Source organism: Thunnus albacares, chromosome 7, assembly GCF_914725855.1.
Source record: "Thunnus albacares chromosome 7, fThuAlb1.1, whole genome shotgun sequence".
NCBI lineage: Eukaryota > Metazoa > Chordata > Actinopteri > Scombriformes > Scombridae > Thunnus > Thunnus albacares.
Genome location: NC_058112.1, coordinates 29,038,391 through 29,182,569, shown reverse-complemented (window position 1 = coordinate 29,182,569; position 144,179 = coordinate 29,038,391). Strand labels below are relative to the sequence as shown.

At 38.5% G+C, this 144,179-nt stretch overlaps 4 protein-coding genes across 5 annotated transcripts; 1 reads left to right on the top strand and 3 right to left on the bottom strand.

Moving 5' to 3' along the window:
• Positions 1–52,611: 52,611 nt before the first annotated feature.
• On the bottom strand, positions 52,612–83,108 carry tmtc3 (transmembrane O-mannosyltransferase targeting cadherins 3). The gene is made up of 14 exons (XM_044357519.1): positions 82,971–83,108; positions 81,986–82,199; positions 81,386–81,604; positions 77,913–78,012; positions 74,321–74,436; positions 73,843–74,015; positions 66,566–66,818; positions 63,300–63,448; positions 62,802–62,922; positions 62,474–62,585; positions 60,847–60,950; positions 59,265–59,434; positions 58,205–58,431; positions 52,612–55,599 (listed from the first exon to the last, which is right to left on the bottom strand). The coding sequence occupies exons 2-14, from the start codon at positions 82,172–82,174 to the stop codon at positions 54,722–54,724; spliced, it is 2,811 nt and encodes a 936-aa protein (XP_044213454.1). The 5' UTR covers positions 82,175–82,199; positions 82,971–83,108; the 3' UTR covers positions 52,612–54,721.
• A 44-nt stretch (positions 83,109–83,152) lies between these two features.
• cep290 (centrosomal protein 290) lies at positions 83,153–131,657 on the top strand. 2 transcript variants are annotated; one of them, XM_044357517.1, is made up of 52 exons: positions 83,153–83,952; positions 84,401–84,478; positions 84,636–84,705; positions 84,806–84,852; positions 85,431–85,565; positions 85,812–85,865; positions 87,063–87,209; positions 87,500–87,682; positions 87,902–87,991; positions 88,782–88,904; positions 89,720–89,843; positions 90,364–90,536; positions 90,895–91,057; positions 91,174–91,274; positions 91,366–91,432; positions 92,040–92,146; positions 92,987–93,062; positions 93,281–93,414; positions 94,822–94,986; positions 96,077–96,229; positions 96,323–96,438; positions 96,533–96,635; positions 97,148–97,378; positions 98,161–98,334; positions 98,455–98,566; positions 100,349–100,554; positions 100,913–101,064; positions 104,813–104,924; positions 106,608–107,063; positions 107,294–107,458; positions 107,676–107,783; positions 107,985–108,119; positions 108,206–108,475; positions 108,867–108,974; positions 109,310–109,509; positions 113,967–114,180; positions 114,871–115,008; positions 115,250–115,471; positions 116,123–116,245; positions 116,340–116,482; positions 117,464–117,619; positions 124,176–124,299; positions 124,790–125,557; positions 125,852–125,986; positions 126,625–126,711; positions 126,939–127,103; positions 127,200–127,322; positions 127,649–127,818; positions 128,910–129,051; positions 129,698–129,771; positions 130,248–130,342; positions 130,697–131,657. In XM_044357517.1, the coding sequence occupies exons 1-52, from the start codon at positions 83,839–83,841 to the stop codon at positions 130,939–130,941; spliced, it is 8,076 nt and encodes a 2,691-aa protein (XP_044213452.1). In that variant the 5' UTR covers positions 83,153–83,838; the 3' UTR covers positions 130,942–131,657. The 2 variants fall into 2 exon arrangements, with proteins under 2 accessions (XP_044213452.1, XP_044213453.1); XM_044357518.1 differs by lacking the exon at positions 124,790–125,557 and having other exon boundaries at positions 83,160–83,952.
• c7h12orf29 (chromosome 7 C12orf29 homolog) lies at positions 131,651–136,518 on the bottom strand. Its single transcript, XM_044357520.1, has 7 exons — positions 136,302–136,518; positions 135,831–135,948; positions 135,595–135,690; positions 135,320–135,436; positions 134,551–134,748; positions 132,522–132,691; positions 131,651–132,305 (listed from the first exon to the last, which is right to left on the bottom strand). The coding sequence occupies exons 1-7, from the start codon at positions 136,389–136,391 to the stop codon at positions 132,120–132,122; spliced, it is 975 nt and encodes a 324-aa protein (XP_044213455.1). The 5' UTR covers positions 136,392–136,518; the 3' UTR covers positions 131,651–132,119.
• Positions 136,519–137,592: 1,074 nt separating this feature from the next.
• On the bottom strand, positions 137,593–142,856 carry lyve1b (lymphatic vessel endothelial hyaluronic receptor 1b). Its single transcript, XM_044357145.1, has 6 exons — positions 142,720–142,856; positions 141,824–141,989; positions 140,164–140,303; positions 139,593–140,006; positions 139,146–139,224; positions 137,593–138,092 (listed from the first exon to the last, which is right to left on the bottom strand). The coding sequence occupies exons 1-6, from the start codon at positions 142,814–142,816 to the stop codon at positions 137,891–137,893; spliced, it is 1,098 nt and encodes a 365-aa protein (XP_044213080.1). The 5' UTR covers positions 142,817–142,856; the 3' UTR covers positions 137,593–137,890.
• Positions 142,857–144,179: the final 1,323 nt, after the last annotated feature.

Here is a 144,179-nt window from a genome sequence, read left to right as displayed (position 1 = left end):
TCTATGATCCCTCACATCTTAGAAAGTTAGTCAGATATTCTGTATGCTCCTGGAGGATTATTTCAAGGTGTTCCAACACATAAGAGAGTTTAGCCTGGTGTAATTTTATCGCTCATACATCTCTGTCATTCTAATTTCTCACGCAATTGCTCAATCATTTCCTAGCTGTCAATGCGCGGGGGCGTTGTTTGAGTTTCAGCTGTCACCAGTTGATCACTTCTACCCCAATAGCACGGCAACACACTTTTATTGTTAGCCTATCATCTGGTTGCTCTGTCTTTTTAAATGTCTTTTTCTCTCTGCTTTAGTCTGGCATGCTGCCATTATGTGTGCCCCTCCACCTCCCCATCTCCAACTGGTCTTCACAGGATTGCTGGTACCATCACTTCTTCAGCTATCAGCCTCATCTCAAGTCATCCACCACTACCTACACCACCACCACCAGTGTCTGGGCTCCATGGGGGGATCTATATCGCAGCTGCTCAGGGCTGATGTCCTTGTGGAGTACAAGCGCCAAAGACTCTCAAAGCCTATCTTCTCTATCTGTATAATAAACATGATCTTTTCTCATTCAATGGTCTCTCCTGATTGAAATAAAAGTAGTCACCATAAATGTCACCAAACACAAAATTTAACCTAAAACAGTATGAGGATCAGAAATTTCTGTGCTTTGTAAATGTAACCAGAGTGAATGAAGTGGTTAGACAGAAAGAGTGGGAGACTGAACAAAATACAGAAGAGACAGACAGACTGATAGAGGGAGATGGATCACCTGTGTGGGAGGAGGCATTTGAAGGGAGAAGGGGGGAGTTGTGTGCGGATGAATCGGTCAGACAAGGGGGCCTTGAGAACTCGCCTTGTTCTGTGTCACCTCGGTGCAGAGTGAGGGTGCGCGATGACTCCAGCCCGCGTCATCTGATCTAAGGTCACCCCTCCACAGTGTGACTCAGTGGCTCCTGAATGCTGCTTTCAGGCCTGTTCAGCTCTACTTGAGGATGAATCACTTAACTTCAGCCTTTTATTTCTGGAGAGGATCCCGTTTCTATGCAGCCGCATTTCCGCTCCGAAGGGAACATTGGTCAGCGCCTCGCCCCCACACAAGAGCTACTGTAGCTTTGATCAGACCATCTGGTGAGCTGTTATTTTAATCAGTGTTGGATAAATGAAAAACACAGGAGCTTCCATACTGTTGTGAAATATGCTTTGTACTGGCTTTTTCTTGTATTTGCCCGTATATGGCATCACAAAGAAATGCAATACATTTGTGCTCTGACACTTGCGGACAGTCATTGCCTATTCTGTATCCTTAAAAAGTCTTGAACAACATTGAAAAAACCCAGATGAGAGAACGTCTGCTTGTACACTTTCCAAACTTGTAAGAGCGATGAAATAGTTTTGCCAAAGCCAAACGTCTCCCTTGGGGGACTTTATTTGCAAATGCGTCGACAAAAGGAGTTGGATGGGTGTTGCCATATTATCTAGACTTGAATAATGCGCCACTTCCCTATTCAGTCTCCCTTTTGACGGATTTCAAAGGGGAAACATGATAATATTGAAAGCTAACTGACAAAAAATGCAAACAAAAGCTACCTCCCTCTTTTAGTATTATGACATGAAAGACACCTGTTCTTTCTCTGATGTGGCACAAAAAATATGTAATAAATACCGTAGATAAGCACATTATCTGGCATATTGACTTGGAGATGCGTACATCTAGAATGTAATATACAGTATCCTATGTCCAAACTCTAGCTTTTTGCCAAGTTGCTAACTCAAATCAACTTAAAAATAATGAGTGTTGAATGAGTTTTATTCTATGATTTAAATATTCTGTAGCTCACACTTGAGTGGTCACAAATTTTATTTTTATATAAGTTTGTAAGAAAATAGAACACAAGTCATGATGTCTATTACGGAGACCATTATGACCTCCTCTTTGACATAAATACATATTTCAAAAAGAAGAGCAGCAAGTCAAAGTCAAATCATCCCGGGACCTTTTGGCTTCGTACCACAGCTACAGTTAAGTCCTAATGATTCTCCAACACAGAGGAGCTTTGGGAAAATTGGAATTCATGTCAGAGTAGCAAGGCGGGAATCTCTGCTCCCTAATAAAAATACATGAATGCTTGTCTAATGTTGGCCAAAAAGCACATGATGATCCTCGGGAGCTTTGGAACAATGCTCTATGGAAAGATTAATCAAAAGCGGTGACTGAAGAGAATCCATCACTGCATTCCACAGAGAGAACTTGTACAAAGGGTCAAACAAGTTGGTGGTAGCATCCCGGTGAAAGTGATCGAATTGAATGGTGTTCTGCCGCATCACAACCTTAACAACGTACCAGTAGTGACGAATCATGAGTTCCGTCTCTGTGTCGGTGGGTCAGTGCCGAGCCGCTGAGCTGAGGCTGAAATCCCTTTGGGCTATGAGACACAAACACAAGTCTCATTCTATTATATTCTGTTTGCCCATTGTATGTTTTGGCACTATTAGTTACAACATGATAAAGATGTTTTTGTTGCAGTCTTTACCAACTTGAACAAATGAAAAACAAGACTGTGTGGTGGATAATGAGAAATGAATTGATGATGTTTTTTTTTTAAACTCATACAGGTAAAATATTTTGCATACAACCGGTGAAACCAGAGAAATTACTGGCTCTTGTTCTTACATGTGCCTTACATTTTAAGGATAGCTGCTGCAGTGCCAAGCATGCATGTTCAATCTGGAATAAAAAGCACCACCACTTAAACTAACACTGTGTGACAGATTGAGGCAAACTGAGACAAACGGGACAGGATTGGATGATGGATGGATGCCTTAGCTGGAAAGGAGGGGGGGGGGTTCTTTTACAATCTGGGTTTTATTTTGCCATTAATAATAATAACATCTAGTAAATCTAGTTTTCATTTCCACTTAAGTAGCTTTAAAGGATAACTACATACTAAATCTTTTTTTTTCTGCTGAACACATAACCACATAGGCCTATGTTGGCATATGTTGTTAATACAGATGATTTTTTTTCCAACAATACATATATTGTGTGTAAAAACTGCTTTTGATTTTCAAAATTTGCTTATTTGTGTCGGCTTGGGTTTGAAAAATCAGTTCAGTCCAATTCTCTGCCCCTCCTTAATTGTGACGCAACAGGCAAGACTCTGAGGTATATTTCGTATATCTGCTTTATCATTTATCAAGTATAGATAACAGAACACTGGCCCACAGAACCATAACCGTAGCCTCAGTTTGTGCCTCTCATACAAAGCCGCTTGTAACACTAGCAAGTCTGTTAAGAGACAGCAGAGAGACGACATTGTTCCTTTTCTCTGGCAGTAAACACAACACATGAGCTCTGAATATAGATACAGTTATCGGTGATAACTGTATCTATATTCAGAGCTCAATGAGATATTCACAGCCGACAACAGTACCATTAATCACAATAAACAGCAGGGTTACAGCTATGTACTGAAACTTCCCCACAGATACACACACATACTTGAGCTGCAAGCCAATCTACAAAACAGGTACCCACACAGAAGCCTTTACAAAGGGCCGTGTGACTGTCAAAGCTCCACTGGTCTCCCTGTCTTTCCAGCACAGACAGAGAGAGTCTGACAGCAGCTGCTCATAGCTGTTAGCTCCCTGACTACCAGCTCTACATCGCTATTCATACTGCACTGAGCGGGTGTCAGTTTGTGTCCCCTGACCCTGCGCGCCACACATGACATAGCCACGAGGCCACACTTCCTACAGTCGTTGCCCTGCAGTTCTCTGTTGCATTTTTTAAATACGCTGGAAGGGAAGGATATAACTGAATTTGAGTGTGTAAAGAATTCTTGTATAAAATTCTTCATTGTAGCTATATGATGTTTAACCCAACTCTCTAAATCAGTTATTTAGAAGATCCAACGAAGTTTAACTATCCTGAGTTGTTCGTTATAATTGTTCACTGCCTTGTAAACCTGCACTCATGCACAGATATGGTAAGTATGGCAGGTCAACACAAGGTTTGTTCTGGGAGTTGATTTTTTTTTTTTTTAAATGTGCATTTTGTATTTGGGTGTACACATCTCCAGGTTCTAGACACTGTAGATGGCAGTTCAGGTTCAATGTAGTGATGGGTCATTACCGGGAAAAATTAGTTGGATTATAAATAGGTATTGGGCATGTACTGTATCTGTTGTATTTTTTGTATCCGTAATAAAAAAAGACATCCCACTGATGTCCTCAGTATTGTGAGCAACCGCAGTAGTGATTGATTAAAAACACTTTTTACAGACTCACCCTCCTGACATTTTCCCTCCCAATAAATTCCTCAAGTTTTCTCAAGATTTATTTTTTTAAATATGCAGGCCCAGACTCTCTGAGTTTGCTCGTTTTTTGTATCTTTTCATGCCTGACATACATATAGATGATGATTTTTCACAAAACACAAAGTAGAAACACTCTGGTCAGGGCAGATAACGAGGATCCAAAACAATCAAAAACATTCCAGTGGGTCAATTTGTCTGACTAAGGGCAAACCGCGCAGCTATAAGATAATTTATTAAGAAAAGAGCGAAAGGGTGAGAGAAAGGTGAAAGGACTGGAAAAATGCTTCTTGCTCAAATGGGACTCTCAACAGCCTATCAAAGAGCACTGGACATGCACCAAAAGGATGCATGCTGATTCCTCATGCATGTGCTTCTCTATAGAGTTTTGTCTTATTTCAGACCAATGGTCCTAATCCTGTTGAAGAAATTTATACTCAGCTCCCCCTTTCAGATAAAAGGAATGAAGATTGTGTGCACAACCTCATACATAACACCCCTTTCTTACAGGAGACTGAGGTATGTTTGACTAGTGTCTGAAGTAGAGCTGCAATGATTAATTGGTTCACAGAAAAATTAATCACCAACAGTTTTGATAAGCAAGTAATCATTTTGAGTAATTTTTAAACAAAAAAATCTCTGGTTCCAGCCTCTTAAATGTGAATATTTCCTGGTTTATTGAGTCCTCTGTGATAATAATAAACTGAGTATCTTTCAGTCGTGGACTGTTGCTCGCATTTAAGGTTGAATCTTGGGCTTCCGAAAACAGTTGTGACGACCCTCTCTGAACAGACTCTGAGTCCTCTACCTGCAGGAGCCTGGTGGGCGGAGTTGGGTCGTCAGGAGGATTCAGCTCACCTGGACTGCCCAGCTTCCATATAAGCTGGAGGCAGTCAGTCATTTGCCCTCTCTCCCCTCTGGCTTCCACTATGTTGGTTTTGGTTGTGTTTAGTTTCATTTATTTTTAAGCTATGTACAATAAATTTATTAACATTTTTCATCATTTTCTGACATTTTATAAAGCAAAACTAATGGATTAATTGAGAAAATAATTAACAGATTGATCAATATTGTAAATAATCGTTAGTTGCAGCCTTAGTGTGAAGGGACAACTGTGAGTCTCTGGTCTGCATACTGTGATTTAACCCTGGTCCATTGACACATTTTTATTTTCATCCATGCACAGGGAAAAAATTATGTATGATGCATCAAACAGTTACACCACACACACACACACACACACACACACGTTGTACCATGTTACTCCATGTGGATCAAAGCTGGATTTCTGAATTAAGGGGTCATGCGGTACGCCAGCTACTGTGGTCTCCCAGGTTATGCTGATGTGCATCTCCTCAAAAATGTAAGTAAACATCAGGGCTAGATATGATATGGGGATCACAAGAACTGTAGAGATTGTGGAGAGTGAAGATAACATTGAGGAAGTTTAAGAAAGACTCTTTCAGTAACACACACATCTAACCAAGCCATTACAAAGAAGACAGTCTGTTTACCGTAATTGCTGATCTGAATGTAATGAATGAATGTGAGTCTCCTAGTGGTCTCCTAGTCACTAATGAGTAGCGATGTGCAGAGAGCACAGTATTTGTATCTATATTTGTTGAAGCAGCAAAATTATTTGTATTTGAATAAAAATGGAAAGGGGCTTAAAAATCCTGTTTTTGTTTTTATTAAGCTTTTTATTTTAGAAAATTAAAGTGTTATAATAAGTGTTCATGAATAAACAACCTTACGAAGGAGGTCCACACACCGGGTCTTGAACTGGAGTCTCCCAGATCATAGACGACTGATTACTGAGCTAAAACTTTACTCATCGCCTCATTGCAGACAGACCTCTACCTATTTATACACCCGTAAGAGACACAGAGACAGAACACCGTGTAATGTGTAAGGAGGAACCTCAAAGGCAATTCTTGCTTTGCTCTTTGTTGCCTATTTTTTACAACCTAACTTTGTGGAAAGGAGAAGGGGAACAACAGGTTATGGAGAGTCCCTTGTGTCAGTAGCTCAGCTTTATCTCTGGGGAACACCCCCAACTCCGAGAGAGATGTCCAAATAAGGATGTGCGTCATGTAGCAGGTGAATGTGACTCCCCTCGTTGAGATCTGCTGATAAATGTAACATCGGAGCAGAGGAGAGACTGAGACATGTTTTTTTCTTCCTGAAAACAAATAATTTAAAAAAACTTGTATGAAATAAATATTCGTAAAAACCCACTATTTGTGCTTTGCCGATGAACGTAATTATTATATCAGGCACACCCCTACTAATAAGACATTGCAAAATAACGTTACCTGGATGTAACTCCAGTTCTATAAGCATGTGTGTAGCCTGCCGTCGCTAACCCACATCTTAGTGAATGCACTGTCTGTTTCTCTGCTGCTATTGTGTTATTGTTTCATTAAAATATTTTATATCTTTATCTATGATTCTATCCCTTGTATTACTTGATATCAGAACAGAAACAAATTTTATAACATTTCACCCACCTCTACCACACACTTCAATGCTAAACCATAAAATTATGTAGAATGACATTGAATAATCTCTAAATAATAGTAAAGTTTCAGTCCACTTTGCTGTCCATACACACACGTGGTCACACATCTCTCCATCTTTGTCTGTCTTTCTTTTTTCTTTCTCTTTTCCAGGATGTTAAGTGATTTATTCCTTACTGTAGTCATTCAGTTGCATTGAAACCTTTATGTTATTTTATTTGTTTGATGTCTGTATTAAAAGTATTGATACTTTAAAGAAATTTCACACAAATAAAAATAATTTCTTGTACTAAGATAAAAGTAAAAATAGTTAATCAGTTAGAATGTGCCGAGTAACCGTTATTTTTATCTTTACTATAAAAAAAGTGAGAAAGGCATAGTACAACTGACTTTCAATTATAAAACAACCGCCTTCCTCAGTATAGTAAAAAAAAAAAGAAAAGAGGACAAATGTCAATGAATAAAAAGTTATATGGACACTGCAGTGGGTGTAATAAGAATTATGCTAGATAAATGGCACATCTTATTGAATTAACGGTAGAATAAAGCATCACCACGGCAGACAAGACAGGACCGGACCGAATGCAACTGCACCCCTTTCACTACTTGGCACTCTGCCAGTGAATGTATATTATTAGAACGTGTATCTTTTATATAATGTCAGCTGAGTGCAGAGTGGCACCTTGTTGGACATGGAGTCAGTCAGCTGCTCCTCTGCTGCAGCTGCTGATTTGACACCTTTTGTTTGTTCCATTCTACCACGGTCTATCGTAAGAATTTCATGTTAATTTCGCTGGCAGTGGATGTGGTTCGGTATTTCCACCCCTGCTTGGGGCTACAAACATTTTTTTAAGTCAAGTGTTTGTGTGAATCAGTTGGTGAGTCAGAATGAGCTGGCGTTCACAAATATGTCACATATAAACGCCCACATACGACGAGGTGAAGAAGGAGTAACGTTAAATCCATCATCGAGAGGTCATATAACACTTTAATCTGCAGAGGATTATGTGGGATTGAATTAGAAATGTTTTGTCAAGAACATATTGTAAAACTCAAAGTAATGTCGTAGCAATGTTCAAATATCAATAGCATTAAGTAACAGTATGGGGTTTATTTTTCCCACATATGTACAGAAGGCATCAGTTGCGAATTTATCCAGTTGATCTGTCAGTAATCAGTCACTTAACCTTTGTAGTATGAGCGTTAAACTTACAAAACAAGTGAGGTTACACTAAGTGGAAGAACACCAACAACCAAGAGAGATAACCAAGAGGAACAACCAAGAGTGATAAGAGATGGTAAGACAAAAACAAACAGTGATAACAAAGGAGGATAAGACAACTAAGGAATGTAACACCTCTGACGAAAGGTAAGCGAGTAGATGGATGTGAGTCTGCACGTGGAGTGTGTTGCGTGGGTGTTGTATGAGACCAGGGCGATGGGAGTGAGGTTTTGGGGGGGTAAGATGAACCAAGATAGTAACATTCATATACAAATACACTCATACCCATACAAATACTGGTTAAATATATACATAAATAGAGTGAAACGCTAAAACACAATTAAATCAGTCAAATGATTCAGTTGATTACGTATGAGTGAGTGAGTGTGTGCGTGCGTGCATGTGTGTGTGTCTGTGTGTGTGCTGTGTAGCAAAGGCACTGCAACTACATGGTAGAGGAGAAAGGGGCTGCATGATGGGACACATGTCAGTGCTCTTAGGCGCAGAGCCCAAAGAAAATTATTTCCCTTTTTCTTCCTTTTTTTCTTCTCCTTGGGAGGCCATCAGCACCAAACCTGCCATGCAGCACCAACCAAATATCAGGGTGACCCCAACCAAGGACAGCTCCAAATACAGGGGGACATGTCATACGGGGTTAGGGGTTTGGAGTCGTGGGGTATGACCGTCTGATTTATGGGACTTACCATTTGTTGTTGTTTTCTTCATTTTTTTTGTAACTGCAAGTAATTGTGAACATTTTCTAATCAATTATGAATTTTCAAACAGTCTTAATCAAATTTATGGTCCAGCAATTCTATTGATCAATCAAATTAGCATTATGTAAGATAACAAAATGGTGCTCTGTTTGATAATGTCCCCTAACACATGCGCTCTACCCAGAATGTGCATGTTTTACTTTGTTTCAGATTTCACCTGGCAGCAATACAGAGGTCATAGATAAATAACAGTGAGATCTGCCAAACACTGATGCAACTAAAATGACCCTCCTCCTTGCTGTCTAGATTCTGAGTGATGTTCCAAATAACATAACTCTCTCACCTCATGTTCTGAAGCTGCTACTGCTGCTGCTGCTGAAGGTGTAATGTGCATTGCATACCTGCTTATAAATACACAGGCCTGAAAAAATAATGTATATGTGTTCAGTGAGCAATTTTCCTTGGAATGAATAGGGTAGTGTCTTGGATCAATTTCTCCTAAAATCTTATTTTCTCAGTCAACATCTTTCTGTGAGTAATGAGTCCCAACCAAGCAGCGACTACCAGGCTGAAGGCTGAAGTCAATGTAGAAGTACCTTAAAGTGAAATGCCATCAATGGCGTCTCGATGCTGGTTCCATTTGACTCCCATTCAAAAAGTGTCAACCTCTCTCTTGGAATATTAAGTCAATCATTTTTTTCAATGAGTCATGACTCAATCACTGGGCCCTCTAATAAGTGTGCTGTTGTTTATTTTGGAAATTATTGCTCCGTTAATAAGATTTGACTTACAGCAGCTTTGACATGTGCATTGATTGACAGCTGTGATTGACAGTTGGCTCAACTGCTGCTCTCCTTGGGTCAGGGACTCGCACTAAGTCGAACTGTTGTCGCAGTGTTTCAGTAGGTGTAATGTTACTTGATTATCATACCTGCCCTATTAGCACAATTTAGCTAAATAGCTAACGTTATCCCTAACGTTATTTCATATTTCAAGATCAGTGTTCCCAGTAAGCTAGTGTTTGCTGCGGTCCGAGGTAGCAGGGCGTGTTTCCAGAGCATGAAAGACAAAATCCTGCACTCCTTATTTGGAAGGTCCTGTCTCCAAACGGAAAGAATGGCACTGACCATAAGTTGCATCTCTGGGCTTCAAACAGGCTGCAATGCAAACCAATGGGTGATGTCACACCTCGCTACATCCATCTTTATATACTACCTCTATGGGCCCTACACAAGCCCCTTGCTGGGCTGCTGATTTGCTGGTGCCTGCACCCTGCTGGTCTGTTGCTCCTCCATCCCTCAAGTTACTTTGCCCCAACTCCACCAACCTGCCCAACCTGATATTATCTATGAATCTCGAAGATGCCCTTCCCATATCCTCCCCTCCCTAACAAGTACACTAAAACGGTGCGTAGAACCGATACAGAACTTAACAAAGGATTTATTTCATTGAGCATATTTCATTGCATTCATGAAAGCAAGCATAAAGCCTTTTTTGTCTTCATCTGTGGGTTGTACAGAACTTGAAAACTTTGTATAACTATAATCAGCTTCTTGTCCTTTGCAGTCACCTAAGGAACTAGTTGTTCACTAATGTGCACCTATACAAATTGAATTGGCTGTAAAATTTGGCATTACAGGATTTTTCTTGTCTCCAAGCTATCTACAGAAATTATTTTCCTCCAGTAATTTGTCACATTTTCCACGCAATCTGCACACAATGTCAAACACACCTTATCAACTCAGCTAGTAAATCACAGCTGTTTCGCATTGTAGTGGGTGGGGTTTCCATATGTATTCAAAAGAGAAAATCTATTGTAATTTTTAATAAAAACAACTGATATGCTATGGAATGTTTGAGAAAAAAGCTGATATGGAATTAATATGTGTTATCTACTGTTGTTTGATGAATTAAACATCAATTAACAATCCAAAGAACTTTCCTGCAGAGCCAGTAAATCTTTTTGATAGCAGCTTGACTTTGACAGTAATGACTAATGGCCCGAGGCTTAAAGGGATCATGGAAATAACTGAACGGCGTCTTTCAAACTCCCACAATGCCTCTTAGTTGTGTTTGTGATCTGAGAGTGAACAGTTACGTTATGCCTGTGCCTTGAGTAAATGTATGATGCAACAAGCTCAAGAGCTCACTTACATTGTCAATTGTCTTTATAACTGAAGTGCAGAAGAACAAATTAGTATTTGACCTGTGTTGATATTGAAGCCAACAGATACAGCAAATAAATAATCCACTGACTTCTTGCAGGTTCTTGTTCAATGTCACTTTCCTGTGTGATGCAATTATGATATTGTTATGATAAACATAAGCGCACTTAAAGTGGTGCACACTGAAAAGTATTTACATGTTTTGTTTTTTTTTAATCAAGATGTAAATCTCCATTCATTCAACAGTGTTGGGCCCTGAAATAAATAAAAACTTGGGCTTGAAAAGTAAAATTTAAGTCATATTTCCAACTTCAATGTACAATTTGGGTATAAAATTAGTAGGTAGTCCTGTACACTTCCATCATGTTTGTAATATGTGTATTTCTGTGTCACATAGACAACCACAGAATTAATTTGCCATGTCTAAGAAGATTAAATTTCTAGCGGCAAAGTCCAGTGTGCAAAATGAGAAAAATGGAAACAAACACATTTTCCAGTTTTTATGTTGTATCAGAAACTTTGTGGAAGTGTTTGGCCCTTTATTTCCTTGGTTTAAAGAGAACATTTGGGAAAATACGTTACGTTTACATTATGTAGCCTGGCTCTGTTTTTTTTTTTTTTTTTGGTGTGGAGCAGAATTTACCAAAAGCTCAAATGCTCAGTGGTGGAAACTGACTTATCTAGACTTCTACTGGCATTTTTGTGTCTTAATTTCGGGTTAAGTTAAACTTTTGATGGAATTATTTTATATACGAGGCCGCATCGCTCCATGCAACAATCCCGTCTGCAGTCTTTTGTCATGCACTTGTCTACTTGTAAAAAGCTATTATTACAGTGCAACAGTGTTTGGAGGCAATAAATATATTCTACATTTGTGAAAGCAATGCAGTTTTATTTTATAGGCAACAATACTGGGTAACGACTGTAATTGTGCCAACTGAATTGACTGTGTGTATCCAACAGGTATGTTTGTGAACTGAATTGACCGATGTTTGTGACTGTATTTATTTACTTACTTACTTATTGATTTAGGATAATTTTATTGCAGTCCTTATTATTATTACTAGTTCATTATTCTTACAATGCAGCAGTGTTTTGCAGCAGCAATATTTTATAGCACATTTCACTACAAGCAAATGCAATCAAAATGTACTATAAGTTAGCACCCAACCACCCAAAGACAGACAGGAACTAACACCTACCCCACAGATTATTTGTATTGTAGCTATACCTATCTATTTCATTTTAATGGAAGTGCAAGTTTCCTTTAATTTCATGTCTATAATGTGTGTAAGGAAGTAGGATAAGAGTACTCTGTGATTATCTGAAGTATAATAAGGATAGCTATGCACCAGTCCAGCAATTCACACAAATAACTGGATATAGGTAGTAAACTGCTACCAGACCCTAACTAAATTCTTCTGAGTTGTTACAGTTATAAGGTCTCAGTAATTATTTTATAATAAGCTGAAGCAGTAGTACAAGTATAGTAGTAGAAAAAATTGTAGAAATGTAGAAATGCATGGCATTCATTTTGATTTGGCATGTTGTGGAGGCTGGAACAGGGGCTGAAGGCGGGGCTTGCAGTGCTCATGTCCCATTCCTAAAACCCCCACACTTTTAAAATCACTGCTCCAACCCTGCCCAAAGACATAAACCACAAACACGGATGTGCACAGACATACACATACAGTAACTAATCATAAACCTGAGAAAAGAACAACGTTCTTCCAACATTTCCTTTAAAAGTGAAACAGTTGTGACGAAAGTACATTAATAAAGCTTTAAATTAAGGTTGTTGTGGTGATTTGACATGCCAATCCTCATTGAGCACAGACCAAACCTAGTCATTTTAATGACTGCTCCAAAGTCTATACTCTTGACAAAAAAGTTGGAACATTTGTGGTCTGGGCCCCTAATCTTTGGAATGATTTGCACACAGGTACGAGAAACAGTAAAGTCTCTAAAATTGCTTTTTGTCATTTAAGTTGTTCCCTTGTATCCAGAACGATTGAGTCAAGAGCAACTGGACTTGTTGCAGATTCTTGAAGATGTTTCGCCTCTCATCCAAAGGGCTCCTTCAGTTCTGACTGACTGGTGGGGAGTCCCGGGCATTGAACCTCTGCAAGTTGTTTACACCTTCAGGATCGTTGAGGTCACTTGTGGTTCATTAGTCCTCTTGGCTGTCGTGTGAGATTTGTTAGAGTCGTTAGAGTAACATGAGCCAAGTTGTGAATGGGTGTTAAACAGTCTGGAAAGGGATGAAAGGACAACATGGGAAGTAGGTGATACATGGTGTTATGGACCACCTACTCTGATGTAGATGGCCCCCTTCACTCCTCTATCAAACCACCTGTCTTCTCTATACAATATGCATATGTTGTCCTAAAACAATTTTCCCTTGTCCTTTAGATGTAGCTTCAACTGAGTCTTGGGTTGGGTCTTGTGTTGGGCAATGGTGCATGGCATTGGGCCACACCTTGTGTTGAGCCACTTGTTTAGCAGTTGTTTCGTCTCCATTCACATTTGGACTCATGTCACCCTAACAACACCAACGACTGCCACATGATGCCAGGAGGACTAACAAACCACATGTGACCTCAACGACCCTGCCAATGTAAATGATCCTACATAGGTTAAATACAATACCTGTGACTCCCCACAAGTCAGTCAGAAGCCTTTTGGTTGAGAGGTGAAATATCTTCAAAAATCTACTAGTCCAGTTGCCCTTGACTCAACCCTTCCAGATATACCAGGCCCTGGATGACTGAGAATCTTCACAGACCATTGTTACTTTGTGAATTTCTGACTTGACTGTGCTGCTATTATATATGTACCTGTGCAATCTAATGCAATCCAATACAACAGCTCTGCCATAAATTCTTCTTTGACTAAGCAGTTTTGTTGACACTGTCAGAAAGGTGATAATTCTACTTTGTTTATTATTGAGGTGGTAGTGTACTGGAGTGCATTATATTTAAAAGTGTTCCTAATATTTTGCCCCACTCATGTATGTTAATGGAGTGAACAAAATATTAGGAACACCATTCAAGATTCCATCATTTGGTGTTTTTATGATGGTGGTGGAGAGCGTTGTCTAACACGTCGGTCCAAAATCTCCCATAGGTGTTCAACTGGGTTGATTCACATCATTTTCATCTTCATCTTTCTCAATCAAACCATTCAGTGACCCCTCGTGTCCTATGGATGGGAACATTGCCATCCTTGAAGAGACCACTCCCATCAGGATAGAAATGTTTCATCATAGGATAAAGGTGATCACCCAGAACAACTTTGTATTGATTTGCAGTGACCCTTCCCTCTAAGGGGACAAGTGGACCCAAACCATGCCAGCAAAATGCCCCCAGAAGCATAACAGAGCCACCAGATCCCTTCACTATAGCGGTCAAGCATTCAGACCTGTACCTTTAATTTGTCACCCATCTGTCTTATACCTAAAACTTTTTAATACACTGTTTTATGCATTACGCATTGGTGAGTGTTTCTTGGAAAGACAACAATAGCGAATGTGGGCCCAAAGCAAACCTTGTAAATGGCCCAAAACATCCAGAACATCAAACCACTTCATAGTTTTTCAGTTTGCTCCACTGCACACATTGTGGTCATCATCAGTTGAGCATTAAATGGATAACTGTCCAAAATCTATGTTCAGTCTCTGTTAAAATTCAGAAACAGGACAGAAAAGACAAATACTTCAATGAGAAATGCTGCTCTTTTAACACTGTTCAGATGTTACATCTTACCATTAGTCACTGGAAGATGAAACAAGATGAGTCATTCATCCCAGATTTTAGTTGTGATGAAAATCAAACATGTGCTCTGAATAATGTTGCTTTTGTTATGTGTTTTGAGCAACCAGAAAGTGAAAGAAGTTTGAGATTGAAAGAGTGCCGTACTCTTTGTGTCTTTTAAATCTGATCCAGGATTAAGGATAAGATTACATGCCACCTGGACCCTTTTTTACTCTTTCAGATCATCCCAGATTTCAGCTCACTCTGCATAGCTAAATTGAGGAGGAATAAGACATGCACAGGACTAACCCTAAAGCTGAAGGTTTATCTGGTCATAATAAAAACCTGACCTAACATGTTGTTCCAAAGAGAAAGTGAGTACAATCAAGTATTTGGCTTTAAATAATGGGCTGATTCATAAAGCTGTCATACTTGTGATCAGAAAATCATGAGAATCTTATTTGTAAAGGTTGGTTTTATTTCCGTCCTCCTCAGGGCAAACAACTTTATAGTCAGTGCTCAAAAAGGAGCAAATCCATTTGATTCCAAAACTCCAGAGACAATGGTGTATTTATATACTAGGCACTATAGACAGTAGTCTGTAATCTGCATTCAAATTTCAGAACACTTATTCCTCTCAGTTTTGTATTAAAACCATTGGGATCCAATGTTTTCCCCATGTACTTATATATCAGCTATTACAAACTCCATCCAAGCTTCAAGTTGTCGATCACAAATCATGTTTGACCATGCAATGATCATTTCAGTAGTCTGATAGATAAGAAATACATTGAGGTCTTTGGAGTCATGTTAGTGATTCATTAATCAGCCAGTATGGTAAAACAAATTACATAAAGATGTTAAAATGCTGAATATTATCAGCCAAAAGGTCATAATGGTCAAAAATTAGGTCATGTTGCCCACCGTTTATGAGTTATAAATGAGATTTTGCATTAGAGTCTATGATGCCACATTCAGACTAATCATGTACTATACAAACTTGGTGATGGTATATTGATCAACCATCTAAAGAGATAATGACACCATTGACAATGATTTATTATAACAACACCCAGCATTTAAAAATGTCACTGTGTTAAATGTCACTGTATTGAATTACTAAGTATGGAAGACTGAACAACCTTGGTGATTATTATCTTAATCTTATCATTTTAAATAATTATTTTTGTAGTTCATAAGTTATGCAAAAAGAAGAATGCATCCTATTCATGCAATTGCATCCATGAGTCAGTCATTATATACCATAAAAACTTAAAATTTGTAACTCTCACTTTGGTTAATTGGTCAAATGTGCTTCTGTTACAGGTAACACTTTTTATTGCTATTTACATCTTTTAAACGTACTGGACTGTTTTTCATGGTTTTAGGCTTCTTAGTTCCAATTAAGGAAAATCTTAATGCTCCAGCGAACCAAAAATATTTTTGATAAAAACATGCTTCCAATTGTGTGGCAAGAGTTTGGGGAGGGCCCTTTCCTGTGTCAACATGACAATGCCCTTGTGCACAAAGGCAAGACCATAAATAAAAAAGTTCCCAGTTGTGTGTGGATGAACCAGCCCACTATTCCTGGGAATTGCACGCACATTGGATGAATCAGCATGTCAAGATTTATGTCTAGTGCCAATGCAGTAAGCAGTGTGCCTTCCTGTCCCTCTGTTAACGTTTGCCTTTGTTTAAGATTTAGTTCTTTTGGAGCTTTTTTTTTGCCTTTATTTTGACGGTCGAAAATGCAAAGAGACAGGAAACATGGGTAGAGGGAGGGGTAATACATGCTACAAAGGCCTGCGGCCGTAATCAAACCATGGACGTTTCAGTTTTGTGGCATCTGTCTTCACCAGTTTAGACTACCGGGACACTGAGGCCTTTTTGTTAATTGTGACCAGAATCTTGCCCTGGCCTTAAAGGATAAGGATAATATATTTTTCTTTATGTCCTCAAATTTCATGCGCAGAGCCAAACCAACAATGACCACATCCTACTTCCAAGTATTGTATGTGTCCAAAGCCTGATATTTCTTATTCCTCTGTGCCATAGACCTCCAATTGTTGTCCAAAAACCATTAAAAACACAGCAATGAAAAACATTGTTGCACTGAGTGACATGTTCCTTTACCCTGAAGGCAATCTCTACTGTAGTTTGTTTAGAAACGGCTCCAAAAAGAAATAAAAGTGATAAATTTTCATTCTTAGGTTCCTTGTATGGCGGACACTGCTGCAAATGCATGGGAACGTGGTTCCATTTACAGTGCTTCGCTAGCTTGTTGTGCTGCATATCATAACCTCTTATCTTTGTGCTGAAGTTCTCTGAGAAATTTGCAATGTAGTACAAAGTCAAGAGTTTGAAATATGTAGCACAACAAGTTAGCAAAAATGGAACTGGGCTCCCACACATCTGCAGTGATGGCTGCTGTACAAGGAACTTCTCTCCTGAGAGTTATCACTGTTATCAGTCTTTGGAGCCATTTCTAAACAAATGACCGTAAACATGTCAGGAACATGAAGGAACATGTCACCCAGTGCAGTGGTGTGTATCACTGTCATGTTTTTAATAGTTTTTGGACAATGGATGTCTACGTCACAGAGGAAACGATATATTTGGTTTTGGATACACACACAACACTTGTAAGTGGGATCAATTCAAATAATTGTTGGTTTGGCTCTGCATGTGAGATTTGTTTACAATAGGATAAATATAGAAAATCAGCAGCCTTATCCTTTAATCAAGTGTTTTAGTTCCTAACTCTAAACATACTTAATCATAGTTTGCCATAACCAACCCTCACCTTAACTATACTACACTTGCCATGTACAGAGATTGTAGAAATAGTTTTGAAAATGTTGTTTTTGGACACAAAGAAAACATTGTCATTGAATGTAATCCAGGTTTTTGTAGGATCGTGCAATATCATCATACTTGCTTGGCAGTAGGGTTGGAAAAAACATGGGTGGCCTGCTGAGGGCCTCGATGTCAACTCCATACAACACCTTTGCCTTACGTTAGCAGGCAGTGATTTAATACCTGTTCCGAGGTCCATATTGCAAGATCAAAGGAGTTGGAACAATAATGGTCTGGGCCCTTAATATATCTGAAGGTATTTGTACTGATTATATCTGATTAAAATAAAACGTGTGCTTTCTGTCAGTGTCAGTGTCAATGTAATGCTTGTTTTGGCTTTTTAAACACCGCAACATAAATCAAAATATGATCATTGAGTTTAGATCTTCTTATCTTTATTAACATTAAGCTGTTTGCACTATCAGTATCAACATGCCTGACACAGTAGATGCCTTGATGCCAATTCCACTGCAGGCATGGTGTTCTGTTTGAAATTTACACAAGCTACAACACTGAAAATTAAAGCTGTTTAGACCCTGATCCAGTTTTTTTTGGACCTGTCAGCACATTTTCAAAGCAACCACAGCTCAGTGTGTTGTAAGCGACTGACATGTAGAAGTTTTTGTTCCCTGAGATTTACATCAGGACATTAACATTTTTATTTTCTGTCGTAAACAATGACTGATAAAACACTGTTTTATACTCTGAATCAGCCTCAGGAGAAATCTGGCTCACACTAAGTACTGTTTTCAAAAACCTGCCCTTCCTTTATACAACACTTCCATAATGGTGATTCATCACCGTACCGGCATCCTATCTCACACTGAATGCAGCACTTGATTCCTGTCATGTGAAATAGCTTGAATGGATATTTTTTTCAAAGTGTAATGTAGTTAAGTCATGAGTCCCTGGAAATGAACAGTCTTCATAATAATTGGATTAAATGTTCAGTTGATGGTTTACTACACAACATACCTTCCTCATAAGAGAAATTAAGTGATTGCCTGCAGTTGTTGCTCTTTAACTAGTTCATATCCTGCAAGAACATTTAAAAAAAAATGTCCTCACATACACTAAGCCAAATGAATTTATAAAGTATGTTGAAGGTTTTGCACTTTGGCTTAGAACTGTACTTGAGGCCTTTGCCCCACATTTGGCCATATGGACTGCATTACTATATTGTTTATGTATGAGGCCCGAATGCCATTAAGATAAATTCCTAGAAATTCAAATTCCTGTCAGTACATGGTACTGAAGACAGGCTTTCAATCAATCCTGTGAAAAAAGAACAAACTTAGCATTTATTTAAGTCTTGTAATTAAGTACACTTTTGAGGTACTTGTACTTTTCCATTTCCATGTTGTGCTACTTTATACTTCTACTTCACTACATTAGAAAGTTAAGATTTAACATACAAAACATCATAATTTTTATAATATGATATATTATCAGATCACACTAAAGCACTAAAAGTAGCTCCACTGGAGTAATAATATTCCAATAATATGCTATATAATAATATAACACTGACTTTTATATTTTTATTTAAGGTATTTGTATGTGAGTACTTGTAATGGATTATTTAACACTGTTGTATTGCCACTGTTACTTAAACCTGCATCAACTGATTTTTAGCCACTTGGGGGTAGCTGAAATAAGTTGGAAACACAACAATGAAATATTATCACCTTATGAAGCTGATAGGGCAAATTTTTAACAAACAGCTGCTTGTTTACACACAGAGAAAATATGGAGAAACATTAGCATTCATGTGTAATCGTGTTTCTGGGCACCTAATGAATATAAGTCCAATATTCACTCTTCTTTTAGCCCTGGTCTGGTGTCCACCAACCACTGAGTATCATATCTTGCTCCATTATTTTCTCTAGTTCGTTGCTATCTTTGTCTGCCATTTGGTGCTGGACAGATAATGTACAGTGCAGAGGGATTATCAGAGCTTTTCTCACTGAAAACAGCTGCCTGCTGCTGCTGGAAACAATGCTGATGAGAGCAGCGAGAGTGAACCAAAACAGTGAAGTTGTGGGCTGTAAAACCAAAACAATTATCTGAGGGGAAGTGCAGAGTTGAGTGGTAATTTTTTGTGGGTTTTTCACTATGAACAACCCTTTTCACATTAAATGTAATTTGACCCATTGCTAATATAAAAAACATTGATTGGAGCTTTAAGTAAAGGATCCTAATACTTAATAAAACTTCACTCTGACAGCAATCAATATTAATATTTCCATTAGCTATTAAGGGCACCAACAGCGTCCAAGAGCTCATTGATGATAGTTTAGGTATCCCATTTTAAATTAAATCAATTTGAAATGGCATTGAATGATTAAAGTTGTTTGGAAGTACACTCTACTCTCCTCTTTAGTCTTCCCACTTTGTGTAACTATTATAACTCCCTCTTGCTCTTTATTATGTTTAATTCCATTTCTGTTGCATATTATTGCTGTTTGACAACTGTTGTGCAAACAAGCCAAATTTGATTTAGTTTGGAGAATACTGCCAACCTTAGAAACCACTTATTACACACTACCAACCATCCATTACATGCAAACAGTTGTGTGATGTTTACTGCTTTTTTCCTGTTTGAAATACCCTAATAATTGCAGCTGTTCCCACCATTTATTCGTCTTCTGCCACTTTCTTAAACCTTGGCAAGTAATAAGTCTGTGTTCTTACAAACTACCTTTATCTTCTTCTGAAAGTTACATTTTCTAGTGTATTGTTAACACTTTCACACAAGGAAAATGTTTCTTCCCATTATAGCTCACATTCAACCTAAAAGGAGAAAAAAATCAGTGTTCTACAGTACCGGTCAAAAGTTTGGACACGCCTTTCCATTCACTTACTGCACTGTACACTTGAGGTGTTCACAGTTTTCATAATGTTGGTAAGGTAATCACAAGACTATAAACTTTGCCATCAGGAATACATCAGTTTGGTTTGGTTAATTTTGATAAAACTGAGGTATGAAGTGCACAACAGATGAAATGCACAGAAATGACATTTGTAAGCCACATTCCTACAGTCAGATGTGACTCTTATACACTATACATATATACTGTTTTTTATGATTAAATGGTACGCAGGATTATACATGTCATTCACAGCCATCTGTTATGAATCTCAATTCTTCACTGAGGTGCCTTGTTCTCTCTAGTTTAAAAGATCATAAATATGTATCTATCAATCCTTTTGGATTGTGAACATGTAAACCATCTGCACCCATGTAACTTTAACCCATCTGTCATGCAGAGATTTTTGAGATTGAAGTTTTCCATGTGGAACCACTGTCAGACACTGTGCTAAATGTAAATCATTGTACTGTATATCAGTGGCTGGGACATAAGAGCCAGGACTGGAAAATGTTGCAACTTCCCTTTCCATTGACCCCCTTGAGTTCTGTGAGAAAAGCTATATTTAGCTGCATGGTCACTGGCCCAGTCTGATTAAAAAAAAAAAAACAAACAACACACCAGCCCTGACCAGAATAATTGTGGGAATATACCCAAATAGAGATTGGAGCAGAGAGGCCTGTACTCAGTTATTCTCATTAGACTGCACAACCAGAGGTCACTGTATTTGCTGGTTTTAAGTGATTATCAGATATCTTTATTACTCAAGTAAACATGTAGGCTACTTGTAGCATAATTGCAAAATAATTACAGATCATTTCTCATACTGATTACTTTTAATAAAAACTAATCAGTTTTATTTGTTGGTTTATTTAACAGTTTTTAATAGTTTTACTATAGAGCAACATATACAGCTGAAATACTTAGTTGGTAAAGGATTGGTCCATTGACAGAAAATTGATCAACAAAAGTTGAATTGTTTATGTCATTTACTAAGCAACCAAACATTGCACTATTATTGGCTGCAAATCTGTCAGTGTGTTGCAGTCCTTTTTACCTCTGATGTTTGCCGTCCTTGCTCTGAGAAGCACTTGACTGAGCTGCGCATTGCCATAAACTGTATAAAGAGGGACATAGCGAGGTGTAACGTCACCCATTGGGTTGAAGCCCAGAGTTGCGGCTTATAGTTGGCACTATCTTTTCTATTTGGAGCCAGTACCTTCCAAATAAGGAGTGCCGCTGCCATGGACCGCAGCTAATGCTAGCTTACTGGGAACACTGACCAGTGTACACTTGGGCTAACATTAGCTAAATTGTGCTAAAAGGGCAGGTATAGTAGTCACGTAACATTAAACTTACAGGAATATTGCGACAATAGTCCGACTCTGGCTCAAGTCTCAGAGCCAAGGAGAGCAGCAAGTCAACACTTCAACACCTATATGGCAGATATCAAAGCTACTATAAGTCTTCAAATCTTAATAACCTACAAATTTATCAATTGAGACCATAATGATGTTAAAAAATTATTGAGAGAAGTTAAGGCTTTTTGAATGGGAGTCAATTGGAGCCAGGGATTTTTTTTGCAGCCAGCATTTATTGGCTGTTGGTAGCATCGTACTTAAAGTTACTTCTGCCTTGGCCTAAGCCTCAAGCCATGGATGGACGGTAGCTGCCAATGGACAAGGGCTGTCCATTTAGCTTTTTCAAAATATCACCTCAGAACTAATGAGAATTTATACATTATTCATTTTTATTCATTTGAACACAACCCACATTTTGAACATTAAAACTGTCTGCAAAGCCTCACAGTCATCCAGGTCATGGTATTTCCAGAAGAGCTAAGTCAAAAATAACTGAACCTTTCTTTTTCGTTTTAGATTCTTGAAGTTGTTTAAAAAGGGACATTAAAACAGTGACAGCCTTAGTATTTAGACTTTGTTTGCATAACTTTATAATAAAGGTACAATATGTGAGGCCAATACATTATCCAAAACCTAAAACACTTCTTTGTCACCATTTTATTTCTCTCAGTGTAATAAAATATATTTCAGTAAATAAAACCTGTAAAAGAAAATTTTGTGATGCTAAAATGAAAAATGAAAATTCTCATATTATTATTATATTATTATTCTATATTAATTGGAAATTAAATTTATCCCGATTCAAGTCAGAAAGGAACGTGGCTGAGGAGGGCAAACATAAAAGTGAACTCCCCTAACATCTTTGATCTTACTGCTCGGTCAAATGGCCATTAAATTAATTGCAGTGTCAAACTCCTCGGTGGCCTTTACAGTTTTCTCGCTCACTCCCTCTCTGGCCTCACATCATCCATCTCCTCTCCTCGCTCCCTTCTGCATCCAGCTCTTCTCCCACACATGTGCCTCCCATACCAACCTCCATTCAGCCTTTCACTTTTCCTCCGAATCTGTCATCCATCTCTCCCTCAGTGAATCATGTGACTGCTTCGCTTCCTTAATTGAGTAGAGCTGCACATTGACTTTGCATTAGAGCACAAATGGGAATCAATCAAACTACTGGCTGTGGTAAAAAGGATTTCTAATGTGCCCTCTCATCTCACTGAAGACAGCTCCCAACTGGGCTGCTGTGTGTTGAATTAGCGATGACCTAGAAAATCTTTTATACTTGAATGTCTCTGAATCATATTGAAACCACTCATACAAACAGCCTTGTTGTTCACTCCCAAAGCTCGTTATTGTGGCCTGTTTTGCACTGACCCTGGCAGCGAATAGCAATACATCAACATTTGGGTCAACACCAAGTGTTGGTAGCCTCAGTGATGAACAAAAACTTGCATAATCAAGACAATTTTGATACGAGAATACTTGTCAACCTTGAACACAGTATATTCTGTACTTTTCTGAGATTTTCTTTCTTAAATTCAACATATAACCTAAAACATGGTACTGGACAGAGCGAATCTGATGAAGCAACGTGCGAAATGTGGAGTTCACTCCTTTTGATTTTTAATGTAATCTGTTAATAAAATAGTGTCAATCCTGATATCCTGGTGTGTGCTGGAATACTTTTCTGATTTACTGTGTTTGCCCTTTTTTTAAAACATGATATTATCTGCGTGTTTCAAGATTTAGTTTACCTTTAACCAGTTTTGAAAAGTAAATAATAATAATAAAAGAAAAAAATCTTTCTTTAAAAGCAATTAGTTGCACAGCAGTATTTGTAAGTTGTGCTGCTTCACTTGTTACATTTAAAACTCTTAGTCATTGCCAGTGTGTAAGCGTCTTAGCTTTTTCGGATTTGGAGAGAGTTACTCGTGCTTTCCTTTCCTCATGTACTGTAATTCTTTGTTTTATTAACTGAATCTGCAAAGCTTGCTTTCATGTGTTCTGCATTTTCAGCTTGAAATGAGTTTTTCCTGATTACTTGGAAATCAATAATTGATTTACATGCACTCACCCATGTCCCTATTCATCAAACTTTAATAAAACCTCACTATCATCTTCTAAAAGTAGAATAAAAAAGTGATTGTACATTTGTTTTAAGGGTGCAAACATTTATAAGTAATGTACTACATGTAAAGCACATTTTGTTTTACACACAGTCTTGCTTTAAGCTATCACAATTGTTGGCTTGGTTTATATGTCAAGGCCTTAAAACTGTCAGGTAAAATCAGGCTGAGATAGAGGGTATCATATGTCATGTCATACTGTATAAGGCAAAATGAAATATCCTGGGACATATTCAGTCTCCTCACAGTTATCATAGATTTGCAGTCTACAGTCTGTTGTGCTGACTGGATCCAAAGTAGCTTCCTCAGCAGACTAATCCAGTCTAAGAATAGTTAGTGGCACTGCAGGGTCAAGACTGTGGCTAGACTGGCCATTAGAGAAGGAACTGCTACGACTATACTGCATCTTTATTTTACTACATTATAAAGAGAGCTGAAGTCTCACCCTTAAGCTAGCATCTGTTGCATTAGCCTTGGGCAGGAAAAGTATTTTTTCATACAGGGTTTCCATCTGTCTAAAAGCTAAAAAATTGTTCCTGAGGGTGTACGACTGTATTGGACACATATAACATACAATCACTTCTTTATTTTAACCAAGATAAAACAATGATTACTCTGTTATAATTCAAACTAATTTTTGATAGCATGCCTAGTTTTTTTTTTCTTTGATTTAATCAAATGTTACACCCAGTAATGGATACAAGCATAGAAAGTTTTAGCTTTTATGGGGTTAAGCTAAAACTGGGGAACCAAGAGCTAGTGGAACAGAAGGTAACTAGAAAGTCTGGCAGGACTTTGGGCTTTTTATATGAAAGAAGACTTCAACAGCTGTGCTCAAAATTACATCCTATAAAATTTTGGCAGATACTGTATGGGGGGGGGGGGGGGTCTGGGTTGTTTTTTGGTTTTTTTTGGAAAGTTATAGGACAGGCTTTTTCAAGTCTATCTTAAAACAACACACCAGGTATACTTGGAAACTACTCCTGTCCAGAGATCTTTAGCAGTTAGCAGAGAAACTGTCAAACACTGTGGGAACAAAAAGAGGGAATTTTGTACCAATAACATCATAACTATTCAAGATACTTTAGAAGACGCGTTTTTGCATAAGTCAAGTATTGTGGATTTTGTCTGTTATCTTTTACAATGTAAATACACTGAAGGGATCACTATTATGGGAAGAAGCAATAAACCAATAACTCTTTCAACATATATATGAGTATGTGAGTATTGCATTACTTCAGAAAAAATCCAAACCTCTCATATAAAAAAGAAGTATGCAAAAATTTATGGCCAAAGATTTAACACATTTTTTTGTTTCGCAAGATGGTCCTGGAGCTGTAGATCTTGTATTTCTGTTTTACTTACACTACAAAATGCTTTTTTTTTTTTTTTTTTTTTAATTTTTTTTACAAAATGAACATAAGTTGCAGCACTGTTTTAAAAGGTAGCATGTGACTTGGTTGAAAATTTTACAGCACTTTAAAAAAATCTTAGTGATGTGCTATGTGTGAATTGTTAATGAATATAGGACCAGATCTTATTTATTTATTTATTTATTTATTTATTTACTTACTTACTTACTTACTTACTTACTTACTGTACAATACTCTGACAGCATTTTGGAAATAAATTCTCTCTTTGTGTAAAATACAAATAAGCCTTTTGATTCACAAAGGCAGTATAGAATATTGTGTAATATATTAAGGCCATTCACAAAATAAACTAAAAACTCCAATTATTCATGGTACATAGCGTGGAATTTCCAAATGAGGACAGAAGGATAGCTATTCTTGGATAAGGTTTGATATAAAGAGTGACTGTGAAGGAATAAAAGGGGGATTTTGCAATGAAAGAAAAGAGAGTCTTTCATTTTTGCAGGGAGTGAAGTGAGAACACATGTTTGTCTGTCTATGGCCTCATTCCCAGGCTACGGTTTAGTTGTTTTCATAACTACATAAGAAAGTGTTTCTCTACTGCAGCACAGTTCAAACAATCTGTAATCCTTGGGGGACAGGTATGGCTTTTTCTCATTTTAAAATATGAATATAATGAGTCAGATATTTAACTTTGTGATTACCTTACAGTGAGTCAATAGTTTTGCAGTGACCAACACACCTCAAAAGCCCTGAGTCAGTCATTTTAACCCTCTTATCTTTGCTCTGCATGTTCAAACATAACTAAAAAACAGGTAACGCTAAATCAACAGTGTTTCCACTCCCACAATGTTTCAGGTCACTCATGACAACTTGCAAGTGGTAAAAAATATAGTTACAATGGGAAACCCCTTATGTAACTCTTTATGTAGTCTCTTGTAAGCCAGCAGGATATCATCACATTTTTGCTTTTTATTCCTCGAGACTCAGACGATGACTTTATTTATTTTGTTGCAGTCTCATGAGTATAATGTCAAAAAGTCAAAAACCTGACTCATAATATTCTTCCAGATTTGCGAAAGAGCCAAAGCTGTCTTTAAAGGATTGTCAACTATTTGAACTGTTGACCATGTTTCATGAAGGATGGCACCTCAGCCAAGCATATCTTGCCAAGTATAGTCACTGCAGTTTGAAATATATTCTTAATAGTTTGCATTTTTTTTTACCAGTAACAGATGTAGGCTACTGTATGGGTGGGATGCAATAATGGCCAATGAATGAATGATGAATGATTCATTGCACAAGGGAATTAGTTCTTTTGTCATCCCTATATCCACCTCATGATTGGATTTGGACAAAACTTGCAGGAATTATGCATCCAACCAGTGCACAGTTTCAAACGTATATTGAATACACTGGTTCTCATTAACTAGCCAGCAGGGCTGACCTGTGGAAATATCACACAGGAGTGTGGTGCCAGCGTCATCAAAAGCAATGACCTCCAACCGCAGTCCTGAAACTTGATCCGCCACCATACGGCCCCAAGTGGACAGCCCCAGCAAAGGCCCAGGAGAGACAATCAGCGACCAGGTTGTGTTTGCCAGCAACATGTATGTCCTTGGTGAGTTCCAGGATGAAGGAGAGCTGGTGCTGTTGACAGGCAGACCACGGCTCTGCCACTTTAGCCATAGAGAGTGGTTTGTGGTCCACACATGCCATGAAACATCGAGCCTCCAGCAGGAAATGGAAGTGTTGAATGGTGAGGTAGAGGCCAAGGAACTCCTAATCGAAGGTACTGCACTTCCGCTGACCACTTGAAGAGAGTCCGGAGGTTCAATACATGCTCCGCCCTGAAGGAGCTGGCAATGAAGATGTCAAGAGGCCAAACGAGGTGATCACCGCCATATTAGGGACATCCAGCGGGTGAACAGGCACCTGGTGGTAACCACGGATGAGGTCCACCTTAGAAAATATGATGCTACCAGCCAGGCAGGCAGAAAAGTTCTGGATGTGCAAGACTGAATAGCGATCAGGAGTAGTTGCATTGTTGAGCTGGTGGTAATCGCAACAAGGCTTTGGCATGATCTGGGGGGGTGAAGCCCACGGGCAGTCAGAGTGGCGAATGATGCTGAATAGTTCCATGATCTCAAACTCAGTCTTGGGGATGGTGAGCTTGGCTGGGTCGAGCCGCCAGGCCCAAGCATGAACAGGTGGGCCGGTGGTGGAGATGTGGTGTTTCACCCCTTGCTTTGTATCCCCCCAAAACTGCATGGGGAGCAGCTCCTCTCTCCCTTAGGTCCAAACATTGTGAAGTAGAAACACAGGCCTGCTGGCTGCTGTGGCTGAATCACTGCTGCAACGGCAGCAACAACCACTGTCTCCCCCAGCAGTGACTAAATGGCTTGAGCTGGGACCAGCATGGCCATGCAGCATTGTTGTCTGGCCAGGAAAAACTTATCAGCCTCCTTGGCAAGAGTCTGACAGTCAGTAATGGTGGTGTTGGCCAAAGCAGCCTGTATCTGGGAAGGCAGCTACTGCAGAAACAGTTCAATGAATAAAAAGTCCAGTTTGTGGCTTCCAAGGAGAGCTAGCATTTTGTCCATTCGCTGAAACAGCTTGTTGTCGCCAAGGCCATGCAAAGAGAGGAGCTGGCAGGCCTGCTTGGAGTCACAAAGTCCAAAAGTCTTTAAAAGATGAGCTTTTAACACACCATATTTGTCCTGCTCTGGAGGATGCTCAAGGATCTCTACCCACTGTTGAACTGCTACGGGGCCACAATGACATTATAATATTTTGTGGCGTCTGCAGTAATGTCTCTGAGCACAAACTGTGTCTCTCTCTGAGCAAACCAGGTCATGGCTTGCATCTCCCAAAACTCCAGCAGTTTGAGTGAGACTGCGTGTGTCACTATGTTCGTTTCTGGAAACGTCCGGTAGAAAACCAGGGTCACCACTGTAAGTGTCATGGGATTAACGAAACCAGTAAGCTTCTCTTTTGACTGTACACTTCTGTGGCTGTTAATTCACACACTCAAACTGCAATACCAAAAAATAGCACCATCATAACACCCGCATCCACTTCAACCTCTTAAAGGTAGACAGTGTGAGAATATCACAAACCAGGATTCCCATAGCCCAACATTTCATGCTGAACACACATATAAACAAGTCTCTGTGAATTCTGTCCTTAAGTCCATGTAAGATCTGCTACAATATGTTATTATATGATATACTGTAGGTACGGTACATTAAAAGTAGGATAAAGTCATCACGTAAACTCTAAATTTTAGAGTTACTATAGGAATGTGAAAATATGTTAAGCTGACTGTGAATTTAATGTTATACAGTTTGAAATTATATTGAAATGATTTACTTTTTATGTTACAATACTTGTTTAAGTGTTACTCATCAGCATAATTCTTTCCACACAATATAAACACTATAAAGTTTATTTATTACACTATCCAAATAATGACTACCATGGTGAGAAAAATTCCTGCAGCTGTGTAAATTATCTGTAACAAATTTTATGCTTAATTATTATTTTATACAGGAGTAATAAATTAAATGAACTGTGTGTTTCTCCTCTGATTTCAGCTGTAAATTCCCAGGTAAATGTGATTTGTTTTGTCCAGATGCTAATGCTTCTTGATGATGATCTCACACTTCACTGATCTGAAATAATGTTATGTTAATTTGTTACGGTTTGTGATGTCAGCAGCTTATATGTGCTTACACGTACGACCACCATGCAACTCGTTAATTTGAATTATATGCACCTTACCACTGCTGATTTGCTGATATCGCCACTCAACATCTGTATGCACCTGAGAGCTATGTATGACAAGTCCCTTCAGTGACAGAAAATGAGTTCATGCAACAGTTGAAAGGGTCTTTAAATATGACATCTGCCCGCCTCTGCCATCCTGGGTCACGTCCTGAAATTGATGGAGACTAGGGCTTGTTTGACAGCAGGAGAACATTTATTGGGTGTGGGTGCGATTTTCCAACATCAGGGAAACAGATATCCAACCAGCTCCGTTTGCAGAAGAAACTAATTAATTATTTTGTTGTTTGTTTTTTCTTAAGGTTCTAAGGAAACTTCCTGCAATCCTTCTATCTACTTGATCACTTCCCTGAAAAATACCAACAGTCAGGCACTGCCAAAAATGTTCCTCTGGGACATTAAATCAAACACAGTTTAAAATTTTAGCAACATCAAACAGTTTAGAGTTGTAGCAACATCAAAGACATTTCAAAATTTTGATAGAATTTTGTAATGAAAAAAAAAACATGAATCCATCTTTTGTGTATTCTCCTAGTAATAAACTTGACAAGCTGCCAATTCAATAACTTTTCAAGTTTTATGTGAGGTACCACCCCCCACCCTCCCCCTAAAAAAACAGTAAATATTTTGACCTTTCTTCTTGACAGCTTGATGGATTTATTATGCCCCGAAACTTTTATATTTTATGTTCAAATAAGACCTATATGTGACGTGGGGAGAACAACCACATGAAGCATAAAGGTAGGAGCTTGTACTGAATATGAACTATACTGCTCTTATAGATTTGTACCTGAGGCCTTGCAATACTTAGACATGATGAAACATCTGACTCTTATAGCAGAAAAGACTTTAACACTGTAACAACCACCACTCAATAAGATGTGTACATGTGAAGGACTATCAAAAGTAGTTGTGGGCATTATCGCTTGATGTGTGAGGTGTGTAACTGCTTTGATATTCTGGGGTGTCTCCCAAGTTTGTCTCTTTATTTCAGTTTTATCCATTTCTCCATCAAGTTCCACTTTATTTTTCTAACAATTCACACAAGATTTTGTTGTCATTCCTGACTATTTATGCTACATACTAGTCTTATTCACTAAATATTTTTTCTTTATGTGTAAATTCTAATAACATTAAACTTTAGGCCTCAATCACCATTTTTTGACGTGTTTAAGTGCTTGTTAACTTTAAAGAAAAAACACAATTTTGAGATGTTAAAGTTCTGGATCTTCCAACATATTTGTTTTGTATATAAAAAAGTTACATTTGTACAAATCATATTTTCTAAGTATCCCAATATATGTGGATTTATCTTGTGCTTTTCTGTTTTAGAGGGTAAAAAAAAAAAAAATTGTAAGTGCAATGTTGGAGTCAAAATGTATTTAACCGTCCCATTTGTCGCTGTTAATTTCAAGCTGCTGTCTGTTGTTGTGAAACCTCAGTTGACAGTAAAAGCTGCATCACTTAATTTCCATGAATCGTTATCACTGTCAATAACTTGTATCAATTTCTGTCCCTTTCAACATTTGTAATTTTTTGTAGAATCATCTTCCACATTGGAACCTCAAAACAGAATTTGTAAAAAAAAAAGTACCAAGAGAAGTTTATGAATTATAGTTCATTGTGTTAAAGACGTGAACAGAATTAATCAGACACATGTCTGTGATGACTCGTGTGTTTATAGGGAATGTGAAAAGCTGGTGAGGAATCAGGTTTAATAAATTGAGACCCAGATGTTTGATGTATAATTTCAAAATCTGGCACATGGCACCAATATGTACTAATCTTCTGCTTTGATGTTCTAATTTTCCGTTTCAAATTCTTCCTGGAAATGTGGCCTTTTAGAACAGAGTGTCGCGATGGATCTGTTCTCTTTTTATCTCTTAAAAAAATAACTTTTTCACCCTCATACAGTGAGTGAATAATACTGCATTTGTATCCTTAAAAGAATTGTTAAAAAATATATCTAATTTTAACATATGAATTAATAATAAACCAAATTTTAAAAATTCAAACAGACAACTACTTGTCTTCAGAATCACCCTTGATGCCGATGAAGCTGCTATGGAAAGCTTGATTAGCAATAATCAGTTACACAACAACACACTGTCATCTGCCAGTCTTTGAACATATAACAGTCGAACACATCATTTTCTCTGGTTAGTTCTAGTTGTAGTATTTTCAGACGTGATAATATGTTTAAAAGAAGAGATTCAGAGGGAGTATTTTGTAAATCTGCATTTGTTGTGTAATACAAACAAAGTAAGTCCTTTTTCCCCCCTACCCCCAAAAAGATTTTTAGTGCATTTATTTTTCACTGCATCCATAACTAACATGTTGATTGGGAACAACCTTCTTTTATGCTGGACAAATAAAAAGCATCACGACATTCAGTCAAGCTGACTGTTCAGTTGAATATAATCCCAAACAGACTTTGTTTTTGTTCTGCTTCTTTTTTCCACAAGAGTGTTTGACATGAAAAGCAATAGAGGAAGCGCTACTTGGATATATGACAGTATGAAACACAAAGCAGGTGGTATGAATTTCCCAGAGAGCCTGTGTGCAGTTCATACACATTGGTCTTGTTTTTAATAATGTAGCAATGTCAATAAAGGCTTTTTTTCTTGTATTTTAATTAAGCTGCATGCCTTTATTTTTGTGGGAAATGTAATTTTCTCAAGAAATGTTTGGCATGAGTTTTGCAAATAATGACTCATACCTCCGTGGGGACAGATCCACCCAGTGGTAATTGGTAGGATCGGAAGCAATCTGTAATATTTTGGGTTAATTACTCCAGGCTTCATACACTGGTGGAAGAAGTACTCAGATCCTTTACTTAAGTAAAATTACCAATATAGCAATGTAAAAATATTCCATTTCAAGTAAAAATCCTGCATGAAAAATCCTTCTTAAGTAAAAGTACATAAGTATAAGCAGCAAAATGTAATTAAAGTATTAAAGTAGAAGTACCAGTTTCATTCCTCTGACTGATATATTATTATATATGACATCATTAGATTATTAATACTGAAGCATCAGTGTGTACGCAGCATGTTACTGTTGTAGCTGCTGGAAGTAGAGCTAGTTTGAACTACTTTAGGGGTTCTAGGGGTTGGACCCCTCCCACGGGTCACCAGAGGGGTCATGAGATGATTAATGGTATGGAGGACCGAAACTACCAAAATCCACTCCTTGTCGGAGCTGTTAAGGCTAATAGACCAGAGGAGTCATACCATAATATACGGTGTGAGCACTGGTGGAGCAGATGTGCTGCTAGCGGCACATAACGCGGTGTTGTTTCACTTCACAATGGGTTAACATTTGCTATAACATATCAGGTGGTACCAGCACTAGTAATTATTGTCTACTGGCAAGATACTTACCCACAACAGAAACTAATGTGCAAAGATCAGCTTGTTAAGTCGGCTAGCAGTGTCTGATTTAACTCCTCACTAAGTTTACAGCACTGCTGCACAGCACAGAGAGAGAGAGGAAGATAAAGAGCGAAACACATTTCTGATCTAAGATTTTAACAACAGAGGATGTTTCAAAGGGTTTCAATAGCCTCATTAAGGTGACAATTAATAAAGGTTATCACAATAACAAGTAAGTGTTTAGATGTGTTAAAACATTTTATGCAGTTAAGAACAGCTTCATACTTATCAAACAGATGCTGCATTAAGGGCTAGGCCTACAAGCATCAGCAGCTAACACTAATAACAAACCTATATGAATAAAAACTATTAGTGCATTCTAACATTCTCCAACTGCACTGAGTAACATAAAGCACATTATGTAATACAAATGTAAACCAAGGTTTAATCCCACCACCAAGACAGATGGATAGATGATATTTATTTACTCAGGGGAAATCAATTGAAACCAAAGCTCTCATTTACAATGGTGCCCTGCAAATACACAACCATAACAGGTCATATAACAAAAGTGTAAAACCAATAATCTTATACCAAACATAAATACAAGACAAACACAAGACAAATGACAATCTAACTTGGTGCTTTTACCAACATGTTAGGAATTAAAGAAATGGTTTGTTCCTTCTGGACACAACATTATTTAAAGAAGATTTGGGATATCAAAGGAAAATCAATCAGTCATTAATAATTGTGTGATATAAAACAAATGCAGCTAATGTTTGATATGAGAGGACCTCAGAGACACCACCACTCATTACTGCAGCATCTCCCAAAACCTTATATCACAGCTACATAACACCACTTGAGAATAAAAATTACAAATGTTTTAGCTGAGCAAACAGAAAGTCACCAAACTATGTAACTAGACACCAGGATCTTGCGTTAGATAACCAAGTTAACAATTAATGTCATGCCAGGATCTTGCGTTAGATAACCAAGTTAACAATTAATGTCATGCCAGGATCTTGCGTTAGATAACCAAGTCAACAATTAATGTCATGCCATGTCAAATGGTAACCACATTTACAAAATAAGATGCCAACAATGTTAGCTAACTGACATTAGCATTTCCCCTCATTAGCTGGTGGTTTTACAGGTTAGTTACACTGCCTAACAACAATAAACACAAATAAGGTGTTACTCTGCAATTCAAGCAATTCAGAAATGCATAAAGAAATGTAAAAAGAAAATACAGAATAGGTTTGGGGAAATAAATAGGGGAAACATGCAAAGGGGAAATAATACATAAATAAATATATAAACTTAAAAATAAATAAATTAATAAATAAAATGGAAAATTAAATGGGAAAGTAAATAAATTGGGGAATTACTACAAAGGTAAATAAATGAAGCAAATTTAAACAGAAATATCAGTTTTTCACATTCTATAATAAATGTGCGCCTACATTTTCTTTTTAATATTATCTTTAGCGCATTTAATGGCATATTCATTTATTTATTTAGTTGTTTATTTATTGTGTTGAGCGAACCTGAAGAAGCTACAGGCGAAGCACGTTGTTCGCTCCTAATAAAGTCACAGTAAAATCATCTCAGTGTACGGTGGTTAATTTTGATTTTCACCTTATATGTTCCTGCGACTGACCAGCACCTGACCGAACATACTGGCTGTGCATGGCAAGTTCTGTCTCTCGTTTATTTATTTATTTATGATTTTGGCAGTTTCGGTCCCCCCTATATTGGGAGAGCAAATAAGAAAAAACAAAGTTCGGATACACAGATCTGTTTTCAGTTTTTGAGCTTTTTCTCTAATCTTTGATTTTTGGTGAAATATTGGATCATTTGAACATTTATTGAAATGAAAGCATGTGAGAAGTTTAGAGGTAAAAATCAGTATTTGGTGGAGCTGTTAACAACTCATAGACATCTGAAATGTGACCCCGACTATACATTTTTGTAAGATGTCAAAAGCCAAAAAGGTTGGAAACCACTGGCTTCGTCTTTAACAATGTGTTGTATTTTAAAAGCTTGTCATATTATCCATTGTGTCAAATCTTCATCTGAAAAGTAACTAAAGCTGTCAAGTAAATGTAGTGGAGTAGAAAGAACAATATTTCACTCTGAAATGTAGTGGAGTGGAAGTATAAAGTAGCATCACATGGAAATACTCAAGTAAAGTAAAGTACCTTAAAATTGTACTTGAGTACAGTACTTGAGTAAATGTATTTAGTAACTTTCCAACACTGGCTATGTAACAATACTGAGTTTTTCTGGGACTGAGCAGATAGAAATGTTTTACAGGTTAAAGGGTTGGTTCACCCAAATAACAAAAAAAACATCTTTTCTCACTTACTCCTGTATCTACCCACACAGACAGTTTAGATTTATTAGCTGACGTGAATTTAGTTTATAGTGCTTAAAGCTATCTAAAACGGCATTCAAAAAATTCAACACCAGTGTGTCTTTCCAGAAACACTGACTCAGTTGCTTGAGACAATCCACAGACCTCACTGTGAACAGTTTTCATTGGCACTACTTCTGTAGAAATAGTTCCAACGAAAACTCTTCACATGAATGTTTATCACCACTGGAAATTATCTCAACATTTGGTTGATTCTTTCACACAGATTTTAAGACTTAAGGTGGATTTTTTTTTCCATTATGTACTCAACATGGACCTTAGTTTCAGTGTAGGAAACTAGAAAGATCTGATGACTTCTCATGTTTTAAATTGGGCAGTTTCTCTTTCTTGAGAATTACTCAAAGTGTCTGATAAGGTAAATGAAAAAGTTGAAAGTTGTTTTGGCAGATTTCCAATTGAGTGTAAGTATATTTTTGTTGGTTTGGAGCTGTGTCAAATTATCAAATACAGGGGTTAGTTGTTATTTTTAAAGGTAACCTGAACAGCCCTCTGCCTTTTCATTAGCCATGGGGCTTGTTTACCTCTCAGGCTGGAACTGAGTCCCTGCTCTTGGATCTGTTATAAAAATACCTGCCTGAACAACACAAGCAATTCCTCTGAGGAGAGATCTATGGTAACTAAATTAAAATGGTACAGGATAGTGTGATGTTATATTCTAAATAACACGGGCGGATTCAATGGTGAATTCACAAAGAATGGATGGACTATGAATTGTGTGTCATTATCTGCCCTGTCTCAGGGTCTTTATATTAGGGATGTGTAGAGATCCCAGTATTTGTATTTGTATCTGTATTTGTTGAGGCAGCAAAATTGTTTGTATCTGTATTTGTATTCGAATAAAAGTGGAAAGAGGCTTAAAAATCCTGTTTTTGTTTTTATGACACTTAATTTTAGAAAATTAAAGTGCTACAATAAGTGTCTATGAATAAACTACCTTACATAGCAGGTCCTCACATCGGGTCTTGAACTGGAGTCTCCCAGATCTGACTGCGCTTATTACTGAGCTAAAACTTTACTCATCGCTTCATTGCAGACAGACCTCTACCTATTTATACACCCATAACACAGAGACAGCACACCGTGTAATGTGTAGGGAGGAACTTCAAAGGCAATTATTGCTTTGCATTTTTCATTTATTGCCTATTTTTTACAACCTAACTTTGTGGAAAGGAGAAGGGGAACAACAAGTTATGGAGAGTTCCTTGAGAGCACTTTGCATGTGTCAGTAGCTCAGCTTTATCTCTGGGGAACCCCCCCAACAAATATCTTTTTAAATATTTGTATGAAACAAATATTCGTATAAAACCCACTATTTGCGCTTTGCCAAATAATGTATTTGTATTCGGGCACACCCCTACTTTATATGAAAGTGATAAGTCTGAACTTCTGCAGAGCGGTTTCTTCACTCCTCATTCGAGTGATAAAATCAGCTTGAATATTTCAACTGTGCAGGGGAGAATCAACCTTTTTTTTTTTTTTTTATAGGCTTGCAGGCACAGCACCTGTGCCTGCAAGCCTATACATTATCTAAAATGCAATCACAGAGTTGAAGATGGTATGTTAGCAGAAGACACAAGTTTTGGCCTAAGGCTAGATTCTTTCAGTAATTCTTCAAAAGAATTCCTTTAAACTTAGTTGTTTAAGTAAGTAAGTTGCTTAGGACAGGTTCTTAAAATGTTCAGAACAAGTCTCCACAGAGCAAGTGTAGCATAGTTGTGTTAGTGTATGTAAATAAGCAATAATGCATGATGGGGCATCTCGATGCAACGAAAGAATGAATAAAATAGAGGCAAAGATCCAAAATACAAGATGTATTCGCCATTTATTTGAGAGGGAGGCAACTCGAGACAATATTTTATTAATATTTCCTCTGTTGAGCGAGTCATATCATTCATTATTATTCTCACTGTACATGCTGCCACTTGGTGACATCATCAGAGAACACAATGTGTGTTTCCATAGTTACACAGATGACACACAACTATACTTCTCTGCTGAACCAAATGATGCTGCAGCTATTAACTCCATCACCAACTGTCTATTAGCAATAAATAAATGGATGAGCAATAATATCTTAAAATTAAATGAGGATAAAACTGAAATCCTTATAGTCGACCCCAAAACAAAAAGAGAATTGCTATTTAATAATCTGGATTGAATCTGAGGTCACAAGTCTTGGTGTTATCTTAGATTCAGATCTAAGCTTCAGTTCAAACATCAACAAGGTGACAAAAACATTGTTTTTTCACCTCAGACACATACAGATGCAGCCTTTGTCAATTACGCCTCCAAACTATGGAATACACTTCCCATAGATATCAGGGAAGCTTTCAAAGTACTATAAATAAAACAAAAAAAATACAAATACTTTATAATACTCTCAAAAGAAAACTTAAAATCTCTCTCTTTGCCCAAGTATTTAAATAGCTTTGCACTTGCTCTCTGCTGCACTTTTAAAATGTTATATTTTAATTTATTTTATACATTATATGCTTTAACTTGTTCTTATCATATTTTATTCTTCGATTATTATGCATTCTGTGTCTTCTTTGCTATATAAAGTCTGCTGGTACTTATTTTCATATGTTTTGGAAATGTTCTCCAGTGGCCAGATTCTGAGAAATGGTTGCCTCTAACCTCTCCTATATGTGTAACTAGATATTATGTACTTAGAGCTATCGACAGCCTGTGTATATCAGGTGAAGGAGTCAACAATGTGTAATCTCACAACTGGCTGTGGTATATTGTCATTATATCACAGCAAAGGGGCATTGTTCAGACAACCCCCTTCGCTGTGGTATAATCACAATTATAAAACGGTTAACAAATATTACAATATTGAAATTATAGACTCAATCCAATAAAAACAGTTTTAACAATTACATAACAACAATCATTTACAAGAAATTAGTTTCCAGTTGCCTGTTAGTAAACTGCAAAACTAATGTTCAAGCTAGTCAGCGATCTATCAAGAGTTTATTTATTCACATTAATTTGAACGTTCCCATTAATTGTACACCCACAGAGAAACTGTCCAATGTCACTGGGGTCACGTTGCAAACTGTTTGCAATAACGTTAGGCCTAATAATTTTGTTAGGAGATGCATTTTTTGGTGCGGCGATGATGCTGCTCCACCTTCTCCGGATGCCGAGCTTCAGTCTCCAATAGTTCTGGAGAGAGTGCTCGCATTTTTGCCCGCTCATGGACACTATCTCTTTTGCTTCTCTCAAGCTTTTTCACCATGCTGCTGCAGAGACAGTGGTTGGTGTAGCTCTGCGTCGTCCCTGCTTGCTAACAGATCATTGGCAACATTTTAACAGTAGCTGTAGAGTGATAATTAAAAATAGAACTGTAAAAGTACATAGTAAACGCTCATTATACCGTGGCTATCAACCAATCAGATTGTGAGATTTTAACTACCTATTTTATAAGAGCAGTCAACTTGTTGTCTGAATCTTTTGTTTGAAGTCTCCTGGCATAATATTTTAATCTGCCAGCCAGTCAAAATTTATTATTTTGCGTAACCATAATATTCAAATTATAATTCAATATTCTTTGATGAATCATTCCAACAATATTAACTGCGAGGAAAACAAAAAAAGCAAAATAATTTCTCAAAAAGTAGGAATCAATCACAGACTGAAGATCTCCACTGAGTTATGAATAGAGCTGCGATGATTAATCGATTAGTCGATTGACAAAAAATGAATCTGCAACTATTTTGATAATTGATTAATAATTTCAGTCATTTTTCAAGCAAAAATGCCAAACATTTTCTGGTTCCAGCTTATCAAATGTGATAATTTGCTGTTTTTCATTTGTCAGTATATTAAATATCTGAAGGTTATGAACTGTTAGTCAGACAAAACAAACCAGTTGAAGAGTCAGAGAAATTGTGAACACCATTTTTTCACTATTTCTTAACAATTCATCAAGATAATAATCGGCAGATTAATAAATAATAATAATCAACTAATAATCATTAGTTGCAGCCCTACTTATAAATTGAACTGCATTTAATGATTAACTGAGATGAAAAAGTATACAATGCATAGACTTTGAGATTGTACCTTTGTACTTCTGTGAGTTGCTTTGAGAACCCTCATTGACATAATGCATTCACTGTAGTCCCTGAGCCTAGTAATTACATTAAATCACATCTACATGCCTAACCTCAACCCTTAGCCTAATCTTAACCTTAACCTAATTCTAACCCTAAAACAGAAAACCAGGTCTTGACCCTCAGTCTTTTGAAGTGGTGAGGACTAAACAAAATCACCTCAGTTTCCAAAATTGTCCTCACTCTCAAGATATAAAACTCAAGACAGAAGTACAAGAAGACACAGACACAAAGTGCTGAATTTACAGAAAGCAGAATAATTCACAGCCTTGTCTGTAGTAAAGGAAGGGTTTATAGGAAGCAAAAGGAGAGAACCGCAATACTGATCATGTTTATGATAATGTCCTCTCTCACTCAAAGTAAATCCCTATCTGTTTTTGAAGACAGGCACCATGTTGGCCTGGTACAAATAAATCTATCTAGCGTGTTTCAGTTAGGTTGATAACAGTTTCATGTGACTCAGTGAGACAGACTATTGGGCACCATGTGTATTCATTGACATTCCACAGTGTGACATTTTTCAACTCAAGGACTTGAGACAGAAGAAAAATCACACAGTCAGGGGAAAGTTGCTCAACAGCTTAATTTCTCAAAGTGCTGACATGCAGGTGTCCATAATGTGATGGAAGAGATAACATCAGTACCAAAATCTTGATGAGTGTTCCCTCTCATCAAATACAGTAGGATGAGTGAGAGAAAATGTTTGCTGACGTTTGTATTTTTGTCTTAAATAGATGTCATTAACAGCTGTTGAAGTGTGGTTTTCACGCGTGTTATGCAATAAATAAAGTGTCTCCCAGCATGCATGTCTTATCTGACATCTTTTGGTAAGTAACATCTCAGTGGTTATTCTTTGAAGTCACTCCAGTGGGACTCTGCTAACATCTGCAAAGTGAGTGAAAGCAAGATAATCTCATAATACGACCCAGTGTTTAGCTATGAACATCTGTTTCTTTGATGGTCTTGCAGTTTATGCAGGATGAGATAGGATGTGATAGGATGTGTTTATCTTTGTCATGATCTTCTGCTCTGATCTACTCTTACCTGTTGTTATGTGATACAACAGACCTGTGTTTGGCAACATTTCTTAAGTGGAAGAAACATGAATGGGTTAATGATTTGATATGTTGATCAAAGTGCATTGCCTATTCAAATATAACACAAAGATTCCTAAGATTAGACTAGAAGAGAGAGAGATTAACTCTTCTACAGAATTAAGATTAGTTGAAGAAATACATTGAGCAACCTTAGAAGCCATGCTGTCTGAAGCAATGATAAGGACCTCAGTCTTATCTGAGTTTAGCTGTAAAAAGTTATTAGCCATCCGGTCTTTCATGGCAGTAAGACAATTGTGCAAAACAGGTTTTCAGTGTACCAGCGTCATCAGGATTAAAAGAGACACACAGCTGAATATTATCAATGTAACAGTGATAAGAGATACCCTTTACATCCGCTAATAATATGACTGAAGGGAAGCATATACAGAGCAAATAGTATAGGACCCAAAACAGAACTCTGGGGCACACCACAGGAATGAGCAGCAGTTTCAGACCAGAAGATCCAGCAGCACCAAAACAGAGCCCTCGCCCGTATTAGAAGACATCATTATGTCATTGGAGACTCTGAGAAGAGCTGTTTCAGTGGAATGCTTCTGACGAAAACTAGACTGGACAGCAGTGAGCTGTTTGGCAACAACTCTAAACAACTCTAAAACATTTGAGATAAAAGGTAGCTTTGCCATTGACCATTGTTTTTTCAGAACAGGTTGAACAACTGCATGTTTGAAATAGGCTTGGACACAACCAGATTGCAGGGAGCTATTTATAATAGAGACCAGCCATGGACCAATAGACCTAAGTACATTTCAAGCATGGTAAAATATCTACAGGGCTGGAGAAAGGTTTCATACTGCCCACCAGATCAATGAGGTCTTCCAGGGAAATAGGAGAGAAGCAGTCCAAAATTGACGGATGAGTTAGATAAGCAGGAAAGGGAGTAGAGGAGGGGATGTTGCTCGACCTGATATCTCTAATCTTATCCACATAGAAAGAAAGTTGCTGCAATCCTTATTTGAAAAAACAGGCACATCAGGAGGTGGAGGAGTGACAATGTTGCTGATGGTATCAAACAGGACTTTAGGGTTGCTTTTACTGGAGGAAATTAGGTTGGCAAAGTAAGAAGCCCTCCCAGCTTTCACTATGTTGTTAAACTCTGATAAAATATCTTTGTAATAGTGATGATGCACATGGAGCTTGGTGGATTTTCACAGTCGCTCTACCCTCCGACATTTACCCCAGAAACAATGAATAATGTCATTTAACCAGGGGGATGAACTGACGGAGGGAACAAGCTTCATTTTGCTCCAAAATGGTGGAGTAATGTGGGTTAAAGGAGTTCACCAGACGAGTAACATCAGCATGAGAAGACAACACTGCGCTTGGGTCAAAAGCTGCAGAAAACTTCTCAGCTGAGAAGCGATTTAAGATGTGAGAGCACTTTACGCATTTATTGGGCAGAGAATCTAAATTAAATGACAGATTGAACAGAACACATTCATGGTCAGTAACATGCAGCTCCTCAGATCAAATAGAATCAATATTTAAACCAAGCATAAAAACAAGGTTCAAGGTATGACCCCTAATATGAATGGTACCAGACACATGTTGAATAAAATTAAAAGACTCAGTGACATTAAGAAAATCAGCAGCAAAGCCACAAAAAACATCATCTATTTGAATATTGAAATCACCAATTCTGATAAAAGTACAGTCTGGCGAGCACAGTTCAATTAGGGGGACGTATAACAAGCTCCTCTGCAAAGTCTCAGTCAGAAACAGAAAATCCAAGCCTTTTGAGATGAAAAAATTGCTCAGTATGAAGGAATTATTTGCAATGGAGCAGGCATTTATCAGGGCCATCCTGAGGGGTACAGATTACCTGCAAATGAAAATAATAATTTAGAGTTGAAACAATCAGCTAATCAGCAGAAATATAATCTGCAATTATTTTAATGATCTTAATCAGTTCCAACTTTTGTTCACAATTTTAGAACATTTTGTAGACTAAATGATTAATTGAAGAAAAACTGAGACATTGAGTTTTAATGAAAATTATCTTTAGTGCTTTTGTGAAGTTGTTTCTTGCTGCAACACAACTGTTTTTGTGGTGTAGAGCTAAAAATAATTAAAATAGGCTACAATAAAGGATTCTAATATACAATAATAAATAATACCAATAAAATAATAGATAGTAGATACAAATAAATAATAAAGTAAGATAAACAAATTAAATAAAGAAATAACATTCAATTTCCACAGTTTTATCTGTGGTAACTATACTTTATTCTTTCAGTCATAATATTAAATTTGCAAACAAGAATTCAGTTGTTCTTGTGCACTTTTCTGCCTCACACAGTATGTTCAGAGATCTTTGTCTTTGCATTGCAGTGTGAAGTTTACCACCTAGGGTCGGACAGAGCCAAGCACCCAGGTGGCAAACTTGGCTTTAAAGAAGACGAGGTGAGAAGTCATGTTTGCTCAAGAACTTAAAAGTCCTTTTGGCTGGCATTCTTCACTGACACTTGAATGATGTATTGTTTGCCATCCCAAAATAAGCTTATCTACCTTGTTTACTCTGTGCCTCATCAATGAGCTACAAATGTGCCGTGGTCAAAGGTACCAGGCAGAGTATATAAACAGAGGTGACAACAGTGGCCTTTCACCATACAAGCAAAACTACTGTTAAATGGTTGCTTGGAAACTGGACACCAGACCTCCAGCAGTCTCCCCACCATCTACTTTCAGTTTGATCCTAACCTACGGTGACCTGAGCAGCATCTTAGTCAGGGCAGGCTTGAATCAGTCTTTGTTAACTGATGCAGCAATTAGGAGTGATAAATTTGAAATGAAATATATCTATATGAACTGAAGAAATTAGAATTTTAAGCGGATAATCTCCAATACAGTGTATAATCTTTATGAAATGCAGACCAATGAAGATAGCAACACAGCAATTAAAAAGTGTATTTTTATAAATATTTCATTTAGTTTTACAAAGTAATTACAACAGAACAAGTTAAACTCACAAAATGCAAATAAATTTGAAAAGAACACCCAAAAAGTAGGAGAAATAAACAGGAAAACAACAGAAAGAAATAAAATTGGCAAGAAATTTGTAACTACATAGTTCAGAGTCTTAGGAAAGTAAGTGAAGCGTAACACCCATTGAGAACCATTTGTGTTTACAAAGGGTATATATTGTTCCATAGGTATAACATTAATAATAATAGTAATAATAATACATTTTATTTCTACAATGCTTTTAAAGGCACTCGAAGATACTTTAGATAGATAAATGAATTGGCAAAAAGAAGTTCCACACAACAACAACAGAGCAGCAGGGAAGACACAACAGTGTATTGGAGACATTTAAATTTGGCCTGATGGTAGCGCTACAGGAAAGTGTGGAGATCACTAATGTTATTAGAATAAATTATCTGGGAACCATGAATGTCAGTACAAAATGTTGCCGTTCAATCTAGTGGATGTTGATAAGTAAAAACTCTGACCCCCTGGTGGCGCTAGAGAAAAAGTCAGGAGATCACCAAAGTCATTAGGATTCATCCTCTCGGCCTCATGGATGTCTGTACCAAATTACATGGGAATCTATGCAATAGTTGTTAAGATATTACACTAAAAGCCTAAAAAGTAAACCTGCTGGTGGTGATAGAGGAAAAGTCAGGGGATCACCAAAGTCACTATGATTCCTCCTTAAATTACATAATTAATTAATTAATTCATCCAGTAGTTGTTGAGCTATTCCAGTCTGGACCAAAGACAATATTCAAAAACATGTACACAATGTGTACAAACCACAAAATATATAGTCCAAACACCATAAAACAGAAGAGAAGTGAGTTTTGAAGATGCTGGGTCTGTTGAGGCTCTTCCAAAGTCAAGGAGCAATGACAGCAAAAGCACATGACCTTTAGCTTTCAGCCTTGACCTTGGAGCAGCCAGCAGTGCCTGAGGGACTGATGCTGCCAGTGGTAAAGAGACTGCAGATGGATGAATGTTTGTAAAATTGGTTTGCAGAATGCCAGGACAACATTTATTGGGCAGATATGGTGACGCATGAAAAACTGAAGAGTAGAAATGATAGAGAGGCTATAAATGTAGTACTGACATTGACAATTTATCTTAATTAGAAAGCAGAATTTAATACTTTCAAGACAAGATATTGTTGGCTGATTGAAGTTTGGCTTGCAACTCTACACTTTACACTGGCACTCATGAAAGTGTAGATCCCTATCTAGTACTTCTTTTTGTCCTTGTCTTTAATCACATACATTTTCTGCATAGTTATTCTGCACATCACTGTCACCATGATGACACTGTGTAATTGTCAGTATGCAAGGAAAAACCTCTAACTTCTACATCTTCCCACTGGAAATCATTACAACCAGACTCAGGTCAGATCTGATCTTGTGGTCAGCTTCATCATTGAACTGACAGTGCCATGGGAGGATGCAGTTGGTGAAGCGTATAAATGCGAAAAGCTGAAGTACTCAGCTCTAGCAACTGAAGCAGAACATAAGGGCTGGAGAAAACAGGTACTCCCAGTGGAGGTTGGCTGCAGGGGTTTTGTGGCAATGTCGACCACCAGGCAGCTGAAAGGGATGGGAGTGCAAGGAAAGGCCCTCCAACACTGGCAGAGACTGCTGAGCAAAGCAGCAACTGGCTCTGGCTGAAAAGAAATGGCAAAGATGACCATTAGTCAGCAGGAGGGGTAAAAGCGGAGGGGGTTGCACTTGGGACGCCAGGTGTCACCTTTGAACCCTCTGGAGATGTCATAGGCCTATCAATGAAACAGCATGGAAGTAGGGTGCCCACCTGATGACCCCAGTGAAGCTTCCACCCCTACTCCCACTGCTGGTTATGATTTACAGTCCGTATATAAACAGGACTGGATGATTGACAGAAGAAACCCGGACTTGACTGATCCACATGGAGTTCTGATGCTGCTGGTTATGATTTACAGTCCTCATAAACAGGACTGAATCATTGACAGAAGAAACCTGGACTTGACTGATCCTCCTGAAGTTCTGATGCTGCTGGTTATGATTTACAGTCCTAATAAACAGGGCTGAATCATTGACAGAAGAAACCCAGACTTGACGGATCCTCTTGAAGTTCTGTTGCTGTGTAGGACTATCAATGAAACACCAAGGAAGGAGGGTGTCTACCTGATGACCCGCCCTCAAGGAATGATTGCCGATTATAATATGGGATTGTAAAACCAAGTCCTATGAGTTCAACAAAGTCACCCTGTAATCATTGTGTTTTTATCTTTTCACTGTCTAAAAGCCACTGCCCTTCCCTTGGTTTATAGATCTGAGTAATCCATTAAATTCTTGATTGGGATATATCCTAATGTTTTAGGCAATCACCTGACCTTCCCTGCAGCACCACCATCAGTCTGAAGTTTCCACAAGAAAAATGTTGTGTGATGAGTGTGTGTGTTGTGTTTTATTTGGGCAGCACACAGTCGGTCATATTACATTGCAAGACAACAGTCAAATGATCCTGTAAAGGAGTAACTCATTTCGGAGGGAAAGTAGTATACACTATGTGCTGCAATGTCATGAGAAAGTGTCATTTTAAATTGTAGTGCAATAGAAAACTCTTGAAAAGGTCAAAATTAACCAGGCTGTCAATATTAGATCAACTGAGTGAGGAGCATAATTTTGTTTATTTAAAATCTTTTTTTCATTTTGACATACGAACCACGTCATTTGTGTGCTTTCACATGCTTTATAGTCTAGAGGAATGCTTGTCTTATTTAATGAAATCTATCAACCATGTACTTATCTCCACTTCATCATTTCCTCATTCATTGTGTCATTTCATTGGAGCACATTTCGGTGGCATTTCTGCAATGCTCTCTTAGCGTGCACTGTCAATCATATGCAGTGGTTGTTACTGTGATTTTTTTTTCTCTCTTGTGCTTCTTGTTTAAAGTTTTGAAGGTGGGGCTGCATTTTTGTCTGTTCACCCATGATCGCTAAAGTTGTTTTTACAACGGCTGTGTTTTTATCAGCCACTGATAGAAACAAAACAAAGATTTTAAATATGAAAAAGTGGTGAATACGTACATTAACATAAATGTTCTACTACTACTCATAATAACATTTATTTTTATAATTCTGAAAAAGTAAAGATGGTAATTAGTTAAAAACATACAAGGCAAAGAAAAAAGTCCCCTAAAGGTTCCAAATATGGGAAATGTGGATGCTACAGCGTACACTGATATTTTTGACAATCAGGCCGTGTCACCTAAAATCTTGTAGGAAACCTTCACAGAATAAAGGAAGCTGTTACAGCATCAGATTAATGATGATGGTTTTGGACTAAAATGTTCAATCAGATGTGGATGTAGTGTTGAGGTGTCTACATACTGTACCAGGCACCAGATTATTTACAGGTGTTGAGCATACCACAGACCAGCATAGGTGTAATACCAGACATAGTCAAAATTCTGTCAAAATTACAAGGATATGGTTCGTCTTCTTCTGGATCTAAATTCTTTCAATGTATGGGAGCTAAAATTGGGAACAGCTTACCAGATGATGTGAGAGCCTTAGAATTTATTACAGTTTTTAAAAAGAAGTGGAAAAACTTCATTGGATTGAGTCTTTTCTCTGTGTGTTATGTGTAGAGCTGCAGTGATTGGTTGATTAATTGATTGGTCAAACATCTTAAGTTAAAATGCAAATTGCTGGTGATGATTTAATGTGTTTCTTTGTCATACATGGTAGTAAACTGAATATCTTCAAGTTTTGGACTGTTGGTTGGACAAAACAAGATTAACCCTCTTGTTGTCCTCGGGTCAGTTTTGACCCCGTCATTATGTGCTGTCATCAAAAAAATTGAAATGGTTTTAAAAGAGTATCCTGACTAAACTTTTACATATACCAGTCTGCCATAATCCATCAACATATTTTCTTTTGATCTCAACTATAGTTAAAATAATTCATAATTTCTTAGTCAGGATAATGTTTTGAAACCATTTCCATTTTTTTTGATGACAGCACATAATGACACCTGTTGTCCTTGGGTCAATTTTGACCTGGGAGGACAACAGGAGGGTTAATTGATAATAATAATAATTATTAGACACGTGCATATTTAAAAGCCATACAACCTATAGTAGATAACATCTCGGATAAATATTTCACAGTAAAAAAGAAGATGAATCATACGTATTTATTGTTTTTCACACACACACTCACCCATTCGAGTGATGCAAGGCACAACCAGATTTAATCTCAACTGTGTTGTGTTCTTCATCAAGAGCACGCAGACAGTAGTTACCTCAGGGAGAAAGTGATCCTGCATTTCTAGGTTTCACTCACGCAGTGTGAGGATTCCACCCTGCAGCCTTTGAGTCACAAATTCACTTTTACCTTGAAGCTACTCCAGATTCATCATTTTATATCTCCCAAAAAGCACAAAGTTCAATTTGGACTCTTAGTAATAAAACTCTTTTTATATGACCTCTCATAATAATGACAAAAATAATTGCTGACTGACAGATGCAGTTTTTCTCTCCTTTTCTCCCCAAAGGAAAACTTTTTGCAATTTAAGCACTCACATGCTTATTTTAGCGCTGTATCCCGACTGGGGATGAAACTAAAACGGAAGCCTTGAGAGCAAGACAGCATGCTCCGGTTGTTGAGTGATGGACCCCCTCTGGCACCGTGAGTCTCGACAGCACTAGGTACTATACAGGCTTTACGTTCCTGAAACTTTAAGATAAATGGAACAAGTGAACCGGCAGAGGGTTCACTTAGGATCAGTCATACTGTATCTATGAACTGTACATACTGTGCTAAAACACTGCATGCGAAATCTACAGGATGGTTTATCATCAAGATCTAAATGATGTAGGAAGAGCGTGATGCAAAGTTGCACACAGCACAGGTGGAAATTAACTAAGTACATTTGCTCAAGTACTGTTTTGAGGTACTTTTACTTGAGTATTTCAATTGTATGCTGCTTCGTCTACTGAACTGCATTTATTCAGGGGCTTAAGTTACTTTCAGATTAAGATTTGCCATGATCTTAAAATGTGTGATGCATTGTTATGTGAATCGATTTTACAGTTTTACAAGATAAACTTCATCTGGAAAAAACTGCCTTAATTGCCATCAGGCATTCAAACATCACATTAAAAAAAACCAAACTGTTTTATAAGGAATGTCACACAGGTGCTGTTAGAAATAATGTATAAATGAGGAATATAAAACTCGAAATAGTGCCATTTTACATTATGAATACCTTTACTTTTGATACTTTGCAGATTCGGTCCGGGGTGCAGACACCCTCTCTATGTTTAAGAGTAGGCTTAAAACGTTCCTTTTTGATAAAGCTTATAGTTAGAGGTAGGCCGACCAGGCTCACCTTGGATCAGCCCTTAGTTATGCTGCTATAGGCCTAGACTGCTGGGGGACTTCCCATGATGCACTGAGCTCCTCTCTCCTCCTCCTCCTCCTCTCCATCTGTATGCATTCATGTAACATCAATGCATGTCACTAACTCTGCTTCTTCCCTGGAGTTTTTTGTGCTTTCTCATCTCACAGGAAATCCCGGGATGCAGGCTGACCCTTCGCGGTCCTTCGAAGTCCTGTTGGCATCCTTCCCTGGCTATTGCTACTTATACTTGTTATTGTTATGATTGTTATTATTCTGCCCCCCCCTCCCCCTTTCCCTCTTTCTTTCTTTCTTTCTCTGTCTCAACCCAACCGCTCAAAGCAGATGGCCGCCCACCAACAGCCGGGTTCTGCTTGAGGTTTCTACCCGTTAAAGGGGAGTTTTTCCTTACCGCTGTCACCAAAGTGCTTGCTCATGGGGGAATTGTTGGGTCTCTGTAAATTAAAGAGTACGGTCTTGACCTGCTCTATGTGAAAAGTGCTCTGAGATGACTTTTGTTGTGATTCGGCGCTATATAAATAAAAATTGATAGATTGATTGATTGATTGACTTTAAATACATGCTTTGCTTGTAATTCTTAAGTAAAATATTTGGAATGCAGGACTTTAACTTGTAATGGAGATTTTTTTATACTGTGTTATTGCTACTTTTATTCCACCACTGCACAGCACCCACATAATCTAAAACGACTAGATAAACAATGCCATTTATTTTCTGCCTAAAATTAATTGAAAATCAATATTTGGTCATACATACTGTATGCATATTTTAAACATGAAATATCACGGAATATGTGTTAAGTGAAAGAAAAATGATTAGCAATAATTATATATATATTGTTATCAGATGGTGTGGATTAACTCTTATTAACCAGACAGTTTAACCGTAACAGCTGTAGAGGGAAGGAGAGACGATCGGAGAGGAAATGCGACCAAAACTGTACAGAAAATAAAGAGCAAAAATACCAAATTCCATCTTCTAAAATGTGAGGATTTTTTTTCTCTTTTATGTAATTGTTATTTATGTCGTTGGCTTTTGAATTCTTGGTCAGACAACAGTTACCTTGTACTTCACTATTGGCTGACCTTTAATAGACTAATTGATTAAACAGCAGGATAGTCAAAGGAAACAAAGTTGCAGTTTCTCACAGTAAATTGGCAGTCAAAATTAAAAATGTCTGACACCCTTGAAGAAGATACGAGTGTCCCACAGGTTTCAAACATTAAGAAAAACATCCTGGTTACATGTGGTTTTTCAGTCACTTTTCAAGGTTAATAAATTCTAGGTTCCCATGACTGCATACAAACCAGTTATCTCTTATTGGTTTTCAAGTAATCCAAGTAATTCAATTAAGGAAGTGCATAAAAACATACAGTACAGACCAAAAGTTTGGACACACCTTCTCATTCAAAGAGTTTTCTTTATTTTCATGACTATGAAAATTGTAGATTCACACTGAAGGCATCAAAACAATGAATTAACACATGTGGAATTATATACTTAACAAAAAAGTGTGAAACAACTGAAAATATGTCTTATATTCTAGTTTCTTCAAAGTAGCCACCTTTTGCTTTGATTACTGCTTCGCACACTCTTGGCATTCTCTTGATGAGCTTCAAGAGGTAATCACCTGAAATGGTCTTCCAACAGTCTTGAAGGAGTTCCCAAAGATGCTTAGCACTTGTTGGCCCTTTTGCCTTCACTCTGCGGTCCAGCTCACCCCAAACCATCTCGATTGGGTTCAGGTCCGGTGATTGTGGAGGCCAGGTCATCTGGCGCAGCACCCCATCACTCTCCTTCTTGGTCAAATAGCCCTTACACAGCCTGGAGGTGTGTTTGGGGTTATTGTCCTGTTGAAAAATAAATGATGGTCCAACTAAATGCAAACCGGATGGAATAGCATGCCACTGCAAGATGCTGTGGTAGCCATGCTGGTTCAGTATGCCTTCAATTTGGAATAAATCCCCAACAGTGTCACCAGCAAAGCACCCCCACACCATCACACCTCCTCCTCCATGCTTCACGGTGGGAACCAGGCATGTAGAGTCCATCCGTTCACCTTTTCTGCGTCGCACAAAGACACGGTGGTTGGAACCAAAGATCTCAAATTTGGACTCATCAGACCAAAGCACAGATTTCCACTGGTTTAATGTCCATTCCTTTGCGACTGCACTTGGGGACACTTTCAAAGTTTTCCCAATTTTTCGGACTGACTGACCTTCAGTTCTTAAAGTAATGATGGCCACATCATCTAACAGTCTATTCAGTAGGACTATCAGCTGTGTATCCAATTGACTTCTGCACAACACAACTGATGGTCCCAACCCCATTTATAAGGCAAGAAATCCCACTTATTAAACCTGACAGGGCACACCTGTGAAGTGAAAACCATTTCAGGTGACTACCTCTTGAAGCTCATCAAGAGAATGCAGAGTGTGTGCAAAGCAGTAATCAGAGCAAAAGGTGGCTACTTTGAAGAAACTAGAATATAAGGCGTATTTTCAGTTGTTTTACACTTTTTTGTTAAGTACATATTTCCACATGTGTTAATTCATAGTTTTGATGCCTTCAGTGTGAATCTACAATGTCAATAGTCATGAAAAGAAAGGACACTCATTGAATGAGAAGGTGCGTCCAAACTTTTGGTCTGTACTGTATATAACTTTGAACAGAGCTTCTTCAGCTCCGTATCATGCAGTATTTCACATATTATCCTCCGGCAAAGAAAATCTCAGATAGTCATACTGCACAGCAGGTATGGTATGTGTGACAGTAAAAGCCTTGAAGCAGAGTTTTCAGGCCGACAGCACATGACACTGGATGAAAAGCACGTTGTGATTGACAGTTTGGCAGTTACACCGTGCTGCAGTCAAGCTGAGAGATCAGTCTCTGGCTCTGTGCAGCGTGTTGAAAAGTTCTCACTTTTATTTCCTGTGATGCTTCATTCCTATGAGAATACTGCCTCCGCACTAATGCGGTGGAGGTAAATATATCCAAATTTATGGAGCCCACAGCATTGAAAAACTACATTAAAAATAATTCAGCAGCAGTGTGCCTTTCCAGAAATTTGTCACACTTACTTTGGATAATCCTCACTGTGGACGGTTTTCATTCGAACTGCTGTACTTTCTACCAAAACAAAAACTTGAGGAGGAAACTGATTCTCAAAACGTAATTTTTCAATGCTATGAGCACCACAAATTACATTTCTTTCGCCTTCATTGTATAGGGGTGAAAGCAGAAATCTCAGGAGAAAGATGTCTTAAAACCTGGGCAACATACAATCAAAACCACCTGCATGAATAGATGCTGGGCAATATATCGATATTATATCGATATATTGTGATATGAGACTGGATATCGTCTTAGATTTTGTATATCGCAATATCATGATATTGGAATGTGTGTCTCTTTCCTGGTTTTAAAGGCTGCATTACAGTAAAATTATGCAATTTTCTGAACTTACAAGACCAGACTTTGTCATTATGTCCACATTATTGATGATTATTTATCAAAAATCTCACTGTGTAAATATTTTGTGAAAGCACCAATGGTTATCTTTACAATATTGTTGCAATATTGATATTGAGGTATTTGGTGAAAAACACTGATATTTGCTTTTATCTATATCACCCAGCCTTACTAGAGGTAAATGAGAAAATAGTGTGTTTTCTTGAACCTTTACTCCCTCTGCAACTACAGCTTTCTTTGATTTTGTTCATAGAGCATAATAAGCACATTGCTACAGAAAAATGTACGTTTTCATACATTGCATCAGTGCAGGAAGTCACGCCCTGTCGAGGGAAAGATAGCTGCATTAGATGCTGTGTATTTGTAAATGGCATTACACAGAAAATTTAATTGGTCAGAGAGACTAACGATAGCATACTTTTGGTACATTGGATTTCAATTTGGAACTCAATTTGGGATTTCAAATTGGATTGGGACAGGGCTTGACATCCTGTGAGGGATGGCATGATACGCCTCTGGTATTAAATGTACTACAGTATACGATGCATGTCCCTCACCACGCTCTGCTCTGTAGCAGACTCCGCAATGAGAAAACTGCAGGAATCGGCTTTACTGCACAAGGCAAAAAAAAATAGTAGGACAAGATCAATGAGTTGTCATCTCACTTTATTTAATAACCTAGACCCCCACCACCAAGGGCTATTGCATAAAAAAATCTTAAATCGTACAAAAATCAGTCACTCAGCAAAACAGAAAATGTTGCAAACTGGATGCTTCCTCATTCAAAACTGTACCTATATTTTGGGGCAGACGATTTGATTATTTCATACAGTACATGTTTAAACACTGACATGGGCTCTGTTGTCTTACAAGTGACGGTACACATATTGAAAATTAGTAGGAAACAAAACAATGCACCATGAATTTAAAGCATAATGTCAGTGGTAATCAAAAACATCTACAGCATTTGCAGTGCATATAAAAATAATAAATAACACTGGATACGAGTACAGTGTAAATATATGTACATAGATTTTTTTCAGGGCATCAATGCATAGCAAGGCTCCTTAGTACCACCACAGTGCTCTTACACTTACAGTATACAGTCTTTTCTTAATTCCACTATTAATAATTGCACTGAGCAGGGTTATTGTTCTGTAACTAATTATTGCACCGTGAAGGGAAAACAGGAACACTGTGAGAGCTGTGAAGACATTAACATTAGCTCGCATGAACAGTTCTTCTTAATTTTCTTTGCAATGAGTCCGATGAATCAAACACTAGTGACCCGCCTCACAGCTACCATCACGTCTGCTCGTGTTTAGTTCATCAGGACTATCAGGGCTCCCGTCGAGGCTACGCTGTTAACCGTTCGTGCTGTAACAAAAAGTGTCATTTTGATGATCGGTTATCTGCCTCTTATTTCTTTGAGTGCTCTAAATCAGTGCAGATGACTTTAAATCATCAGATCTGTTGGAGAGCAGCCAACCAGGCGCTGAGTTTTACAGCGCTGCAGTAACTGAAGAAGGCGGCCGGAGGATATAGAAGCAGCACGATTTGTGCATTTCTGATTCTTTTTCCTCCCCATATTATAATTTGTGTACTTGCCCACAGGAGCTCTATATGTCGGTAGTAACTACAGAGAGATCATAGCTGTGAATGCTGAAGAAAGTGAAAACAAAGGCTACTAACAAAAACTTTGAAATGTGGAACATCCCAATAATATTTTAATGCCAGTAAGCTAAAACAATATCATTACTGTGGAACAGGATGAAGGAGGAGAACTGTTTTCTGCAAATGGGCTGTGAAAATTCCCCCTGTGAAGTGGAAGGGACTTTGGAAAATGAAGAACACATGATGAAGTCTGATGCTGAGGATGAACATGCGTCATTGTTGACCGTCACATAAAACGGGTGTTGCCCAGGACAAAGCGATGTGTACGGGCCAGTTTACCAAGAAAAGCAGGAAAAACAGTCATCTCTAAATGGCGCTGTAGTGTCTAAAGGATGGGAGACAGACAAGGAGCCGTGAGGAGGGGGGGGGGGGGGGGTATGGGACCACAATGAAATTGTGAGGTGAAAGCAGCTGAGGCTGATGATGTAGTCACAGGAAGTGGTGAGTGAGATCAATAAAGATCAGCACACATTGCTGCTCTGGAACATAAGCCCTGATGTTGATGTAGCGTGGAGGGATATTTTGCTCTCTGTGTGGGTTATTTTGAGGCTCAAACTCCACAGATATTATCCTGCCTTAAGGAAATGTGAAGAACACGTCATTTCCTTTAATTGTCCGTGATACAATCATTCTATTTATAAAAACAATACACACAGGAGTGAGTCACATCTTAGTGAAAAAAAAAAAAAATTAAAAAAAAATCCAGTGATAAACAATAACTACTCATGGAAAAAACTAAACACATATTTATAACCACTACAGATCTATGATATGTGAAATCACATTCAGATGAAGCACACACATTGGCATCTACATCTGCTGTAAGCTTTAAATAGATTATCCCAAATTGGCTTTGTGCTTATTGTTACATGAGTTCCATGTGCAGATCAACATTTCCCTTCTTTACATGATTAGTGTTAAAACAACAGGACCATGCTGAGAGGCCTGCAAACATCATTAAATCAAAGAAATAAAATGGCAATTGATTAAGAATACACATTTCTATGGGGGGAAAAAAATGCAGTCTTATCCTGTAGCAATAAAGAGCTCTATAAAAGTAGTCCAGGCTATAAATTACAACACTTTCAATCACCACTTAATATGCGTTCAATCTCCTCTAGTCTCTTCAAGGCCGCTGCTCTTTTTTTCTCTATATCTTTAATCTCTTTAGTGGACTTACCCTTAGTCCGCTTGTCAGACTGGCTACTGTCCAAAGACTCTGATTGGTCCACGCCTACACCTCCAAGGCTTTCTGCAGAGGATTTCCGCACATTCTTCTCATCCCCAGCCCCCTTTCCAACAGCATCAGCACCCCTCCCTTCCTCCTCACCCTCAGCAACCTCCTCTGCCCCTTCCTTAACTCTCTTCGGCTTTTCCTTCTTAGCTGACGTGGTGGCTCCCTCTGCTGAAGTAAGCGGTTGCCCTGCCGCGCTCATTGCGGCCATTTTACTTCGTACGATGCTCAAGTGGCGACGCACGTACTCCTCGTTTGGAGCCAGGGCCAAGGTCTCCTCCAGGCAGCGCTCGGCCCGCGGCAGGTCGCGCTCCTCGAAGTAGACCACGCACAAGTTGTGCTTGCCTTGCACATTGGTGGGGTCCATGCGCAAAATGCGCTCGAAGCAGACTTTAGCACCGCGGGTGTCCTTCTTGTGGTTCATGAGGATGTCACCCTTTAGGATTAGACCCTTGATGTGCTCTGGGTGGTGGCGCAGCAGCTCATCCAACACAGGTAGCGCGTCTATCTCCCGTTTGGACTGAGAGTAAAGCAATGCCAGGTTGAACAAGGCACTGCGGAAGCCAGCCTGCAAACCGATGGCTTTACGCATCCAGCGCTCCGCTGCTGTATTTTCATTGGCATCCATGGCTAGCATGCCGAGGTTAAAGTAGCCGTTGGCATCTTCGGGTTCCTCCTCCACATAGGTCAGGAAACGACGGTTGGCCTCAGGCCAGAACTTGGGCTCACCTGTTCAAAGACACCAGAGGCACAATAAAAGTTAGTAATTTATTGCTGTAGTCCACTACTGATATTCAATCATCTACTCCACAGATGTAAACCAGAAATACTCAGTGTCTGGGTGATGGTTTATGTTAGACTGAATGGTCAGAGTCAGAGCCAAAACATGCTCTCTCAGAACAAGGTTCCTTGTCCTACTTTGATTTGGGGGATAATCATGCTCCAAGTTTTGTAAATACTGTTCCCACAATGCTTTGGGTAATGAAATGTGGGCAAAAACTCATTTTTAGCCTATATTTGTTTATATTTTGGCAAACTGGCACCATTAAATGTATGCCAATTAACCATTACCAGTTACCTGATTGCAATGTACCCATAGTAGTACAGACACTACCATCACTGGATTACTTTGATACTGAAGAAAACCTAAAAACATGATAATTCTCAATTTAAGGAGTGTTTTTTTCCTAGGATTTCTAAGTAAATTCCTGGATGTTTATTTACAATGCACATCAAAGATGATGATATTTTTGAGGAGTGTAAGTGGCACTGAATCTGAAATATGCATCATGTCTGTGTGTTTAGATTTGACTGAGTTTAGCCCCAGTTTGTACCTTACATGAGAGGTAGACCAAGTTATGACTCAAAGAAGGGGTGCGAGTTTTGACACAAAACGCAGCTCACGCCTCACATCTCTCAGTTTGTTTTAGAGATTTTACTCTCAAAACCCGTTTTAATATATGAACTCCGGACAATGTCCAGAGAATCAGGTCTGGACATTGTCCGGAGTTGCCCTTTCACACATGTAGCACACAAGAGGAGATTGTCTGTGTCAAGACACGTTCTCACCTACTGGAAAATACTCCATTTGGTTTAGGTGAGGGATGGCGCCTGGGTAGAGCGTGCAGGAGGCTGGACATGACGCAAAAAACATGCTGCCGTTGTAATTCAGCGATTTTAAACTTTTGACCAGAAATAAAACAACTTTTATTTTACAAGAAAACAAAGGAAGTCCTCTCTCCTATTAGCGCTAGCTTAACAACGGAGCATTCAGGCCCGGTCACAACAATGGCGCTTAGCTGGCCTGCTGCGTTTATCCAACGCCAGTCGCATGATAGAAACTTCATCAACACACCAAGTTGCTCGCTGTGAAGTCACCGGAAAATGACCTGCTGTATTCACACATGGGCTTTATAAGAAAGCGGGGATTATTATAAAACAGTAGTGGTAAATAGAAGAGATTGTTTTCCCCATTTCCTTCTTCTTCCTTCTGTTGAATACCAGCTCTGCCATTCATAAATGCAGAGTGGAGGTTTGGAGCGAATCTGCCTCTAATCGCTTCTCTGTTCTGGCTGCTGTTCAGAAGCTGATTCTCTTTTCAGCTTGGAATATTTGGATAAGCTTGAAAAAACACTAATATCACTACTTGCTGATTATTTGAAATGAGCTTTCACTGTTAGAATTGTACTTCTATCTGAGCGTTTACTGGCTGATAGTCTGTAGCGCTGCAGCAAATTGTCAAGTGACCCTTTGTTGAACTTCATTTGTCATCTGATTTGTCATGTGGGAGATATCTGAGTTTTAACAATGGACTATAGAAATAAAGAGGCTACTGGAGAAGCTGTAAGAAAATGTAAAAACAACAATATCACATGTACGTGTGATGTTGTACGTGTTGTTTATCCACACTGAAAATCTAAGCTCTAACAGACTAATGCTGTGTTTTACGCCAATACTAAAGTGGTTGATGGTGATATTAAATGTCAGCTAAGAGGAAAAAACATTTCAGGAGCCAGGGGAAAAAAAAAACTAACTTTCCCTAACTTTACTTTAGGGAATGTGATATATCCATTTCTCAAAATAAAATCTGCAGATTGGAGGAAGCAGACTCTGTGAGTTTGATAAACATGGAGCAAGCTTCCTGATATCCTTTCGAAAGTAGTTTTTCAAGTAGTGGAACAAAAACCCTTTGATTGATAGAGTAGCAATGAAAAAACTCTAGTCATACTAAAGTGAACATGCTGGAAAATAACAGACTGTTCACAAGAAATATTGCTACATTAATGACTCACCTCCTCCTTGCTTTTGTTTGAACCACCCTTCATAAAATAAAAACCGACGGGTCTTCCTTGATGTTTACAGCCTCAATAAAGTACTCTCCATACATATATATTTAGCACTCGGATTACCCTGCGGTAGGAATGTGCTGGTAGTAAAGAATTTGTAAAAAACATTGTAGCAAGATTTCCAAAAGCAAAAAACATTGGCAGAAACATAAATCTAAAACAAGCAGTCAGGCCTGCTCTAAACCAAACTGCTTATTAAATGTTTTTTATTGTCGCAGAGTCGATGAAGTGTGACCTGACAGAAACTTGGCATGAACTCATGAACTAAAGCATGCACCATAAGCACCAGTTCTTAAGAACATGGTTACACCCTAAAGGTAACACCAGGTTATTTCCTTTGTTCATACCAGTTGGAGTGCAAAGGGCCTTGAGGAAGTGAGAAGTAGTACTTTTCATTAGCAAGTGGAGTCCTAGTGTTATTCTAGACGGAGACTACGTTCAGTTTAAGCGATTCACTTCCCCACGCCGACCCGGAAGACCTCACTCACCGGACTCCTGCATGAGAAGCGCCGAGTTGAAAAGTGCCAGCTTGTGGCGAGGGTTGAGCTCCAGGGCGTGGTTGAAGTTCTTCAGGGCCTCCGACGGCTCCTTCATCTCGATGTAGACGATAGCTAGGTTGTACCAAAGGTCGGCGTTGGTGCGGTCGAGCTCCAAGGCTCGGAGATAGGCGTCTCGGGCCTCTGTGAGCTTGTTCATCTTCAACAGCAGCTCCCCTCTGAGTGAAATCGAATTTAGTAAATTAAAAGCACGAAGCATGGGGAGACAAAGCATGGGAATCAAACCTAACACATAATAGACAGTTTATTGTAAAACCTGTAAAATCTTCAGCCTGTAATTATGCCTATTTTTTCCTGTAGCAATCCATTTCCCCTTCACACCAGAAAGACAAGATAGGTTATGCAAGCAGCATATTTTGACATGCTTGAGTGCAGGTTGTAACGGATGCACCGCAGCACGTATTACTTAGAGAGTTAAAATAATAGATGAGATGCAGTTGACAATATAAAGTATACATAAAGTGTAGTATAAGTATGAAGAGTCTTAAACAAGGAAGAAGGATTTAATTTCCATTCAGGAACTTGTGTGTTATCACCAGTGTGTGGAAAAATCATTTTGTTTTTTCCTTCCTGAAAACTGAAACCTTCAATCTTGGTCTGATCAAGTGTCATCTGCACCCTGGCACCTAAGTAGAGCTGGAATAAAATACTTGCTCTGTGCATTAGATATACAATGTACAATATCTGACTTAATAGTGGCACTTCATGTTCGTTTTAGTAAAAATGAGCATCGTATGTACCAGACTAGTGAGCCAAAACAACAAAAATGTGTCACTGTTTGAACACTAATGTGAGAGTCCAAAGGTAGGAATAATCAGATCAAAATCAGTTTCAGGAAACTTTTAAACAAAAAAATACTGTTAAAAATATTAAATATAAAACACTTTAATGACATCTTAAGTTTCTGTAATCTGGTTTACATGTGGAAAGAATGAATACCTGTTTTGCTTAGAGCGGTGAAATCTTATGAGTACAAAGTTAAAAATCTTGCCTGCTGATGTAAGCTTGTTTGAAGTCTGGTCTCATGCTAATCGCTTGCCGGTAGAGCTGGTCAGCCTCTTCCAGCCGTGATTCATTGGCCCGGATCAGATTGGCCAGGTTTATGTAAACGTTCAGATGGTTAGGGGCCACACGTGTCGCATACTTCTTACCAGGAATAACCTGATGAGCGGTTTACAGAGTGATTAGGAGAAACTGAGAACAACAGAGAAAGTAGTTAAGCTCACAGATGGTAAAGATCTGAGAAATGCCATGAATTTGAAAGGAATGGAAGATCAGCCACAGTACATTTGATAACAAGCTGTCGGTTCATAGTATTATAAAACAGCTCAGAAAAAATGTAACAATTCAATCAGAAGAGACTTCTTAAGGAGCTGCTTAAAGACATTTTAGTTCACACATAAAATGTCTGTTGATAAGATGAGGAGTTGCAGCTGTAGACGTTTTTGGGCGCTGACTCCGTCTGTGCTCAATGCCCCATTTACATCAAATGCCTCATAACTGTAAGCTTCCTGACTATCACCACCCTCGTTTACATGGAGCCTTGGTGGTGATGATTGTGGTGGTTGGATGTTGACATCGGCATCAGCCGCTAAATCGGTAATTGGGATTGATAAAGAAGATGCTGGTACATAAGAAAAGTGCTGACTCTAAATGTATTCAGTTTGGTGAAGTGAACCAGCGGGGAGGAAACTGTCAGATTTTAAATTATTCGATTTAATCTAGACTGGCATGCACCAAAACCCAGAGGCAGAGTCAGCTTTTATATTTTATTAAATTGCAGCGCGTCGTGGGATGTGCCAGAATGTGGTCAAGATCAACAATGACACACAAACGAAAACTAAAAATCACGCTGGAGTTGAACAATTACATGTGAGGACAAAGCCATCTCCCTAAAGACATACCCGCATCCGTGCTTATGCAACACATAGCAAAGGAGCGTTGTGGCGAATTACACAAGCAAAACAGAAATTCTTGTGTGCGTTTGATGTTGGCTGTATCGTGTTTGTTTGAAGGATCAGTGTGTAAGATTTAGTGGCGTCTAACGACCGACTGAATTCCCCTCCCCTAACGGTGGTTGTGAAATTTGTGAAAAAACGCAAAAGACTCTCTCTAGAGCCACTTTTTGGTTTGTCCAATCTGGGCTACTGTAGAAACATGGCAGTGCAACATGGTGGGCTCTGTGGAAGAGGACCCGCTCCCTATGCTGGTATAAAGGTCTCATTCTAAGGTAACGAAAACACAATGATTCTTATTTTCAGGTGATTATACACTAATTAAAACATTCTTATGAATATTATATTCCATTTCCGCCAAGGCTGTAGAGCTAGATGCCACTAAATTCTGCACACTTGACCGTTAAGACTTTGATCACATTGCTCTGGATGTGGACCAGGTGATTAACTCTGCCTCCAAGCTTGACTACTCTAGCATGAATAACAAGTGCATAGAAGGAAGTGGGAAAAATAAATGAATGGAGAGGAGCCAAGTAATGAATGAAGTTGTCATCTTGTTTTAACTTGGCTCCATGCAAACATCTGAGGCCATCTGAGGTGTGACATGGTGAGAGATACCTGTGGCATGAGGGATTTGGCAACTAAGTAGGCATCTTCGGCCTCTTTGGACTTGTTCAAGTTCTTGTAGGTTCTTCCGACATTCATGTGCGCCCCGATGTCGTCTGCGGAAACATTGTACGGAGTGTGAGAGCAGCAAAACAGACCCAAACATGTAATAGAAAACTGAAAACACATGTTTGCCTTAACCGATTATGTCTACTTCAAATATACTTTCACACGTTTCCTCCACTTCGCTTTGTTTACATTACACACATAATGGTACACCTAATCGTGTACTTAAGAAAGAGAACTTTGTTTTTATAGGAGCAAAATGACTCCTTCTGGGAACATGTAAGAAAAGTGTTGAAAGGAGGTCAATCAGGACAAGCAGAACTGATGCGCGATGATTAGCATAGCAGGAAATCCTCATCGGGTTAATGTGTTTTCATTGTTAATCTTGGGGAAACACTCTTGGGTGGTGAGCCGGTAAAAATGTTGATGTTTCAGCGGAGGAGAGGCTTCCTGAAAAAGTGAGCGATGAAGCATAACAGAAACACTGGGGAGAGGCCTGACTTGCTCACGAGCTTAGTGAAGTTTTTTGCAGTTCCATGCAGTTCTTGGGAGTGAAATTCATGGATTCATTAAACAGCAGGCTGACTGTTAACCATGTGTGAAGAGAGATTTTCTGAATGAAGGAAGGTTAAAGGAAAATCTAAAAAAAGCCCACTGGACTTGTAAATGAATGACAAGTCCAGGGGATATGTTACTGTTAAGTAATCCCTGTCATCACTTCTGAGATCCCTGTGAAATCCACTCTTATTGCACATTACTGCAGATGATATTTGGACCACCTTCTTACATGTTCGGTCGCAGTCTTTATTTATTTTGTTTCTGGTTTTTATTTCTTCCTTGGTTTTTTTTGTAATAATTTAGTCTTATTTTAAAATAGTTCTTACTGCTTTATTTGATGTTTTTCTTCTTTTTGTTCCTTTGTGGACCCAAGGAAAAGTAGCGTACTTAACAAAACTATTGGGGATCCCGTGAACAATATACAGTAGACTTTGCTGATTCTGTTTCAAGAATGTAGTTAATTTATTCACCAAGATTCATATAAGGGATCAAAACTTTAACAGGAACACTAAAATATCCCTGAAACTTTCAAGTGATAGTACAATTTCAGGTATCGACTACCTGGCGTCTTTGAACTCTGTAAGCTTCCTCGTGTTTCAGTGAAAACTTCGTCCGTTAATATGACTCAGTTCAACCTTACAAAATGTATTGTGTCAGCACCTCTGACTGTCTCAAAAAAAACAACAACAAGGAAACAGAATAATCATTATGAGCTTAACCAAAATATTCTTTTATAGCATTGTGTTGCAAGGTGTTTCTGTTATTTTGTCCAGCCCCTCTGGGATCACCTAGACTACATGAACTGTATCGTACAAACTGTGTTAGAAAAAGCTGATCCAGAAGACTTCAAGTGGTAACAGCACAAGACAAAAAACAAACAAACATTATTGTGTGAAAGGAAAAACATTAGCACCTTAGCACGCTACTTACATTGTTCTCATTAGCCCGGTTAACTTATCATTTTGACTCATGAGTGTCAAAATATGGTATTTACTGACTGATTTATGTTTCTTACCTGGCTGAACGCGGGTGGCCTGGAGGAAATATCGCAGGGCCTTCGCATAATTGTTTTGGTTCTCTAGAGCATGGCCAACATTATTCCACAATTTGGCGTTGTTCTTGTTGACCTAAGGGGGCAGACAATTTAAGAAACTTGACAATGAGCTTGTTTTGCAGTCGCTAGTAAGTTGAAAGAATGTGCCGCCTTTTAACATTTTGACAGTTACATTTTTAATCACCTTGTGATTAACGATTTGTTCTGACACTGGAAAATGGCCAGGATACACCAGCGAGGTCAGCCAAAACACGAAAGCGACGCTGATTTAATTGTCTTTCCAGCTTACCTTAAGTGCGGAGGTAAACAGAGTGTACTCTGACTCCCAGTCCCAATTCCTGTTGAAAGTTTTCACTGCATGTGTAATTAACAGCACTCCAATCACCAACCAGGAAATCTTCTTCATGTGTCTACAAAGGGAAGTTTAAAGAGTTTCCACTTATATTGATTGGATAACGCAATAAACCAGACTTATTGTTCAAATTTAACATGTCAGAACCTGATAATTTTGTGAGTATTAAAAAGGTGCACTGATAAATCTGCACAAGTAATAAGATTTGCACCTCATTTTGGAAAAAAATCCATGCCAAATTGTAATCACTCTAAATTGAAGCCACTCATAATATTGTAGCAACAATTAACTCAAGTGAAAAATGTGTTCACAATAGAAAGTGTGTGTTCTATTACTCATGTTTCCCTGAGGCACAGGGTTGTGAGTAATTTGTTTTGACTGTTTGGTGTAACAGACCAATTAAAGGCAATAACATCATTTTGAAGGAGTGCTCACCCTTTATGTGAAACAATCTTGAATCCATGTGCAACGAGAACACAGAAGCCCATACTGGGAACGTAAAGCACTCTCTCTGCCACAACAAAGCCCACGGGGAAGAAGAGGTTGGATGCAGGAATAAAAGGCAGGACGATCAAAGAAAGAGCCTGAAGGAGAGAGACAAAAAATAAGACAATATGAGCACCTATAGTTGAACAATCAACGTTGACGATCAGTAATTGATTAATCATTCATTAAAAAAAAAAATAAAAACAAATAAAAAAATCTTCTAAACATGGCTAGTAATTGATGTGATAGCCTGGTTCAATGTATATCAGTGCCTTACCAAATCCCTCAGTGTCCATCATGTCCTTTTCGACCATAAAACAAAGCCTCTGAGTTGTACAGGTAGTCACAGATCCAGATTGACTGTGTGTATAAAAAGGGACAGCCAGCGTGGCATGAAGGGGAACTGACGCTGTTGTGTTATACATCACGCCTCTGAATCCGAACTCTGGCATGCTATGTGAAAGTACCCGCGGGCACGGCATTATGCTGACTTTGTTTGGTTTCAGGTGGCGCAACGTTGGAGATGTACTGGGGCTGTCTTTTAAGACGGTGTCACAATATTTACATTGAGGAATTGTCCTCTTTTACAGTGTAGTGCTCCCATACTATACTATGTTTTTCCCCTTTTCATCTTGCCTCACAATTTCTTGTTTCTCACTGACTGCTTCTTCCTGTGTTGCGCCGGTAGTTTTTCTGAACTGGAAAGGTGAAATACGCCCTCTTGTGGTTTAAAAGTTAATATATGTGAGCCCCGAAAGAAACGGCACAGAAAACATACGTTGTTGGTTACACGGTCAATACATTTTTAATCCGTTAAATTCTTAACGGCAATTAATGATTAATCATTAACATCCCTAATTGTGTAACATCACAATGTCTGTAAAAATGGTGCAGGGTCGGCCAGTATGAAGGCGAATTTAAGGAGTTTTCTTATTATTAGCTGGTGACTGTTGGTCAGACAAAAAAAAAGAACTATGAAGATGTTAACTTTGGCTTTAGGAAATTGCAAGGAACCATTTTTCACTACTGTTTGACATTTTATAGACTAAACAAGTAAAACCATCGATCAATTAATAGAGAAAATCATCAGCAGATAAATGAATAATGACGATAATCGAAAGGTGCCCTATTGCACGACTGTTATCTAAAACAATTTAATGTGCTTCATGCTCCATGTGAGACAGCTGGCAGCCTTGCAATGATGCCAAGTAGATTGATGTGATATGATATGTTATGCAACATATTCCAAAATGCTCTTAGCAAACCAGAGTAAACACCGTAAAGGCCATAATAAAGTTTATTTTTGTTTTGTGTGTTGATTTGTGGTCCTCTGTTCTAAAACTGAAGCTGTGAGGAAGTTTACTGACCTTCATGTAAGAGAGCCACGGACCTGTTGCACAACAGATGCTAATTTGTTTCTGCGTGCCACAGTCACTACTCATTCATTCCTTTAAAGCTAAAGTAAGAGCTTGTGTTTTATCTCTCTTCATCTGTGCAGGTCAAGCAAATGTCACAAGAATTATGTTATTAATGAAAAACTGAATATAAGAACAAAAGGTGGGAACCTGCACTCACGCTACAGTAATAAAATTAGTCACTAGCAAATAATAAGTTGATGGACACATATTTTTGCGGGTTGGTTAGGTGCAGGTATTAAAAAATAACAGATATGACAGATACTGTCATATACTGTATACCCCGGTCAAATGTCAGGAAGGTATGTAAAGGTATAGGAAAAAAAAAAGGGTGAATGAATAATTTACAACCAGTGAAGCTATTCCACCCATTGTAAGTGGAAAGACCTCCAATGTGAGTCTCAGAGTGTAGTCCACAATAAGACAAAAGATTGGATGCTCCTTGTTTGCGAATCCCTTTTTTTTTTTTGACAAGGAAGGAAAAGATACACTAGACTCTTAAATTTGTCTTTTACAGACTTTTGTTAATGGCTTTTTAGACACAAAAATCTCGCTTTTCACATGTTGAGAATGTCAACTCACACCGTAAATCACACACACAAGTCCAGCTCAATGTGCTCTACAAAAAAAGCCTTTAGGACCATAAAACTTCGCCATGATGGATTTTTTGGATTAATTTGCATAATGTTAATAACAGTTATGTGACATCTATTTTTTAGGATTTTTACTCAATCAACACCAAATTTGGTATACTGCTTTGGGGAACTGAGACACACATTCTATTATAAATGAGCAAAATCGGTCAAAAAACATGGCTACCCTCAACCAAAATATCTTCACAAAGGGCGGAGCTGAGAGAATATTGGCCATAACTCATTAACCGTACTATCATTATAAATCTTGGTACATAACTTACATACATAACTCAGTGATTGGGAATAGGGCTACCAAAGCATTTTGAGCCCGAACAATAGGGGGCGCCACAAATGCCGAAAACATATACCTGAAAACCCAGTAAAAAGAATCTTGCCAATTTTTGTGTGCACACCCTGGGGGCAAGTATTAACCAAAATCTGAAGAGCCATATTGATTGGTGTAAGTGGGTGTGGCCTAAAACTCAAGATGCCTTTGAGCAATCCTGATTAAGCTGGATGATGGTCTGCGGGACACGCCCCCCTCAGCCGTCCCTATACTGCAGCCAGCCACCAGGAGGTGATTGAGATGTTTTAGCTTCACTTTTGGGGAGCTGTCATGACGTCCATGTTTATATACAGTCAATGGGCTGTACTGTCTGTGCTGCTGTGTATGCACCATGAACCATTGTGTGGCTATGTGTAAATCTGACCGGCCAAAAAAAAAAAAAAAAAAAAAAAAAAAACAGATATTTGAGGCTGATCGGGGCCAGTCACCGGTCATGGCTGATCAGCTGAAAATCATCTCTTTTCGATAGGTGGCTGATTGATCGGTGCATCTCTACAAACAACAGCTTTATTTTAAATTGGTGGTTATCAAGGACCACAAAACCTCCAAATGCCCCAAAGAGGTGATCTGCATCGTACAAGGGAAGTTGTCTCTCGAGAAAATAGCTGCAATGAGTGTGTGTATGGTAGATTGTATAAGTTCTGATGTTAAAAGACTGTTTAAGTTGACTTAAAATGGATCTACAGTACACCGCTGTTTGGATGTCTGTATTTTGTTTTTGTGTATTTGAAGAGTGTGTGTGTGTGTGTGAGAGAGAGTGAGAGAGACTATATGTAAATTGTGACCATATATCGAAATGCATTTGAATCGTTCACTCACCATGATGACGGTCTTGGCAGAGCTGTGTCTGTAGCACAGGCTGTGGTAAGCTAGCAGGCCCAGAAAAGTGTAGAACACCAGGGTCGCTAGGTTACGGTGGTCGAGAGGTGACTCCACCAAAGGGATGGTGCCCATCGTCCAGTCACAGCACAGCTCAGAGGGATTCAGCAGAAGCCATGCGTTCACAGGAAGCAGATAGTTGAATGTGAGTTGTCTAGCGGGAGTAGGGCTGACTGCTGCCGGGTTATCAAATCTACAAGAGAGGACAGGACACAGATGAGAACAGTAAATCTGACCAGTAAAGCTTGGGCACAATGGGTGGAATAGCTTCACTGGTTGTAAATTATTCATTCACCCTTTTTTTTTTCCTATACCTTTACATACCTTCCTGACATTTCACCGGAGTATACAGTATATGACAGTATCTGTCATATCTGTTATTTTTTAATACCTGCACCTAACCAACCCGCAAAAATATGTGTCCATCAACTTATTATTTGCTAGTGACTAATTTTATTACTGGAATGTGAGTGCAGGTTCCCACCTTTTGTTCTTATATTCAGTTTTTCATTAATAACATAGTTCTTGTGACATTTGCTTAAAACAAGCAGGGTCAAGCAAAAAAAGTGTAAAATTGTTTATTTATATAAAATTTATGAGGAAACTAGGCTAAGGGTGCAGAAAAAAAATGTTAGAAAAGTGATTAAATTTAAATAAAGCTGCATCTAAACAATTAATTAAAATGAACTAAGCAGTCCACACTATCAAAGACTGTTATAATAATCACACTATAAAATGAGCCTCCCTCCTATTTTCTTTGCGTTCCTGCTGACCTGAAAATTTTTTTCCACTGTTTCCTAGTAGATCACATAAGAGTACATACAGGGACACACATCTGGTCTGTGCAATGTATTTGAAAGGGGACCTTAGTCAACAACATGTCATGTAAAGTGAGTGAAACTATAAGAATACATCGATTTGATCCAGTCAGTCATCAGTCTAGGTTCGCGGAGATAAAATAGAGCTTAAACACACAGTGTCAGGAGAGGACGAGTCAGTATGTAAAGATTAGATTTAGGATTTTCACCTTTATATGCCTTTAATATAATCATGCACAGTTGACTCCTCCAAACCATCCAGAATGGCTTTTTACAAAGAACAACTGTAATGTGGTTATGTGGAAAAAATATCAGCTGTGTGAGAGAGGAAAAGCTGACCTACTTTGGTTTTTAAAATAAAGGTAAAGTGCCATACCTAACCAATGACATGCCATGTAATATTCTCTTTATGTATATAGAGAATATTACATGGTAGTATAATGTATTGAGGCCCAGAATTTGATTAAAGATGACCCAATACAACTCAATTAAGAGATGGCTTAGGTAGGAAGAGCATGTAGGCCTACTATCAAATATATTACATCTAATGACTTTTGTTTTGCACAGCTTGAACTGCACTATTTAGATCTCATCTACCTATGTAGATCTCTATAAACAGTACCTAAATATAATATACATTTATATCATACTCAATATTTAATAGTTCTGGAAGGTAACAGTGAGGAGAGACAGCGAAACAGAGTATGATAGAATATAATAAGTAGAGTGTATATTGTGTATTTATGGATGTTTATGTTCAGGGCGTCAGACTGATGTATCTAACTGTTTACATTTTTTTACCCTTTAATCTGGCATAGGATACCCTCATCACTCTCTGCCGTCGTGTTAAAGCTCCCCATAACAACCATAATCCCAAAACACACAAAACACTGGTGTGGAGATGTAATCTCACAACTTTTAGGTTTTTAAGAGTTCTACAGGCAGTAGAGCTAAACCAGTACAGTCTTTCTCTATGCTAATGCTAAATGAAAGGCCATGGTCGCCAAAATAAAAAAGGCTTTAGGAATATGAATGCGCCTAGCAAATCTCATGGAAATCTTCCCATCAAGTAATGAGATACCTTGTGTGTAAAGTTTGCATTTTGATGGAGGAAAGTTCATAGATGGTCCAAAATGGAAAGGGGATATCTTCTAGGGAACATGAATGTATGCGTGTAGTAAATGACACAGCAATCTGCCCGTTAAATGTCGACCAATTGACCGACATTGAAATCCTTAAGCCCTGTTACTATCAGGTTGAAAATTAATTTCACAATAAAAGCAACTGTAATAATGTTATATCATTCATGATCAATGAACACATAACTTCTGGTAGCAAGCTGTGAGAATACTGAATGCTAACCATGCCGCTTCCTCAAACAATTAAGCTTAAAGATTAAATTTCAGATCCCCTCAAACTCAATTTTGTCCCGAAAACAACAATCTCTGGTCATTCTTACACTGTGTAAGCTCTGCAGAGGAACAATGGACTGCTTGGGAAAATGATCAGAGACACTGTGCGGGAGGAAATCTGAACAACAAACTGATGCTGTTGCAAGAGGAATTGAGTGAGCTGAACCTTACAATAAAAGCATGCACCTCAAAAGTGGAAGATTTGGAAACTTCAAGTATCAAAAAGAATATGCGTTCTTCCAAATATCATGGAAGAACACACATCTGTATTGGAAAAGAAATACAAGGCCCCGCTTGCCCAGATTGAAGAATTAAAAGAGAACTCGAAAATCACAGCAGGAAATTTAATTTGCGCATCATTGGTTTACAACAAGGAATAGAGGCAGGTAAACCAACTGCCTTTGTTACCAAACTTTTGTATGAACTGTTTGGGGTAGAGAAACTGGGAGCGCTCCGGCTAGTGAGCATAGCCCACCACAATGGTGGTATATGATCACCTGGCTATACAGCTTCGAGGTGAGATGCACCATCTGGTGTCTGGTAGGAGCGATGTGGAGTAAACTAAATTACCGAGGAATCCGCATCTACCCGGATATGACCACGGATCAGTGGAAACAACAGGCAAAGTTCAAAAACATCAGGGCACTACCCTCAGCCAACCTGAGACATGGCATTCATCCTGCCAAGCTGCCAGTAACTTTCAAGGACAAAACATACTCCGTTATTGTTTCTGGTTCATTATCAGTTCTGGGTAAATCATGCCAGCAACTTACGTCATGAACAGACTTCTTTTGAATGAAATTTTCATTTCAGTTTCTGAGAATAGTACTCCCATCTGGACTTACTACCGTTTATTTATTTATTTTTCTTTCTTTAGTTATTCCCCATCGTTTTCCAATACCAAGGAATGCATCTCGGTAATATATATATGATTTACTACACTGAGCCATAGGATGGTAAACTCAGGGGTTTATTTAAAGAAGCAGAAAGTTTTTTTTCCTCCTTAATTAAGAGTTAAAACTCTGCACAGATGGAGTGGAGTAAGAGGACTCAATATTATAGGTCGACAATTTATCTTTATTTCACTGTCTTGTCACCGCTTCGTTTATGTCGGTGCGTGCGCACATGTGTGCTTTCTGCTATGGTGTGGTTCTCTCCTTTTGTCATCCATCTCTTATTTGACTTGCTATGTATGTATGCAATTGTCATACTTTTAAAAAATTTTTTTTTACAGCATTAATACTGCAAAAGGTTTAAGAGTTATTCATCTAAACATTAGGAGTGTTTTCCCAAAAATTGACCTTCTGAGAGCTTGGGTTTCTCATCATAGACCTAATGGTATCACTCTTTCTGAAACTTTGTTAAACAGTAGTTTTTCTGATGATGAAATCCAAATTGAGGACTATGTTTTGATTAGAATAGATAGGGGCAGTTGAGGGGGAGGTGTGGCAACATATGTCACTTCTAGATTGATGTTACTATTTGTTATTCCTCAAGTTGACCCTGAGTATTGTGAGTGTCTTTTTGTTACGATAGTTTTCATCACAATAAACATTTGGCTATAGGAAATCTCTATAGACCTCCAACTGCACCCTCTGAATCCACTAAATGTATAATGTCTACAATTGGCTCTCTTAATTATCTGTCTTACTTGATTATTTAAGGACTTTTTGTAGGTTGGATTGATCATTCTTCTTCAAATGATAAAAACTTATTCGATAGCAGTTACTGAAACCTCATCATCTCTGTTAGATTTGATATTTGTTTCTCACCCTAATAGGATTATTAAGTCAGGGGTGCTTTCTGATTGTTTTAGTGACCATTCTGTTATTTTTTGTGTTTGGCAGATTAAAATCTCCTGTCTTCCTCCACAATATATAAGTATACGGCAGTGTAAAAACATAAATATCGATCATTTTATTCAAGATCTTATGGAAATAGACTAGGATAAGTTTCAGTTGATAGTTAATGTTGAAGATGAATGGTATTTTCATTTGAATTAATTTATTAAAGTTGTTGATAAACATGCTCCTAGGAAATCAATGGAAAACAAAGTCAAAGGTAGACATGTACCATGGATTGGTTCAGATTTGATGAGTCTTTTTAAACCTAGAGATAAGGCCTGGGCAAAATATTGAATACCTAGGGATACAGCTGACCGGGAAGCATACAAAACTTAAGAAATTTCTGTAAGACTAAAACCAGGAATGCTAAGTCCAACTATTGGAGATAGTCTTCTCAAGATTTTCATAACCCTAAAAAGTTCTGGAACAGGATGAGAAGTATCTTTAGTCCCAGTAAAGGCTCTGTTGTGTAGATTTGTGTTTATGATGATGAAGTTGTCCACGACCCTGCTATTATCTCTGAAGTTTTCAATCGTTCTGCTTTCTTTGTTTGTAGTTCAATCAATCAGATTATTTAACTGTTCAAAAGGGTGTACCGCAGGGATTGATCTTAGGACCTTTACTTTTCTCTTATATATTTATATAATTTATTAATGATCTTCAAAAAATTTGTTCTAATTGTTTTGTTCAATTATATGCAGATGACACAGTTATATACACATCTGATTCTGACATAAGTAAAATTCAAAGCTCTCTGCAATCATAATTTTCTTTTGTTCAAAAATGGTTTTTAAATAACAATCTCATATTAAACAAGCAGAAGTCTTGTAGCATGTTGTTTGGTACTAGTTATAATTCTAATCATTCACCTGCTGAGTTGGCTATGAATTTTACTAATGGTCTACACTCCATTAAATTAGATAAATTTAAATACTTGGGACTCTGGATTGATTCTGAATTTTCTTTTAGGCCTCATATTGATTTTATTAGAAATAAAATAAATGCTAGTTTGTAAATTGTTTTACTCTCCAAGCAAGAAAATGACTTGTCCAACAGCTTTTATTTCCCATTATTGATTATGGTGATATTATATACCAGAATACGTCTAAAACTCATCTACATCCTTTCCTTTAAATGTAGTCTACAATGATATTTGTAGATTTGTCCTGAGGTGTCCTTACTGAACACATCATTGTTTTATGTACGACACACTGAACTGGCTACCACTTCACTCTAGGAGACATTTTCATTGGTTGCTCTTTGTTTTCAAATGTATTTACTTTAAATGATCCTTTATACCTGAAACAGCTCTTAGTTCCATTCAGATCATCATATTCACTAAGACACACTCAACAACCTTTTTTATTGTGCCTAGAATCATTAAAGAAATTGGGAGACATGCTTTTAAGCTTAAAGCACCATCAGACTGGAATAATTTGCCCAACTCACTAAGATCGATTAGCCTACCTCTTTCCATGACTTCTTTGCTTGTTTACCTTAAATCTACTTCTTGATGTTTTTGATTGTATTTACCCTCATTTTAGTTAGTATAAGTAGCCTCAGTACTTTGACATAATGTTATTGGATCTATTCATTTGTTTTATTTCTTGTTCATTCTTTGAACAGATGACACGTGTAACAGATGTAGCGGGTGGGGTTTGGGATGGTGGGGGAGAATTTAAATTTTGAGATAAAATAAAATATACAGTATAGAACTATAACCCATCTAGTGATAGCTCTCCCAGTGATAACATTTTGGGGAAAAAAAGAAAGCACCCTAAAATGTGAATGAAGACAGTCCCGCATTCATGATTATATTTTGACAAAATAGCTACTACTGGCATCCCAACATCCTTAACTCATCATCTATCTATCTTAGGTGTTCAAGGTGAGTACTCATAGCCCGGATCTGTTTGTGACCTGTTCTTATTCAGTAGGTAGTCTAAACTTGTTCTGGAGGACCATTTCTTTGGAAACTAATCACATCCAGGATGTTGATGATCTAAATGTGATGTATTGTTATCTTGTCTTTTGATCAAAGAAATTCCCTCAGACAATCCGGAGACAGCTTTAAGATTATGGCTAGAGGATTAGTAAATCTTGGCCACTTGTCTGGAATTTTATCTTCGAGATCAAATGCCATTATGTTCAATCTGTGTGGAATCCTCTATAGACAATGTCCAACTAGTTTAGACTCAATAAATACTTAATCCAATAGACATATTCACATTTAGCCCTGTGCCCTCTTGGATAACTTTGCATAGTGTTTTCACTGGTCATGTACGTCATCTAAATCTAAATACTGAATTTCTCCTTCTGAATTATTAACTAGGGGGCACAGTATATCAAGGATGGTCATGACTTAGTGGAAAGCATTTGAAGGACAAAAAGATAAACACACACTAGTTTTTCTCTTCTTTCCTTTTAAATTTACTGTCATTTAAGAGGATTACAGGGAATATTTTACAGAGGTTTTTCAGGTTGCTGTGGCTTTGACCTTTGAACCCTTCACAACTGGTTGCTTTTAACATCTGAGATTAAGGAATTAGAGCAACACTTATTTCAGTTACTTTTAATAGCAGCAACTACCACGCAGATGCATTTCAGTATAATTCATAGTCATGCAGAGCACTGTGCTGCAACATCCATCAGCTGCAGGAAGTAAGAATCCATGGGAAGATTTTCTTCTTTAATCTAATAAATAAAGGCATTATGTAAACCATTACATAATCTGAAATAAATTAAAGAACCAGACTAGTATAATGTGTTTACATAATCGCATAATCCATTTACATTCAAATGACTTTGTATTCCACTGCCCTTTAGCATCTACAAATGTCTTTTCCTTTTGCGCAGATAAGATGCAGCTGCTGTGGAGCTACAATTTATTTAAAACCCAACTTAAAGATTTAATTGCAACACACTAAAAACAAACTGAAATAAACAAAATAATCCTATCACACTGTTCAGAGCAACAACAATTGCTTAAAAAAAGGTTTTCATATATTTGATCTGTAAAATAAATTCTAGATATACTAGTAAAAACCCTATGTAATCGACAAACGGAGAAATAGTTTAAGGTCGTAAGACTGAAATACATTTTTAGCAGCATTTTGTTGGCACTGATGAATAAAACCACCTACCTGGTAAAGACAGGAAGCTGGGACTGAATGACTTGGACCCTGATGATGACAAGCAGCAGGGTGCTGATGACGAGGACAATGAGTTTCAGCAGCGTTTGAAGGACGGCGTAGGGGAAACCGTCTTTACCCTGCATGACTTGCCGCAGTGTGTCCAACAGCATTGGCAAGGTAAACTGAGTAGCAACAGCAGAGAAAGACAGAAATGAAAGGTCACAATACTGCATACTCACTCATTCTTGATCCAAAGTCCACTCATTTTCTACATCTGTTAAGACTATTTCAGTGATTTATGTTTGTTTTTTTGTTTTTTTAACAATAAATAAATCCCAGCAGTGTATGCACATCCCAAAACGTTATCAGATGCATCCTACTCTTCAACTTATGTTTAAGACAAACTCTAAAGCAAAAAGCCAGGCAGATACCTGAAACATCACAGGAACAAATTGCGATGTGAAAATGCAAAGTTTAGGTGCCTTACCCCTTGTGCAACAAAAACCTCATGGATGCAGCAGATGCCGACGACAGTGATTCCCTGTTCCTTACACAGTGTTGCTGCAGCCACTAGAATGACTGTCAGAGCGATGGGAGCCCAAACTGAAAAAAAAAAAAAGAATATACATAAATAACAGACAGCCTCTACACAGCCTTTGACTTGGCTTATCCATTACTTACAAATTGGGTGAATTTTCCTAAGTCAAATGACCAAACCCTTTACTTTTGCCTAAATTTGGATGACACACTGGTAAAGCTGGGAAATACCATGTGACCAAGTATTTGCACTCAGGTGGTCATTGATCACCGGTAAAACATCATTTAAACTAGACCAATGTAAGAAGCCATTACAGGGTAAAAATACTGAAAGTCAGGCATTAGCTCCAGTGTTTGCTCTTGTTAGAAGGCTGGATGTTACTCATCACAGAACATTACAAGGAAATGGGATTTATATGGATTAATCTTCTATAAGCCAATCCATCATGTGTTTAAGTGAAACATTACGACTCATTCTGTAAACAGAGACTTTATTGCCATTTGCACATACACAAGGTACATGCACATTGGAATTCTTGTGAGGTTCACTCAGTCGGGTTAAAAAAAGAAAGAATTTTACAATAATTTTAAGTTAGAAAAATGAAAAAAAAGAGTAGTGAGGTCTGAGAGATATTACATTATTTACAACAGCACTCCAACAATTATTTTCAGTGTCTAATGAAGTACTGGATCAGCAGTTGGAAGGAGGTATTGCACACTGGCAAGGTAAGGATATCGCACCACGGAAGAGCAGCATGTTATACTAGGAAATAAATGGGGGTTTTGAATAAATTCAACAAGCAAATTGTTTTTATTTGTGTTGTTGGACAGTTAAATTCTGGTTATAAACCATTTTACTTTGTGAGTTAATGAGAACTACTTGAATAGACCATTAGTTTTGGTCTCCATGAGCCTAGACAATCTCATTAAAGTCCATGTAAAGGATTTCTTTTTGAATACATTATATATGTTAGAAAATAATAATTGCTGAAAACATGTGAAAAGACTGTGAACTATGTAGTACTGAATTGTGAAGTTATAGTGTTAAACTGTTTTTCACCATTTCTGTATTCAGGATTTTTTCAAACTTTCATCAGAGACAACTGGGATTCACTTCAGATAATCCGCTGTTACTGGTGAATAGAGCCATTTTCTGTCAACATTAGCGCTCAAGGAGTTATTTTAAACCCTGCTGAAGCGTCTGTTGACGGGTGGAGCCACCAGAGGCTTAGGCTTCAGCACCGGCTGTGTGGCTGGGAGGGCGGGTAGAGTCAACTGACGTGGCGCCGGCAGTGGCCGACACTGGCCGCTGTCCACGACTTCGGCTTCAGCGCCGGCTTATGGCTGGGAGGTCCCCAGCCAGAGGGAGAGCATTTGCTGGGCAGCAAACACCAAAAAGCATGCCATGAGAGGCTTTTGATGCCACAATGAAGTCGCCAAGGACTTTCCAGCAGAGAACTGAGGAACGTTAAGCGCATTAAACTCTGTTTAAAAAAGACACTTTAACATAATGATGATTGGTGATGGATCGCTTGATAACTAATCATTCAAGTTACATTTTTACTGAAACAAGTCCACATTTACCTACAAGATATGTGCTGAATTACACAGTGGCTCCTGACCTTACTTTATTTTTAAAATATCATCCATGTTGCTTGCCTCACACCTACAAACAAGGCCTATTTTAAATTGTGTATTTCCATACAGGAGTTTGGCATGAGCACTGATAATTCAGAGGCTGTTCAGTCAGCCTGTGCTGTCAACACCTTCAACGGACACCTCTCCGGCGTTTCAGAGCAGAGAATGCTGCTTATTCTTACACGATTTTGAAAACTAATTTTATATACTTGGCAATTTTTATCATCATTCAAATTCGGCTGAGTGGTTAATTATACATTTTTCTGTGATGTGACAAACTCAGAACACATTTACTATTGCTTTACACGGACTTCAAGGATGGAAGAGCTGGTTCAGCCTTCAGGTCATTCAAAGATTCAAAAATATTGAATTTTGAGATCATTCAGAAACAATATCGCTATACAGTATCCACCTGATAGCACTAAGAAATTTATTTTTCGACTGTAAAATGTCCTGCTCAGGACATATCAGGTCACAGGTCACAATAGGAATAACAATTATTTTATATAACACCTAATTTAATGTTAAATAATAAAAAATGATTAAGTTAAAAAAAGAATACCAGCTGAAATATTGTTATCTGATTTCTTTTATATTTTGGTATTGGCCAAAAATATTCATAATTGATTGGGCTGGTGTTGGAATTTTCAAGGGAAGAACTAAATATACACAAGATGAATTAATTTAAAGTTTAACGGCCTTTGCAAGCACCAGTGGCATAGACAGTTACAGAAACACACACACACACACACACACACACACACACACACACACACACACACACACACACACACACACACACACACACACACACACACACACACACAACATGACTCCAGTACATGAAAACCACCAACAAATTACCAACCGCATATGTTGCCATATATATTACCAACCGCAACTTGTATATGTAAGCATATACAGGTTGAACAATGAACATTACAACAATGTAAATGTAATTTTGTGTTATTAAAGTAAAATAAAATTTTGTTTATTGTTACTTCACTTGGATGTTTGAGCTTCACTGTGCAGAACGATGTTTGTACAGAGCTTGACACTTGAAGGCTGTTTATTAATTCATCAGCTGAAGGGGGGAAAGTTTCTCTGTTATCACCTTAAATCTGAGTTAAAGGTGTGTACCCGTGAACATGACTTATGACATCACAACTAGTCTGAAAGCCAATCATGCTCCAGAATGCAACTGCCACGAGTGTGGAAAGTTGAAGCCTCCAGTGCACATAAACTGAGACTCTTCAGTGAACTAGGAGACATCTTGCATCCAGTAGTTTTTACTCTTGAAATGAACAACATTTTTTCACAGATTCTGAATTTTTTCAATCAAGTAGAAGGATTAAATGTGATTATGGGAATTTTTAAAAAAGGAAATTGATGGAAAAACCACATCAGTCATTTTTTTTTTTTTTATCAAAGGCAGAATATGTTATATGTCTTAGAAAATGTCTGGAGAGGATCAATAATTACACCATAAGAGATTCCATGTTTATAAACCAATCAGAGAAGTACCAAATATTTATCAGATCAATGGGGAAAAAACAAATTGTTGGATGGAAAAACTGATGCAGAGCTTCTAAACTCTGACAGGAGCCAGGCATTTGATCGTATCCCAACTCCTGTTGTTGCCACAAGGCTCTTTATTCAAAAAAAAAAAAGCCTTTGACTGTGGACTATTACTAATCTGTAATGAATGAGAATGACTGCGACGTTGCCAAAAACCTTGTAGGTCTGAATCACTGGGATCATACAGACACCAGTGAGAATTTTCAGTTTAGTTTCCTGTCTCTCACTCTCTTCTATGTTTGCAATAATGTCATAACGGAAGGGCAAATAGAAAAAAAGCGCTTACATGACATGAACCTAGTATGTGATGAGGTCACTAGACTTACCGATGGAGTGGTCTGAACCTGTTGATTTGGTGTAGGCCAGGAAAGCAGCCAGGAGGAAGATTGAAGAAAGGAGTTCAGCTCTGCCAACCACACCTGTGACCTGATGATAAAAGAGACAACAGTCTATAGATTTCATAAAATACACTTCTGTATTTCATCTTTTCAATTATAAGTCTCTGAGGTGCAGATGAAATTGTACAATTCTACCAAAAATAAGTCGTGTTCAAATCATATAGATTGAAAAGAGCTTCCTACCAGCACATGACCTCCCTTCCACAGGGGTCAAGAACAACCATGAGTAATACCTCAACTCGTGGGAAGAAAAGTGATACAAGTGTAATAAAAGATTCCACAATATTGCTCATATATCTCAAGTGAAGCAAGACACAGAATAATTGTTCTAGTCTATTTGAGAATATGACACACGTGTCTAAAGTTGGCAGTGACGAGAGTTCACATGTTTAAATCCAGCTGTGAAAACAGGTCCGTTCAAGTAAATCATCTCAGCGGATGGTGAGCAGATATAAGTTTCTTTAAAGCAGCCTGTCTGACAGCAACGTCTGTCATTTGTGTAAATGATGACTGCCCTCATGTGGAAGAAACAACAGTCTCACTTATACCATAACCAAAAGAGTTCTTAGAATAAGATAGAACCTAAAAACTACACAAACTGCTCCAAAAATAGCTCCACGGTAGACTTTACTTAAGCTCTATCTATTCTCATCCCATGAGTGTTTTTTTTGCTTAAGGGCACACTGAGCTCTTAAGGAAAAAAGCCAGCCGGTGTTGGGGCTGGCTTTCTGCTGGTTGCACCTTTCCAGAAATAGGTATTAACATCCAGATTCAAACTAAGTACGTGCATGACCTGATATTTGTCATTTGGTGGCAGAAGAAATAATTCACTGGCTGCGCATTTACCTGCAACTTGTATAAATCACAGCATGGCCTAGAAATCTATAAAACAAGCAAACTATAAGGCCTACACTTCATTTATGAGGTAACCGCACCGGTGCATTATCTCACTTGATAAGGTGATGGAGTTTCTTACGCAGGAGCTAGAAAATATGTATGCCCTGTACTAGATTAACTGTTTTACTTTGATAACATCGACATTGAACAGTAAAGGGCATTGGGCCTGTTCATGAACTCTTTTACAAGTGACTGCATTATCTAAACAAGTGAACAACCTACTTTATGACATCTCTTGTCATGGTGGCCATATGAAGTTAAGTACATTCACACAACATTCATAAAGTCAGAGGAAGACACATTTTAAAAGTAACAAGGAAATCTAAGCGAGGCATCTAAGGAACATACAGATCATATGCTTACAGACAGCCTTTAAATGCCTTGTCACTCCATCAAATCTAATTCAACAGAATGGTAGGAAAACTGACTACACTTAGTTCAAATCACAAATTAGCTCAAATCCTATTTCGTAAATGTCTGACTTTTCATCATCTGACTACAGTGTCTGGGGCTACGTCTGTTCAGTGAGGGCTTTCCCCCCCCCGATGCCATTTCATGTGTATTCCGCATTATTATGTGGAGGACACATAATAATTTGTATTTGAAGAAACTTGGGAGATACTAAAAAAACTGAAGTCTCGATTCAAAAAAAAAGACAGATAACCAAAAAACACACTGAGAAAGACCGGGAGACACACAGGAACTCTTTGTACGTACTTATCATGAAGGGACCTTCAGTGCTTGGAGCATAACTCAAAAACAAATGACCCGTTCAGAGAGAGATTCCAGACAGTGATAACATGAAGGGCATTCGCTGGACTAACTCTAAGGGCTCATTTGTGAGGCAAATTGTTTCCATTCAAGAAGTCTGAGAGACTCTGCATAGATTAAGAGAACACCATGAGGACGACTGGCGCAGTGGTGCATGCTGTGTAACAGTAGCGCTCCACCCCGAGAAACAGAATGTTTTCTTTGTTTTTTTTCCTACACTGGTCAGGGACTGTCTGGTCATCAGTTCAGCTACGTTGAATAGGATGAATTACAAGTCCTAATTGAGGAAGAGGTTTTTCAGACAGAGTCTAAAGAGGATATAAGATCAAGTTCAAATGATTAACGACAAGCAAAAGGTTTTTGGTTTCCGCTGAAGTTCGATAAAGACGTAGTTAATGATTAAGTTATTTTTTTCCCCTCCCTCTTGTTTTCGTTCCTGAGAAAAACGCTATCATGGATGTTATCCGTAATAAATGGCTGTAAAAATGACTGGCTTTCTGTTTCAAAATTAATCTTAAAATATATTGCGTTCATTTTTAAAAATGTGATACAATGTCCGATGTCCACGGTCAGAGGGAAAGGGTACTTGATAAACAGAGGGGATTAAAATGGCAGTTTGCACTGAATGGAGTTAATCTTGTTGTAAGTGAATTAATACTATGCATGTAAACACAGTCACAGTAAGGGGGGAGGTGTCTTGGATAAGGTAGTGTCACACCCTAAACAGGCCTTATGGGCCAAGAACTAATAATATATTAGCATGGACAGTTTGTTCACTTCCTATTCACTGTAATCTTGTTTTTAAAAATCCTGTGATTTTTAGCATTGATCTTGAGGAGAAGCCACACATTTGGCCACTTGTTCAGGAAAAACTAAAGCACCTTCTGACCATGATGCCCCACCCCACAGACAGGGCCAGTGTGCATGCTGGAGCGATGCCGAGGCAGTGATGTTATAGTAGTGTTGTAAGCAACAGACAAGTGACGGAAGTTTGTGCACTAAGGATTGTCTTGCTATGTTGCATGGTTTGAAAAATACAGATTTTGCCCAATTTATGCTCACGTCAAGCAATGGGGTGCTGGTAATCATTTGTGTGGATGATGCCGCTGCAACACCACTTGTCTGCTACTTATCAATGCTGTTATAACTAGGGATGTCTCGACCACATTTTTTGGCCTTGATCCTGATCTGAGTCCTTTAAGATCGGATATATGCCTCAGCGTTTCTCCAACATGTCAACTGAGCCTTTCCAGCAGTGGCAGGGCATCACCTGGGGTAGGAACTTCAGTTCAGATATTATCTGACTTTTGGCTATGAGGATAAATGCTCAGTATTTCATGCCTAGATCTGAAGAACTAATCTGAAGATCTTATGAAACAGGCACCTGATTTTACTGTAAAAATGCTGCTTCCTAGAAATTGGTATCTCTTCAGTGACCTCATGCTGCACTAATGGGTTTGACTGAAAAGTTCAACCGACACAATTTTCAACAACCCCACCTTTCTACCCATTCTAACAAATCAAACTTCCTCCATAACTAAAAGCCGTTTACTTCACACTTAACATCGATGCCTCACTGACCTGTGTCAACAGGAAACAAATCAGTAAAGTAATCTTCAACTTTACAAAAGTCCAATGGATCACTTTGAAGCAATTGCTCTGTCATTCAAGTTTTTCCCCCCCCCATAACATACATGACATTACTTGACTTCATCAGTTCAATGTGAACTTACAGCTTCAGTGTGGATGGGGTGCACGGCAAACAATAATGCTGCCACCAAGCTGAAATTCTTGTCCAGGAACAAACGGCACACTCGCAGGAAAAGCACACATACTACGGCGTGTAAAACCACATTGAGAAGATGGTAGGAGGCAGCGCTCAGCTCACTGAAGAGGTAGTTCAGTCGGAAGGTGAGTACGGTCAAGGGTCGGTAAGATTTATGGCTCCGCTCCTGTAGTGGGATACATATACATGTTATCAGATGCAGGTCAGTTGACCAATTGTTTCTTTGTTTGCTTGATTAGTTGTTTAGTCTCTAAAATGTCAGAAAACTCAAATATAGTCTGTTCACTATCATGGAAAGAACACTAAAGAAATCAGATTATAATCATGTTTGAGAAGCTGGAATCAAATAATAAGTAATTGATTATCAAAACAGTTGGCTCTAGACTAATAAACATTTTATATTTTTAATAAACCAGCCCTGAAACTTCATATAAATGTGTCACAAATGCAATTTCAGTTTAAATTATGATGTCAATGTTTCCTAATGTAAACTATAAGTAAGTCTGTACTGATAGAGCACAGAGGTGTGTCTTGGACCATCATTTACCTCAGCCATGGGTGTTCCCCAGAAGTCATTGAGGAATAGGTTGCGGAGAGGAGTTGAGGGCCGTAGGTCCTTATTGTCAAGGATTGCTGAGACATCATCAAACACGAAGCCACATGACAGACTGTTCCAGTAACATCCCACCACCATTCCAGTCAAAAGTAAAATCTCCTTCCATGACACGACAGCCATGGCTGACCAAAGCCGTCATTGATCACTGTACAGGAAAACAAAGAGGTTTCAAGTTAACTGACATAAATAGATGTAAAGCAGGTACCTTATACTGTAGATTGATTTCCTGACTAGACTGACTTTCTGACTGAATTTTCACAACCAATCAATTTAACAACAGAAAATGTCATTCTTCAAAAGTACTTAGCATACTGTTTTCTCCTCACATATAGGTATGTTAAGCCCCGTTTCACAACTCCTCTTTGCTAAGTTGGTGATAATGCGATGACTTCAAATTTGAGGTGGTAATCTTATCACTCCACAGTAACACCCTACAAATAGCCTGCCACCCTGTTTTATGGATTGGGCTGTTTGCACTCGTCTCAATATTGGGTACATTGTATAACCTGGCTGACAGCTACCCAACACGTAAAACTATGGGTGAGGATAATGGATCACATGCTGAAAAATCAAATGGTCTAGCAACTGGTATAAAAATAACAACTGACTGTAGAGAGCAAAAGCTACGGAGGGGGTATTCTACCAGCAATATAAAACCAAAGCTAGCTAATATGACTGCTTAAAAGGCTATATAATAGCAGGCACTGGTCAAATTAATTAGATCGACATTGTTACCGCTTAATCGTGGTGATATAAAAGCACAAAAAGCCTAAAACAGACTGGCTGCTGCATTATACCGTTAGCTAACGGCAAAGCTAACTAGTTAATTTCACAGCTAATGCTAACTAGCTTGTCAGTACTCCAAATAAGGTGGGCGCCGATGTATGTCTAGGCCTTTATTGAATTTCCTACCTACCGTGACCCTAGCAAAGCAGACGGTGACTGCAGAGGTGATATCAAAAACTTGGAATGGTAAAACACAAAGGGAGTACTACACAAGTCAGAAAACAGCATCCCACTTTGCAAGCTAGCTTCAACGCGTCATCGCTATTACTTCCGGTGCAGAGGTGACCGCGCAAGTTAAACGTTAGCTTAGCCAGCTTCGGAGTTTCTTCTTTTTTGACAAACTGAAGTGTATGCAGCCATTATCAAGCTGTATACGACTTAAGTGCTTTGTGATAACGTTATATCCACATCGTCTGGATATCTTGGTAAAGTGCCTTGCAAGTGTCCACTCTTGGCGTTAGCCGTTTACTTTTATTTTCTTGTGGACTAACGTTACCTTTATTAGTTACTGACTGTCGCTGTTGTCATCGGTAACCTAGCAGCCAAAGCATCATATCATGGAAACCATAGGGAAGCTGTTAACTGTCATTTTTACTTATCTGTAACGTTAGCCTATGTTATCCATCTAGCGTGAACATATTTAATACAACCTGTCTTACTGAGCGTGGGTAACAGACATTCAGTTGAACGTTAACTTAACGATAGCTAACTTATAAACCACAACAGCTAGGAAATTAATGAAAACAAGTATGGTTGCTTGGTCACTGGATTTCTGTTGACAGTCTGAAGAAAATAAACGTCGTTACAAATGTAGCATTTGCTAAACTCATTTTAGCCTAATGCGAAGAGTTACGTTAGAGCTAATTTTGAGAAACAACGATATTTAGCCATAGCCCTTCTAACTAAAATGAGGTAACAAGCTAACACTAACATAACGCTAATTCAGCTATCACTCCGCTGTCTGCTCAATTCCTTGTAAAATATTAACAAACACGCAAATGGCCAAGATGCCTGCTGCTCTTGAGTGGGATAAAGTTGCGAGAATTGATGCAGCGAACCTCCATGAATATGGAAAACACCAAGTGGACGAGGTCTTCACTATGCTCGCTTTGGTAATTGTCCACACTACACATCAGTATTAATTACGCCACACATTCTCCAACCACCACCTGTTTCTCTGGTTTTAAATGACATGTTGTATCCACACTAGCGCTGGCTCTTTGCCATGGCTATGGGTACTTGTACAAAGCAGACTGTCCTGCTGATCTGAGATTATTGTTCAGGGTATTACATATCCCTGCTCACTGGCTTTTGTCAGCAAAACATAGGCTACTTATCTGATTGTTTTGTTTTGTCTGTCCCTAGGCCTGCACAAGTGATTTAGTAAATCTATGTAAAGTGTACATTTTGTCTTCTGAACTCTGATCAGAGCAAATTTAAAATCATGTTGTGTGTCAATGAAATATTTTATCACTCCTGGTTCTTGCACAGTGTCAGATCATTATTATTTCAGACTACAAATTTGACCGTTTGTCATATTGAACCATGTTTTCCATGCAGACAGAAGAATGGGAAGTGAAGGATAAAGCTCCAGAGAACATTATTCACATCCTAAGAGTGTTTCAGGCCCTTTTGAAGGTGTTGTGTCTTTTTACTCCTATATTCTGATCTCTCTCATGCACATCTACCAATAGCCCTCTTGCATATGTCATGTATTTCAAGAAGCAAGACTGTTTATTGTATAACTCACATTGTCATTTTAGACGTAATCGTCTTCTCTTCCCCTCCCTGTTAGATAAAGGATCGGGAACTTACCGTCGCCTTCAACTTCTTAGATGACGTTGGTGTAAAGCATGCCAAAACTGGTTAGTACTGAGATCAAGTTTAGTAATCAAAATGTTTTATGCATTTCAAATGCATTTTGCTAGCAAATGACACTGTTTAAATCATTGATTATGACTGTAGAAAAGGAACTTCTTGCCAAGGTGTCGAGATTGGAGCAAGAGCGCAAGGTAAGGCTTTTCAGCATCTGTCTGTTTATGTATGCAGCTATTTGTCTATTTGTCTGCATACTTACATACTGTATTTAACATACTATATGTTACTCCCTGAGCTATTGAGGTGTTCTATTTTTATTCTTGGGATGAATGCTGGCACCGATATAAATGTGAAAGACTGCACTGATATGTTTGACTGGAAATTACCCTTCATGCTTCTTTACTTCCGGCAATAGTGCCTAATCTTTTAGCCAATCATAGAGTGTATCCGTGGCTGCAAAGAGATTGGTTGTGCTGACCACTGAAAGACAGCACCTAAGAGGATTACAGCTAATTCCTCACATGCTCACAGCCATTATTGCTTTCAAGTTAATCATAATTATTTTACTTTTTTAAAGGTTTGTATGTAATCAGAATTTGCACTCACATAATTTACTTTGCAAGGAGAAAGGTAATCTTCGTTTAAGAACTTGTTAATGACAATGCGTGCATGTATCACTGTTGTAAACATCTAGATGATGGGAGACTAAGAGGTTTCTTGTTGGGGGTTGTTTGGGTGTTTGCATGTCTTGTGTCCGGTCCATACGGCTCAGCACCCCGGCACTGGGCCAGACAACCGCTTCCTGAGAGATGAGATTCGGCAGCTCGAGACCCAGCTAGAGCACAGGGAGAAGGAGTTGACCCAGTTAAAGAAAGAAATGGGAAAGGAGAAGAAAACCAATGAGGAGGTATGACCACGTTACCCATAATTCCAATGTTTAGAACAGGACTGTGGACTCTGTATTTATTCCTTGGATGACCTATACATATTAGTTTATTAGTTAGCCCACATTAGGCCTCATGTAAAAACACTTTTGCATTCTTATCCTAAGTCTCTCCAAGTGCAAATGTAACAGATGCGTGCTTTGCATTCGGTGCGGTTAAATTCTCACTGAGTTTCTGTATCTTGTACTCTTATCTCGGTGTTTTCCCAGTTGGTTGTGCGAGCGGAGGAGGCCGAGGATGAAGTCAAGAAGCTGAAAAGAGAGGTATGTAACAGCTGGCGCTCCATCAAACAGATCATAAAGATCTCTGAAGCAGTATTGTCATTCATCACTTCATCCTCAATCAGTGCACAATATAAGCCGTGTATTCTTACTTCACTGTAAACGTGTGTAGTCTCATGTGCTCTGCCGTCATTTGCTCATATGAATGTTTTCTCAGAATTTCATCATCTCTTTTCATCTCTTTCTATTCTGTTCGCATAGATAAAAAAACTTAAGAAGAAGGTAAGAAGTATAGGTTGTGTAGTTTAGTAAAAATAAGATTTTAGTTCTTCAAAGTAGGTATGATAGTACTTGTAGTTGGATAAAGGTACAAGTGAGCCAAGACATACATCACACACTTGAAATATTTCTCTAGAGGTGGTCTCGATGGACTGTGGATGGTACTGAACGTGTATTACTGCTGTTACAAATCTGAGCTGCCAGATAATTTTATGTTTGGTATGTATGTGGGTGTTGAGTCCAAAAACACTTTTGACTCACCTGGCAAAGGCTAGTCGAATGACAAATAGTTATTGTATAGGCAAGAGAGACTGTAGAGATAGACCGATGAATTGGTCAAGCTGATATTAGCTTATTGCAAATATATCCGGATCAATATATGTCAGCTGATTAGTAACAAGGAATTTCAGCACAGAAATGCTGTTTCTAAATGACCTTAAACTAGGTCTGAGGTAATTTAGAAACAGTGTCATCATTACATAGTTTTTTTTTATAATCTTGTATTGGTTGGGCTGTACAGTAACAGAGTGTACAGTGACCAGCAGGCACAGTGTGAAAGGTTGAGAATATGAAAAAGTTTAACACAACATAGATAAGATAAGACCCAGTATGTAGGTACAGGAAGAACTGGCTACAGATAACAAATAAATCAAAGTTAGGGATCATACAGTGTATACAGTCTTCTGTTCTAAACCAGTGTGCATAAATAAAATGTATGTACAAGACCAATAGTGCAGTTTAGTGGTGTTCCTGTTTAAAACAACATTGTAGATTTTGTAGTAGTGGAGAGAGTATATTTGACATATATATCTTAATATAAATTCAATAAACGAGAAGGTGGTCCATCCAAGCTATTATGTAAAAGTCGTTGGCCTGTATAAAAGGATGATCATCCTTCTACACAACACATTGGATCCAGCACCTCTTCTTAGACTATGTCCCCTTCCTGTACCACATCAGAACGAGCAGCTCCAGCAGGATGTGGACTTTTATCGCGGAGAGTTGGACCAGAAGGAGCCGGTCCCTTCCAGAGACGAGAATGCTGAGACCCAGAAGAAGCTCAACCTGGCCAATCGCCAGCTCTACCAATGTCTGGAAGACCTGCAGGTACAATCTATTAATCTGTTAGTCTACTATACCAGCTGGTGAGTGAGGTAACAGACCATTACTCGTCAAGCATGGCAATAGTACCATTCTTTAGTCTTAGAGAAATATAGAACCACCAAGACCTCTCGGCATAGAAAAAAACCTCAACTATGTGCACTGCAGAAAACATGAAATATCAATGTTTTCGATTAACTAATCATTTACTATAATTTAATTACTGCCTCCAGCTGTTTTTATTACCTGCTCTTTGTACTGCTGATTCGTAACATGTGTTATTTTGTGTCCGTTAGCGAGCCGAGGACGAAAACGTACACCTGAAGACACAGAATGAGCAGATGCAGAAAAGTCTGGAGGAGTCGGTGAAGGAGATGGAGAAGATGACAGACGAGTACAACAAGATGAAAATTGTTGTACAGCAGACCGACTCCATTATGGACCAACTCAGGAAAGAGAGGGATCATGCAAAGCTGCAAGTAAAGACCCTAACCAATGAACTACTTCTCCCTATTTTTTGTCACAGGAATGTATTCTGTTACCTAAGTCTGTGGGTGGCTTGTAAAATATGTTTCATGTTGGGCTGAGTTGCCTGACATAATCGATATCACATATAAGAAGTGTGTTATTATCACACAGTGTTGAAGCCACATGCTGAATCATGCCTCTGTGTGTGTGTGTGTGTGTTTCATGTGCAGGTCAGAGAGTTAACAGATAAGATTCATAGCATGACAGAAGAGGATGACCCAATTATGGCAGCAGTCAATGCTAAAGTGGAGGAGTGGAAGGTGGGTAATCGAATGTCATATTTACAACTTTCAAAAAGGGGCCTCTTGTGACTATTTCCTTCACGCCAGATGTACTTAAAGGAAAACTTTAACAAAGGTGAAGAGTTATGCTTCCTTTTAGTGCCGTGTAACCCAGGAACCTTTTTATGAACTCAGAAACTTTACTTGCCTTTCGATCAGAGGAACCAGCAAGTTTAGTTCCTCAAAGAGTCTTGGTTAGTACTCTCTGAAGGCTGAGGAACTATCTGGGTGGAGCTCGCTCTACTGAGTGGCACTCATTGGTCAAACACAAGCCTCAAGGCTGTTATGACTTGTGTACAGAATTAATTTACAGAATAAGCAAACACTAGGGGTGGAAATTTCTTGTTATTTAGTAGTTATGTAGTCAATTTACCAACTAGTGTAAAGCAAGACTGATTTAAATACAGTGTGCAAATGAGAGAAAGAGAAGGACAATTGTATCAATACAGTGATGTACTAAAACAGAAATAAACAACCATAAAATACCTCTGCATGTCTCATTTGCAATATCAATTCAAACATCCCAGTCATGTGTAATAGTCAGACAATAAACTAAAAAGGTCAGGACTGTGTTTCTGTTTTGTTTCAATCAAAGCTCGAAACAAAGACTAACTATGATTGATTATGATTTACCTTGTGGTGCTCTTTAGTTCCTGGGACTAAAAGTGAATTTCTGCATCATTATGCTTCTTCACAATAGTCAGTAACATTTGTACAACACTATGTTGAGTTTTCCACCATGTTGACATGATTGTTTCCTCGCTCTTAGAGAGTGCTCTCTGGGAAGGATGAGGAAATTTTGGTGTACCAGCAGATGATCCGTGACCTGAGAGAAAAGCTGCGTTCAGCCCAGTTGGACTTGGATAAAAGCAACATTATTGCCTTGCAACAGGTGTGGAAGAATGAATCCTCCCCCCGTCTATATCTTGTATACCTCTTATCTCCTACCGCTGTGGTGTACTGAATGTGGGTCGTTATGCTTTAGCATCATTCACGGTGCTGCATGTGTCTGTGTAGATGCATTTTTATGAGTAAAACATTAGAAACTTGACATTTACACCACAGGATATTTTTATAGAGTAGACAATCCAGTCAGTTTAATGATGTATTGGAGTTACTGTAACTTGGAATCGCTTAAATATTGAATTAATATTTATTCCAACCAAAGGAAATAGAGGATATAAGGATGCTCAAGGATTTAAATTATTCCTGGTTAAAGTAGTATCATATGCGGTGTCATAGCACATATGTCAAAAGAGCTGTAACTATAACCGTGTGACCTCAGGACCACATTCAGACTCTACATACTGTACAACATCCCAGTTACAATATTTAAAGGTCTTCACAAGTCAGCATGTGAATCGGGGAATCCTGAATCTGAGGCATCTGTCATCTCATGTTTTTCCATCTATCTGTTATTTTTCCTACCCTCTGCATTCTCTCTTCACTTTGTCACGTTTTATCAACCTGTCCTCCCTTCCGTCTCCATCGCTGTCCCGGGCCAGGTCATATATGAGCTATGCGGTGTAAGTTTCTCTGCTCTTCGTGCATCTGTCATGTGCCTCTCACCCTCAGGCTCCCCTTATTTTCGTTTCATAAATTTCCTTAATGATGAAAGCGCTTATGTTTCAGTGCTACAGGTATAGCTGAGCTCAGTCTTACACATAAATTCTCATTATTTTTGAATCGCGGGTGAATACCCTAAAGGCCGTCCAGGAGAGAGATAATCAAATCAAGATGCTGAGCGAGCAGGTGGAGCAGTATACGGGGGAAATGGAGAAGCACACCCTGCTCATCGAGGAGCTAAAGACGTCCACAAAGAAAGACAGAGGTGAGCAGATCGCTGCTTAAGGTTCTTAACAAAACACCTACATGAAGATACATATGATGAAGGTTGAGTTCTGACTCCTACAAGACACTGTCACCGGCCTTTTTACTCTAAATCGTGAACTGCAAGCATTTCTAGTAATAATGGTTGCACTGGCTCCAGCCCTAATGAGGAGGTACTATAAAAGTTAAGTCCTTCAATGTGTGGTGAGACTTTTTGTGGTTCTCACGCCTTTTAAAGGGGAATTTAATGGTTAGAGTTTGGGTTCTAGGAAAAGTTTAACATCAAAAACCTTCACCCCCAAAATCTCAATGTATTGAATTTAATTGAATTTCACTCCGTACATCTGCGAAATATCAGCCAAGCTTACAGGACTTGTGCGGTTATTGACGTGCGGTGAAGTTAAAAAGGTCTTTAAGGTTACTTACTCTTACATCGAGGTGAACCTGAAGAACTGGCAAGTAAATTCTGGTGTCTCGCAATCTCAAACTTTCAAGAAATACTTTCCTTTTTCTTATCCAAGGCCCGCAATCGGCCGTACAGCAGCGAAAGATGGAGGAGCTGAAGTCCAAGTTGGAAGCCGCAAAGACCAGAGCGATGGAAGCAGAACGGGTGTTAAAACTCGCGGAAGCTCACGCTGAGGACAAAGACAAAGCGCTCATTGAGGCTTCAAACCGCTTGAGCCAGTACGAGTCTGTAAGTCTACAAAAACCCACTCTTTCCCCTTTGTTTTTTTTTACTTTTGGCTTCCATCAAAGATTGTTTTAATCCATATCAAATTAATTGAGCTGAATTTCCCAGAAGCAAGGACTATGTTTTTTTTTTTTTCTGTCCATCTTGACTTTTAATAGAGACATTGAAATGACTATGTGACTGTGGTGTGATCAACATGCTTTTTGGGTTTTACAAGCTCAGTGTTTGTTTTCCACCGTGTCTAATTGCATCCTGATTTCTCCAAAAAAGCGTACGAGTTGAAAAACAAGGAAATAAAGGAAGTGAGACAAGACACGCTTTTTGATAGACGAGTAATCACGGCTCTGTTTCTGTATTACAGGGCACTTATGGCCTGGAAGCAGCCATTGCGGAGATCAAAGAGTGTAAAAATCAAATTAGAGTGAGAGATCGTGAGGCAGAGGCCATGACCAAAGAGATCAACCAGCTTGAGATGAGAATCAATGACCTCATGGATGAAAACGAGGATTTCCGAGAAAAACTAGGTCAGATTTAAAAAAAAAAAAAAAAACAACTTTACAGTCCCCATCTCAGTCTATTTAGACAACATTGACCTGAAGCAACAAAATTAATCTTCTGCTTGCTTATCATGACTCCAAAGGCCTGGAACCAAAGCAGGAAGTGGATTTGACAGAGTTCAAGCGAGCCAAAGATCTCAAACAACGGCAGTACAAAGCAGAAAACCAAGTCCTCACCAAAGAGGTAAAATGGGATCAAAAAGGTTAGAATCATTGCGTTTATAACCGCTACGCTCTATAAGTTCCTTTCACCTCACCGCTTGACCTCCTCCTAGATTGAACGGCTTGAAGAGGAAAGACTGGAGCTAAAGAAACAAATCAGACGCATGGCGAAGGAGAGAGGTGACTCAAAAATGATACGGTTACATAACACCAATGATTAGTTACATCTGTCTGTTGGTCATTGTATCTCTGGTAAGACCACCACTCATCTGTCTCAACCAAAACTTTGGAATGATTTGACCTCCTCTTACATTCGAGCATTTGAATAATTGATTTGATTAGCGTGATGAGGCAGCATTAGCTGTGTCTTTCCAGAAACGATGTTCCTGGAAAACAGACAGTGTGTTCATTGTATCATCCAGAGTGATTGCGACACCCCCTCTAGGAACAAACAATTTTTAGATGTAGTTTTTTTTTTTTTGCTTTGGACCACAAACAAAATTCAATTCACCTCTATTATATTTGGGAAATCTGAGATACGTATATCTTGAAACCTCTGTTGCTAAAATCAAAAGTACCTGCATGGCTCGATGCTGCTAAACGTAAGTGAGAAAATGTGTTTTATTTTATTTTGCGTAACCATATGTTTCCTATCAGACGTTATTACCGTCTCATAATCTTTTTAGCACTTCGTTACTCCTTTAAAATGTCATACAGACGGAATATTTTAACGTATTTATTTCATTGATGTTATTGAAGTCTTAGTAACGATCAGCCGTGTCCTCAGGGATCCCACAGTCGAGCCTCCTGGAGGATGACGTCAGGTCCAGCAGAACAGTGCAGCTGTCTCTTCATCAGAGCAGCACGTACACAGATGAAGAGATTAGACACAAGGTAAGCTCCTGATGTCAACCTACCTTCGCTCTGATGAAGCCATAGATTTCAATCATTTTCAGAGCTGTTTGATGTTCTTATCGACAGCTCAAATGTTTGGTCTGTGTTTAATGTTTCAGTTTATTTGTCCAGGGTAGTCTTGTTTAGATTGAGAATGTCCTTTTTTACACACAAAACCAAAGGAGGCAAATAAAATAAAAATGCAGAATAGTGGGGAAAAAATAAAGATACAAGGAGAAGAACAATGAGGGGAGGAATTAAATGATTAATTCACAAATTCATCTTCTTTTAATCTACCTTTACAGATGCGTGATAAGTTGTTTAGATGTGAATCAGCTGATGTCATGTATCCAAGTACTTCATTAAATTAGTCATCTGTGCCAATGTCTGTAGGATGCCATGAAATGAAACAGTTCCATGGACATCTGCAACACTTAAACACATTAAATCGTATTTATCTCTGAGGCTCGGATTCAACAAACGGAAATAATTAGACCTCAAAGCAGTAAAGTGTCATGTTGCGTACAATCGAGGATGAAGTAAATTAGGCAGGTGGAACAATTAGAAGGGATAAAATTTGCAGACTGTTTTTGCTTTTTAAACAATAAAAATAGGCAAAAAATGAATTAATGATTGATGTGATTGAATTCAAAACATGTCGATTTGCCCCAGAGTACCAGCCGTTAGGAAATTTGCAGTACCTTGAACAGACAAATTAAGTTTTATAGAGCTGTTTCTAATTTAGTGCCAATAATAAGTGTAATACATTTTGCACCTGTAGCTGAAATGGTTTCCGCTTTTAATCGTAACCTTCTCAGTGATGTAAACTTTTCTTTGCAGAACGAATACCTAGAAAAAGAACTAAAAAAGAAGGAGAGAGAGCTGGAACTCCACAAGACCCAGTTTCAGGCCAAATGTAAGTACAGCCACGCTTTTCATCCAAGGCTCTCCTGTTGCATCACCTCCATGAGCCGTAGATTTGTTTGTCTGATAACAGTTTAAAAGCTGGAGAACGTTTACCTCGGGGATCATTATTTCAATATATTTTCAAAACATGAACCTTCTTAAGAGAATAAAACACCTCAGAGGCCGCTGCTTCAATGATACTATTCCCTTCTGTGCGTTATCTCAAAGTGGATGAGCTGTCAAAAGTGAAAGGAGATCTGGAGGCTGCACTGAAAGACGTCCTCCGAGCCATGAGGATGCATCAGGAGAACGCTCCGTTTGACGCTGCCATCAATATTCCCAGACTGGAGAGGTTGGCTAATGTAAGTATCTCCCAGGCACCATATTTTATTTTTAAAGGATTTTTAAGGCTGAACTTTTTGGCACAATAGTCTGTTTCCCATGACCAGTAACAACTCAGTCATCCAGTCAGGATTTTTGTAGGTGTTCAAAGTTGTGATTTTTTACTTCAGCATCCGATGCATATCATGGCTTTATACATCTGTCAATACAGCGTTCACGAGTGTGTGTAGTTGTGCACCATCTTTTCAACTGTGGCATCATATTCAGGCCTAAGTCAGCATGCTGCACTCCATTGCAAAGACAAATTGCAGTTCCCTTGTTGGTGTTCCAACTATGTGTTGAGGTTTTGGCAGGTCGGATACGAATTCATCAACAAAGATCTGATGAGGTTTTGTGAGTCTCTCACAAGCTAGTCTTGGCACTTCACCTGTGTCGGTTTTTTGGTCGTCTCATCTGTCTTCTGTTCTCTTGACGCTGATCAAATTAGCATCCCTTGTGACATTTCCTTGGCTTTGCTTTTAAAGTTGACCGGAGACATCCTCTAATAACTGTTCTGTAATATTATAAAATGCCACTTGACCGCCTTTAATGTGTTTAACTTAACCGCATTTTGATACAGTTTGAAAGGAAAATGGAAAAGGTGCTTCTCTTGAAGGAGACGAGCGTAATGAGATGAGCGCTAGTTGTATTAGTAGTAGATACAGTGGTTAGATATTAGCATCATATTTCATTAACTTAACAGATCAGTCAAGATGCTTTTACAGATGCACATTTTACTCTACAATAATCATTTTTGACATAAAAGGTCACTCATGCAAAGGCATATTGAGCCCGATACAGCCAGTATAACCTCAAACGTATCATTTAAATATGACAATGAATGCTGAGCTCTCCTCCGTTACAGATTCAGAAATGTACCATGCGTCTACAATGTGATCACATGATTCTTGTTGTTTATAGTTTCTCATGTTTCCCACCAACTCAGTTTGCACCTTTTATTGCTTTTCTTGCTGAGAACAATGGCCATTGTCTCCTCTTTAGGTATTTCAATGGTTTCTGTCAGTTGATAAAACAGATGTCTTGTCACGTAGCAACATAATAAACAACAAACACAGCGAACAAGAGAAAGGTGAGAGTAGTTGAACTTTTGGATGATTGTGCCGTGCTGTCTTCCACCGTGAGAAAATCCAATAGAAAGTCAAATGTAAAACAGCTGATGAAGATGATTGTTTTGCTTTGAATTCACATTGCTGGAATTAGACATGTCCAGCACAAGAGGAAGTAGCAGGGAAGTATCAGGAGCAAGCAGTTATATGTAATACTATATCTGTGAATATTTATTGATGTAAGTACAATTATCTTCTTTATTTCTTTTTTTTGAGTTGGTACTTACAGCGTTTCAACTCTGCTCCTTCCTCACATCACAGGCTACAGACGTCTACAACATGAGCGGGCCGTCTGATTCCGCCTCACACCTCAAATCTCAAATACATCAGCTCGTGGGGAGAAACGAAGAGCTCAGGCAGGAGTTGAAATCGGCTCGGGAAGAAGCAACCGGCAGCTTCAGTCAGCTCGCTAAAGCCAAAGAAAAGGTACATCCCGACGTGTCAGGATCAACGTATGATGGTGCTGACTTATAATGACGAAGTAAAATCATGATACTGTACATTAACTCTTCAACTTAATCCTTTTTGGCTTTATTCCTTCTTTTGGCAAGAAAACAAAGCAGTGTTGTTCATTTTGTTAGCTTTTTCTGTCCACACATTTAAATCTGATTTGTCTAGTCGTTCAAAGTCAAGCAGCCATTCGAGGCCAACTCCGAACGCTTACGGCCGTGTGTCGCAACTCTCTCTCTTTTTTTTTTTTTCCCCAAATCAACAGAATATTTTTCTTACATGAAAGTAGTTAACCCAGACAAATTCAAAAGAAATTTACATGATGAAGATTTATAGAGACAGTGGCACTGGCTGACATGCTCTCTGTCTCTGAGAGTAATGAGCATGACTGGAACATTTCTTTGACCAATTAGTCTCCTCCGCTTTCGACATGTGTTGCTTCTGTTTCATATAACAAAGAGAAAAAGAAGTAAACAAACTTCTGTCTCAACTTTTCAGCTCACATTCAGTTTCAATATTTCAACTGATGCAACATCTCTGACAAATGTTTAATAGAAACCATGTTTCCCAGAACACAGCCAGCAATATATTTGTTAAATACTTGTCCAGGCTTCTTAAAAGGGGAAAGCCTTGTCTTATATAAAAGTTTCTCCTTAAAGAAGCTGTCATAACTTCTACAGTTGTAATCTTTCACATCACTTTGTCTCTTTTATGTCATTTTTCTCATGTCTTCTAGTTTTTTTTTTAATTCCCTTATCTTGTTTATTGTGCTCTTGGGTAGTATTATGAATTTTATTTTCATTTCTGTTTATTAGAAAGTCATAATGTTTTAAAAGACATTAGCATTATCACGGCAATCACCTGATCATAATCACCTCACAGTCCCTCTTGTCAGTGTGTGAAGGATAGAGTCGTGCTCAGCTATTTGGAGCAATGCTGTCCCACCATAAAAAATATTCCGAATAAACATCTGGTAACAGGCGCAACCTTAAATCAGTATTATCAAACTAATAAAAGGTTTGACTGCCAGGCACAGCTTGTGATTTCCCTCATATGTGCTTGTCAGGTGAGCCAACTGGAAGGTGAATTGGAGCTGCTAAGGAAGTCAGGCAGCAGCAGCGGAGTCGTCTTCCAACCTCTGACCCTCCCTGAAGGCCTGGGGCCCAGCAGCACTGAGGTCATCAGTTCCCTCAATGAGTATGCTGTTCGGCTGCTTCAGGTCAGTATAACCGTGTCCGTTAGAGTAGGAGAGAAACAACCTTAAATCAACGCAGCTGTAAATTAAACATTTATAACACCTTTTATTAATTAGGAGCTCAAAAACAAGGAGGAAACGAGCAAGAAGCTCGTAGGAACGCTGGAGGAATACAAAGAGAAGTTTGCTGTTATTAGCCACCAACAGGGACTCCTCTATAAAGAATACCTGAGGTGGGTAAACAAGAAAGTTCCTTTTAGGATATCACTGGTTTTGTAACCTTTTAGTGCGAAAAATTGAAACAAATCTTCTTGTGTTTTTGCTTAGTGAGAAGGCGGAGTGGCAGAAGGAGAAAGAGACATTCACACAGATGAAGAACAAACTGGAAGAGCAAAAGCAGGTGGATGCTGTTAGAATCCAAGAGTTCAATGTAAGTCAGGCTTTTACCCAAAGCGCTTTCCCCCCACCCTCACACACACACACACACACACACACACACACACACACACACACACAAGTGGTTTAATGTTCAGAACCTACAATCTGGAACCAAATGAACCACTAATAAATCTCACCAAAACTCTTCTGTGTCCCTGTTGCTGTGTGTCCATCTGAGGTTTTCCTCTAGCTCTGTAATTGTGAAACACACATAAGGGAGACAGACCACTCTCTTGTCTTGCTGTTTAAAATACGAGCGAGAGCCTTGAGGGTTTTGGACGGCACAGATTATCTCACAGCAGGAGGGACCTGGGTTTTAACCTTTTGGTGCTTGCACATGTTGGGATGAAGATCAAACATATGTAAATCCCACCACCCTCGGTGCTTTTGGAAATGGAAAAAAAAAAGTACAGAAATCAAAAATGAATGTGTCAGTGAATATGAGATGCATAAGTAAGGCATATTATAATGAATTAAGTAAATATTCTACTATTCTACCATCAGGAGCTGCTGGACACCCTTCAGAAGGACCCGGATGAAAACAGGAGACAGTTGAGCGAAGCGTTGCGCAAGTTGACGGTGTTGAAGGTCAATGAGAAAAAACTGACACGGCGCTACACCACCCTGCTGGAGCAAGAACAGCACCTCCGCAAGGAGAACGGCAAGCTGAGGGACGAGAGCAGCCACATGCAGGCATCTGTCACCCAGAGGATAGGCTACCTACAGAGATACAAGGTAGAGAAACAAAACGTTAAACTCCACTGACAAACTCTGTAACAAAACCGATTCTAACATCTGTCTTTCCAGAGTAGAAAAGCTTGTGCTGCCAGATATCTCACTATCAAATGGAGGTTTTCTATTTTACACTTAAACAGATACATAGTGAATGAAGCTGGCAGTCTTTTCATGAGTAGAAAAGATGTACAGATGTTACAAATACAAAGTAGCAGCACAGAGAAATAACAAAAAATGTGTACAAGGGCAATAAATACATAAAGAAAGCCAGTGGAAAAAACCTGGATGTGTTGCATTTAATGGCTCATCCAAGTTGATTTGCCCTCACTGTATTTTCATGTATTAAAACATAAAGGACTTATAATAAAGGGAAATTCTGGTATTTGTCAATCTGGGTCTTATTTGCCATATTTTTCAGAGGTATCATGACTATTATATCTGTTGGTTTTTATTAGCATTTTAGTCACCGCATCGTAAAATTTAGGAAATGTGGACAAGAATGACGTCAACTGTGGCCAGGAGTGCAATCCTCCTGCAGCTTTACTGGAAAGACTGAGTCTCATCTCAATCCATTGTCTTTGAGTCTGATTGAAAGTGAACAATTCCTGTAACTATTTTAGCAATCATGGGCTGAAATGTGAGTATATCATACAGGTTGACAAATAGGAGAATTTCCCTTTTTTAAAAAGCAAGAGTAAATCACATTTACAGCCAACCGTTTTTACCACTCTCCCATACAACGGCCTTTTAACAATACTCTTGTCTTTTTGTTCTGCTTTTAGGAAATGGCTGCGTATAAGATAGCAGCACTGCAGAAGGCCTTGGATGATAGCGTGCCCTCATCAGACCTGGAGAGGGCTAACAAACAGTACACAGACCTAACAGTCAAATACAGAGACATGCTACAGAGGGACAGCCGCCTCATCAAGAGAACCACTAACCTTGAACATTTGGAGGTACTCAAACACATTTAGTATTTTGAGTATATCTCTAATACACACACACCTTTTCTGAGATTATTCTTGGTTTTCTCTGTTTTGCTTCATCATGACTTTTTTTTTTTCCTAATCTCTCAGAATGAGAATGAGTCTCTCCGAGGGCATATCTCTGCCATGAATAAAGAGCTGGAGATCACAAAGGAGAAACTGAATACATTAGAGCAAGCATGGGAGAACATCAATACAACCGGTAAGTAAATAGGGCTCATTATTCTGTAGTGTTCATTTTGAAATTAAGATATTGTGAAAAACAGATTTTTTTTTTAAAAGCACATTATCAGTAGAATCTCTCATTTGGCTCAACAGCGATATTTGTGATCAGTGAAATCACTGTCCTGTAGGAACAGGCCTGACCAAGATTTTGTCAGTGGCTTTTGATAGTCAAGCCAAGGTGTTTTTATACACATGCACAAGAGCATTCATGTCTGGAAGCTTGTAAAAAATAAAGTTAGACATGAGGTGAAAATATTATACATCAAACATCTGTAAAATATCTATAGGGACCCTTTGGAGTCTTCCTGTAAGCAAACAAAAGTTACTGTATATTTACATTGAGTGTCATTCACCAATATGCAATGCATGTATCCTTGAGGTCTAACAAACATGTTGAATGCATTAACTGCCCCCCGCTTTGTTTATTTCTATGTTTACTAGCTTGCAGTCTTTTTCACTGCCTTTGCTAGCGCATTCCCGCATTTGTTGGGTCCTTACAGCCACCTGTAGATCATTAGAATTATTGACAAGACTGTATCATGTGACCTGCATGAGGATGCACAGGACAAACACTCATAAAAACTACTCTATGGTGCTACTAGAGGTCAGAAACTCCACAGGGTGCCATCAGTATTAAGTTAGTCCTGTTAACACTATACACCAGTACTCTTCACCACTAACCACTCAACACTTTAAAAAGTTAAAGGAAAAGTATTTTTACTCACCAGATTCAGTAATAATTATAGTGATCATAATAAAGTTTATTTATATAGCACTTATAAAAACAAACAATTACAAAGTGCTTTACCATGTCAGTGCTTTACCTGCTTCCTGCTTTGTTTATATCTATGTTTACTAGCTTGCGGTCTTTTTCACTGCCTTTGCTAGCGCATTCCTGCATTTGTTGGGTCCTTACAGCCACCTGTAGATCATTAGAATAGTGTGAAACCATTTGCAAGACTGTTAGCATACGACCCGCATGAGGATCCACATGCAGGAGACAAACACTCACAAAAAAACTGCTCCATGGTGCTACTAGTACTGAGAACACCAGTACTCTTCACCACTAACCACTCAACACTTTAAACTGTGACAGACAGTAGTCTCTGTAAGGAAAAAATAACATTTTAAGAAGTTAAAGAGAAAGTATTTTTACTCACCACATTCAGTAATAATAACAATAATAATGTTTATTTATGCAGCACATTGCAAAGTGCTTTACAAGGCAGAGATAAAAAATAACAAAAGATAGAATACAATGCCAGATACACACACACGTCCACATATATATCATTTAAAACAAATATAAAATGGATGACTATAAAAGACTATAAAATAAATCAATAAATAAAGGTTATAAGAAAGCCTTACAGTAAAAGTGAGTTTTAAAAAGTGACTTTAAAGAAGATACTGAATGTGCATGTTTGACGTTCTCGGCCAGGTCGTTCCATAATAGCGGTGCCCTGACAGAAAAAGCTCGGTCTCCTTTAGTTCTCAACCTTGCATTAGGCACAGCTAGGAGGTTTAAAACAGAAGTAATATGTTCTCTCTTCTTGGTTTGTTTTAAAAGTCTGGCTTTTAAGACAAACCAAGTACAAAGAAGTACAAAGAAGCAGGATTTTGCTGATACCATTAATCAATAAATGCAATGCTATTATCAAATAAACCATCATTTTAGACAGCCTGAGAGTCATCCAAGTCAGTGCGTTCCATCCTTGAAGTAACTTTCTTTTACTAAATTGTGTTATTTTGATATCAGGGGGTGAGAGCAGCATGGAAAAAGCAGGCAAGGCATTGGCCAACAATGAGATGGTATCTGCCGCCAGACGTATCACCACTCTAGAGATGAAGGAGCTGAACGAGAGACAGAGAGCTGAGCATGCGCACAAAATGTATGAACACATGAGGAACTCCCTGAGGCAGGTGGAAGAGCGCAACTTAGAACTGGAGACCAAGATTGCAGAGGTAAGCTGTCAAGGAAAGTGACAGATGAGTCACACACTTGAGACTTGTGCTGTTGCTCAAGGCGTCTATGTGTCAGTGCTGGGCAGTTTGGTACACGTGGCAGACATTCAGTCACGCAATAAAAGAGTAAATTAGTTTACATTGTACATAGCAGAGCACAATGCTATACTGAACCTGTTTTGAAAGATTTTTATTATTCATTATCTCAACATTATTGGTTCGTGACCCCAAACAGCAACACAAAACTCACAGCTACGTGACTGTTTTAACAGTTGTCGGTCTGTGCCAGATTCTCACCAGTTTAGGCCATTTTTCCCAAAGGTTTTTATCAAGCGGTGTCTCCTCTGTTTTTCCTTAGTTGACCAAGATGAATGTGGAGGCCCAGAGGGTGGAGCGAGAGCTGAGAGATGAGTTGGCAGACAGCGTCAGCAAAGCAGTGAGCGACGCTGACCGGGCCAGGATTGCAGAGTTGGAGAAGGCCAAGGCTGAGCTTCGCATCGAGGCCTCTAAGTACGTTTGACAATGTGCAGGCCTAAGATTAATCATTTAGGTTCTTATCATGTTCTTACATATGTTTTATCTTAGAGACTGCATTTGCAATTATTGAATAATTTTGCAAAATAATAGTATAAACATAAAAACGTTTTTTTCAAGGAATCAAGAATGAATCTTTTAATATAAAACTGTCAACTGGTTGTGAAAGATATGCTTGTCCTCGTCACAATACAAGAAGCTGGAGAATTTTAATTTTGGCTAAAATATTTGGCTTATCACTGCTAACGGTTAATACAGTATATAATGTATATTGACAAGAATATACATAATCCTTGGTTTAGTGGTTTCTTATTTAAATGTAGTACCAATTTATATACAATTTTAAATATAGCTCCAGGCGCCAATGAGCGGGATCCAAACACAACAGGCAGTGTTTGACTTATATGACCTTCAGAAGAATTTGAAAACGTGACACATGCAGGGCCCCAGACTAACTTTTTTCGCCACAGTCCCGGAACCATCACGAAAAACTATTTTACCTATCCCAAAGTGAATGTAAGCCATCCCAAAATCAAAATGTTGTTTCCTTACATTGTAAAGCAAGACAGAACTTGCCTAGGGCATCCAAATCATTAAATCTGCCCCTGCTGATGTATGAATGTTTTCTTTAACGATTTACTTTAAAGATTATAGATGCTGCTTTCATTAATTGTAAATGTTTCCATGGTGAACTATGCCTTTGCAATACAGTTTCATATTTATGTAGCCTACTATGTATGCTGCCTGCTGCGGCCCCGTTTCTGCTCCTGATAACCTATGCGGTCTGGAAAGATTTCAACATGCTGAGTGCACCGGTTTCTCCAGCAATCGCTCTTGTATAATTGTAGAAATAATTGTTATTAGTCTGTATATTTCTTAGTATTCCCTGTTGTTAATTTGCTTAGTTGTGAGTGAGTAATGCGTGCATGATGGAAAAATTAAGCTGTGGACTGCAGCTCTGCTCTTTGCTTTGTTCACATTTTAGAGAATGTAATTAATATTTTCTGTGCATCACAAGCTATGTTTAATAAGTGTGTAAGGCTTAGGTTATGACAAAAAAGACCACAATAATGTATTGAAATCATCTAAATGTAGGCCTATGCTTTAGCTAAAATACTCACACACAGCCAGGGTAGTGCTGTGTTTTGTTTAACCAGCACAACATATTAGTGAAGTCCTGCCAGCAAGCCGTTTGTGACTGAGGGGATAAATGGACCAGTACCACGGGAACATTTCAGATCTCGTGCTGAGTAGCCAGCCAGCCAGTGAAGTGTTTTAACAGCATGAGAAGAAGCGCTCTGTTGTAATCAGCGCTCATATATATATATATATATATATATATATATATATATATATATATGTATAATCCCTTTCATCCCGGGAAAGATCTCTGTTCGTCCCAAACGCATTTTCTACTGTCCCCAGGACGACGGGACGCTGTTAATCTCGAGCCCTGGTCACATGCATTTTATTTATTTGTTTTTATTTATCCTTTATTTAAACAGAAAGGTCCCATTGAGATACAATATCTTGTCTGCCAGTGAGTCCTGGTCATGATGGCAGCCGAAGAAAATTAAAAGGTTTCATATGAAAATACAAACAAAGACAGATAACATCACAAAAAAACATACCAAAATAAAACAGACAAATAACAAACATACATGAATCAGGTGCTAAAAAGATTCATGGCAAATAATGGCACTTGTTTAATGCAAAATTACATTACATTATTCTGTAAAAACTGATTTTAACATATTTTTAAATATATCAAGAGAGGGCAAAGAATCCAAGTTAAGTACGCCTTGCAGCTCATTCCAAGCTTTGCGTGAAAGGAAAAGGCAGATTTACCCAGTGCTGTTCAAGTGGTTAGGACCATGGAGAATTTTCTCTGATGATCTAGTGTTATAGCTACTGGAGTAATATTTCAGTAAAGTGGATATGTACTGCGGTCGTTTACCCAGTAAAGCTTTTGCAATTACAAAAAATGCAATTTTTTTTTTCTCCTTAAACACATTGAAGGCCATTGAACCATTTCATATAAGTGACAATGATATGTACGTTCACTTGCACTGGTTACAAACCGCAAGGCAGCATAATAGGCTACATCCAGTTTTTTTCAAAAGAGATGAAGATGTATGCATATAAATTACATCACCATGGTCTAAAACTGACAAAAAGTTACTTTGGACTAATCTTTTTCTAGCAATTAAAGGAAAACGCTTTTTTAAACATTTTTTTAGAGGGTTATCAATATGGACAGCAGTCTGTAAGGAATCCATTGCCACCTTTAAAGATGGTGCCATGGTATAAATAATAGTGTCATCTGCATAGAGGTGTACCTTTGCTGGATTTAATCCTACATCAAGATCATTTATATAAATACAAAATAAGATTGGTCCTGAGATAGATCCTTGAGGAACACCTGACTTTACAGTTGGAGATGCATAGTTATAATTGTCTATGGATATACACTGAGTTCTCCCAGTCAGATAGTTCAAAAACCAATTCAGCACAGGGTTACTAGAACCTAGACGTTTGAGTCTTTGCAGGAGAAGACTATGATCCACTGAATCAAACACTTTGGATAGGTCAATAAAAAATGCAACACAAGATTTTTTATCATCCAGAGCAGTAATAATATCATTTGTGACTGATATGGCTGCAGTCATAGTGCTATGTCCTTGTCTAAAACCTGACTGAGTTTGACTTAAAATACTGTCAGACAAAAAGTGTTTTACCTGTTCAGTTTAGAAGAGATTCAAATACTTTAGCCCTAACGGACAGTCTTGAAATATGGGTATTCAGGACAGAGGGATCTCCACCTTTTAATAAAAGAAGGACAAATGCTGACTTCCAGGAACTGGGTATCAAACCACTGCTTACACTAAGATTAAAAATATAGGTAATGGGTCTCACAATCAGATCTGCAGCTGTTTTTAAAAAATAGGGCTCAATTGGGTCAGGACCAGCAGACTTTTTACAATCAAGACTTGATAGAGCTTTGTAAAATTGAGTGGAAGAAATGCGGAAAAATTGAAAACAATTTCCAGGGCAACTTACAGTGGTAGCTACACTGTCTTTAACTTGTACATGGACATTTGAGAGAGTGGCTAAGCCTGCATTGATAAAATGCTTATTAAAAGCATCTGCTATGTTATGTTTACCCTTAATTTCACTTTGATTTACCTTTAAAATAAATAAATAACTAAATTGCCACATGGTTGGCAAGTTTGAATTGGACACCCTGGGACTCAAACCAGGGACCTTTGTATCCCCAGACAAGGTGACTTACTGACTGCACCACTGGGGAGACACGGTTTTCCACACACCGTCCCACAATGTGAGGCAATCACATGTGCCAGACTGGGGTACTTTTGTCTGTTTAAACTTAAAACACTTAAAACAGTCAAAATATTAGGGCTGTAGTCAAGTAAAGAAAATCTTGGTCGACTGAAATCGTACATAATCTTCAACTAATCGATTAGTCGAGGTAAATTATAGTTACAAATATTACTGTTTCCATAAGTATGTCATTATACAACTGTCAAGTTAGCTGACAGTAATTTATGGCAGAAACAGGCTTACATAGCAGTTCTCTATTAAGCATGAGCATTCCTGTGTTTTTATTTTCTATATTGGTTGAAGTTGGTAAAGGTAAAGGCATTTAGGCTTATTCTACTGTTAAAAAATGAATGTAAATGGTAATATGTAATTTTTCTTACAGGCTTCAAGAGGTGTCTGATGTAGCCATGATGCAGGCGTCTGCTCTGCAGGCCAGACAACAGTCCAAGGAAAAGGAAGTAGAAGCTTTGAGGAGACAAATCCTGGACTACCAGGTAACCCATATGTTGTGTTTTTTATTCTCTTAAACTTTGTTGATCCGAGGAGAGTTTTTTTGAGCATACATGCTAGTTTTTACACATTTAAACACATTGAAAATAGGCAACAACAGTGATGTTATGCTGCTAGACACTCAGTGGCTCCTCTGGCTCACTTGATTTTGGGAAAACGTTTCCTGTTCAGTACACTAAAAGATTTAAACTGGTGAGTCAGAAGCATCTATAAGGCGGACTGCCTGATATAAACAACTGATGGATTATTTATTTAAAGTGCCAAATCACACCAGCAGTAAAACAAGGTTAAAAGAATCAAACAATATTAAAAGAATCGAGGAGGGACGACACGGAAAATTTAAAGAACAAAACACAGAAAACCATCTGTGGCCCATCGAGTGACACATACATGTTATCACATCACTACCAATGATAGCAGGAATGCAGATATTAGCGAGACAGTCTAGCTGTTCTATAGTCTCATAAACGCACCCAGAAGTGTAGGGCAATACAGAAGAAGCACAAAACCCAGGTGAATTTCATACATTAAGGGTGCAATACATGACATTCATCCACCACATGGCGCACCAGCAGACTAGGTTGGGGGAAAAGACTACATCAAACCCACGCCAATCATGTTAAGGCAGGTCATATGATTGCAAGAATAAATATGTTTTGAGTCTAGATTTAAAGATTTCAACGGAAGTAGCTTCCCTGATTATAAGAGGTAGCTAGTTCTAGAGATAGGGAGCTCGGTAGGAGAACAGTCGACTGTCTACTGATTTTTTTCTTGATTCTGGGAACAGTAAGATATCCAGCAATCGGAGTGCACAAGGGGGAGTATAAAGGGTGATGAGGTCAGAAAGATATGGTATGTAGTGAGTTATAAGCTGAGAGAAGCACTTTAAAGTCATATCTGGCTTGGATTGGGAGCCAGTGACGGGAGATTAGAACTGGAGTAATATGGTCACATTTTCTATTTCTAGTTAACATTCTGGCGGCAGCATTTTGCACAAGTTGTAGTTTTTTAATATTGCAGCTAGGTAGACCAGAGAATAAGACATTATAGTAATCTAGTCTTGAAGAAACAAAAGCATGTATTAGTGTACTAAGCAGGGAGCAGATTTTTTGCAATAGTAAATGGGATTTCACCCTAAAAATATATCAGAAATAGAAGTAAATAGCAATAGAAATATCAGGAAATAGCAAAAAATGTCCATCACAGTTTAAGAGTCCAAGGTTACATCTTCAATTGTTTTGTTTGTCCAGCCAATAATCCAAAACCTGAACAGTTTACAATTATATAAACTAGAGAAAAGCAGGAAATTCTTACATTAGAGAAGCTGGAACCACAAAATCTGTGTCACTTTGCTTAAATGCATTATTCTATTATCAGAACTGTTGCAGATTAATTTTTTATTGGCTGACCTTTTTAGCTCTAGTTATGGCATAGTGGTTTTAAAACATTTACAAATGACCTGTAGATAAAATTAAAAGTAAACTCATATACTTGTATTTGTCACACTTGAATAATAGCTCACCCTCTCAGTATTGGATTGGTAAAAAAAAGAAGTATTAAAATGAATCAATCAAAACACAAACTAACCTAATAGTGTAGCAGTTTGTTAGATCACTCAAGGAATCACGTGAAATTGTTTCAACATCAGTGTCATCTCTTTTCCTCAGTCACAGTCAGATGAGAAGGCCCTCATCGCGAAGCTCCACCAGCACATAGTGGCTCTGCAGCTCAGTGAGTCAGCTGCTTTAGGGAAGCTGGAGGCTACCACCTCTCATATCCAGCAGCTGGAAACCTACAAGCTGCGTGCTGAACAGCGGCTGGACGCCAGTGAGCGTGCTCTGTTCCTTGCCCACCAGGAGGGAAGAAATCGTTCCAAGCACCTACGGCAGACCATCCAGTCACTACGTAGGCAGTTTGCCGGAGCACTGCCGCTCCCCCAGCAGGAAAAATTCTCTGTGACCATGATGAGCCTCCAGGAGGACAGAGCAAAAGCTCAAGAGGACAAGAGAAAGGCAGAGGAGGAGAGAAGGAAGGCAGAGGGAAGGGCGGAAGAGCTGGAACTGCGGCTTCGAGGGCTGGAGGAGCTCATCTCAACACTGAAGGATGTGAAAGGGGCCCAGAAGGTCAGTAGGGACAAATGTAGCTGTTGGTACAAGTAATTATCCAGTTCAGATCTATCTTGGAAGGATAGATCGTCCTTAGCTTCTGGTTGATTAACAGATTAATTGAATTGGTAGCCTTATTTTTGCCACAACCTTCCTATGAAAAAACATTTTTATCACAGTTGTGGTAGAATAATACCGTTGGTCTTGTGATCTCATTTGTTTGCGGGACATGTTATGATTTCAAACAGGTAACTGAGTGGCACAAGAAAATGGAAGAAGCTCGCCTGCAGGAGCTGAGGAAAGGCAGGGAACTGGTGGTCCAGAAGGAGGAGATCAGGTACCTGAAGAACCTGGTGTCAGAGCAGGAACGAACCATTCAATCACTTGAAGAGGATATTGTGCAGCAAAACACGGTAAGAGAAAAACATCTTTTCACATGTTCACAACAGTGCAAAAACTGTTTGTCCTTTATTGTGACAAACATCTATAAACCTTATACACTCATTAATTCATGGATTATTAAGGTATGACTTAGTTATATATACTGTATCATAGCACTTTAAAGGGAGCTTTTATCTACAGACATATGTCATGGTTATACAGAAACCTCTTTGTCTTTGCCATGTCAAGATTCAAGACGAGCGTCAGCTTGTGTGGGATCAGCGAGAGGTGGAGTTAGAGCGCCAAGTGGACCATTACGAGAAGCATCAGAATGAAATTCTGGGTAGTGCCGAAAAGGTAAACTTTTGTTTACAGTCTTTGATGCTAATATTTCTCAAATTAATAGTAAGTTAGACCTGTTCAATCAGTAATCACTGGCTTTTTCCGCTTTTTTCCGCTTTTTAAATTGGTCTCAAACTCAGCAAAAAAATAAAAATGTGTTTTCTTCAACCTGTCACCACTCTGCCCTCTTGGCTGATTTGTTTTGGTTGTTTTCAGTTTGAAGAAGGAACAGGCTACCTGCCAGACCCAAGTCTACCTCTTGCTCATCAATTAGAGTTTGCTTTGGGTAAAATCAGAGAGCATGTTCGCACCATCTTGGAAACACAGGCCACCTGCAAAAGTTTGGATGAGGTATAGTATTCTGTCCATCTTAATATGTATTCCTCAAAAATCAAACACATACCAGATTGTTTGAATTCTGATTCCTTTGTGTGCAGAAGTTGAAAGAGAAACAAGCAGCTCTGTGGAAGGCAGAGCAGAACATCGTGTCCAGGGACAGAGTGATCAATGAGCTGCGTCTTCGCCTCCCGGCTGCTGCCAACAGAGAACGCTTGCTAGCTGATCTTGCCAAGCACGAAGAAGGCCAGTCAGACAGCCAGCCGGCCCTCAAGTTGGCTCATCAGACCATCAAAGACCTTCAAGGTCGACTTGACAAAAAAGAGGATTTGTTAAAGAAATACCAGAACCAGCTTGCTCAAGCCAGACAGGTACAATAATACAGGGAGAAATACTGGACATGCAATGACTGACAATGCAACAGCTCTTTTATGTTATTCCTGTGTGCTGTTTCAGAGGCATTTGCTAATCTGTAACGTTCTTCAGTGATCAGATCTGCCTGTTGGAGTTTATGAATAGTTTATGGATGTTTTAAATCTCCAACTGATGGAAAATCTCAGTTTAGATTAATATGGACTATCAATCCCTCGTAGATCTCCACAGAAATATTCTGACCATTGTGTTTAACGTAGTAGTGAATGTGTGGCCCATATAGAAACCTTGCTTGGATGTTAGAATAAGAGCAACAACATTTTAGGAAGGTAAACGTTTTATATCTGAAGTGTGTCTCTGTTTCATTTATCTCCACCTTGTTGATGCCAGGATCAAGAGGAGATGATAAAGAGACACCAGGAGGAGCTGAGAACGCTTCATCAGAAGTTGGACTTGCACACGGACACATCCCTGGACCGTTTCAAGCAGACAGCAATGGTACTGATGTATCCATATTTCACTGTGAATGGTGTTTTTTCTTTTTTTTGTTCTGCTTAAATAGCTTTGGCCTATACTCACAACAACATCGGTACTAAGTCTAGTCCATGACATCATATTTAAATATATATCCAGAGATGTCATATTCTATTTCTAAGCATACTGTATGTTACATAACATTTCATACTTACAACCAATGTTTGTAATGCAAAGCGTTGAGTGAAGAATAAATGTATTAACAGACACAGAGCCCTCCGTGAGTTTCTGAGCGCTACCTGAAGTTTTAAGCTGTCCTTTAAGTATTTTGCTTAATGCTTCGTCATTCCTTTGTCCAGGAATTGATGAAGAAACCCACTATCAGGGTACCAACATCCAAGCATCTGGAGCGTCTGGCGGAGTTGGAGCAGACAGTGGCTGAACAGGACATCTCGCTCTCCTCCATCACAGAGAAGCTGAAGCTGACTACCGCTGATCTAGAGCGACAGAGGACCGCCATGGAAACACAGGCTAAGAAACACGCTGATGAGATGTCAAAGTGATTATCCCTTTATTAAACTAGGGTCCCTAATGTTTTATTTTTCTGAATTTGACCCAGTGGTCGCCTGTGAAGAGTATATTAAAGCGGCGTCAGAATCCTTTACATATACATTTCCTTTAAGTCAGGTAAGTGAGTACAAAAAATAGCGGTATTGATGCAAATATATCAACAACGAAGGCTTTTCACACCTTCATTTTATCATCCATAGGCTAACTGAAACCTTTGTGTCACTCATGTGAAACAAGAGTAACCCAGGGTTTACATTAATTACTCAATTTCTCTAGTTTATTGTCATTATACAGCGCAGGGAACACGAAAAGTTCTTGCGGTTTCTAGGAGATGGTGCAAACGGCAGATTTAAAAAAAAAAAAAAAAAAAAAAGAGCAAATCTGCATGCAATTGAAACATTAAACAATACAAACACAAGCAATAACACTATATACATGTGTATTAACAGGCAGATAGTATTTACATGTACACGTGGAAGAGAGCCGGATATTAGCTCAGGGCTAATATTGTTAACATTAACAATGGCATTCACAGAAGGCAACTTGTGGAGAATTGATAAGACAAATGTCATAATCTCACCTCATCTAGCCTCGATTGACACTGATGATCGCAACTGGGGGTTTACCCACGGGGTCATGTATGACTGTGCCGTGGAGAGGAGTTCAGTGAACCCAAGCTTAACAGGAATTATCACACATTCGAAGTTGAACATGTGAAATGCCCACTAATTCATCTGTGAACCCGGGTTAATGGAAATCCTAGCCAGGATTACTTGTAATGTGTGAAAAGCCCTATAGTAATGTGAATGACATGTACAAGGTCAGCTTCAAGGACACAGTTCAAGCACAACGTACACTTAAAGCCCAAAAAAGTCTCAGGATGGATTTTTGAAAATTGAATTAAATATTATGAAAATAACTCAAATACAATAATTCAAAGGTTTTAAGACTTGACTTTGAAGTAACACATTTATATTCATTCAATTAATATACATAGAGCAGATATAGTTAGTTAACCTTTTTAAAATATTTTGAAATGTTTTGTTTGGACCACAAATAGTTGAGCTGTTTTATTATTTATTTTCTGTCATCTTGTATTTTCTTAATTAGTTTTCTTTATTTTGGTTTTTACATTTTGGTCAAAATTCCAGTAGTGATATTAACCTCTTCACCCACAAATCAGTGGTGCAAACTCTGCAGCCAAATAGTGTTCAGAAAACTTCATCAGGCTAAGTTTTACGGGAAAAAAAGATGCACAAACCACAAGTATATTTCCATTTGATGGAATAGTGTAACTATACAAAACATGGAGTACTTGGGTTTAAACACCATACATTTTCAACGAAGAGATCGAACAGACTGATACTGCCAGGCTGTTTGAAATAAGATGACTTAGACAGCCTTAAAACTACTTAAATGGAAATCCAAGGAAGCTGGACTTTAAGGGGTTAAAAGTTAATAAAAAGCAGCTAAAGGAAAGCAGATTAAGGAGGGCTTGCAAGAGTTCAGCAGTGCAGTGGGACATAGGCATTTCAGGCAAATGATGACAGGCTAACTGATATGAATGGCGGTGGGCAAAATATTAAACACTTTTTAAGTATAATGCGTTAATATTCAACACCACCACAAACTACAGAATCCAAAATGACTGAACATGATAATAAATGTAGGATTAATGGCAGTGTATTGAATAGCATTAGGGCTAGCTTGGTTACTAGTTGTACCTAATAACCTAGCAACTCCCTGTAGATCTCCGTACTTTCCTTCACAGCAGAAATCAGGTCAGCGCTCGCTGCTGATCGGCCATAATTGGCTAGTTAATGCAAAAAAGAAATAGACCATTTCAGTCATTTATGTTTGATCAGGATTTTTTCGTGCTAACCAGGCTGAATCTGCCTGCCTGGCTGACTAAGCAGAATTGCCGGGCATGTCAGAGTTATTACCCTATGTGTAAAAAATTCCCTCCCTTCCATGCAAACTAATCCTGCATACAAGAAATGTTGTTTTGCATGCACACAACCTGCCAACCAGGGGAAAAAAAAACACCATCCTATCTATAACAAAATGATTTGCCAACAAGGCACCCAGGAATCTGCCAGCTTGGCAGAAATATCGTTCTATGTGTTCGCATGACCTGCCAACCGGTGAAAATTTCCGTCTCTGGCTCTAATACAAGAATCATTCTTTCGGTATTAAAATTGCATACTAAACATGGAGATTTTTCCTACCCGCTGGCATATTTCAGAACAACCATACGGGCTGAATTTCCCTGCTTGGAACCAAATCAGCCCTCATACTTGTACTAATTACGTAAGAAAAGTGTTTCCCTGTTACACATATTGCAGTTGTCCTATCATAAGATGAAGGACGATAAATGAGGAGGATCATCTTCACACGGATCTTCAACAGATCACTGGAGCTATGTGAAGTCCCCTCCTGCTTCAAATGCTCCACGATCATACCGGTCCCCAAGAAACCCTCCATGACTGAACTGAACAACTGAAGTCCCTCAAGAGACTGGTGTTGATCCACCTGAAGGACATCACAGGCCCCCTGCTGGACCACCTGCAGTTAGCCAGACAATTCAGTGGATGATGCAGTCAACAGCTGGACACCTCGACTTCCCAGGGACATATGCAACAATCCTGTTCGTGGACTTCAGCTTTGCGTTCAACACCATCATCCCAGAAGTCCTCCTCACCAAACTCACCCAGCTCACTGTGACTACCTCCACCTCTCAGTGGATCACAAACTTCCTGACAGTCAGGTAGCAGCAGGTGAGGCTGGGAAAAATCACATCCAGCACGCAAACAGTCAGCACTGGCCCTCAGAATGTGTGCTCTCCCAACTGCTCTCCTCCCTCTACACCAATGACTGCACCTTGACGATGCAACAGTCATTGGCCTCATCCGAGACGGAAAGGAGTCTGCATACAGAAGGGAGGTCCAACAGCTGGCCCTGTGGTGCAGTCACAACAACCTGGAGCTGAACACGCTCACTGTGGAGATGACAGTGGACTTCAGGAGGAGCCCCCCATGACTGCCTCCCATTAACATACTCAACAGCACTGTGTCAACTGTGGAATCCTTCAGGTTTCTGGAATCTACAATCTTGCAGGACCTGAAGTGGGAGTCCAACATCGATACAGTCATCGAAAAGGCCCAGCAGAGGTTATACTTCCTGTGCCAGCTCTGGAAATACAACATTCGAGTCTGTTCTCTGCACTTACATCACTGTCTGGTTTGGACCGGCCACCAAACAGGGCAGAATAAGACTACAACAGACAGTCAGGTATGCAGAAAAGATTATCAGTTCCAACCTGCCCACCATCCAGGATCTGTACACCTCCAAAGTCAGGAAATGGGCAGGGAAAATCACTGCAGACCCCTCACACCCTGCATATAACCTGTTCCAACTTCTCCCCTCTGGTAGGCGCTACAGAACACTGTACACCAAAACCACCAGACACAAAAACAGTTCCTTCCCCGTCGCCGCCACACTTACGAACAGTTAACTCACTGTGGCACTGCACAATAACTCTGGAACACTATAATACCCACTGTACCTACAAATTATATATATTTATTTTAGTCTAAAATACAAAATGTGCAATACATTTCACTTACTACTGTATATCTGAACAGGCTGTATATACTGTACATAACCACCCACTATACAGTATGTATATAAATTCATATAATTTTCTTACCTTGTCATATTTATCTCATCACTCCTTGCACTCTTTACTTCTTTGCACTATTTGTATCCTGTTTACAGTTCACAGAAACACAGAAATTCCTTGTGTATATTCCTGAAGATTGTTGTGTTGTTGTTCTGTTTAAGTACACTGAGAGCCACTAAACCGGAGTCAAATTCCTCGTACCAATAAACACGATTCTGACTCTGATTCTGATTCTGATAAGACAGCCCCTCTTATAATTTCAATACCTTTAGAAAGAAAGCCCTGGATAAACTTACAAAAGGCACAGCTGTATTTCTAGTAAAATAATCACTTATGGTAATTTGGCATTGGTCTCTATCAGTAAGAAAATGCATTTTTTTCATCACTATATTATTATGAGGTAACTTGCTGTATGAGTTACGGTGATGGCTTGTATTATTTTTTCTGTGTTCACTGTATAATACCTTTTGGATTAAGCATGTTCTCTTAAAGTGTGTGATTTTTCCTTTTTTTATTCTTATTTCTTTTTTTGTAGTCCTCTTGTTCAACTGTACTTTTGATTACACCGCCTACATATTACATTAGCTACAGACCACAAAAGAGACACTCGTGAGCTGAAAAGTTGTCCTTACTATATAGATCCAGTGCCTAAGTAATGACTGGAGCAAGTCAAAAATTACTGTCCCTCACCAGTCTGAGATATAAATTAAAAGCCACGTTTATAATAACAGTAAAAACAAACTAACAGAGGTGATTTGTTGCAGGCTGGAGGAGTATCATGCTGCCCAGCTGAAAGCTCTGACTGGCGAGACTGAGGATCAGAGGAGCCAAATGGCCCAGATGGAGAAGGAGATGAATTACCTTCAAACCGAGCTGGAGGCCCAGAAGGAGGCTAACGTCCGCTCCCCCAGCAACACCATGAAAAATCTGGTGGAACGTCTGAAAGCACAACTCACCCAGAAAGAGAAACAGCTCAAGGTTTTATCTAATTTTACTCTTTGTTTTTGGGTGCGATATAATGGGTAGCAACACAAAGCGGTTAGTCCTGTTGCCTTGCAAATGTACCCAGATCAATCAATCAATCAATCAGTTAAACTTTCGTTATGTAGATGAATTGAGATTGAGATGAATTTCTGAGGAATGGGGAAATGCTGGGTCTTGTTGGCATGTTTACCCCCGGTGCTTCTGTTTGTTTTCAGTCCAAAGATGTGCATGCCAGGTGGACTGGGTGCTCTAAATTCTTAATAAAAATGAAACAAGAGTGAGTATCTTATCTCTGCTGGCTGCATGATAGATAGGCGGCCTGATCTTGATATTTCCCTAGTGATCCTCCTGGTGTATGCTGGCACCGAAACCCTTTTAGTCATATAAAAAGTAAGAACAGTTGATCTCTATCAATTTCAGGTGTAATAAAAGTGCCAAAAGCATTTTCAATGATGCATTTTTTATGTCTCAAAACTACAGCCAAGTTCTGTAATCTCTCAACACTCAGATTACATACAGGAAAAAAGTTGTTTATCAAATTTGCAAGGAAAATGGGTGTGTGTGGGGAGAAATCAAATCATCTTTGCACAAAATGCTTGATGGTCCATTAACTCAAATGAGGTGTAACAACCGCACTCATCACATTCGTCATCGATAGCATCTCTTTGCTCCTTGTTTTCTCAGGCTCTCAGTAAGGCTTTGTTAGAACTGCGGGCCGAAATGACGTCTGCAGCAGAGCAGCAAGTCATAGCCAGCGCGGCACAGAAAGAGGAGAATCTCAACGTACAGATGTTGGTCGACAGGCACACCAAAGACCTAAAGGTGAGACCTTTATATCATCACAGCATATTTGTTTTTCTTGCATAATGTATGTTATATTTCATTATTGACATTTATTAATCCCTGTTGAGCTAAATTAACTGCCACAAAGAAGCCTAGTGAGTATATTAATTTAGATTACACAGACAATACTTCCTTAACTCACAGTTGGTTTTGGTTTTCATTTATGATATTTACTGACAAGAAAAATGTAGAATATCACCAGACACTTACCTCTCCTAAGGTGCGGTTGCAAGACCTTAATGAAGAACTTCAAGTTGCGAAGGACTCTGCTAAAGCAGCCAGAGGCAGGGAGAACACCCTGAAGGAGGAAGTGGACGGCCTAAACCAGGACCTCCAGAGGAGTCAGAAAACTCAGAGACGCCTGCAGGCTGAAAAGGAGGAGAGAGAGCAGGAAATCCAGGAGCTCAAGCAGCAAATCAAGAGGCTCAGCAGCGCTCTTCAGGTTATTATCACTAAGGAGTGTGGAATACCACGCCACATTAATGATCTGTACGGAAGTGTGCAGCTCGGTTTGACTTTGATCCGGAGCTTATTGTTGTTGTGGCTGTTGTTGTTATTATTATTACATAAGCTAGAGTGACACCCTCGAGTCAGTGACCACATGATCCAGCCACTATCAGCATAACATCATGTGGACGACTGACCACAATCCTCTGACTCAGGCAGACAGTCGGACCTTGAAACATGATAAAACATTAAAATGGAAAACACGCAAAACTTGCTGCTCCCTGCTGTAGCAAATAAAATGAGGAATGCATCAAGAATGGAATCTTGCATTCTTGTTAGATTTAAGATATATTCCTCCAGTGGATATCAGAGTTGATTTAATTATTCAATGTTCAGGTATTCATAGCATGTATTTTTAAAGTTGGAGATGAGATTCCTCCCGGGGCTTTGGCTAGATCTCTGTCTCTTTTTATCTTTAAAATAATTCCATGTGGCGTGACCCTAACCTCTGCAGTGTTAGTGCCTTGCTTTCCTCATTGAGTTACATAGCGAATTATACGCATGTTAGGATTACTGTCAGTCTCCACTGTACGCTGTCCCTAATGAAGTGCTATGAAAATCTTTTTCTTCGTGTTTGCCGATTTAGAATCAACCAGAACCAGATGGGAAGACGCCAACCATTGAGAATCTGCAGAAGAAGATCAGGAGGCTGGAGTCAGACTTAGAGAAAAGAGCAGAAAATAAAAATATCAAAGATGATCATGGAAAGGTTTGCACATCACTTCAGTCCGCATCAAACATTTTGTGTTACTGCAGTTTTACTATTGCATGTTCACTTTTTTTTTTTCTGTTTTATTTGACAGAGCAAAGAAGAAATTGTGCGGTGGGAGGAGGGCAAGAAATGGCAGGCCAAGATGGAGAAGGTGAAGAATGCGCTGAAAGAGAAGGAACGAGAGAGTGAATCCCTATCTAAACAGCTCAGCACTCTTAAAGACCTCTATGCCAGGTCAGTGTGTGTACATCATACTGGATGATTTAGCGTCTATAGTTTGTCTTTGTAGATAATGTAGCAATATGTTTGATCAAGAAATACTTCAACCAAAAGCTGCACTAGTAAACTTGGAACATATGGCTTCAAATGACAGGAAGAGGGATGAAATTTAGCTTCAAAATGTAGAATGATGTCAGGAAACTGCATACATTACACACAACACAGGGAATCTGTCAGTAAGTGGATCATAAAATTTAAATTGTTGTAATACTGTTCCAAAACTGCTGCACACTACCACACAACGAAAAGGTGCTGGATGCAAAAAAAAGCAAATGAAGAAAGATTTTTGTATGTTTCTTCCCACAGCTAGAGCCCACAAGTGTGAATGTGTGTATCTGTCTGCATTTGTTAGCTCTATTATAGATTGGCGACCGGTCCAGGGTGTAACCTGCCTCTCAGCCAATGAGCTGGTATGAGCTCCAGCCCACAGGTTGGCTGTACAGCTGTATATTTTCTGCCTGTTGCACCGTATTTCACTGACTCCAGATTGTTACTCAATTAAGCACAAACACAATGATGAATGATGATGAATTCTCAGATAATCTACCAAAGCTTTGTTAAAGTCAGTTATTTTGAAGCACTGAATGTGAAAAAGTCTTCAGTAGCTCAGCAGATGCTCTAAACTATCACACTAAGTTGTACACTGTCCACTAATGTTGACATTGAACTATGTTGACAGCACAAAGTTAATGTACTTGTTTGTTCTATAAGGAAATTATATAAGATATGTAGTGATGGACGTTAGTCTAACTGTGACTACGGAACGTGTCTGCCACTTACAAATGTACACATTTTTAAGAACAGGAAGCAAAAATGTTTTCTTTCCAAGGTGTCATTGGAGATGTCACACCACCACCCACCTTTTTTTTTTTTTTACATTTCTATCAGCTGTAATTATCTCCTCCATTTCATTTGCGTGTTTTATTGTGTATGCAGGCTAGAGCAAGAGAAGAGTGCACTGCAAAAGAAGCTGAAGGCTCGAGGAGTGACTGCTGATCAGGTGGTTGGAGTGAGATCCACTGAAATGGAGAAGGAGATAGAGGAGCTGAGGAAAAAGAACTCAGATCTGGAGACACAAATCCTCACCATAAAGTAAATATCAGTCTTTCAAAATCTTTGGTATTGTTCAAAATGCCCTGATTATGGCTTATTTTAAAGATACAAGAATACAATGATTCAGTATATCTGCATACAGTTGTGTACTTTTCATATAAAACTGATACTCAGTGGCACACTCAGAAAAACACTTAGAGTTACAGCAGCCCTCTTCAATTGCACAAGTGTGCCAAATATACATCATAATATAAACAATTATAATACTAAATTATTATTTATATAGTGTGTTTCAAACAAAAAATGCAAAACAGTGGGCTTTATGGAAGATGAAATATAAGAGGAGCATTAAAAACATAGCAGAACACAAGTAACAATAAAAAATAATAATATGTAAGAAGTAATAAAAGCAGTAATAAAAGAATATTAGATAACCAGTCAAAATGAGGAGCTCATTAATGAAAAAAATCTACACAAGTGCTGTTTATTAATATTTTCCTCCAAAAAGACTTAGCAAAAGTAAATACTTTGACTGGAGTTAATGGCAGGCTTATGAAAAGAGAAAAAGGGTAATGCAATGGAAGGCGCACATGCATTAATAATTTAATAATTGCACACTGAAAGTGTCACTATTTGCCCCCCCTTCATAGGATGTGAAGGAAACTTGGCATGTACATTCAAGACATAGTGCAGGATGTCTCCAATGAGTTTAATCAGGATTGCTGTAAGAAAACTTGATTTATGGCCAATTTCCTGCTAAGCCCTGCCCTTGGCAAAGTTTTTGGATCGATGGCGGCCATGGTTTTGGACCAGTCTTGCCTATTTGTAGTAGAATTGTGAAGCTCAGTCCCACAAGGTGGTATATTAAATTTGGTGTTGATACAGTCGAAATCCAAAAAGTAGATGTCACATTACTGTTTTTCAGTTTATGCAAATTAGCAAAAAATCCATCATGGTGGCCATTATTGTCCACGAGGTGTTTTTGGGGGAGCAGGCCTTTCAAAGTTTCACTTTTTTGGCTGTTAATTATAGTGCCACTATCAGGCGGATTGGGATCGTATTTTCTGTGTGGCATTTGCATATCATTTCCGGTTATGGTGCCAAGTTTACTGTCTGTAGCTTGTTCCAGCTCACAGCAAATTGAGAGAAGGCATAAAAAGGCGGATAATGATGAATAGACCACGCCCACATGCACCAATCAATATGACACTTAAGAGTTTGGTTAATACTTGCCCCCAGAGCATTTGCACCAAAATTGGTGAAATTCTGTCCATGGCATTTGTGGCACCCCCTGTGTGTCAAGCTTAAAATGCTTTGGTGGACCTTTTCCCAAACACAGATTAAAGACATCTACAAAGACTTATGATGATTGGACAAATGGTCAATAAGTTATGGCCAGTTTCCTGCTAAGCCCTGCCCTTGGCATAATTTTTTGATCGATGGTGGCCATGTTTTTGGTCTGATCTTGCTCATTTATAGTAGAATTGTCTATCTCAGTCCCCCAAGGCTGTATACCAAATTTGGTGTAGATACAGTCAAAATCCAAAAAGTAGATGTCACATTACTCTTTTTCAGTTTATGCAAATTACCAAAAAAAAATCCATCACGGTGGACTTTTATGGTCCAAATGGCTTTTTTGTAGAGCACACTGAGCTGGATATGTGTGTCGGACTCACTATGCGGGTGGCCGGCCCACATAGTGAGGCCTTCCATTTTTTTGATTTTTACCTTTTTTTTGGAATGTGATTTATAGCACCACGATCTAGCCAATTGCAGTCATGTTTCTTGTGAAGTAATTTCACATCATTTCCAGTCATAAGGCCGAGTTTCATGTCTCTGGCTCACTCAAGGCAGAATAAAAATAATAATAAATTGGCACAAAAACAATAGGGTTCTAGCCCTTCAGGGTTTGAACTCTAATTAGTTTTAGCATCTCTACAAAAGCATGTAGAGCTAAGATTTATCACGCCTTGTGTTTCCATTATATATGTTTATTGCCACTGCTGCTTCAGAATTTTATGAAATATCATGAAGTCACAATTGCACAACTGCGGAGCTGTCTGCTCCACTGAACTCAAAGGAATGGTCGCCCACACTCTCTCTCCACTTTGATTGGTGGTTACAGAGCTGAGTAGTTTTTAGCAGATTTTTTAATTTGGTTTTGAATGTACTGATGGAACTGCAACTCTTCATATTATCAGGTGGGGCATTCCACTGAGTTGTGGCTTTCACAGAGAAAGCTGACTGCCCAAATGCAGTGCGACGAAATGGTTTGGTACAATCTTGTATAGAGGATATTCTGGAGGATCTAATAGAGCTTACTGAGCAAGTGTACACAAAGTCATGTGGTGGAGGAGGGGCCAAACCATTAAAATGTTTATGTATGAGTTTTTAGAGTTTGTTTGTGTAAGGACTCAAGAGGTCTTATGGCTGTTTCTCCAGCCTGCCTTCAACATATAATGCAATAAGACATATGGGAAAGAATCATAGCATGCATAAATATCTTGGCTGCGTCCAAAGAGAGACAGTTTCTAATATGTCTAAAATTTGCTAAATTGTACTTTAACATGTTTCTTAAAGTTCAAATTTGGATCCAATGTCACACCAAGATATTTAAAATCAGTGACTATGTCAATCCTTTCACCTTTGATGAGAATATCAGCGTTAGGAGGTTGTACCATGGTTTCAGAGAAAAACATACCCTTTGTTTTGTTTACATTTAGACTCAGACATGATTGATCAAGCCAATGTGCGATCCTTTCAAATGCAATTGTTAGCTTAGCAGCAGCTAACTCAGCTGTTTTTGCATGTGTGTACACAACAGTGTCATCTGCATACACTTGCAGGTCTACATCATGACACTGTTTAGGGAGATCATTAAGATATAGGCTAAATAATAGGGGGACCTCACACTGACCCTTGTGGAACACCCAATGTGTACTTCATGTTACTGGACAGTGCGTCACAAACTTTAACACATTGTTTCCTATTAGATAAATATGAAGACACTCATGCCAATGCTCTAGATGAGAAGTTAAATTTAGAGTTTCGATATTAAGGCATCATGATTGACTGTGTCGAATGCTTTACGCAGATCTAAAAATACAACACCAAATACTCCTCCTTTGTCAAGTCTTGATTTAATTTGCTCTATTAAGTGCAAGATAGCAGTTTCCGTGGAATGATTTACTCTAAAGCCAAATTGCATACAATTTAGACCAAAATTGCTTGTATCAAGAAATGTTGTAAGTTGTTAAAGACTGCTTTTAACTGCTTTGTCCTGATGACATCCAAATCCTTAAGCAATCTTTGTAACAGCAAAGCATAAAAAACTACCATGGCAGACATTGTGCAACACGAGTCCTATCACACTAATATTCCACAATTGTGTAATTTGGTATTCAACCAATTATTTGACAACAAATATATACATTGTGCAAACACGTTAATAGCAATTCACAAAGTAAACATTTAATTCTGGCTCTACCTACAAACCATATAATCTTTTCAAGATACACAGATTAGATAAGCATACTATGCCTGCGGTACGCGCGTACCAACCAGGTACAATAACACCCTTTCGCCCAGCTGCTGAAAAAAAACCTAGAGGAAACTTCAGAGGCTTCTCTGAAACCACCCAGGGATACTAGTGTTGAGCTTAAGGATCTGTTCTGAATTATTTCCTGATGATTGAGCAGGATATTGGAAAACAGACTCTCCAGGTTTAGCATTTACTGTTGGAATTTGTAGCTGAAGCCAGTCTGCAAAATGTGTTTGATAAGTTACAAGTCTTGATTTAATTTGTTCTATTAAGTGCAAGATAGCAGTTTCGGAATGATTTGCTCTAAAGTCAAATTGCATACAATGTAGACCAAAATAGCTTGTATTAAGAAATGTTGTCAGTTTTTTAAGACTGCTTTTAACTGCTTTGTCCTGATGACATCCAAGTCCTTAAGCAATCTTTGTAACAGCAAAGCATAAAAAACTACCATGGCAGACATTGTGCAACACGAGTCCTATCACACTTTGTCCACAGGAGTAGCAAAAGCAAATGATTAAATAATAGCCCATAATCGGCTTTTAACCAGAACAAACTGTACAGCCCAACTATGAAATGGAGAAACCTATGTGCACTCTTGGGAAAATATTATCTCAAAATATTCGACAATTGTGTTATTTGGTATTCAACCAATTATTTGACAACAATTATATACATTGTGCAAACATGTTAATAGCAATTCACAAAGTAAACATTGAATTCTGGCTCTACCTACAAACCATATAATCTTTTCAAGATACACAGATTAGACAAGCATACTACACCTGCGGTATGCGCGTACCAACCAGGTACAACACCCTTTTGCCCAGCAGCTGAAAAAAATCCTAGAGGAAACACTGTAATGACTTCTCTGAAACCACCCAGGGATACTAGTGTTGAGCTTAAGGATCTGTTCTGAATTATTTCTTGATGATTGAGCAGGATATTGGAAAACAGACTTTTCAAGTTTAGCATTTTCTGTTGGAATTTGTAGCTGAAGCCAGTCTGCAAAATGTGTTTGATAAGTTCCAGATCCAACTCAGCTCAACTCAACTTCATTTATATAGCACCTTTCATACAAACATGCAGCCAAAAGTGCTTCACATGGCAGGATTACAACAACACAGAAGGCAAAAATAAATAAAATTTTGCATGACTTAAAATTACAACAATAAAACAAAGTTTCAAAAATAGAACAAAAGTCAATTAAATAAACACTAGGGATTAATGTGGGGATAAACAAGTAATGATTAAAACTTAAAAACTAAAGCTAAAGCTGTAACATTACTCCAAATTAAAATTGAAAGCCAGATTAAAAACATACTTTCCTTTTAAAAAATACAGAGAAAGCTTGCCATTGTAATGTCAGAGGCAGTGTGTACCACAGTTTAGGGGCATAAAAATAGAAGGCAGCCTCACCAGTACTTTTATGGGACACATAAGGAACGTTTAAAAGGGAAGCAGCAGGGGTCCTTAGTGACCTGTGTGGAACATAAAATGAAAGAAAATCTCTGATGTAGGGAGGAGCAAGGTTATTCAAAGCAAGTAAAATAACTTTAAAATCAATTCTAAAAGATACAGGTAGCCAGTGCAGTGTCTTAAGCAGTGGGGTGATGTGATCCATTTTCTTTGTTTTAGTCAAGACTCTGGCCGCAGCATTCTAGCTGTAGCTTTCTTATAACCCAAAGCGCCAGATGGTTTGTTACACAGAACCATCTGAGAAGTCGTCCTTGGAAACTGTTTGGAAAAGGGTAGGCACTTTCAAAAAAACACTCGGCAGGTGATTGGATGAACCATCTGTCTATCACCGTCTCTCACCGTCTTACCTTGCGAGGCAGCTGGATTCATCATGTGAGAATCCTCATAGGACACTAATTGGTCCGAACCACAGGTGGTTTGAACACAAGCGCATATCTTGAAGTTTGTGGTCGATTGTATCAAAAGTGCACTGAGGTCTAAGAGAAGAAGGACAGCCAAGTTGTTTGTATCCACAATAATTCTCAGGTCATTTACAACTTTCAGTAGGGCTGTTTCAGTGCTGTTTGCTTGATAACCAGATTGGAGTTTTTTTTAAAATGCCGTTGTTGATTAGATGGACAAGTAGTTGATTAAAAACGTTTTTTTCTAAAAGTTGAACAAGGAAAGGTAGATTAGAAATGGGTCTGTAATTGTTCAGCTCTCAGTAATCTAGATTTGATTACTTGAGGAGAGGTTTTACCATTGAAGCCTTGAAAGCTGTGGGGACAAATAAAGACAAATAAAAGGATAATATCTTCAGTTTGAAGAGCTTTGTGAATAAACTATTTAACCTTTATATGCTTTCCCTTAGTTACATCATCAGCAAACATAACATCAGCTACCATAATTATGCCAATGATAAGCAGCTTCTCATCTCACTATCCACCGATGACTTCCAACTTATAAACTCTCTAGTCAGTTGCTTGGATGAAATCAACCACTGGATGGCAGCAAACTTCCTTCAGCTGAACAGGGAGAAAAGTGAGATTTTGGTCATAGGTGCTAAAGCCCAGAGACAACTTGTGTGTGAGTACCTGGAGTCCAGATCACTAAAAACAAATGACCAGATTAAGAACCTAGGTGTAACCATGGATGGTGAACTCAGCTTTAAGGATCATATTAACAGCATCATCAAGGTTTCCTTTTTCCAACTCCGAAACATTTCCAGAATCAAAGTCCCTCTTTCTCAATCTGACTCAGAGAAACTCATGCACGCATTTGTCATGAGCAGGCTGGATTATTGCAAATCTGCGTTTATGGGTCTTCCAAACAAAACAATGCTTAGATTAGAATTTATCCAGAACTCAGCTGCGCAAGTTCTGACCAGGACAAAAAGATCGGATCATGTAACTCCAGTCCTCCAGAACCTTTACTGGCTACCTGTTGTTTTCAGAATACAATTCAAAATCCTCCTTTTGGTTTACAAAGCACTTGCTGGTCCGGCTCCACAGAACATCTCAGACATGCTGTCAGTTTATAATCCCAGCAGATATCCACATAATTTAGACTAAAACCTTTAGTCTCTCTTTGAACTTGCAGACAGCACCAGGCTTTACCTCGTGATGCCGCCATGGAGAATCTGACTCTGAGGAACCGCTACCTGGAGGAGAGACTCCACTCCTTAGAGAGCCAAATATCCAAAGAGCCTCCATCAAGACCCTCTGTAAGTGCTTATTAGCATACACAACATAATGACTAATGAATGTGCGACATTTATTCAGAAACACAGCATACAAAAATAAGATTTGTTCACTACTTGATCAACAAAAATAAATCAACAACAACATTCCTTCAGTTTTATTTGTTTAATTATATTACCTCCATCTGTTAATATTGTTAAAATGAAAATCAAATGTCCATATGTTTAAATATGTTGAAAAAGACAAAGGTTTTCATGGGGTGTCCTATCTTTTTTACATGACTGTATTACAAGACCTCAAGTTTATTGCAGGGAGACAGTGGAGAGTACACAGCAGGCAGTCATATTACTATATGTACTGAACATAACATGTTCACTTCTGTATGATTTAACCCTGTTCTACTTTAAGGAGCCAAAGATGTTTTCCTGTTATCTCCCCATGTATCTTTCTTTACTGTCTTTCTTTATGTATCTCTTTCTTTTCTGGATTCAATCTGATTCATTGCCTGTGAAGGACAAACGCTTCTGCTTCCAGGCTTCGAAAGGGATTTGTTCTGTCACTTTTGATATTGCGGATGGGTCATGGGAAGGAAAAACAGCACCCAGCCCTGCTAAATACTGCAGCCGCTCTGTAAGCCCTGAAGCCGATGAAGACACCTTTGACCATGAGATCGAGCCAAAGCAAAGCCAGACAGATAGCGAAACTCAAACCAGCTTTGTGGGAGCAAAGGTTTGCACTGAACAAAAGCGATCAAGTGCTGATGTGGCTGAAAACACAGATGAAGAAGACGTTGACGCAGATCAAACTGAAGAAGGTGAGAGGCCAACAGACGCAGATAATGTAGAAAATACACAAGACGTCCCAGGTGATTCTGAACTGAGTGTGATTGAAGAAAAGGAAGAACCTGAGCCTGATGATCCATCAGAAAGACCTGGATCAGTTATGTCATCCTCTGAGCCAGCTGCAGCGACGGGTGGTGAAACGAATGAAACTGTGGAAAATGAGGGTGGCGGAGAAATAGATGGTCAAGATACAGATAAAGATGATGATGATGATGTGGGAATGAGGGCAGAAGAGACTGAAGAACACATTGAACTGAAAGATAAAGCGCTTGAGACTACAAAGGAGGCAACAGAGGATGATAATCCAGAACAGTCCTGCTCAGCAGATCCAGATGTTGACTCGAGCTCCATACCAAGCAAACACCTGGAGAGGTTTATCAGTAAAAAGAGGGATGATGGTGGACAAAAACGAGAAAGGAGATCTCTTAAATATCTGAAGGTACTTCAGGCCCCCGTAGTTACCCAGTGCTGTGATAGCATTGCAATAGTGGTAGCAGAACAAAACAAAGGCTTGGTAGTGTGCTGGTGTGTTCCCCTCCTGCATTGTCTGTCATGGACCAAAGGTTTCCATGGTGTTGTGTAGATAGATGAAGTTCCCGACCCAAGAAGAAGATATTTATTTAAGAATAAGGATGTTTTCCTACACTCCCTTCTGTTTTTGACGACGCAACATTTCTATTATGCCTTATTTTACTTTTTTACTCAGTGATTTTGTGTCTTTGCCCTCCTCTAGACATCAGGACGAGGCACTGGGACTCCATCACAAAGAGATCAAGACCTCCAAAAAGAAAACCTCAAGCTGGCCTCCGAGAACCTGGAGCTCCGCTTTCAACTGGAGCAGGCTAACAAAGATTTACCAAGGCTGAAGGTACACATGACCCAAATCGAGAAGCAGTTGTTCAGCTCTATATTGCTGTTTGATAGTAATGCTGATTGTAAGGCAACTTAAAGGAGTAGTTTGACATTTTGGAAAATATTCTTATTCGTTTTCTTGGCAAAAGTTACATTTAAAAAATTGAGCATCACTTCCATGTCTGTATTTTAAACATTAATCATAATAAGCAACTTTAACCACAGCTAAGTTTTAGCTGTAGCTTCATATTTAACAGACATGAGTATCGATCTTGTCATCTAACTCTGCACAAGAGCAAACAAGCAAATTTCCCAAAATGTCCAACTTTTGTTTCATAAACCTGTCAATTGGAGCTGTAATTTTACTCTTGATTGAAGACATTTGTCTTATTTAAATGGTCTGTCGTGTAAATACCACATAAAAATAATTTACTTTTGCTTTCATAAGACATCATTCATTATGTAATGAGGTATTTCACTACATTTGTTTAACTATCCGAACTTTCAAAATTTTAAAGCAATTTAACAAAAAATTGTTGAACTTCAACCATGTATTAACTTTAAAGATAAAATATTGATTTAGGCAAGAGCAAATGTTTTTGACATTGCTTTTCTTATAATTTTATTCAGTTGTTTTTTTGTTTTTTTTAACAGAATCAAGTTGCAGACCTTAAGGAGATGTGCAGCGCGCTGAAAAAGGAAAAGGCGGATGTAGAGAAAAAGCTGGCCCATATACGTGGAGTATGTTAACCTCAAGTCACCTCTGCTCTTTCTTTACACAATATTTGTAATAATAATGACAAAACACAGAAATGACAAGAAAAATCAACTATACATGTCCATAGATGAGGTTTAAAAAAAATCCAGTGACCTTAAAGAAACGTCTAATTTAATAAAGAAACAAATAGAAAAGAAACTGAATTGGATAACATGAACTCTGCATCCATTTGTAATGTGTTCCGCTTCAGGCTGGCCACAGCGGGAAAACAGTACCTGAACTTGAGAAGACCATCGGGTTGATGAAGAAGGTGGTGGAGAGGGTGCAGAGGGAAAATGAGACGCTGAAGAAATCCAGCGCACCTGCACATCAGGACAAGTTCTCTGCCTTGGAGCAAGAACATAAAAAACTAAAGGTTGTTGCCCACGTCGTGTCTTACATGTCAAATACATTCTGCTGGAAAAGCATATTAACTACAGCTGATGGTAAATATTTTTTATTTTATTTCTAGGCTGACTTTGAGAAACTGAAGAGTCAAAGCGAAGCTGAGCTGAGTTCTAAACTTGAATCTAAAACCAAAGGATTGGAGAAAATAGTGATGGAAAATGAACGTCTACGAAGGGAGATCAAAAGGGTGATTATGATTGGTTTGTTCGCCAACATGATGTTAATATGCAAATGCACTCTAAAGAAAAACATCTCATTGTGTAATGTTCAGTGTTGTAAGTATTTTTTCTAAATTAGCGACTTGGTGTTTAGTAACTAAATGGCGCAAAATAGATACAGTAAATATGGTTGCAAAAAGTTCAAAATATGTTCAAAATGTTTCATCGTGCCTGTTCCTTTATTCCTGCCTGTTTAGTGTGTTTTACCTTCATGAGGATAGAAGATGGATTTCTCCTTTGGAATAAATATTTTCATCTTGTTGTCTCACCTGGATGTTATTTTCTATCACTACAGGAAATCGAGGCTTCAGAGAGGCTGAGAGTGACCAAGACAAGTCTGGAGGTGACCAGCGAGAAGCTCGAGGCAGAGCTGGAGGAAACCAAGCAAAGGCTTCGGGCAGCTCTGTCCAGACCCGTCCCAGAGGTAGCGGACAGTAAGACCTGGAAGGCGTCTGTGGTAACAAGGTCAGCAAACTGCTTTTAACACAAACCTTAAGTGGTTTCACCAAACAGGCGATTCTAGGTTTTGTTTTCTTTGACATCATTAGTGCTAAGTGTTGTTTTTCTGCTGTTTATGTTGATGAAATTTGAGTTTTTGTGGCTGACTGTCAGCACTGATGCTTAGTACTAGGGATGGGCAATATGACAATACTGTACATACGGTGAGACCATTTGTTAATATCTGGAGATTTTGTTGTATTTTATTGTGGTAGCTATCCCTCTAATATCCATGGGTGTATTAGGACATCGTGGACGATGTTGCAAATCAATAAGCAGCACTGATTAATATGAGTTTTGCATCGATGTGATGATGTACTTTGATTTGTCAGGTATTTTGTTTGCTGGATTGGCCAAAAAAGTCTGGTTATTTAATCCATCATAAATATATCTGTTGATTTTCCAGAAAATACACAAAAAAATCACAACACATATACAATGACTGAGGATTTTATCCATATTACCCACTGCTACTGACTCCCCCTTTTATTCCAAACATAATGCTGTAGTCACTTCTGGAAATGTAAAACTTTTCTGCCAAGAAAAGTCTTACAGTGGCCGTTTAAGAGCAAAAAAGCCAGATATTCCCAAAGTTTCAGCTTTTAAATTTAGGGTTTTTCCTTATGTAATAGCAAACTGAATATCTTTAGGTTTTGGATTGTTGCTCAGACAAAACAAGCTACTAATATCAGCACCTAAGGCTTTAGGATATTGTGATTTTTGACAATGTTCAGACATTTCATAGACCAAACAATAAAATGGATTAAGTGAAAAATGATCAGCAGAATAATCGACAATGAAAAAAACTGTTAGTTGCAGCACCACAATTGAGTTACAGCTATAGACAGTAGCACACAGTCCACTGCATTTGTTCTCACTGTTTGGGTTCTGGTTCTTATTATGTACAATCCAGTCCATTACCTCCTTCCCATCAAGGCTTTCCCAGGTGGCTCGGAGATTCAAACCCTTGACCATATGTCCTCCACTTGTAGAAGCTCCAGGCTACGAGTACAAGTTTATAGAGTGCGAGCCAATGATTGTTTCACTTCCATCTGCAGAATGTTTGAGAACAAGATGAAGGAGCTGGAGAAGGAGCTCTCCCAGAAGACCTCCAGCCTCTCAGAACTTAAACAACAGCTGAAGGAGGTGAACGAGCGTGAGGACAGAGCTCAAATTAGCATCCGGACTCTGGAAGATCAGGTACGGGCTACATAACAATTTAATTTAAAAATAACTGTCGGCGTGCTGCCATGGTCTGCTAATTAGCCCGCTGAGACTTCCTGAATAAGTGATTTTTTTTTTTTCTTTTTTGTCAAGTATAGATCAAAAGCTTTACTATAATGATGAGTTTTAGTCTCTTGGGACAAATGACAAGCATGATTTTGGCTCCTAAAGCTTTGTTTAATCTTGCTGCTTGTTTAAAGAGGAGTTATTACAGAAAACAACACTTGTCTAGTCTTTGGGTGAATTTTGTAGTTGCTGTAAGAGATGTTATTGAAGAGCTTTTGAACCATGAAGCTTGCATTTCCTGTGATTAACTGCACCACATGAAGAAGCCAACCTTAACTGCCCCTCAGTATGATGTCACAACTAAAAAACTAAAAATGCAGTAGGTAATTTTTCATGTTTATAGGCGTGAAATATAATCTGTTAGGTCAGCTTGAAATCAGATATCTTCCACTGAAACAGAACAAAAATGTGCTTCATAGACACACAATAATGATACAAATAACTCACAAAAATAACCCCCCATTCAAGCCTCGCTTTTCTCTTGTACAGCCGACCTGCCGCCTTCGTGAGAAGCATTTTTAACTGTATTGCTGTTTTGGGTTTGAAACTTCCACAGGTCGACATGTTGAAAAGCTTCCCTACTGCTGCGAAGACAGGAGCAGGACTCTCGAAGGAGTTCCAGGCAATGAGGTACAGTATGTAAAACTATATGTACTGTCTGTGATGAATAATGGTGATAATGTTTTATGTTGTAGGTGAAGCTACCATCTGGACCAGGACACACTTCTAACATCCATGAAAAATGATGTTAAGGGCAATGAATGTTCAACTGTACTGTATTACATCAACTTCTGCCTGTAAAACGTGTGAAACAAAACCTTAAATTTTGTCAGATTTACATTAGTTTGCTTAGAATAATTAATTTAGATGATAGAAGTTTGTAAAATACCATGATTACATCAATTACTGTCACTGTTTACCCAGCAAACACAGTTTTTTCATACAAGATTGAGACAAATAATTACGCTTTGGAAAGTTTAGCAGTGTTTGCCTGGTGACGAGCAGTAATTTCCTGTCACGATTTCATATTCTTTGCCGGGATTGTTTAACTTGTGGGGTCGATAACTTCGCTTTTGATAAAAGTCTATACGTTATTTTATCTGAAGATTGGTCAACAGTGAGCTGGAGAATGAGAACGCAGAACTGAAACAAAGGCTGAGTGAGTACAGCGGGCGATACGGTGAGACGTCCACTAAGCAAGGTGAGACTTTTGATTTTCTAGTAATTTTTTTTTTTTAATCAAAAAACGTTTTATAAATCCTAATTTTGACTGTATGACAACAAATGACAAGAGTGACAAGTTTGTCGTCAAGTGACAAATAGTAAAGCTTGTGAGGATTGTTCAGTTAAGTTACTTATAACAGTAATAGAAGAAAACGAGCCACAAATTTCTGATTAATCAATGAATTAGTTGATGGCAGAATATTCATCTGGCTTTTCCAGTATATTCAAGCAACTTTGCGTCTCAATGTTTAAAAACATCTAATATCTGTTATCTGATTTTAATTATTTAAAGGAAGAGGAATCATTAAAGATTTCTCTCTTTTACTTTTAGATTCCAGGAAGCTCAAAACTCTTCTGCAAGCAGCAGAAACGGAGAAAACTCAACTTCAAACTGAAGTCAAAAAGCTGAAGAGAGAACTGGAGAACTTTGACCCTACGTTCTTTGAAGAGATCGAAGATTTAAAATACAACTACAATTTAGAAGTCAAGAAGAACATTTTGCTGGAGGAGCAGCTGAAGAAGGTTTGCGATCAGTTTGGCGTAAAAGCTGAAATTCCCAGCGTGTCCATCAGTTAACATCAGGGTGACTGTGCCTTTAATGTTGTCAGTCTTTAAAAGTGGACGTTGTCCTGAACTTTGCAGGTAACTTTCAGTTTACATCTTGAGGGCAAAGATATTGAACCTCAAAACTATTTTGTTATTGTCTTAAGTGTGTCAGTAGTTCTGAGCTTTCAGCAGTTGTCAAACTGGAAGTTGGCATTGAATGTCTGTTTACTTTATTCTTATATAGTTCAAGTTTTCCATCAGAATTTGGCCATTTTTAAGCTGCTTGTGACAATATTTCATTTAAGAACTATTTGAGCTTTTTTCATCAAATGAAATGAAAAAGTTTGTAGATTTGTTTTTTTCAAAAGGTATCGTTGGATTGTCCAAATGTTGTCCATCCCTATAGAGATCACAAGATCACAGTAAAAAAAAGACCATTTGTACTTGAGATGTACAATATTGATATAAAAGCAAGATTGTCCATTCAATCATGTTTAGACGATGCAGTTTGAAATCTTACAATTACACCTCTAAAGCAAATTCCTTGGAAATTTAATGAAATAGTAAAGTGATGTAGGTCCTTTAGTTTCTTTCATAAAGGCAGCTGTTTTATTTGAATACTGAGTTCTTGGTTTGGTTGATATAAGTATAATGTAGCATATTTATGAGATTTCTTTATATTTGTACAGTTCTGACATATTGTGCTTCTATATATTTACCAATAAAGCCGTTTTCATAGAACTTTACATACTGTGTCATTTATTCTGCACATAGCAATGAAACAGCTGTAACATGCAATATTTACACTTTAATAAAAGGAACATTTAAGAAACTTTAAGTGCTAAAAATGTCCAGTTGGTCTTTTTTTTTTTTTTTTTTTTAAACTGAAACCGTACACATTTCTGCAAAGAAAATAGCAAACTGTTTTCAGCCTATACTGTTCCCGTTTAGAGCAGAAGATTTACCTCATGTCACAGGTTTGATCCCCTCCTGCTCACTCGATGTAAACCACTCCGATTAAGACTTTCAGCTAAACGTCATATATCTCTATCCAAAGAGATAACCCGTCGTCCTGCATCAGTGTATTTCAGACAAATGTAGTGCTTTTAACAGAAAACTTTAAATCACTTGTGTTGAATTACTGGCGGAAATATCGAGCAGCTGTTGGGTCATCGCAGCACGACTTTTTTTATCTTCTCGGGCTGGATTTACAGGTCATACTGGATGTCCTGAAGCTGATTGAAACAGTGTCCGTTAAGTCTGGAGAAGGATGTGAACAAGTCCTTGCTGTTGTTATACTCATCAACCATCCCGTCGACGTGAAGGACCACCGGCTTGTTGCCCAGGCAGGTTTCCCCATCTGGCCACCTGAGCCCCAGGTGGTGACGATGAACCTGCCGACACGACGGCCAAAAAATGTTCAATAAACATGTTTTGAATATTAGCTTGCGCTGCTTCATCTGTCTATTGATTGGTCTACTGTATATATATAATATTTCATGTGTTTTTAATCAGTTAACAGGACAATTAATGGACATTGTTCAAATACTGTCAGTTAGGGAATCATCTTGATCAACGCTGCAGACAGACTGTATCTGAAGTCATCTTACCTTAATGAGTGTGCCGTCATTGCAGTGCCAGACGATGCCCTCGACCCGGCCCTCGGGACTCTCCTGGAACCAGGAGCACAGCTGCTGGAAGTCCACTGGTGGAGGGTTTCTGATTCGAACGCTCCCGTGTGACACCAGGCAGTGGACAGGCTGCTTCTTACTCCCCAAACCTGTTAGTACAATAAAACTTTGTGTTACAATGCAGGAAAATACTGACACCAAAGGCAGACACAAGCGTTTGACCGATTATGATATATTTGTTGTCAATATATTCAGTATTCACTTTCATGTTTCCTCACGTCCTCATTTTAAAGGATAGGTTCACATTTTTATCAAGTCTGTCTTAAAATAGTCAGGTGCCAAAATGCACATTGATATGTTTTTCTTGCTGTAATCATTCCTGCTGCTCATACTGACTATTAGAAGATCCCTTTATAATGTATTTTCAGTGTAAGTGATGAAGGACAGGATCCACAGTCCTATTTCTCAGCAAAAATGTATAAAACACTGTCCATCAAGACAGAAAGATGTTTTTTACTGCAAAAAGACTAAAGTTACGTTCACACTGCAAGTCTTGGTGCTCAATTCAGATTTAATGCTCAGATGCAGCCGGTGTGAACTGGTCACAGTCCTGATCTGAACTTCATGCACAAAAGAACAATAACACAGATGTCACACGCAGCACACTGTCATATGGAAGTAAACATGCAGGTTGCTGAATGTGCTGATGGACAGTGGAAGCCAGCGAATTCATGAGGATGAAGAGAAAGAGAGCCAAATCTTTAAATTATGGCTTTTTGTGGAGCAATGGCTGCTACTTCTATACCGACGTGTGTGTGTGGATGCGGGGTCTGAGCCAGGAGTGGTGGGACTGTGATGTGAACGGCTTGACAGAAATAGATTTCATCCAAAACCTCAGGATGTCAAGGGGCTACTTTTAACTACATCTGTCAGAGCCTCTTTACAAGACTCTCAGTACAGGCGACTCATCTCCCCGCTAAAGCACGTAGGACTCGGGCTGTATTGGCTGGAGTGATGCATGAATTCCAATATGACTGTTCAGAGTGAGGTTGCATTGCAAAGAAAAATCAGACCTGTATCTGATTAAGAACCACATATGAAAGTGACCCAGATCAGAATTGAAAAGGTCAGATTCCATGTGACTTGTGCTGTTCACACTGTTATGAAAAAAAAAAAAAAAACAGATCTGAGTCACATGTGAGCAAAAAAAAAAAAAAAAAAAAAAAAAAAAAAATCAGATTTGGGCCACTTTAGACTGCAAACAAAGACTGTTGAAGCTTCATATTAGCTTCAGATAAAATACATTTTAGCTTAAAACAAGGACTGTGGATTTTGTCCTCCATCACTTACATTGTAAGCACATTTGGAGGGAATTATTTAATGTCCAGTATGGACAGGAGGAATGATTACAGCAAGAAAAATCTGTTTCAATGTTCATACAGACACCTGATTGTTGTTTCAAGAAAGACTTGAAAAATGTGAACCTGTCCTTTAAGGTTTAAAGTATAACGTAGAACTGATGAACATATTCAGTATACATCTGCACTGTGAAACCAGTTAAGGTTCCCTTTGGTATCAAAAACAAGACACAGATAGCCAACTATACGTCACAGTGGTGTCACATTGTTCCTGTTGAACACTACGTTAGCTCATATATTGTTTATGTTTCACCATTATAAAAACACAGAAATTGAACTGGACACAGTTTAAAAAAACATTTTTGGACAGATTTGTAAGGACTTAGATGGATAATTTTTGTCCCACAAGAACAATAAATTTTGGACGCCTCAGACACTTAAAACGCAACCTTGTTCGCCTTGTTCAACAGCCACAGTGTTATTCAAAGGGTGATAGAATAACATGAACATCTGTACAGTATACAGCAAGAAAAATAAAAACATGACATTGACAAAAAACAGCTTACAGTTAAACAACTATTCGTTTAAATGTTACCCTCCCTAGATGTAAGCTTTAACAGTCACTGAAAGAAAACGCTGTGTCATATTACCGTAAGGGTTTCCGTTAACGTTGGTCCCGATGAGCTCTAGCGTTTGTTCCAGGAGGTCGGCCAACGGGACCGCTGCGATTTCCAGCACGTCTTCATCTTCAGCGCCGGGCCTGAGAACGAGAGCCGCCCCGACTTCATAATCCACCACAGAGGAGTGCCAACAGTACTGCTTGTTGTCCTTCTCCACTGGAACCCAACCTGAACGTTCACAAGGACCGAATCACACCGTCATCAACGACATTTAGACACACGTTGATCGTTTACGTGTTAGACGGTTCTGGTTGCCGTCCTCATTGAAATCTCTTTATTTCATCTAAGGACACCATTTCTGAGAAATCTTTGACAGTACATATGATTGATTTCTACCTAATTTTATATGAGTCTATAATGTAAGTTAATGTATTTATTAATATACTTCTCTTCCCTTATCTGTCTGCATAAGCTGCAGTCAGTCAGCAAGGTCATTTAAATTCTAAAGTCTAGTTGATGCAATTACTGCTTACACTGTTCTGGGCTGCAGGTTGTGTACATTGATATATTATATATATATATATCTTTAATGGTGTTACTGGTTGTTATTTATATGTCACTAACTGATAAACTGTGATAATCATTAAAGGATCCAATATTCCATGAATTATGACTGACAGGACTTGTAATAGTACATCAGCAGTAAAGTCTTTTTTTTAACTGAAACTACCTGTTTGAAGACAACATCACCATATTACTCAAATGGTTATAAACCAGAATATGTAAACTTCAAAAGGACCTGGAATGTGTCCATGTTCATCAGGTACTGGTTGGCCGTTGTGATGTTTGACCCTGTGGGCTGGGATCCACGTCTCTGGAACCATCTTGAAGTCTTCCTCTACGTTCCATGTGAAACCTGAAAAGGAACACAGAAACAATACAAAATAAAAAAAACAGTTGACATCTAGTGAACAAAAGTATTGGGCCAAAAAAAATTGGAGAAAAAAGCAAGTATACAATGAGGAAATTAGGTGAAGATTCGTACTTATACTTTTATAAATGAAGCTAAAAGACCTTTACAGCTCCTGTGAGAATGCTGATACTTTTTGAATCTCTTCTCAGCCTGTTTGTTGGGTTTCCTGTCGAGTCGAGCCCAAAGGTACGGTTGCCCTACAGAAAAAGAATCAGTTCACACCTTCACAGGTTCAGGTTTTGTAGTCATATGACACCAGTATCAATGCCTGTAAGACTGCTGCACTATTCACTCAAAATACTCTAAAACATTGAGCACACTCCAAACACAAGCTCACCTTTATAAACTGTGACATAACAGCAGGTGCCGTCCAATTTCTCTGTGGCCAGTGCACAGTCAATATTTGCCTCCAGAGCTACTGGGTTCACATTTTCAGTGGCAACAACCTGAAATTGCTGAAAACAGACAGAGATGTTTGACCATAAACAGTAAATTTCAACAGGAGCAAAGAAAAAAAGCTAAACATCAGCTTTAAAAGTGTCATCCTGATACTGTTGTTTTAAGACAGACTTGAAAATTTGTGAACTCATCCTTTAAACACTGGACTTCTGCGGCAAAACTAACTAGGTTGTATGACGTCACCTCACATGCTGTAACTACGTTTGCAAACAACACAACGTTACCGCCGAGGAGGTTTGGAAGAGGACATGTTGTTCATTTAGATAACGTAATGATGACATATTGTCGTCATGCCTCCATGTTTGCAGCATCTGCTTCATACTGTTTAGCATCAATGGCTGCTGCTCACCTGACAGTCGCGTTTTCTGGACTGTTCTTCCTTCACCTCCGTCAGAAAAACACACGGTATCTTCTGCTGAACCGAGCCGAGACGTCGCATTTTTAAATATATGTTTATTTCCACCTATAGTACTTCCGTTTTATTTACCTTTATCGCTCCGCAGAGCAGAGTTTTTTTTTTGCACGCTGTTTTAGCTAATACGGTTGTCATTACCGGTCACGTGACGTGAGGTGGGCGTGTCTAAATGGTAACCCTAGATTTGCGAAAGATCTCGCGAGTGTGATCATTTTAACCTAAACCATGAGTTTTTCCTGATCTTAACTAAGTGTCTTTTGTGCTTAAACCTAACTAGACCATAATTACGGTATTGTCACATTATAAAGCATAATTATTTTGTACGATGGCGAACAATGCGCACAAATCTCGCGATAGTTCCGCAAATCGGAATCAATCAATCAATAATAGGGTTACCACCCGGACACGACCACGTGACGTGATGTGCCTCTTGTTCTTGTCATTTTTGTCGGTTGACAAACAAAATGGTCCGTTAGCGGCATCGTGTGGATAGAAATGTTTTCATTTTCTCTAGTTAAAATCCAATCAGTATGGCTTGTATGCAGAAAACAGCTATATGAATTAAAAAAATATATAGGCTGTTACAAAATTCGTTCATAATATGTCTTATGTTAAATTGAAAAAAGTGGTAAAAGTGTCTGAATCATGAGCTTTTCTTTTAAACATCAAATACATGTTTGATTAAAATTCATTTTTTGTTTCTCGAGGCTTGATTTAACTCTTTAGGCCATGAGACAAACACAGAGGCTCACTGGGGTGTAGCTCTATGAAAAATGAGCTGAAAAATGACACTGCAACAGTTCCAGTTAACTGATAGGCAGGATGTGGTTTCAGTATTGTTCAAACAATCATCAATTGACAGAAAATGTAGAGAGTTTACGTCTGTTATGAAGCCTAAAAGCCAAACATTTATGGGTTCCAACTTCTCTGACGTGACGGTTTGCTGCTTTTCTCTATTTTAAATTGAATATGTTTGGATTTAGAACTGTTAGTAAGATGAAATAAGTAAGCTGACGATGTTATTTTACCCTTCACTATTTTTGACATACATTAAAACAGTTAATCAAAAGCACAAAAATAATGCATTAATCAATAATGTAAATAATTATACAGGCAAGATGATGATACTGTAAAATCATAGAAATGTGTCTGAGAAATGTGTTTGACTGTTGAGATGATTATAAATATGATTTAAAACAAACAAACAAAACACCATTTGATGGAAAATTAAGTGCATTTAATGAAAAAAAAATTATAAACACGATCTTTAGGCTATGAGATAAAATCCTACGTCCTTGCACACAAAACACAGAGAGACATACAACTGAATAAGGTTTGAAGAAAAGGCTGTATAATCTATGTGCATATTTACAATGACTTTGAAAAGCAAAATAAACCATTCAAAGCAAGTAAATCCTCCATTCTGACAAAGACTAGATCGTTTTCTGACATTAATCAGAAAACGCTGTGGTATCAATTCATACGTTCCTCTGTAGAAAATCCCCCACAGAAACATCATAAAACTACTCCACAGAGTTTGTTTTGACGTCTGGATTCACAAACAACATGACGTCACTGGAGTACTTCCTGTCTGTTTCTTCTCCGTCGTCTTCCTCCTCTGCTCCTTGTTGACCGTGAAGGTCCAGCTCACTGTCAGTGTGCTTCCACATCTCCGTCTCTATGTCGTCCTTCTGCTGCCCCTGAGACCGACAGTGGAAAATACTCCTTTTCCAAAAATAAAGAGAGAAAAAACCATAAGAGACAAACATTTTTTAAAAAGCATTTGTAATACAGTATAAACATTATGGAGACTGTAAGATAATTTTCCTCTCCAGTATCAGTTTGTTAAACTGCCTTTGGCTAAATGTAACTAATACTAAGTTTTGTAAACGTGTGGAAAACAGTAGTAAATCGAGTGCATCAAGAATCAAAGAAGATATTGCTTAAGTTGCATCTAGTCTATGTATTGATAACAGAGGACTACAGGAACAGTGGAGAAATTCATCTTTTCTATCCTGCAGGATGATACCAAATTATTGTTTTGCATTTATTCTTCTATATTCCACACACACAATTAGGTTCTTCTTAATATAACATTGTTGTATATTACATGTTTTATCAAAGCTGAACATGATTTTAAAGGATAGTTTCACAATTGCTGTCATAAAACATTTGAGTGCCCAAATGAACATCGAAATAGCCATAATCATTCCTCATGTTCATACTAACCATTAAAGGATCCCTTCATAATGCACTTAAAATGTAGGTGATGGGAAAAAAATCTGCAGTGCTTTAAAGTTAATCTGAAATTAATATGAAGCTTCAACCGTCCAAATTAATCAAATCAATAAGATATCTTCCAAAGTTAGTCTTTTTAGTGCCAAAGTCCCTCTTTTTGTTACTATACTTTCACTGCAGTTCAACAGGGAAACACTGTCTGAGGAAACACGAAGAGGGAATTTGATGCTGTAAATATGGCAGATATCCACTTGATGTGACTAACTCAGACTGCTGAAGCCTCATATAAACTTCAGATTAACATTTAAATGCACTTTTTCACAAAATGACTGTGTGAACACACTGTGGGTTTTGGCCCCTATCACTTACATTGAAAGCACATTTGAAGGGGATCTTTTAATAGCCAGTATAAACAGGAGGAATGATTACAGCGAGGAAAACCTCTTTCAGTGTTCATATGGACACCTGACTGTTGTTTTAAGACACACTTAAAAAAATTGTGAAACTGTCCTTTATTGCAGGACTTGAAAAATGACTTACAGTTTGTAGTACCAGACAGCACCTGCTGCAGTCAGAATCAGAAGGATGATGCCAAGGATGATGATCACTATAGTAACAGCTGAGGGAAACATGCAAAAAAAAAAATCTGAATGATTACCACTTATTCTGTCATATTTATATTTTATGGCCATCAACTTATGTCATAAAGGGAAAATCTATGTCTTTTAGGTCTTTGTCTTTGCAAGAGTTGTCAATTGAACCAAAGTTGGTGGAACTGATGGCAATAACATCCGCCCACCCACACTCCAGACCTCCAAATCCATTGCACTGTAATGTGATAATAATTTTCACAACAGAGAGGAGTAATTAATCTAATCAGAGCAGAGAATTTTGCCTCTTCTTTAAAAATCTGAAACAACAGAAAGTTACAACCACCATGTGCAAGTGTCAAAAAACAGTTAAAAAACAACCCGGACAAAGACGCACCTCCTAAAGAAGGCTTTGCAGAGCTCACAGTCTGTAGCGGCACCGATTCAGAGGAAACAGAGAAATTGGCGGCGTGAACAGAAGTTGAAGAGGCAAAATTAGTAACAGCAGGTGAAGAAGTGATGAGGTTAGAAAGAGAAGTAGAAGTATGGGTGGAGACAGGTTTAAGAGGAGGGGAGGTGGGGGAGAATCCAGTTGAAGGTGTTGTCATGAACAGGAGAGTAAAGGATGAGGTGAGAGGTATATGTTGGGGGGATTCTGTTGTTTTTGGCTTCCTGGAAGATGGAGACTTGGTTGTTAATCTGAGCAGAGGTGTCGCAGCAGATCTTGAGGTTTGGGTCAGTGCCACCAGTGATTTAGAAAATGAGGAGGTTTGTGGGCTGGCTGTTGATGTTTTTGGAGATTCCTCTAAATCTGCAAGTGGTGAGAAGAAAAAAGATTTATGTTTTAATCAAGCTCAGTAAATCAGAAACCGATAATGGATTTTTAGAAGTTCCCATTAAACTTGAAATAGTTACTTATTGAGTATACAAGGGAGTATACAGTATACAGTGCAGTAAATATACAGTACCTGATGCATTAAAACAGAAGACACCAAACTTTTGATCTGCTCTTGCGTACCACAGCACCACCCCAGTTTTTCCCTTTCCACAATTTTTATCAGCTGTTATTCGTGGGATGACCGCGACCTGTCCATCTATCCAGCCGAATCTGTTAGAATAATAAATAAAGTGCACATAATAAAATTAATAGATTGATGAAAAAGTATTTCAGTTAACTCTGTAGAAATAAGCTTCTGTAAAGATCAGGAGGGAATCACTGTAAGTCAGCACAAGTCAAGTCAGACTGTTGGTGAACTTGCATTAATCTTTGCTAAAACTCAAAATCAGTGATGAATGCACTGACTCCAGACTCTGGTTAACCTTCTTTGACCTTTGTTGTTTTATGCAGATAATGAAGATCCATCTCTGACGGAATATCCTCATTTTTCATGATTCCACAGTTTCTGAGAATAGAATAGATCAAAGATCATCTTTGTTCACCTTTGATCTGCAAAATCTGCTCACTCAGCCAATGGAAGAGTGTTATCTTGATGCATATTGTGTTTAGAAATAAAATGTCATTATTCTAGCTCGGTTTTGTTTTGGTCTTTACAGGCTATGTCTAGTGGCATGCATTGCTGTATGCATGTCTTTTGTTGTATTAGCAACCTTTTGATACTCCCACTTGGGGGCACCAAAGTTGGTTCAAATCCTTCACAGAGTGACTTTAAAGGGAACATATCGTGCACATTTCCAGATCTATATTTTTATTCTGGGGTTATACTGGAATATCTTTGCATGATTTACAGTTCAAAAAACTTGTTATTTAACTTATACTGGTCCTTCATGTAGCCCCTAAGTTCAGCCTCTGTTTGAAACAGGCCATTTTAGCTCATGTCTCTTTAAGGCCCCCCTCCCCAGGAACCCACTTTGTTCTGATTGGCCAGCTCCGGCTGCTCAGAAGGCTACATAAACAAACAATAGTAACAGGATTTAACTTCTTTTTGTTGTTCTTTTCTTGAAATGGAGGCTTCTCAAATACATCCGTACATGTTTGAGCCCAAACTCAATCTGAAATATGTGAGTGGACAACGAGAACAACTCACGGATCAACCTTAGCAACAAAGACTACAGAACAGACGGCAGTTTGTGGACATGCACATGAGGAAGTAAAGGTAACATTGCAAACAAAGAGCTCAAAGCGGGCTGAAGCCTGGCATTTTTACATACGTTCACCTCAAGTTTTGAAACTTTGACCATGTTTAACATAGACATCTGACATTATAAAAATATAAAAATAGCATAAAATCACAAAAAGTATTATATGTCCCCTTTAAAAATGTTACAGCTCCACAAAGGACAAGAGCCTGATTTACATCACAGTCATCCAGATCTGTTCAAGGGTCTGTTTTTAGGCTTTAGGAGCATTTTAGGTGCAGTATACAAGGACTGACTGAAGATACAGTATATAGGATCTTTTAAAATAAATAGCATTGCACTCTGCCATAGATAAAAAAAATAAATCCTATTGCTGGAATTTTCCTGGCATTAAAAAGGTCAAACTCAAAGGGACTGAATGTCATCTCAATTTATTAACTATCAACAGGAGGAATCTTCAACACTTATATGGATCAATCCCTGAACTTCCTTCTCCTGCAAAACAGCAGTCACCAAATGCTTTCAGCCTACTTGCACATCTCCAGTCCACGCTGCACTGCTCGCTCTATCTGGGTTCGTGTCGCTATGGTGACGTTCAGAGATAGGCAGGCGGCTTTGGCAGCAGTGAAGTTGAAGGTATACTTTCCTCCTTCGATAAGCATGAAGACTCCGGCAGCTCTCTGACTTGTAGGGACTGCTGAAATTTTGTAAAATACAGAATATATGTACATAATCTTTATTACACATTTGGAACGCATGACACAGCAACACCAACATCTTACACTCTTATGCAGGCTTGTACTCTGATCCAAACAGTCATATACATTTTGGGATAGAAAATAAAAACATAATGTCAAAAATGTATTTTATACATCTCTTATAAAACATTTTTTAAACTTTTCCTACAGTCCTTTCAAACTTGTGATGACTTCATGACTTGTGATAATCTTGTCAATTCAGAGTCAAAGCATCCTAACATAGACTATATGATCTATAGATGCAGTATATCTGCACATAACATAAGCACACAGGCCACAGATTACCTCCTAATTAACATTTTCCACATTGAACTCATGATATTTGACAATTTGACATTTTTTTATGTATTTTTGAAGCCGTCATTGGACTGAGGGTGTAGAATGAGCTTAACTTCTTGATTGTCACACAAAAAGCAACCACAAGTATAGAAGTTATACTGAGTCACATAGCTTAAAAATATTACTTTAACTAAAAATGGTCATGTATGAAAAATTAAAAAGGTCATAAAGAAAGTCTAAAATAAATGTTTAAAATGTTACACATTCATGCATTGGTAATCTATTATCAGTATTATTACACCAGTAATACAAACAATAAGATAGAAGATAGATTTTCTAAATTTGCCAGTAAGTGTGGCCCTTCACCTACACTAGAAATAAACAACTTACCTTTAATTAGACTGGAGCCAGATGCCAGTGAAAAGACTGCAAAAGAAGTAGGAAGTAGGAACTGAGTAAAAAGCAAAAATCTTGCCATGTTTAGCATAAAATATATATAGCTGAAGTGGTCGAAGATGAAGAACCAAATAAAGCGAACGTAGGGGAAAAACCTTACAACGAATGTGATGTGGAGGAGAAGAGGAAACAGGAAGCAGAGGCCAAATCTGCTTGATGCCCCGTCATGAGATAACAGACACATCGTGCCACTGGAGAAAGACCTTGACTGCAGCTCTCAGTGTGTTTGATTGAAAGCATTGTTTTGGTTATTAAATCACACATTCACTGCACTACACTAGTTAAAAGTAAAAACAAAATTGAGGATTTCCAGGAAGTGTTAAAGGAGGATGACAGGAAACATTAGCTTTAAAAAAAAACGCCTTAAGAGGAATATATAAAAGAAGATGATCCTCTTAGCATTTATAAAGAGGTGATGTGGGCCAGGTTCTTTCACGCTGCTCTATCAAACCGGTTCCGCCTCAGCCAAATATGGATGAAGCATGAAACAACTTTAAAATTATATTTTCTTTTTTTTTCAGTGGTTTAGTGTTTTTCTGCTTTGCCAGCATCTATTATCCAGAGGTACGTTTCCTCTGACAGACCAGTCGCAAAGGGAACTTCCTCCACACTGTTCCTGTGCTTCTGTCAATTTTTTTCTCTCTTTTCTTCTCTATAATCATCTGTAGATCCTTTGTTCTCTGTTAAACAATGGTATTTTTCTACAATATTTCTGCTGCATCATGTCGCTCTCTGGCCTTGCGGAAAAGTGTTCAGCCCCTCTTCCTTTTGTTTCAAACCAACACATTGGGATAGCGGTCTTTCCTATGGCACACACCAAAGAACCGATTAGAAACAACATGCAACAATCTGCCTGCATGTTCAGTGTGGGCGACGTAGTGGGGGAATAAACCTTTAACCCTGAATAGTGACAGGGCACGTTCGTTCCATACAACATTGTGATCACTTTAACTCTTGTGTTTCGTTACCTTTGCTTCCCCGGTGTTTGATGAGCCCCATGCTAAAGGTGTCAAAATAATAAGAAATTATTTTTTCCCTTCAGCTTTTTTACCTTTTCTTCTCACCCAATATGTACAAAAGTGGTAAACTTTTGACACAAAGTGAGCTTGTACATTTGGTAAAGGTTACAAAGTATGGAAATGACCATAAAGCATTGTTATTACACCAAATAAGCAAATAATTCATGTTTTATACGTTATGTAGGCTACAAATGAACAAATGCATTTATTTTGTTTGCCAAAAAGTAATTCACAGATAAATATACAGTATCTTATCCAACATATTGTAAAGATGTTAGTGGTTTTGGGAGACAAATGACGCCATCCTGCCGATAACTGCTGATAGTTGTGTCAGATCAGAAAACACTTCATCATGTTGTTTAATTTGAAGGACTT

Excerpts from the sequence above, each read along its gene's own strand:
- tmtc3 (XM_044357519.1), bottom strand. The coding sequence starts at position 82,174 with ATGGCTGTCGTGTCATGGAAGGAGATTTTACTTTTGACTGGAATGGTG. Across the intron at positions 78,013-81,385 it reads ACCCCATCCACACTGAAGCT|GTCACAGGTGTGGTTGGCAG; the intron begins GTAAGTTCACAT and ends TTTTATCATCAG. Across the intron at positions 55,600-58,204 it reads GCTTCTCATGCAGGAGTCCG|GTGAGCCCAAGTTCTGGCCT; the intron begins GTGAGTGAGGTC and ends GTCTTTGAACAG.
- cep290 (XM_044357517.1), top strand. The coding sequence starts at position 83,839 with ATGGCCAAGATGCCTGCTGCTCTTGAGTGGGATAAAGTTGCGAGAATT. Across the intron at positions 125,987-126,624 it reads AAGATTTACCAAGGCTGAAG|AATCAAGTTGCAGACCTTAA; the intron begins GTACACATGACC and ends TTTTTTTAACAG. Across the intron at positions 130,343-130,696 it reads TGAGACGTCCACTAAGCAAG|ATTCCAGGAAGCTCAAAACT; the intron begins GTGAGACTTTTG and ends TTTTACTTTTAG.
- c7h12orf29 (XM_044357520.1), bottom strand. The coding sequence starts at position 136,391 with ATGCGACGTCTCGGCTCGGTTCAGCAGAAGATACCGTGTGTTTTTCTG. Across the intron at positions 135,437-135,594 it reads TTCTCACAGGAGCTGTAAAG|GTTTCACATGGAACGTAGAG; the intron begins GTCTTTTAGCTT and ends GTTCCTTTTCAG. Across the intron at positions 132,692-134,550 it reads CGTTAACGGAAACCCTTACG|GTTTGGGGAGTAAGAAGCAG; the intron begins GTAATATGACAC and ends TTGTACTAACAG.
- lyve1b (XM_044357145.1), bottom strand. The coding sequence starts at position 142,816 with ATGCTAAACATGGCAAGATTTTTGCTTTTTACTCAGTTCCTACTTCCT. Across the intron at positions 141,990-142,719 it reads TGGCTCCAGTCTAATTAAAG|CAGTCCCTACAAGTCAGAGA; the intron begins GTAAGTTGTTTA and ends ACAAAATTTCAG. Across the intron at positions 139,225-139,592 it reads TGCAAAGCCTTCTTTAGGAG|CTGTTACTATAGTGATCATC; the intron begins GTGCGTCTTTGT and ends TGTTTCCCTCAG.